At 40.5% G+C, this 122,339-nt stretch overlaps 2 protein-coding genes across 2 annotated transcripts; both read left to right on the plus strand.

The window, feature by feature from the left end:
- Nucleotides 1–10,122: 10,122 nt before the first annotated feature.
- ACVRL1 (activin A receptor like type 1) lies at nt 10,123–47,034 on the plus strand. Its single transcript, XM_081316455.1, has 8 exons — nt 10,123–10,325; nt 14,610–14,824; nt 17,253–17,352; nt 22,605–22,751; nt 23,018–23,293; nt 26,250–26,447; nt 37,239–37,369; nt 46,773–47,034. The coding sequence occupies exons 1-8, from the start codon at nt 10,199–10,201 to the stop codon at nt 46,911–46,913; spliced, it is 1,335 nt and encodes a 444-aa protein (XP_081172581.1). The 5' UTR covers nt 10,123–10,198; the 3' UTR covers nt 46,914–47,034.
- A 10,966-nt stretch (nt 47,035–58,000) lies between these two features.
- ACVR1B (activin A receptor type 1B) lies at nt 58,001–106,321 on the plus strand. Its single transcript, XM_081321974.1, has 9 exons — nt 58,001–58,232; nt 77,785–78,024; nt 80,844–81,092; nt 88,076–88,306; nt 96,318–96,485; nt 97,422–97,578; nt 98,562–98,686; nt 103,944–104,074; nt 105,060–106,321. Exons 1-9 carry the CDS (start codon nt 58,118–58,120, stop codon nt 105,183–105,185), a joined length of 1,542 nt encoding a protein of 513 aa, XP_081178100.1. The 5' UTR covers nt 58,001–58,117; the 3' UTR covers nt 105,186–106,321.
- The last annotated feature ends 16,018 nt before the right edge of the window (nt 106,322–122,339 follow it).

Consider the following 122,339-nt stretch of genomic DNA (forward strand, 5'->3'; position numbering starts at 1 on the left):
AGGGAAGTTCATCCAGGGAAAATTAATTCTGGAAGCTGCAATCATGTTGAGATTATAAAAATCTCATGAATCAATGGGCTCCAGATTCATTTGATCTTACAGTTTCAATGAAGTTCTAGAACCATTTCTCTGTGCTTATAAATTGTAGGACAATGTATTTTTTAAAAGATGTTTAGGTCAGACTTTGACTCAAAGTTAGAACGAGCTCCATAGTGCCGAGTTCCAAATATTATTTATCCCCAAGGGTTTTAGATTGTAAGTTTCAACCATAGCTTCCTTTGTTTTCACAGAAGATAAAATAGTATCCTCACCTCCATGTTTTTATGTTTTTCTTCTCTTTACTCTTGGCAAGAGGTAATTGCCCAGTTTTTGGAGCAGAATTATAAAAGGGTTTAATTGTATGATTCCCAAGTCTCCTCTTAAGAGAAGACACAGAAGATAGTTGACATGAGAAGGCGCCTCTTTGGCGTATCCTCTGGGGACACCAATGTAGACAATGTCTATGAGAATTAGAACTCAAGCCAGTTGTGAAAGGAAGAGGTCACTGAATTTTGCACTGAAGGCAGAGGAGTCTGGGAACAGCTGGAGGAAAAGTAGAACTCAAGTGATGAAGCTGATGAGCTAGCCAAGAAGAGGAAAGAGAGAACAGAGGGGGAGGAAATACAAAGGGTGTGGGGGGAAGAAACATGGGAACCAGACAGACATCTCCTGTCATCTAAAATATTGAATAAGTCCAGAGAGAGGGGGTGTTCCACAGTCTGAATATAATCACACACACACACACACACACACACACACACACACACACACACAAGTTCCCTTTGGAAAATGAGAACAGTCAAAGAAGACTTCTGACAAATTTCTTCCGCTTCAGAGCAATGATTGTCAAGATGCACTAAACTGCAATAAAGTTTGTTAGGCTATGGCTTAGCATGAGGTGTAAATTCATTCCTTGCAATTCATAAATGGTACAATAATTGAAAGTTTATTATTTGTTCAACATGCACAGGGTTCAAAATAAATAGTGGCTTAATATAATTATGGATCCATCAGATAAACCATGGCTTGCCTAAATGCAGACGTACTACTAAATACTTGTTAAGGTCTGCAAGGAAAATGAATTGGTGATGGAGAAGAGAAAGAAGCACCTGCATTGGATTTACTGGGACATTGTATGCAGGACTTTGATAGCGTTCTTTCCAGAGCTCAGTGTTTATAGGCCAATATTGTTTGAAAGTTGTGTCTGTATTTTTCTTTCATCGGCAGGAACAAAGCCAGCTATTTTTTGTGAAGTAGTTTGTTGCCCTGCTAGGCGGCCTCATGGCTGGAGCCACACTGGTTATGTCTTCCTCTGATAGATCTTTACAGGCTTATAGATTTCTCTGTATATGTCTCTGTTTCTCCCCCATCAACAGCAGAATCTAAACAATCTTGATTCCTGTCCAGCCTGCAACGCCCAGACTACAGGCTGGAATTTTTGAATGGCAGGAAACCGAGACATAGCTTATTTGTTGTGTTAGGAATCTGTGGGTGAAACAGAACAAAATGAATCCCGGACTTTCAGGACCCACATTTTTCTGCATTTACAAAGAGGAAGGTTGCCTGAGTTGGAAGCAGATTGGGCAGGGTCACGACTCTGCTAGATTTAGTTTGGCAGGAGTTTTTCTTTCACAAGGAAGTGAATAAATAAGCAATCCCCTGCCGTCAGAAGGAAAAAAGAAATCCATTTGGTTCCTATCTTCTCAGTGGAACAGCTGGAACATTTTTGGATTCTCGCAAAGAGTATTTTTATATCCTTGATGAGGTTGCTGCAAAACCCCCAAGTCTTTCTCAAATCAACAGTTGACCTCAGTTCAGGAAGATATAAGAGCAAAACTGGAAAAAAGCCAGAAATGAAGCAAAAAAATACTATCACAGTAGTACAGGGAAACCCAGGCCAGAGACTACCCCTAAATAGCTTTTTGTCTTCTGGATGGGCAGGAAAAGTAGAGAACAGAAATATAAAAACGTAAGGTTCACAAATGAACTGGATGTGCAGTGAGCCCCTGCACGTTACCTCTTTCATGTCAACCTGGTTTATTAAGATTATTGACAGCCTTCTAGTGCATGAATTTACAGACGACACTAAGCTGGCAGGAATAGCCAACACACCAGAAGTCAAGCTCAGAATCCAAAAAGATCTGGATAGACTTGAACAATGGCCCCTATCCAACAACATGAAATTTACACTTAGGCAGGAAAAACAAAAGGTACAAGTACAAATTATTTATTTATTTATTTTATTCGATTTATATACCACCCTTTTCCCAAAGGACTCAGGGCGGTTTACAGGGCAAATTAAAAAAAAAAACAATATACAGATTAAAATACAATTAAATTAATAGCCCCAACACTTTAAAATTGTATTTAAAACCTTAAAAACCCCTCAGTCCAGGCCGGCCAGCTCAAATAGCCAGGATTTTAGGTCCCGGCGAAACGAACGAAGGTCGGGGTCGATCCGGAGTTCCACCGGCAGCTGATTCCATAGGGCAGGCGCACCCACCGAGAATGCTGTCCCCCTGGGAATCACCCGCCGGCACTCCTTGACCGGCGGGACCCTGAGGAGGCCTTCCCTGTGGGAGCGCACAGGACGATGGGAAGTTGACGCTGGCAGCAGGTGCTCCCTAAGATAATCCAGACCCATGCTATTTAGGGCTTTATAGGTCATCACCAGCAAATTAGGCGAAACCTGGCTCAAAAACAGTGACTGTGAGAGGGACCTTGGAATCCTAGTGGACAATCACATAAATATGAACCAGCAGCGTACAGCAACAGCCAAAAAAGGAAGCCAATGCAACCCTTGGTTACATAAACAGAGGTACAGAATCAAATCATGTGAAGTATTAGTACCACTTTATAAAACCTTAGTAAGACCACACCTGGAATACTGCATCCAGTTTTGGTCACCACACTACAGAAAAGAAGTTGAGACTTTGGGAAAAGTGCAGAGAAGAACAACTAAGATGATTAAAGACCTGTAGACTAAAACATATGAAGAACGGTTGCAGGATCTGAGTTTGGCTAGTTAGAGGAAAGAAGGATTAGGGGTGACATGATAGCAATATTTGAGGGGCTGCCACAAAGAAGAAGGGGTCAACTTATTTTTCAAAGCACCAGAGGGCAGCACCAGAAACAATGAATGGAACTAATCAAGAGGAGAAGCAGTGTTAGGAGAAACTTCCCAACAGCGAGAACAATTAACCAGCGGGAGCAGCTTGCCTTCAGAAATTGGGCGCTTCATCACTGGAGGTTTTTAAGAAGAGATGTGCTTATGAACATCTCAGGAAATGAACTCAGGACCCCACTGAGTCAACAGTTTTGTTCTTATGATCATATTAGGTCTAAGCTTCCTTCTTCTTCTCTCCTGCAAATTTTCAGGCAAATGAGGAACTTCTGTTCAATGCTCAGAAAAGGTTGAGTGCAATTATGTTGCACAGTGTGAGACATCTGTGTGGTCATTGAAGGAGATGCTTGCTTTGCCCCACCTCTCACTTCCTCGTTTTCTTCCATGGTAGTCAGATAACAGGACTTGAAAAAGAGATCAGAATCATCAAGCCAGAAGGTATGCCTCTATAGCAAGTAGAAGAAATACCGGCACTTGAACTGGTCTGTTGATTATGACCAACAACTGATTGGCCAAGAGAATTCTCCGTTCATCTATTGACAAGGCAGGAACGTTCTCATTGGCTGTGGATTCCCTGCAGAGAACCACAGATTTGCAGAGGTTTAAACATGCCAGTCCTCTTATGGTTTTAGTAACTCACACAAGCTGCACTTCATTTCAGTTGTGAAATTAGGAGACTAGGGACTGGAAGCTGGAAGGTATTCCTATGAATATTGCTTAATAATGACTGAAATGGTATATCGTTTGAGGCCAAGTTGTTTGAGGGGAGCCTATCTCCCATGATTTCTATCTGGGTGGTAAGATTGTGCTCTGGTCCTTCTTCAGGAATTGTCACATTGATGCTATAGATGTGAGCAGAGATGCTATGGGTGTGGCATTAAGCTCTGAGCATTGGTGTGTTCTAGGTCTCTTCATCTGAGCAATGCCATTTGTCAGAAAGCATGCCTTCCCTGTAACAGCACCTGCCCTCTTGAATAAGATCCCTCCAGAGATCTGTATGGTTTCCATTCAGATGGTGTTTTGGGAGGCCATGGAAACCTGGCTGTTCTTCCAAACTTAGGGATCAAGTGAATAGATGAGTTACTCTGTATTGATTGGCCAGATGCTAAGTGGTTTGTTTAGAGTGCATTGTGATTTTTTAAAATCTTGTTACATATTGAATACTATGCAAATTGTCCAGAGTTATTTTTAAATTGAATGGCCTAAAAATAAATAAACAAAGCTTTCTACACAGACCAACTGGGTCCTTGAAAATCTAACACCAGGATATCTGACAGATTTCATATTCCAGTCATTCATTTGAGACCAACTTTTGAACTCCTAGTTCAAGTGCCTTTCTTTTCAGGGGTTAAATGTGGTCTAGTTATAGAACATAATTTCCCAGAAATATTTACTGTTGTGCCTACTCTTGCAATTTTTTAACAATATCTGATTAATGAAATTATGGTTCTTTGGCCTGATGCTGCAGCTACTTTATACCGATGAGCAGGAACCATTGTTCAATAGCACTGTATGTGTTTGACAAGAAAATCCCAGATTCAGTTTCTGGCATCTCCAGTTTTCAAAAATCAAGAAATAGATGAAAAATGACTCCCTTCTCTTCTGTCTTTGGAGAACAATGGTTCTAGCCTGAAATGGTACCTATACTAAACTAGATGGGAAAACAGCTCATTCTGGTTGAGAGCAATTCCCACCAGATGTTACGACCCATTTATATTTTTTTTTTGAAAGCCTATATAGGATCACCTGCTTAAGCAGGGGGTTGGACTAGAAGACCTCCAAGGCCCCTTCCAACTCTGTTACTGCCTTGAATGCAATTATAATGCAGAAGAGCCGTGATGGCACAATGGTTAGAATGCAGTATTGCAGGCTAATTCTGCCGACTTCCAGCATGTACAATTCTCACTGGCTCAAAGTTGACTCAGCCTCCCATCCTTCCAAGCTCGGTAAAATGAGTACCCAGATTGTTGGTGGCAATATGCTGACTCTACAAACCGCTTAGAGAGGGTTGTAAAGCACTATGAAGTGAGGGAATAGAAGGGGAACTCATCAGATTTGCAGATGTCACTAAGCTGGCAAGAATAGCCAACATCCCAGAAGACAAGCTCGGGATCCAAAAAAGATCTTGACAGACTTGAACAATGGGCCCTATCCAAAAATATAAAATTTAATGTGAAGAAAAGCAAGGTTTTACACCTAGACAGGGAAAACCAAAGGTACAAGTGCAGATTAGGTGAAACCTGGCTCAAAAACAGTAACTGTGAGATGGAACTTAGAGTCCTAATGGACGATCACTTAAACATGATCAGCAGTGTGCGGCAGCAGCCAAAAAAGCTAATACAATCCTTGGTTGTATAAACAGAGGCATTGAACCAAAATCACATGAAGTATTAGTACCGCTTTATAAAGCCTTAGTAATGCCACACCTGGAATACTGCATCCAGTTTTGGTCACCACACTACAAAAAAAGATGTTGAGACTTTGGAAAAAGTGCAAAGAGCAACTAAGATGATGAAGGGCCTGGAGACAAAAACATAGAATAATGGTTGCAGGAACTGGGTATGGCCAGTCTAGAGAAAAGGACTAGGGGTGACATGATAGCAGTATTCCAGTATTTGAGGGGCTGCCACAAAGAAGAGGGGGACAACTTATTTTCTAAAGTACCAGAAGGCAAGACAAGAAGCAATGCATGGAAACTGACTGTTGTGATTCAGGGTCAGCCTGTGGGTTCGGCAGTTGGGTCGGACGACTCAGAGGAGGAGGAGAGGGGTGTTGAAGAGCTTGCTGATGATGGCCTTGAGGCTCCGCAGAGCCCTCAGCCGGGCCCCTCCCACCTGGTCATGACGGAGACCCAGCAGTGTGAGCCTGACAGCGTGGATGAAGATGACCCACAGCTGGCCCTGTTCAAGGACGCCCGACGCAGGAGGCAGTCAATCAGGAGTAAACAGAGGAAGGCAATGGGGCACCTCGGAAGGAGGCAGAGAGAGGCCACGCCCTGAACTGTATTTAAGGGGAATGTGTGGGAGGGCTGGTTTGCTGAAGGCAACCGCTTGGATAGTTCCTGTTTCATAGCTCCTGTTTCATGGTTGGTGTCTTGTCTTGCTCTGTTTTATGTTAATAAATTTGGCAGGCTTTATTCCAGCCTCTTGCCGTTTGTAAAGGGGTTGTCCCTGCTTTTGCTGCAGGGCCGGTAGCAGGCTGGTACAGAACACTGACCAAAGAGAGAATCAACCTGGAACTAAGGAGAAACTTCCTAACAGTGAGGACAATTAACCAGTGGAACAGCTTGATGTCAGAAGTTGTGGGTGCTTCATCACTGGAAGTTTCTAAGAAAAGACTGGACAGCCACCTGTCTGAAATGGTACAGAGTCTCCTGCTTGAGCCGGAGGTTGGACTAGAAGACCTCCAAGGTCCCTTCCAGCTCTATTCTGATTCAATATAAGTCTAAATGCTGTTGCTATTGCTATTTACAAAGATAGAAGAGGGAGGGAAGGAGGGAGGGATAAAAATTCACTCTCAGCTTGACTAGCCCAGTGGTCAGGATAAGGATTGACCATGAACATTTCCATAGAGATAATTATCCTAAGATGATTTCAGCAACTGTGTCTTGCCCGGTTCATTTGTTTCCTTGGCAGAGTTCCCAGTTCTACAGTATCTTTTCCCCCTCTTATTTTATTTGATGTTTTTTCTTTCTTTCTCTCAGATGGATGACCATACTCTAAGTTTATCCTTTGTTTTAAAAAAGGGTACGTATGTAGAAATAGACACAAGACATATCTTTAATGTGACAAGCTTTATTACAGTGTGTGTTTGAAAAGTGCCTAGTAGTGTCCTTATTAGTACCGGTAACTCATTTTGGTTTTGGTGTTTTTTTTCGTTCTGCAGAGAAAATGCCTTCTCAAGAAGCTACGGCTGGCCTTTTTTCAATAATCCTGTGTCTTGCAGGAAACATTGCACTCACAGCTGGTAAGAAATATTTGAAGAATAGAGAGGCTTTTCTGGAATTGTGTTGTTTTGGTTTGTATTAACATCTATGAAGTTTAGAGGAAAATATTAATGTCCAGCTCCATTGTCATTCACAAATATTGTTCATTTTATATGGTAACTCTTCGTTTGCTTCAGCACATTTTATTGAATCAGCTTCAGTTGGCTAGCTTTATTCATTGTATTAAGACTATGTTAAGTTAAATTAAGACTATGGCTTACAAACCACAATGGCTTGGTTCATACATCCTGTTAAGACAAAGCCAAGCAAACCACATTAAGGTTAGTGTCTTATGTGAATTCTTATTGTCTGAAGAGTAAATAGAAAATGGCCTTGAAGGACAGTGGGAAGATCTGTTACCAAGGCAACAGTCAGACAATCCTGTCTTGAGCCCATTCCAAGAAAAAAAGAAAAAAAGAAAATGCCACCAAAAAGCCCTTCCCTAATTCACATGAAGATAAAATGAGGGAAACACATTCATACTTACAAAATGTTGTTACTATGACTGTTCTAATTGAAATATGTATCAGAACATCACAAATATAAATGGCATTTGTTTCTTACTCTGGTCTACCTTATAGGGCTGACACCTATTCCTTCAAAAACTCCTACCCCTTCTTACTTTCTGCCCCATACGCTTGTAACGTATAGCTCCTTGCAAGAACAACTATCTCGGGTTTTATCAGATCTCTCAAAAATATCAACTTTTTCACCGAAATTGGTGGAATCTCTTCCCGTGACTTTAAAAGTAAAACAGTTGGTGACTTCCAATGAGCTATTTAGCCATATTCATATACTGTTATGAGCATTCCCAACCTTATAATCTTCATTTTCACCACTTCTGTGATTTTTTTCTTTCCACAAAAGAATCTCTCTCTGCAGTGTTTCCTTGTTTACTCTTTCCTTGGCATAGTGTCTCATTTCCTCTGCTGTTTTCCGCCGGGTTGAGGTTTAGAACATTCAGCCTTGTATTTTGTGAAATGCCATACACGTAGATGTGGCTAACTCTAGCATTATTAGAGAGCACCGATTAATTTGTGGATAATTATACCCAGTTTCAGGAGAAGATTAAAAAGGGGAGCGGGCAGTAAAATCAAAGAGGGAAAGAATGCCACTTACAATATCACACTCTCCTAGCATACAGCTGAGAAAGCTGGAGGATCATTATAAAAACCTTAAACATTGACACCCAGAAGCTATATGTGGCTCTTTTTTAATGAGATGCCTTATGTGCTTTAAGGGAAATAACTTTCAGAACAGTCTTTGAAGAGACCAATGTTAAAATGTATTTTGTGTCTGAAGAAATGGGGGGGGGAAATGGACACAGAGCTTACCGTTTCATCAACTGGGCCAAGCTAGCATCGACCAGAATGAGAGACAACGGCCTGTTGTTTTATTCTCCCAGTACTGAATATGCACCTTTCAATACTAGTGGTTGGAAGTATTTCCCAGATTTATCCACACAACATTGTGCAAAATAACAATAACATGGGCCAGCTTTTCAGTACTTCAGCAATAGTTGGGTGATCATAGGAACAGGCAAGAAGTCACTTTTTTGGAAGTGACCTGTGACTGATTTTTTATACTTTTAATGGTTACCCTGGAGTACTTCATCAGATGCCAGTAGAATGCTTACAAAAAATAATGGGCAGGGCAGACAGATTTGGTTAGATTAAACCATCACTGTTTTCTCTTCTTTCGTATCAACCGTTTGGTGGGAAAGTAGCAAAGCATGTCAGCTGGGAACAATTCCCCGGCAGCTTCTTTCTGATACTGGTACGAAGATAATAATTTGAGCAACAAACACCAAGCAGGGTACCTGGGCACAGACTGAGAGAGAGTTTGAAATGTTACTCTGCTTCCTGTTCACTTCTGCAATTTGGATCCAGGCAAGTTAGGTGTAATTGGTCAAGAAAAAACATGTTTTTTTTCCCAGTACTGAATCTCAAATTGCCAGGATGTGAAAGGCCTTTCCAAACCAAGTGCAGGGACTGATTCTTTGCACCAGACTTCATTAGGGATGGAGACCAGGTGGGGATTCCAGTGACAAGTTCTGCAGAACATCTTGAAGTATTGATTCAAGTGATGGATATACCCAATTGGCTTTTGCCTCCATTCTTGTATTGTGCCTTACCTTTTTTCTGGGATGCTCAAGGTAATATTATCAGGTACCCAGAGAGCTTCCATCCATGGATTATTGATCCAACTAAAACTTGCTTCTTGTCTCCTCTATCATTACTGCTTCTGAAAGCATTTAACCCTAAATATTCGTTGAATATAGGCAACCTTTCAGGCACCCCAGATGTCAAAGCAGAACTCCAGGGGACATTCAGTGTATTTACATGTGTGTGCATGTGCATACAGACACACATCCTCCCAGATACATTTCTGTGCACAGATGTATATTGAGTCTATATTTTTCACTAATCATTGACTCTCTCCCATTTTTTTTATTTTTAATTTTATCAAAACTGCAACGCCTATTTCATTGTTCCAAAGTCTGCTATATCTATGTCCATATCTTGGCCAGATCATGATGGGAAGCTTATATTTCCAGTGTTTATCCTACCTACTATAGCAATAGGTTTATTTAGTAACTGAGGAGAAAGAATTAACATGTAAGTAGTTTACACATTTCTTTTTTTTTTCAGCAGAGTTTGGGTAGTGCATGAGCTACGTGGAAGGCTTGTATATGAACATAGCCAAATTGAAATTTGAAAGGCACAGTGTCATCCTGTGTTGTCACTTTAGATATTATCCCACCATTCACTGTCACTATACTTTTAACTATCACTATATCTTTTAAACATTCCACCCGTTCTTAAAGATGGTCAGAGAAAAGGTAGAATTCGGGCTACCCTCTAAATAAAGATTGTGTCAATTGCAGTCTCTATAAAATGTGCATCATTTAAATTCACATATCTGTGAATTATATTTTCTTTTGTGTTACAGGTCAGCCGAACTGTATCTGTATGCAATCAGTATGTTCAGAAAATTTCACATGCTCGGGAGATTGGTGTTTTGTAAGCAAACACTTGGAGAATGGAAAAATGGTCAATAAGAAAGGCTGTCTGAAGGAAGCGAATGAGTTTTGCTGGGGCTCTATCACAAAAACCTACGGCATAAAATGCTGCCAGGGCAACATGTGTAATTTGAATCTTTCCATCCGGCTAATAGGTATTTTTTTAAATTTGTTTATATGAAGAGTATTTTCCCCTAAACAGGAACAAGATTGTGTGCCTTTTGACTTTCCGCCTACAATAATATACACAATATGTTGTAGTACTGTATTATACACACACGCACACAGATGTACAGCAAGCAGTTGTAATCTTTCCATTCTTGGACAAAATGAGATGGCACACATTTTGTGAATGGATTAGCTAATCAACCCTATTTAATGTTGTAATTCTGCATGCTTTTTGAACTGTATTGTTACTCACCATAGTTATCTCACTTGTGCAAAAAGATAGAAATAAATCAGATTAATTAAAAAAAAGGACAAGACCAGGACAAGATGGATTACACCCCAAGGTTCTGAAGGAACTAGCAGATGTGAACTCAGAGCCACTGAACTATATCTTTCAAAGACCCTGGAGCACTGGGGAACTACCAGAGGACTGGAAAGCAGCTGATGTACTTCCTATCTCCAAAAATGTGAAAAATAGATCCAGGAAACTACAGACCTACTGTATCAGCCTGACCTCAATACCTGGGAAGATTCTGGAAAAGATAATCAAGCAACAAATCAGTGAACATTAGAGGCAAGCAAAGTCATAACCAAGAATCAACATTGATTTGTCAAAAACAGATCAGGCCAGACAAATCTTATTGCATTCTTTGACCAGGTGACAAAATTAGTGGACCAGAGGAATGCTGTGCATATCATTTACTTGGACTTCACTATGGCATTTGATAAAGTAGACCACAACCTACTACTTGATAAGATAAAAAAATGTGGATTAGACAGCATCACCAACAGATGGATTCGTAGCTGGTTGACTGGCCGTACTCAGCATGCGGTCCTCAATGGAACTGCATCTTCATAGAGGGAAGTATGCAGTGGGGTACCCCAAGGCTCTGTTTTAGGCCCAGTACTTTTCAACATCTTCATCAATGATTTGGATGAGAGGATAGATGGGGAACTCATCAAATTTGCAGATGAGACCAAGCGGGCAGGAATAGCCAACACTCCAGAAGATAGTCTTATGAGACAGAAGGATCTTGACAGACTTGAACATTGGGCGCTAATAAAATGAAATTCAATGGTGAAAAATTAAGGTTCTACATTTAGGCAAGAAAACCCAAATGCACAGGCACAGTATAGCTGGTACCTTGCTCAGTAGTAGTAACTGTGAGAGGGATCTTGGAGTCCTAGTGGACAGTCACTTAGATATGAGCCAGCAGTGTGTTGCAGCTGCCAAAAAAGCCAACACAGTTCTATCTAGGGATAGAATCAAGACCACATAAAGTGTCAATGCCTTGGTAAGGCCACACTTGGAATACTGCATCCAGTTTTGGTCACCACAATGTAAAAAAGATGTTGAGACTCTAGAAATAGTACAGAGAAGAGCAACGAAGATGATCAGGGGACTGGAAGCTAAAAGATATAAGGAATGGTTGCTGGAATTGGGTATGCGTAGTTTAATGAAAAGAAGGACTAGGGGTGACATGATAGCACTGTTCCAATATCTCAGGGGTTGCTACAAAAAAGAGGGAATTCTCCAAAGCACTTGAGGGGAGGACAAGAAGCAATGGATGGAAACTAATCAAGGAGAGAAGCAACCTAGAACTAAGAAGAAATTTCCTGACAGTTAGAGCAATTAATCAGTGGAACAACCTGCCTGCAGAAGTTGTGAATGCTCCAACACTGGAAGTTTTTAAGAAGAGATTGGACAGCCATTTAATCTGAAATGGTATAGGATTTCCTGCCTAAGCATGGGGTTGGATTAGAAGACCTCCAAGGTCCCTTCCAACGCTGTTATTCTATTCTATTCTATTCTATTCTATTCTATTCTATTCTATTCTATTCTATTCTATTCTATTCTATTCTATTCTATTCTATTCTATTCTATTCTATTCTATTCTATTCTATTCTATTCTATTCATTTTACCAAGTAAAGAAATGATCTTCATTAGGGCAAGTGGAAGTTGACCCCTATCTCTATTTTTAGGATCACTGAGTTATTTAGCGAATTATTTACTTAAATAAAAATGCTATCAAGGATCGGGTTTGAAATAAACTGAATAGAAAAGAATATGCTGACCCTGTAACAAAATCTTTCAATGTGCTGTACATCTCATAGCAGAAAGACAGAAGCTTAGTCATGTTCTCAGAGAAACATCCCCAAACCCTATTAACACGGACCAAGGGAATATGTTGTAATAAAAACAGATGAAGTGTATGTTTAGTGGCCATATGTATCCATTTTTTAAAATGGGGGCTAACATGTTCTTAAGACTCCCTCCCCTTGTAAATGCTTCTGTTCAGTATCAACACAGAGCAGGAACCTTGAATCTGGATCCTACCAAGCTTTCAGGAAGTGCGAGTTACCTGTCTGTTTTTCTTAAAGCCACTTGACAGTTTTGGTTTTGTGCAGAAGATAGGTTTCCAATAAGATTAGGAGCCTGCTTCAGCCGCTAAGCTTTCCTGCTTTTTAGAATCATAGAACCAGAATGGACCTTGGAGGTCTTCTGGTCCCTGCCCAAGGCAGGACACTTTACACCAGGGGTAGGCAACCTCGGCTCTTTTATGACTCATGGACTTCAACTCCCAGATTTCCTGAGTCAGCATAGCTGACTCAGGAATTCTGGGAGTTGAAGTCCATGAGTCATAAAAGAGCCGAGGTTGCCTACCCCTGCTTTACACCATCCCAGACAAACGGTTGTCCAATCTTTTCTTGAAAACCTCCAGTTTCTGGAAAAACTTCCAGGAAACAAACTCTCCCTTTGATCAATTGTTCTCACTGTCAAGAAATTTATCTTTAGTTCTAGGCTGGATCTCTCTTTAACCAGCTTCCACCCATTGTTTCTTGTCCTACCCTCAGCTGCTTTGGAGAATCAGTTGACCCATCCTCCTCTCTCTGGCAGCCCCTCAAGTACTGGAAGACAGCTAACATGTCGCCCCTAGCCTTTCTCTTTGTTAGGCTAGACATCCCTAAAGGTAAAGGTAAAGGTTCCCCCTCACATGCGTGCTAGTCGTTTCCAACTCTCCGTTTCAAAGCCGAAGAGCCAGCGCTTGTCCGATGACGTCTCCGTGGTCATGTGGCCGGCATGACTAGACGCCAAAGGCGCACGGAACGCTGTTAACTTCCCACCGTAGTGGTCCCTATTTTTCTACTTGCATTTTTATGTGCTTTCAAACTGCTAGGTTGGCAGAGGCTGGGACGAGTAACAGGCGCTCACTCTGCTACACGGCACTCGGGATTCGACCCGCCAAACTGCTGACCTTCTGATCGACAAGCTCAGCGTCCTAACCCACTGAGCCACCGCGTCCCTTGGACATCCCTAGTTCCCTTAATTGTGCATCATTTTCATCACCTCTGGACGCCACATTAATCCTATTTCTTGTTAATCATATCGTCAGAGGAAATGAAAATCCAAAGACTCTATGACTTCCTGTGTTATGGAGTAAAGAAATTCTGATGCCTACTTCCGGGGGGATATTTCCATTTGTTTAGAATAACTGAGAAGTTATACATGGTTAATCTATAGGACCCGTTGCCACTAGAAAAGCACTAGTAACCAACTTTAATCCTGGGATTTGATCATTGGACTTGTTTATGAATATAGAAATACCACCTGTTATGGTTGATTCTAACACAAAGGGACACTGTATTTTATGTTTGCATCTGCACCAAAAAAGTCAGGAATTACAGTTTTTTACAGTTTTTTTCCTTCTTGTCTGCATTTTCCCAATTTTGCTTTTTCCTTTCCTTCTTTTCTCTCTAATTTCTTTTTTTTTAATTTTTTGTACAGATAGTCCTCAATTTACAACAGTTCATTTAGTGACCATTCAAAGTTACAACAGCACTGGAAAAAGTGGCTTATGACCATTTTTCATATGACCATTGCAGCATCCCCAGGGTCATGTGATCAAAATTCGGCTGCTTGGCAACTGGTTCATATTCATGACGGTCTCAGTGTCCTGGGGTCATGTGATCACCTCTTGCAACCTTCTGACGAGCAAAGTCAAGGGGGAAAGCCAGATTCACTTAAGAACCAAGCTAATAACTTGTCAACTGCAATGATTCACTTAACAACTGTGGCAAGAAAGGTCGTAAAATGGGGCAAAACTCACTGAACAAATGTCTCATTTAGCGACGTAAATTTTGGGTTCAATTGTGGTCATAAGTCGAGGACTACCTGTATTTTGTATATATATTTTTTTTTAAATTTAATAAAGTTTTATAAAAAGAAAAGAAAAGCAGTAATAACTAAATGCATTCTTCTTCCAATCAGATGAAGACCTGCCTGAAGAGGGCCCATCTTTGAAGAATCTTCTCCTGATGGTCCTGGTTCCATTGTTTGCTATTTTGATTCTCATGATATTAGTTGGTCTTTTTGTCTGGAAGTGGGCCCAAAGCCGGCGGAGACACATGCCATTTGGCTCTAATGAACTGGGCGATGTGGATTTTATGCTGAAGAACTCTCTGGCTGGGGACAGCACCTTAGAAGTAAGTATGCATTAGGAATGGCATTTCAATGCCCCTGGGGTTAGTTGTTCACCTTATTCTAAGCCAGAATTGTTTTAATGGTGATAGGGTAGGTTCAAATATCATGACCTGCACTTGTACTGGTTGCCCTTGGCTTGTTTTTACCTTACTGCTGTTGAATATTTTCCACTCTAAATTGTTCAGCCTTGTTTTCTTTGTTGATTGCCCCACCACTGGGATGAATACGTTTGGCTGTAATTTATGTTTCCTGCTATTGTTAGCACATTTGCCTTCTCCCATTGGAAGAATCCTAGAGACCCACTAAAGCAGGGGTCCTCAACCCCCGGTCCACGGACCCGTACTGGGCTGCGGCATGCCAGCAACCGGTCCGCACAAACAAGCAAAGCCCTATCTGTGGGATGCAGGCAGCACACAAAACCACACCCTCTCCGGTCCATGGAAAAACCTCTCTCCACATAACCGGTCCCTGGTGCCCAAAAGGTTGGGCACCTCTGCACTCCTTAAGCAACACCAGCTGCCTGCAATTAGTGCAGGTTCGAGTCCCACCAGGCTCAAGGTTGACTCAGCCTTCCATCCTTCCGAGGTAGGTAAAATGAGGACCCAGATTGTTGGGGGCAATTAAGCTGACTTTGTAATAATGCCGCTTGGGGCCCCCCGAAAGCCCTAATAAGCAGGCATATACATAGAACGAAGGCTACTGCTAAGCTTGTAAGCCGCCCTGAGTCTTCGGAGAAGGGCGGGATATAAATGGAATTTAAAAAAAATAAATAAAAATAAATAAAGTTTCTTTCAAAGTAACTTTAGTATGAACTGTAGAGGAGACGTTTTCTGAGATGGGAAGCCAGATAAGCAAAATCAAGATAAACCGAAAAGACGAAAAGTGCCTTAGAGTAATTTCTGGCTGGTTTTAATTTTTATTTTATTTTTTAATTTTATTAGATTGATATACCGCCCTTTCCCGAAGGACTCAGGGCAGTTTACAGGGCATTTTAAAATCACACCAATACAAAATACAAAAGTTAAAAAACAATTTAAAAGATTAAATTATCCCTGAAAATAAAAACCCCAGTTAAAAATTCTCAGCCTGGGCCGGAGAGCTCAAAGAGTCTTCAGATCTTGACTTGTTATTCATTCCAACCCAAGTGAATATTGGAAAGAAATTACAGGTAGTCCTCGATTTACAAGAGTTTGTTTAGTAAACAAAATTCACTTAACAAACATCTCACGTAACAACTGAAATGTTGGGCTCAATTGTGGTCGTAAGTCGAGGACTACCTGTACACAAAGTAGATCAAGTCCGTCTTTCCTTCAGCGGCATACTACTTTGAAAAATGTACAGATTAGAAATTAATTTGGAATGGCAGGAAAAACTGGCAAAAGAAATGCTGGATTTGAAAATGGGGGTGATCCAAGTGGGCGCTGCAGAGGGGAAAAAATCCAGAAACACCCTCTGTACAACACACACACACACACACACACACAGAGAGAGAGAGAGAGAGAGAGAGTATCTCTGTAGGAGAAGCCCTTGAGCAGCTGCTTGGAATATTCCTGATTACTCCATTCTAAGCCTCCCTCCCTCCCTCCTGATTATGTGGCCCCCAGCAGAGCACATGCACCCTGCCCTGTACTTCCCATGCACACGTACAGGTAATCCTTGACTTACAACAGTTCGTTTAGTTACTTTTCAAAGTTACAAGGGCACTGAAAAATGGGATTTATGACTGATTTACAGGGTTACGACCTTTGCAGTAGCCCCATGATCATGTGATGAAAACTCAGGTGCTTGATAACTGGTTTATATTTACGACGGTGGCAGGGTCCCCGGGGTCACGTGATCACCTTTTGCAACCTTCCGACAAGCAAAATCAATGGGGGAAGCCAGATTCACTTAACAACCGGGTTACTAACTTAACAACTGCAGTGATTCACTTAACCACCTGAGGCAAGAAAGGTCGTAAAACGGAGCAAAACTCACTTAGCAAATGTCTCACTTAGCAACAGAAATTTTGGGCTCAGTTGTGCTCGTAAGTCGAGGACTACCTGTATACCAAAAAGGTATGCTGTGCAAAGAGAAAGCAGAAACTTCATCACACAGAAGAAAATACAGACACCTCCTGTGCAATTAACTGCAGTTGTCACTGAAGGTAAAAGGGTTAGAAAGAATTCCAGATATTTGGGGTGGGGGAGAAGCCAGATTTTGCCAGGGATTACAAGGGGGGGGGACCCTGAAAAAAGTTCCCAGTGCATTCCTGCAATGGAAGCAATTGCCACATAATGCTGCCAACCCCTCCTTCCTTCATGGTGCAGAGTGCAACTTACTAAGGAGTTGCAAATTCCAGAAGCAGGCTTGCCATGCTTATTACTCTCACCAAAATATACCTGATAATCTATTCCTCTAAGATTCTTCCCATGTTTGATTTGTATTCAGGTCCTGCTGAATGATGACTGCACTACTGGAAGTGGCTCTGGGCTGCCTTTTCTCGTCCAAAGAACTGTGGCTCGGCAGATCACCTTGGTTGAATGCGTTGGTAAGCCAAGGAGAGAAAGAAATGTTGGAATTGTCACCAGCAGAGAACTGCTGAACCTCTTGGAAAAAAAGAATATACATTCCAGTTCTCTGATAAAATATACAGATTTGAGCCATCTCTTTATTCATGAGGCCTATTTGTGTCTGGTTTGCACTTTCAGAACACTTCCACATAGCACTGTTTCTACTGCACAATCCTTGTAAAGTGTTTTGAGCCTTCAGACCGCAGGTTCTGAAGCAACTGAACTCAGAGACCCCACCCCCAATTTGCAAAAAATAAAAATTCAATATTGTTAGTACTCTCCCATCCACATTTTAGTGCATGTTGTATAATTCTGAATAATAGTAATAATAAATAACAACAACAACAATCTCCCAGTGAGGCACTACCTTGACGTGGTTGCGGGGCTTGTGTGCTATGAGGAAGATGAGAGCTATGCCAGAGGTTCAACCAGACTGGACAGGCCTCATCAGAGGAGTCAGACAAAGAGTGTCTCTCCCATAAAAAATATGGTGAGACATAAATTTCAGAAAGCCATACCAGCTCAGATGTTGCCCAGGTTAACAAGATCTGCAGTAGATGTTGGAGTTCCTGGATATCTGGTGAAAAATGGGCTACAGGACTCAGGACTGTTGGCTGAGCAACCAGGGCCAGCAGCTGCAGAACTACTGGAAGAAAAGGTGTTTACCCATCGCAAATACACAGTGATGGAAAACAAAGAAATAATGATCTGTTATTACAGATCAAGTCGAACAAGAAGAAAACATCTGAAGTGAATGCACCAGTTCTGGAAAGAACAACATCCAGAATCAGAAATAACAGAACAGAGACTAGCAAATCATTGTCAATTTATAATACAAAATAAAGTGTTCACAGAAACAGAACTGGACGAACTGCAAAGGTTTACCCAGGGCAAAGAAATCAAAGCCCTGCCAGAAGCAACTCAGAATGTAGAGGCAAACCAGGGGGAATTGGCAGTAGAGGAAGAACAAAGCGCTCTAACTAAAGAAATAAAAGCATTGAAACAAAGAATAACTGAGCATCTAGAAGAGCACAAAAACAACAGAATAAGGATGCCTGCATTGAAGCTTGTTCCAAAGAAACAGCTAGCACAAGCATTAAAAGATGCAAATACTGCAATATCAAGTATAAGCACCAACTCACTGCGAGAAACAAACTAACTAATGTACAGCACAGCTGCACTTATAACTGAATACCTGGGATGCAAAGTCAACAAAGAAAAAATAACCAAACAGTGCACCATAAAAATAGAAGGTTAGACTAGAAAATAAGATCAGCAAAATAAGATGCAAGCAAGCTAGAACAGATGAAAGAAAAGAACAAGAAGATCAAAGAATACCTAATCAACAAATGCCACTTAGAAACAAGGAAGATCAAGGAAGTACTGGAAATAATAAACCAGCAAATAACAGCTATAGCCAGGAAGATCAGCAGATATGAAGCTCAAATTGCAAATTATAGATAGAAGCTCCAATTTCAGTCCAATCAGAAACGTTTCTACCAATCCATTAATGGAGAAACTGCAATGAATCAGCCAGTACCTGACAAGGAAGAAACAGTGCAGTTCTGGACACAGATATGGGATAACCCAAAGAAATACAACAAGGACGCAGCTTGGTTAAAAGAGATGGATGCAAATAAAACAGAAGTTGAAATGAAAAAAACTAGTAATAACAGCAGAAATAGTAAAAAGAAGAGCAAGGAAGGTCAAGAATTGGTCAGCACCAGGTGAACATGAACTGCATGGTTTTAGCTGAAACGTCCAACTGTTCTATGCCCACTCATTGCTAAGCAGTTCAACAACATACTACAAGGAGGAGAAATTGAAAAGTGGCTAACAACTGGGAAACCTTATCTGATAACGAAAGATCCAGCAAAAGGGGCAGCACCAGGCAACTACAGGCCAATTACCAATAACTTTCAAATTCCTAACTGGTGTGGTAGCTGATGTAGTCCAACAGCATCTAGCTGAAAACAATCTCTTCCCACCTGAGCAGAAAGGGAATAGCAGAGGAACAAAAGATAAACTCCTAATAGACAAAATGATCTTGGAAAACTGCAAGAGAAGGGAGACCAACCTGAATGTGGCATGGATTGACTACAAAAAGGCATTTGACTCTCTGCCACATGACTGGATAATCATGTGCCTAGAAATAACAGGAGTCAGTAGAAATAGAGTTTGTGCAAAGATCGATGGCACAATGGAAGACACAGTTGCAGGTCAATGGTGAGAGACTGGAAAAGGTTAATATCAAGAGAGGAATATTTCAAAGAGATTCATTATCACCACTACTATTTTTATTGAACTGTTTCCTCTGTCAACAATACTGAATAACTCAGACCATGGCTGTCAAACATCAAAAACATCTGCTAGACTATCTCACCTCCTTTACGCGGATGATCTCCAGCTGTATGGAAAAACACTATCTGAAATAGAATCGCTGCTCAACACTGTCTATGTATATAGCCAAGATATTGTAATGGAGTTTGGATGGGCTAAATGTGCCACACTTACTATCAAACAAGGAAAAATAGTGAAAACTGAAGGAATCAAGATGCCCCATGAAAATAACATTAAGAGTCTGGATGAGGAAGATTACTACAAATACTTGGGTATCCTTCAAACTGACAACATCAAGCACATTGAAATCAAGAAAAAGATTAGAGGTGAATACATCAAGAGAGTGAAAAAGATCTTAAAGTCCAAACTCAATGGAGGAAATACCATGAAGGCAATCAACACCTGGACAAATCAAGTCATTAGATACACAGCTGGAATAGTGGACTGGACTCAAGCAGAACTAAAACCAATGGATAGGAAGACCAGAAAAATAATGACAATGAATCAAGCCCTTCATCCACAAAGTGACATTGACAGACTCTATCTACCAAGGCAAATAGGTGGGCATGGAATGTTGCAAGTACATCAGATGGTTGAAGAAGAAAAAATGGCTTTGGAAGAATATCTAAAGGACAATGATGAAGATGCACTGAAGGCTTACTGATTACTAGAGAGACCAAACTAGTCTACAAGGAAGACCAAATGAAGAACAGAACGGAGGCATGGGAAGAGAAAGCACTACATGGCCAGTACATAAAAAAATAGCTGGGAAAGCAGATAATAACAAGACCTGGAAATGGCTAAGAGCAGGAAAGTTGAAGAAAGAGACCGAGGGACTAATTCTAGCTGCACAAGACCAAGCCTTAAGGACAAATGCATACAAAGTCAAAATTGAGAAGACAGAAACAGACAATAAGTGCCACTTATGCAAAGAAGCTGAAGAAACAATGGAATACCTGGTAAGCTGTTGCAAGAAGATTGCATAGACTGACTACAAGTAGCGGCATGACAAAGTAGCAACAATGGTGTATTGGAAGATCTGCAAGAAATATTTGCCTGCAAGCAAGAACTGGTGGGACCATAAAATAGAAAAAGTGTTAGAAAATGAAAAAGTTAAATTGCTCTGGGACTTTAAAATTCTAATAGACAAGCACCTGCCACATAAAACCCTGGACTTAACAATTGTCGATAAGAAAGACAAAAAAGTCTGGATAGTGGACATCACAGCAGAATAGAAGAAAAGAACTGGAGAAGATAACAAAATACAAAGACCTACAAATAGAACTAGAACAACTTTGGCAAAGGCAAGCAAGGGTAGTACCAATAGTAATAGGCAATCCCAAAACAACTGGAGCACCACTTAAACACCACTGGCATTGACAAATTCGTCATCAGTCGATTGCAAAATGCATCTTTACTGGGAACAACTTCCATCCTCTGACGATAACTGTAACACCATCAAACATCCACATCTACCTATCCCAGGTCGTTGGTAAGGACTCGATAGGTAGACAAAAATGCCAAACCCAGTCTGAACATCTGGCTGACTGTGCGATGATCAAAAATAATACCACCATTGGCATTGACAAAATCACCTCCAGTCAATTGCAAAAGGCTGCTTTACCTGGAACAGTTTACATCATGCAACAATACCTTTAATATTATTAATAACATTTAATAATATTATTAATATTATTAAACAACAGCATCTGCCTATCCCAGGTCATTGGGAGAACTTCATAGGTAAATAAAAATGCCAAATCCAGTCTAAGCATCTGGCTAGCGGTGTAACCAGCCATAGTAATATATTTGTAATGGGGTGAATCTGCTTGACTACAAAGCATTATTCCTCCTCACAAATCTCACCTAGAACTGTGAAGGTGCTGTGACATTGCTATATTAATTTCATAACCAGATGCTTTTCCCAAAGCTTCTAATCTTGGTTGCAGGTTGCCCTGAGGGTTGTGGAATGAGGGGGAAGACAGACAGCCTTGAAGCAGTCCAGTTTCCCCTGTAAACAGAAATATCATTTTTCTTCCAGACAGGATTATCCCACTATAAAGCAGAAATTTATTAGCTCAGTTGCTGAATATAGAACACATCGTGAGAACACAGAGGTGCAAAGCGGATTCTGTAGAAGAGCAAAGAAATAGCCTGTCTTCTTTTATGTTCAAGGATAATTTGCGCATGGACAAATTCAAACACTGGATAGTCTTCCTACTGCCTGAAGTACTCTGGTCCATTAACAGATGCTCCACACAAACATGTTAATGTTATCACTCAGTTCTGAGCCATTTCATTAAACATGCTTGTTTCTGTTATCTGCAAGCCAACCTAAAATGGAGATCAAGTCTGCACTTGGGCTGATCTGCCTTAACTCTGAGGTACCGAGAAGAAAATTCTTAACTTAATGGATAAACACCAGGCAAGGAAAGAATGGTGTGTCATCTGTTTTTTGTTGTTGTTGTTTTTTATCTCTTATTCCCAGTTTGCCACTAGCAAAATGTTTTGGAAACTTATATTTGACAAAGAAACTTTGTGTTCTGCTAGTGATCATCCTCCGAATGTTTTGTTCTCAAGCGTTTAAAAGTAATTATATTTAGATTCTGAATGGGTTGCATATTTATCCATAGCAGTTTTGTAAAAAAAAAAAGACTAAGCGAGCCAACTATTCATCAATGACTATTTCTGATTAAATTGATCAAGGGATTTTTCACTGTTGTCAATTCGTGCAGTTGCTCTGGCAAAATAAATAAATAAATGAGTCAGGCATGTTAGACATTTAAATGCTAACATTTCATCTAATAGGAATATGAAATACCAATCAGCTCAGACAAGAAGTGAAGGCAAGTGAAAAGTTTGAAAATTATGTTCCTTTCCCTCACAATAGGCAAAGGACGCTATGGGGAAGTGTGGCGTGGTACTTGGCATGGGGAGAATGTGGCTGTCAAGATTTTCTCTTCCCGTGATGAGCAGTCTTGGTTTCGTGAGACTGAGATTTACAACACGGTGCTGCTAAGGCATGACAACATCTTAGGTGAGTGGAAAGAATGCAGAAATTCCACAACTCAGTCCCAAAAAGTCCTAGGCAAGCAAACGGAGGCAGTACATTTTAAGACCCATGTATTCTTTCTAAATTTGCACAAGGGACTGGAAGAGATGAAGAAGCTCAGAGAATTAAAAGTCTTTGTCTCATTTACACATACGCACAACACATAATTTATAGGTACTTTGTTAGCTTCTTTGGAAATGTTGGAACTTTGGCAATGTATGCTGAGTTTTACCCTCCTTCCCTGCCCGCAGGATTTATTGCATCAGACATGACATCACGGAATTCAAGTACTCAACTCTGGCTAATCACCCACTATCATGAGCATGGCTCCCTCTATGATTACTTGCAATGCACAGTGTTGGACGTGGAGACCTGCTTGCGTTTGGCCACCTCAGTCATCTGTGGGCTCGTTCATCTGCACGTGGAAATCTTTGGCACCCAGGGCAAGCCAGCCATTGCTCATCGGGATCTGAAAAGCCGAAATATCTTGGTCAAGAACAATAAGCAGTGCTGCATTGCTGATTTAGGTGAGTGGATTTTAGAGCAAATGTTTTTGGCAAAGCAGAGGTGCTGATGTGTAACTTTTTCTTAAGGGCAAAAAAGCTTTCTAGGGGAAGTAATCTGAGGAAAGTTCTTCTATTTGCCCTTACAACTTCTAAGCGTCCTGCAATCTGGTTGCCCTCCAGATGTGTGGGTTTCAATTCATAGAATTCCTACTGAGAATCCTGGAATTAAAATTTATATATCTGGAAGGCTGGGAGAGCCTGGCCTAACACTATACTTCCCACCCTGGGAGTATCTTAAATGACCCACCTCTGCTACAAATATAGGAACAAAATGTCACACAGGTAGGGATGGAAGGTACAGTCCTGATTAGGATCTTAGCAGAGGACTTAGAATTTAACTACTTCCTGTTTACTGCAATCCTTATCTGGATTAACTATATTGGTTGTGTGGTGTAAAGCAGGGCTTTTCAACCCGTGATACATGTACCACTGGTGTACTTCGGCACCTGGCAGGTGGTACGTGACCTAGACAAGTGTAGTGTGTGGGGGAATGAGCTAAAGCGGAGGCAGCACCTCAGAGGCCTAGAGGAGAGTCAGCTGGAACTGTGGTGTTGCTGGAGCTCTACTGAGGGTTCAGGATTGGTGCACGCAGCTCCAGCTGATCAGCATTTCCAGTAGCCTCTGCTATCACCGGGAGCAGCAGGCAGGCCTTGGGGTGAAAGAATCAGCTGGAGCTGCAGGGCTGCCTGGGCTCAGCAGAGGCCTCAGGATCAGAGGGCACAGCTCCAGCTGATCAATGCTGCATGCGATGGCCAGCCATGGAGTGGGTGACTACATGGGGGAATGAGACGGTTAGTGACCGACGCTGGAACTCTGACTTAATTTCATCAGTAAGCACTCTCTAGCCACGAGTGCAAAGATTAATGTCAGAGAAACAAGCACAAGTTTCCCATTAAAAGACGGGTAAGTGGGCATACTTTATCACTTTTTTCCCCTTTTTTTTCTTTTGTCATCAAGTTTTTGACACCTTGCTAAGCCACTGGTGGTAATCGAATATTATCATGTCCTAAAAGTGGTATAATCTGTGAAAAGGTTGAAAAGCCCTGGTGTAAAGAATTAGATGCTACATTGTTCTTATCTAAGATCTAAGATGGCGGCGCCTGGAATGGCTGCAGCTGCATTGGCTCTTGAAGGCAAATAGTTTTGGGAGGGATAGTAAGGGCTATAGGCCACATGATCAGGAAGATTTTAATGTGTTTGAGCAACATGGTGGAACTAAGGTAACATACGACATACGACCGACAATCTTTGCTGGCATGGCAAGTTTCTCGTTGTTTTGGAACTGTTGGTGAGACCGTTAAAAGTCGTTGGCACTGTTTGAATTTGTTCTACCAGCAGCAAGATCTGACTGCTGGCCCAGTGATGGATTGTATTGCAAATCAGGGCTGTTTCCAGAGGAGGCAGAGGAGGAGAGGACCTGGAGCTTATGGAGTGAAGGAACTGGATGAGGCTGTCGGCAGGCCCAGAGGAAGAGAGAGAGGCTTTTGGAGGAGTTGGTGGAGGCGGCAGTGTGCTCCAGGGGCGAAAAGAAGCAAGGCCTCTTTAAGGAAAAGGTGGAAGAGTCAGGATCAGAAAAAGGAAAGAAGGCGAGGTTGTCAGAATACAAGCGAATTTGAGGGCTAATCCACATGGAGCCCCATTTCCATCTGTCCTGTGTGCCATCGTTCACTCCCTAGAGACTAAAATGGACAATGTGAAATTTGAACGGGCCACGAACAAGAAGTATATATCGGAGGTGGTGACCCTTTGAGAGCTGTATGCAACGAAATTTCATTTTGATGTATGCCGATTGGTGTACATTCAAAGTGACAATAAAGTTATCATCATCATCATCATTACATCTTGTTCTACTCTTCTCTTTTCATGCATGTTTTTATTGTATTGTATTTTAGTCTTTTTATTTTTATATGTTTTGTGAGTCTGGGACCTGTTGGAATGGAATGGAATGGAATAATTTCTGAAATAACCACTCCTTTTCACAAGATCATATCAGACATCCACAGTTCTTTTAGAAAAAGGCACATAATTTCCTGATTGCATCAGTGGTGACTATTCTTTTATATGAGTAAACAAATAGATCTGTTCTCAGATCTGTTTACAGTGCAATAAATTCAGATACCTCATATAAACAAATCAAGTCATATGTTTTAGAGCAGGGGTGCTCTACGGGCCGGATGCGTCATGCGGAAGCCGCGTCCACCCCATTGCTGGCAATGGCAAAACCGTCCCAATACGTTGCGCAATGTCACGTGACATCGCGAGTTTGACATGTCTGTTTTAGAGGAAAGGACAAATAACTCGTGATCATCAGCCATTCCCACTAGAAAGAGCAAGTTTTCTGGCTTCAGATATTAGCTTTTACCAGATCCCACGGATGCAAGTTAAATTTTCTGTTCAGACCAGGGTTTCCCAAATTGTGCGGTGTTCCTCTGTCAGAGAAGGGCACATAGTCCAGGGAGAGGTGAAGAATCTTTTAGATCAAGGGTCCCCAACCCCCAGTCCATGGCCCGATGGCAACCAGGCCACACAAGTGGCGGACGAGCACAGGATGCTCCATTTGCACAAGAGATATGCATGCATGTGAAACCATCCCCAATGGCACTTCTCAGGCCAAAAATGAAGCAAGATTCTTACTTCATTAGAAAGCCAAGTACAAATAAAGGAAAAGAATAGGTGGAGTTGTGGTGCATGTGAAGTTGTATGCCATAGACAAAGGCACATATGTATACCTTCATCCTACTAAACTGAAGTGCATTCTCGTGCTCTCTCTGTAATGCTATACAAGCCACAAATGTTATGTTATTCTCCTAAGCTCAGGGTAATGCCTTTTTTTCCAGTCAAATCTAACCTTTTTGATGTTTAGCTTTCTGATGCAGGATTCCCTGTTTATAATGGTGGAATTGCTACTTTTTTTCAGGATTGGCAGTTATGCATTCTCAGAGCAGTGATTACTTGGATATTGGGAACAACCCACGAGTGGGCACCAAACGCTATATGGCACCTGAAGTTTTGGATGAACAGATTCGTATGGATTGTTTTGAATCCTTCAAGCGGACAGACATCTGGGCTTATGGTCTGGTCCTGTGGGAGATAGCCCGAAGAACCATTGTGAATGGTAAGGAAGGCCAAATGAAAATAAGTTAAGATGTGGTATTCTAGGGCCTTGCCTCATGGTTCAGGCAAAATGCAATCCATTTATTCTCGCCACAGGATGTTTATACCGTGGTAAGTTGCAAGTCGGATAAGATTCTAAGTTCAAAAGGAGAACTCTACAAAATGGATGGAAGCTTAGCAGAAATCAATCTTCTCTGATCCAGACACAATTGGATGTTTTTTCTATTAGTCACGGGACTATAGAAACTTCATCTGCAACATTTAATGGTTTCCGGCAGTGTGCCCACCTGCTCAGAAAAGGGTAAAATGGAAAGCAAACTGGGAGGTCAAAGAGAGCTCTCAGAGCAATTTCTCTTGCTTGCAGGGAGTGTTTTGTGACTGGCCATACCTACCAGGTCAGCCATTTTGTCAGGGAGCCATATGCTAGCTACCTTCTTGGATCAGGCCAAATGTCCATTGAGTCCAGCCATTTTAGCAGTCTGTAATGCAGACCCGGAGTCAGTAATGCTCTGGCATTGCTGCTCCTCATCAACTAGGATTCGAAGGTCTCTCGTGTTCAGAGGTCTATTTCCCTCTTAATATGAAGATTGTGTTTAACTATTTAGAATTTCAGTTATTCCTCTCCTTCATGCCAAACTGTTGCCATAAATGGAGGAAACTGTTTACTCGATTTTCTGTATCAGCAGGCCATCTGATCAGCAGTGGTTGAAATCTCACAAGATGGTCGTCTCTGTATGTTACTTCATGCCGGATTCAGCTTTCAACACAGTCTTGCAAACATTTGTAAAGTTGTCTTTGCAGTGTTGTGGCCAAAGCTAGAACCTGAACATATATGAGTGGAATAACAACCAGCTTTTCATAGCTCTCTACCAACTCTTACCTGCTCAGAGATCCTGTAAACAGATCCTAATTGTGTGGCCTAGAAACAGTTTTAAGACAGTTCATACATTGTGTTGAGCATAATTTGCTCAACTGTAATTTGCTGAACAGATTAAAACTGGCAGATTTCACAGAGGGCCATTGGTCCTTTCAAAATGGCAGTGGGCCATCTCTGTTCCTCCATCAGCCCCAGCCAACAGGGAGAGAGATTGCCTGGAACTAGAGTCTTAGGTTGCCCACCTCTTTAATTTGAAGGAAAAACCTCTAACTTCTGGCATTGCAGCTGAGTTCCTGCTTTATTGAGGATCTGGAATCTCAGCTGCTGTTAAAGAATGGAAGGAGCCGGCCCTGCCTGCCACTCTCCCCCTTGCATTTGGCTCCCTGTGTAGAAACAATCGCTAATCAGGCCTGTTAATGGGGATGTTTTTGACTGGCCTAGTTGGAAGTGTTTTCATTTTTCTTTTTCCACACGAATGATTAGCTGTAAATTATAAACACTGTAATCTAGTGTCAGCGCCCAGCTTGCAGATTAAAGGGACCATTAGACTCAATCAGCACTTTGTTTGTTCAACTCTGATTAGGAAACAAGCAGCATCACAGCTTAGTTTGGCAACTAGCCACCTTCAGGGAACTTCGGCTATCCTCTGACCAACGCTGCTGTGAAGCTGCCTTTGCTCTTACATTGGCAAAACATGCAGAGATTTCCCGTGACAGTTTCACGGTTGATTTCCCCCCCCCCCTTTGTGCTTTTAACATTCCATCAGGGAACAGGCTGGAAAAGGATCCCACCTCTGAAGCGTTCTTACCTGCAGACCAGGCTATACTGTACAAGCTTGCTGTGAGGATCGCTGAAAAGGTGTTTTATATGGTTGTGTTTGTTGTGTAGTGAGTACTTTGCGCAGGAAAAAAGACGAGGCGAGTGAGTTTAACAAAGCTCATGGTTTATTGCTTGCAGGATCTGAACTGAGAATTGGGCTGCAGCTTGCAGCAATTTATAGCCTGGCCCCTAGGCAGCAGCCAATAAGTTTAAAACAACCATTTGCCGCCTAGAGGCAGCCAATAGCAGCACTGGAGACCTGGAGTCTGGGTTGCTGGAGAGCCTTAGCTGCTCCAGCTTACCACTTGGTGTTACCATTGAGCCCAATACATAACAGTGTTAAAGATCAAAGTGACACAAAGCTAATATAAAGTTGAGAAAGAAAAGAAAAAAAGAACTTAAAGAAAAAGCTAGAAGAACAAGAGAAAAAAAAGAAAGAAAAATAGAAAAGAGCGAAAAAGGTACAAAGGAGTATCCTCCTGATCATCTTTACAGCAGTTATAAGAACAGCTAAAAATTTAACTCTTACTCTGTTACAACACATGATTCAAAATCATAAATCATAAATTCATTTTTTTTAGTTTTGTGCAAAAAATCCAAAAAGTGTTTCCAATCATCAGTAAACTTTTTTCCCCCCTGTGCTCAAAGAAGTCAATTTAGTCATCCCAGCAGAGTCTATCATCTTTACCTAGCATTCTTCTATCCTGGGTAGTGCCAAATCTTCCAATATTGTGCAAACAATAATCTCACTGCAGCAAGATCCAAAGTATTTTTGGATTTCCAGCTACTGGCCCCTGGCAATTAGCACTTAGCAGAAACTGCCCTAGAGTGAAAAAGTAAGACAGTGTTATCTATAAACCTGTACATTTTCCAAGGATAAAGAAATCATTTAGTTGATAGTCTTGGATCCATAGAATAGGGATTTGAAGAATTATGTTGCTCGATAGGAAAGCTTCTATGTTGTTGCAAAGGACCCTAGTTCAACCCTCTAAATGGGGGTCCCTTGCTGAAACTATGGGCAGGAATAAGCAATTCTGAGCTAAAAGCCTACCCTCTTGATTTGAAGAGCAGCTTAAGTATGGATATACGTGTGAATCAAGAGCCAGACCAGCACTGGGGTTAGAATGCTAGAGGTAGAATTAAGGAGAAACTTCCGCGAGCTACATTGGTTACCAGTTGTCTTCCGGGTGAGATTCAAGGTTCTGGTTATGATCTTCAAGTCCTTACATGGCATGGGTCCGGGGTACCTCGAGGACCACCTGCTGCCGGCGTCAACCTCCCTCCGCCCTGTGCGTTCCCACAGAGAGGGCCTCCTCAGGGTGCCTCCGGTCAGGGAATGTCGACTGGTGGCCCCCAGGGGGAGGGCCTTCTCTGTGGGCGCACCGGCTCTATGGAACCAACTGCCGGTTGAGCTCCGGATGGCATCGGACCTTCGCTCCTTCCGGCGCGGCCTGAAGACCCACTTGTTTGAACTAGCTGGTCTGGCCTGATGGGGGACGTAAGGGTTTTTTAATGGGTTTTTTATTGTTATTGTATTTTTAATTGGGCACTTGTTTAATTCCTTTTTAATTTTTGTACTTGCTATTTATATATGCCCTGTTCACCGCCCTGAGTCCTTCGGGAGAAGGGCGGTATACAAATTTAATAAAAGTAAAGTAAAGTAAAGTAAAGCTTTGCCTCCTGGAGTTGTCGGTGCTCTATCACTGGGGGTTTTTAAGAAGAGACTGGACAGTCACTTGTCAGAAAGAGTATATGATCTCCTTGATCAGAGGGTTAGACTAGAAGACATCCAAGGTCCCTTCCAGCTCAATTCTGATTGGTTGAAACTACAGGTAGTCCTTGCTTTAAAAACAGTTATTTAACAACTGTTCCAAATTGCAATGTCTCCAGAAGGGGCACTTGACCACTTGTAATAATATAAGAAAGCATGATGCCTTATAACATAAAAAAAAAACCTAGATTCATCTCAAGTTCACATACAAGCTCCCCATTCTTTCCTCGGTTCCCAAATGCATGTTGAAACAGCCATGCCTTTAAAGCCTACTAAATATTCCAGGGTGGGGGTGGGCGGGGGGGGAGGCAGTCCTCCTGTCGGGGAGGCAGAGGCTCTAACATGCCCTGTTTCCCTGAAAATAATCCCTAGCATGATTTTTCAAGATGCTCGTAATATAAGCCCTCCCCCCAAAATAACTCCCAGTTATGACTGTCAGCCAGATAGACTCATTTAGTCCCGTATGTCCCTGAAAATAAGACCTAGCCAGAAAATAAGACCCAATGAGTCTTTTGGAGCAAAAATTAATATAAGACCTGGTCTTATTTTGGGGCAAATATGGTAGCAAGGTACCTCCTACAAGGAATGCTCAGAAATTAGGAAAATGCTATGTACTGATACTGACTACTGGTTTGTGTTTGAGATTGGATTGATTTGATTGATTGATTGAATGAATGAATTTTATCCCACCTTTTATTATCTTTTATAAACAATTCCAAGGATGCAAACATACCTAATATTCCTTCCTCCTCCTATTTCCCCTACAAAACAACCTGTGAGATGAGTTGGGCTGAGAGAGAATGACTAGCCCAAAGTCACCCAGCCAGTTTTCATGCCTAAGCAGGGACTAGAGGTCACCACCTTCTGATTTTCAGCCTAGTGCTTTAAGCACCAGATCAAACCGTGCACTCATTTTCAGATCAAAGGCTAAAGTTCTTGACTGAAGGGAAGGGAGGATAAGGACCACGCTCCAAAAAGTAGACAGATTCAGAGAAAGATACAATGGATCCAAGAGCAAACGAAGGAAATCAAATCAAATTAAGATTCTATGAATAACATGGTATTTACTCACCATGTCTTGAGCAATATTTCTTTCCTCTCATATTAAAATTAGAGCTTTATCGCAACATACTTTATGAGCTTTGGAGGCTGCCACTAAGTTTTTCTGGTACCATATTTACTCCTAAGAAGTTTGCTTGGTGTTTGTTTTAATTTACAAATCACCCATCTCCCAGTGACTGGGCAGCTGACAACTAAAACTTGCACCCCCTCTGGTTTTTCCCACCCATGCTTGGTGATGCAGGAAACTGAGTGTGGGATTTTCTCTTTGCAAAAGAGGAAAGGGAGGGAGGGAGGGAGGGAGGGAGGAAGGAGAAAGAAAGAAAGAAAGAAAGAAAGAAAGAAAGAAAGAAAGAAAGAAAGAAAGAAAGAAAGAAAGAAAGAAAGAAAGATAATAATAATAATAATAATAATAATAATAATAATAATAATAATAATAATAATAATAATAATAATAATAATAATAATAATAATAAGAAGAAGAAGAAGAAGAAGAAGAAGAAGAAGAAGAAGAAGAAGAAGAAGAAGAAGAAGAAGAAGAAGAAGAAGTAGTAGTAGTAGTTGGAAGGGACCTTGGACGTCATCTAGTCCAACCCCCTGCTCAGGCAGGAAACCCTATACCATTTCAGACAAATGGCTGTCCAGTCTCTTCTTAAAAACTTCCAGTGTTGGAGCATTCACCACTTCTGGAGGCAAGTTGTTCCACTGGTTAGTTGTTCTAACTGTCAGGAAATTTCTCCTTAGTTCTAGGTTGCTTCTCTCCTTGACTAGTTTCCATCCGTTGCTTCTTGTCCTGCTTTCAGGTGCTTTGGAGAATAGCTTGGCTCCCTCTTCTTTGTGGCAGCCCCTGAGATATTGGAACACTGCTAGATAGATAGATAGATAGATTAGAGTTTGAAAGATAGATTAGAGTTTGGTAGGAGCCTTTCCAAGTTATTAAATGGCGCAGGTTTTCATGAGCTGCATTAGATGCATAGAGTGGGTCTCCTTTTCTGCAAAGGAGACGTCCCCTTCCTATTTTCAAGAGAGGCACTCTAAGGACTAAATAATTTTACTTACCCAAGGCAGAAGGAAAAAAAAGAGCAGATGTTTTAACAGAGAAATACCAATAGCCCACTTTGTCCAAGCTTATTGGAAGGTGCTCTGTAACTCTAGGTTACCACAGTACAAACCCTTGCTTCTGAATGGTCTCTTGCTGTTTGGCTTCTTTTTGGCTTAGCCTAGGACGCTCCCTAAACCCAGCCACTGTACTTTACGATTTATAGCTTAGTGTGAACCCAGAGCAATGATGTCTTATGCAGGAAGCTGATTAAACAAACAACGGCTCAGCTCAGTGCCTAAAGCTAGCCATGTTGATGCCTGCTCTGTTCCAATTTGGTATTCCCCCCCCACATAACCAGAGATTACACTATTGAAATTTGTGAGCTTGTTAATTTCTTTGTTCTAAATCTCACTACTTGTCTGATCCTTGACTACAGAAACAAGAGGCTTCGAAGAAAATAATGTCTGATCCTTGCTTATAGAACAAGAGGCTTCAAAGAAAATAGTGATTACATTAAAAACAGCCAAACTAAAACCCAATTGAGGCACGTATTAACTGTCTCCCTTTCAGCATAAACAGTACCAGTTAATAAGCCAATTACAGTCACAATAAAGAACCTTTAACTGGGTGCCTTTTACATGCCCCACTCTTTGTCTTTGGAAGATCCTGTGCCAGCTGCAAGTGAAAATGTGTTAGTATTGCTTGGCGCGGCTAGACCACCTTGAGGAAAAATGGTATCGTGTCTGTTTTCTAGCTAGAGCAAAGTACTGAGATGTTCTTTACTGGAAACCAGGACCCCGTCATTCAAAATCATGTTGTCAGATGGATTAGGGTCAAGTTACATCGAGCTGTTTAATATAGAAAGATTTAACAAAGCCATAGGTAACTGATGGAGGTCCTACCTAGGACCTAGAGTTCCTGGCCAGCAGGTGGCACCAAACGCATTCGTGCTGAGAACTGGTAGGAACCATTCTGAGCATTGTAAGGAAACAGTCCAGTGAACCTAGAACAGCTTCTCAAGTCATTTGGCCGGTAATGCTGAGTTCAGCAACCATTCCAGCTGTAACGCCAGACATTTAAAAGTCCATTGATACGAAAGTTCACATCCAACTTCAGCGCAATGTTTAATATTGTATTATGCCTCAAAAATCTATTAACAGCACAGTAAGTTAAATACTTGAATCCATCCACACCGTGTTTGCGTATGTTTTACAGTCTGCGTGTAGTACTTTTCACGATGTCAGCATGGACCTGGGGCTGGTTCATGGATCTTCGTGTTTCAGAGACAGTAGATTGTGTTTGGCCTTCCAAGGCTCGGGGCCTTTCTGAAGAACTGAAGAACATATCAATTGTAGAGAGAAATAATTCTTTCTGGTGCAGGCCTTGTTTCAGTTATCATCTAGGGGTTTTCTTCTACTGAACACCGTTTCACACCCTGATTGCAAAACTGCAGACTTGGGAGTCCCTGATGACTGCAACACTAATTAGGTTAGCCAGAGGAAACCCCTTAAAAGGTGCACCCACTTGCTGAGGTATGTCTCAGCACTTTGGACAGAGGGCCTTTTTATGTAACTTTCCCTCAAGATTCACACTTGGTCCCCACACCTTTTGTCTTGCAGGAAGCAGTCAAAAAAATCTCTTTTATAGGGAAATTCTTTTGAGTGTAGCTTTTTAAACCCACTTGTAGCTGTTTCAACCTTGGATTTATTTTTATGGTTATCTATTTACATCCTATGATTTGAAAGATATGCTAAAGAGGATAGTGAAGTTAACTGTTATAGTAATACCAGTATAGCAATAGCAAGGCAATTAGACTTACATACTGCTGCACAGTGCTTTAGAGAGCCCTCTCTAAGCGGTTTACAGAGTCAGCCTATGGCCCCTAACAATCTGGCTCCTCATTTTACTGACCTCGGAAGGATGGAAGGCTGAGTCAACCTTGAACCGGTTGGAACTGAACTCCTGGAGTGAGCAGTGAGTTAGCCTGCACTACTGCATTCTAACCACTGTGCCACCACATCTCTATGCAAAATAATAATAATAATAATAATAATAATAATAATAATAATAATAATAATAATAATAATAATAATAATAATAATAATTTGGAAGGGACCTTGGAGGTCATCTAGTCCAACCCCCTGCTCACACAGAAAACCCTATACCATTTCGGACAAATGGCTGTCCAGTCTCTTCTTAAAAACTTCCAGTGTTGGAGCATTCACAGCTTCTGGAGGCAGGTTGTTCCACTGGTTAATTGTTCTAACTGTCAGGAAGTTTCTCCTTAGTTCTAGGTTGCTTCTCTCCTTGATTAATTTCCATCCGTTGCTTCTTGTCTGGTCTTCGGGTGCTTTGGGAAGTTAACAAAAACTGATGATTTTTTTCCAGTTAATGCATTGGTAGTTCCTTCTAGCACTAAAGATGTCAGGATTTTTTTAACCATTGGTCTCTAATTTCTTTAAGGGGTTATACTATACTTTAGTTCCACAGATGCCCCATAATTATAAAGATATTCTTTCTGGATTCTTACTAAATCATTTGCTAAAATGTGTGCCAACAACAGAAACTATATAACTTTGATCCCAAGTCAAAAATCGAACTACCTTGGTTTAATATCATGAACACTTTCTTGCATGTTTTAAGTCATAATGAGTATGAGTATAAATGTAATTTAGAAATGAATACAATTGCAAATTGTCAGTGTGAGAGATTGCAGCACTACGTGTCTGTCTGTGTTTGTTTGCATAGAAACAAGAACAAGATACCTGAGTCATTAGTAACCACAATGTTTATGTGTACCAAATTTAAAGTAGCTTTCACAGTAAGAAATACTGATTCTAGCATGAGGTCTGTAAGACCCTTGACTGGCAAGTAGATCTCAAATTGTATACAGATAGTCCTTGACTCATAATAGTTCATTTTATAACTGTTCAAAGTTACAACAGCACTGAAAAAAGTGGTGGGATTCAGCCAGTTCGCACCACTTTGGCAGAACCGGTAACTAATTTTTTGTTGCCCAGGCCCAGAATGGACTTCCAGAAGCAACATCCACACAGAGAACTGGTTGTTCACATATTTGAATCCCACCACTGCTTATGACCATTTTTCACACTTGTGATTGTTCCCTCCCCATGATCACGTAATCAAAATTTGGACACTTTGCAACTGATTCATATTTATGACGGTTGCAGTGTCCTGGGCTCATGTGATCATATTTGCGACCTTCTGACAAGCAAAGTCAGTGGGAAAGCCAGAATCATTTAACAACCGTGTTACTGACTTAGCAACTACAGTGATTCACTTACCATTTGTGGCAAGAAAGATCATAAAAGGGGGCAAAATTCACTTAACAAATGTCTCACTTAGCAAAAGAAATTTTGGGCTCAGTTGTGGTCGTAAGTCAAGGACTACCTGTATGCTATGGGTAAGAAACAGGATTCACATGAAGAATTATTGTTTTTTTATCTTCCATTCTGAAAAGAGCCATACCATTACATACACTAATTCAGTTGCCAAATTTGAAAAACACTGATTTACACCAATTTAGCCTCATTTTGCCATCCTCCCTATAAGAAAACAACAGCCTCTGTCAAGCCTTCCTTCAACATTACCCCTTGCCATCCACCCCCATCTTCCTGCAATTTACCTATCTTGCTAAGCTAGTGGAAACTGCTTTATTGCCTTTAATGGGAGACGTGAGCATTTGCTCATGAGGCGTGCATGGGCATGTGCGTTGTCACTCACAAAGCAGTCTCACCACTTGCTATTTCTCAACTGGAGGCTGTTTAAAAGATTTCTACCTTGGTCTTTCCTGTATTTTTCCGCTCAGCTTTCTCAGAGCTCTTTTCTCGTGCTGTTTTTGTAATTTCGTACTACATTATGCCAGGAAAAAAAATATATGTCTGAAATGTAATAATTGATAATTTTGTACATTTCTTTGTCCTTTTGGAAGGGATGCTTAGTGACAATTTGCCAAATTCTGACAGCACTGAGATGATAGGAGACTGAGCTCACTGTGGCTTGGATTGTCCTATAACACAAACCATATTAATTGTAGGACTCTAAGGTATCCTTTGGATTCTTTGTTCTTTCTTAAACTTTACACATTTGATGATATCGTGCATCTGCTTCAAGTAGTAAGAGAAAATACTTTCTCTGAAGCATGTGCTCTACAATTTGCAAATGGATTTTGGAGGCAATTCCTGATTTGTACCTGCTTCCTACTCTCTCCTTTGCAAAGTCTACAAAACATTTCAATGCTCTCAGCTAAACTGCTAGTAAATCGGAACAGAAAATCTGACTACTGACTACAAATACTTACTACTGTACTTAATAAGAGTCAAACCAAATGTCTGTCTAATTCACATTCTATGAATTCTCACAGAATAAGGGGTACTGGAATAAACCATCTAGAGCAGCGGCCACCAATTTTTTCGGCACCAGGGACCGGTTCCGTGGAGATAGGCTTTTCTGCGGACTGGAGGGGCCATGGGTTTGCGTACTGCCTGCATCCCATAGATGCAGCTTCGCTTGTTTAAATGGCCCAGTTTCTAGTGCTGGTCCACAGACTGGGGGTTGGGGACCCCTGATCTAGAGCACTTTGCCCTGATATGTTATGTGTCCACTAAGGAGGGACACTTATGCCTGGGATTGTCCGGGTAGAATCTTTTCACTGAGATTTTCCAGAGGAAATGTTTTAAAGTCTTTTCTTGTAACAAACTCTTGGAATTGGTTGGATTGCCAAATGACAGAAATGCACATCAAGATGGGTCTTTTATACAACAACGTCCTCAAACTCAGTTCAGTTGTTTTTGATTTCAGGGGAAAATAAAAGCCATTAGTTTATATACCGTAGCTTTGGAGAACATGACTGCTGGCATAGGATCTAAACAAATTCCAATTACATGTTCCTGATGATTCCTCTTGTCTGGATAATGGACAGATTTAGCTTCTTTCCATATATATATATACCTGTATACTCATAGAATTGAAATAGAACCACTTGAAATTCATTTTTTTCTATTTGTATGAGCCCGATCTTTTATCAGCCCAGTCCTGAATCTGTGTAGCTTTTCTTTGGCCTTATTTGACTATGTTCGAACAGCAGGACCAGGGTTGGACATAACAGATGATACAAGAAGATGATGTTCACATTGAATAATTTCTGCATGCTTACAGTTTCAAGGCTTCTCCTTCCTGTTCCCTCCATCTTTTTCTCCTGCAGGGATTATTGAAGATTATAAACCTCCTTTCTTTGACTTGGTTCCAGTCGACCCCAGCTTTGAAGACATGAAAAAAGTGGTTTGCACTGACCAGCAGACACCCACCATTCCCAATCGGATGTTCTCTGATCCAGTGAGTGATGCAATCTGTTAGAAAGATAACTTTTAGCAGTTTGTGTTGTTAAGAGGAGGGGGTTCCTGTTGTTTTAAAAAGGACGCTTGTTGAGCTAGGACTGCTGTGTGGCCATCAACTTCCAGACTAGGGGCAGAAGGAAAGAAAGCATCTCGTAGCATGCCAGCATAGGAATCAGGCTTCCCAGCTAGATCTATTGAACAGTTTGGGGAGACGGAAGCTTCTTCCATGCAGGAGGGAAGCTGTGCCCTCTCCAAATGATGCCATGTATCTTCTAGCTGTCATCATCATCATCATCATCATAAGAAGAAGAAGAAGAAGAAGAAGAAGTTGGAAGGGACCTTGGAGGTCATCTAGTCCAACCCCCTGCTCAGGCAGGAAACCCTATACCATTTCAGGCAAATGGCTGTCCAGTCTCTTCTTAAAAACCTCCAGTGTTGGAACATTCACCACCTGCAGCACACTGCTGGCTCATATTGAAGTGATTGTCTACTAGGTCTTGGAAAGATGAGATGATTTACCCCGTTCATTCACTCCCCTTCTTCTCTGAGATAGCTGTTCTGATGGCCATTTTTAGCACTTCCTCCAAAGCAGTGCTCCTTAGCTTAAGCCACTTTAAAATGTGTAGACTTCAGCTCCCAGAATGCCTCAGCCAACATGCTGACTGGGGTATTCTGGGAGTTGGAAGTCCACACATTTTAAAACTGCAAGGTTGAGAAACTGCTCTACAGCTGCAGGGTAGGCATTTCCCTATAAGGATCCCCACTCTCGCTACACAAGGGTTGCTGTGCCTTGGTGTTTTATTCCCCTAGCCTAGGAGAAATCTGGGCTGCCCCACCACATTATGGCTCTGTTAACTATTTAATCTGTTAATGACATTTATGTGGCAACCCATTTCACCAAAAGTGACTTTGGACAGCGTACAACAATCAACAAAATAGAAAATAATTATAATCATTATAAAAATATCAAGTCATTATTAAAACCAAAACACCACTACAAACAATTAAATATACAAACCACACAGAGTGAGTAAAAAGATGAATCACGGTGGAGACGTCTAGGAATATCTCTAATTCCCCCGTATTTTACTTACCGTGGAGAGAAATGAGGATTGAGACTATTAGAGCATCAGTTGTTTCCCATTCTTCAAGCGACCTCGTGGTCTGCTTGAAGGATTGCTTTGTAAGCTTGTTGCAAAAATTACCAGGTGGATTTGAGAGGCACACTCTCCACAGGGTAACTTCTAAAAAAATAATATTTCTAACAGTTCAGATTGCCAGTCTTCCATTTGAAGATTTATCATATAGTTTATGTCTCTTCTAGTTTGCCAGAAGACACTGTGCCCATCTGTGTCTTGCCCTTTCCAGTTCTCTGTCCAACCTTTTTTCTACATTTTCTATCTTTCCCCCCAAAAAAAATTGTTACAAAAACCAGTATTCTACTATTGTAGAACATCTGCCAGAGATAGGGCTGAATGAATGAAGCAAAGGGATAGGGAAGAAAATCCATGACTTGCTCTCTGTTTTCTGACTTGATACCTGGCAAATTAGCTGCAGGACCTATTCTCGACTTTTATAGGTCAGAGAAGCGCAGATTGCGTTGTAAATTATGACTTCAGATCCCTGGGAGAGAATCTTGGCACTAGTTCAGGGAAAGAAAACGAAAAAAAAAGAATGCAAAGATAAGAGGAGCAGGAAGAAACGTGGGCAGCGGGTGCTGGAATCCCAGAAGCTAGAGGGGAGGAGGGTGACCAGGGCCTTGGGTGGTCAGGAGATAAAATGCCACCACAAAGCTATTCACCCTCCTTAGAATAAACCACACAGGCAAACAAGTGGATGATAAGGGGTTGTTTGTTGCATTACAGGCCACCAAACTGAGGTTTCCTTCATGTAAACAAGGGTGTGCCCCAATTAGCAATTGAATTTGAACAGGGTCACTATCTTAATTAAGCAAGGGAGACATGAAGAGCCAGCATCATTGAACTTGAGCACCATTTCATTCCTCGAAGAGCCCTGTCCACTATTTTAATGCATAAAGAAAGCTTTTGTTTCTCATCCTCATATTCCTAAGGTCTTTTTTTTCCTTCCAGAAACCACTAAATGGTAAATATCTCATTTTTGTCCTTAAACTGAATTAGGTGGTCAGATAGCAAATAGCTCAAGATCACCTGATGGAGCTCCTGACTGAGGTGGATTTCCTTGGGCCAAGCATCTCTGTGGCATAATACCATTGACTTGTAAGACACTAGGGCAGGGGTAGGCAACCTTGGCTCTTTTATGACTCGTGGACTTCAACTCCCAGAATTCCTGAGCCAGCTGCCGGCTCAGGAATTCTGGGAGTTGAAGTCCACGAGTCATAAAAGAGCCAAGGTTGCTTACCCCTGCACTAGGGGAAGTGGGGGTGTGGTTTTTTTCTATACAGGTAGTCCTCAGCTTAAAACTACAATTGGGTACAAAATTTCTATTGCTAAATGAGTCGGTTGTTAAGTGAATTTTGCCCCATTTTATGACCTTTTTTGCCACAGTTGTTAAGTAAATTGCTGCAGCAGTTAATTTAGTAATTTAGTAACACAGTTGCTAAATGAATCTGGCTTCCCCATTGACTTTGCTTGTCAGAAGGTCCCAAAAAGCTATCACATGACCCCGGGACCCTGCAACCGACACAAATATGAGTCAGTTGCCAGGCATCCAAATTTTGATCATGGAGATCCTACAAAGGTCGTAAGTGTGGAAAACGGTCATAAGTCACTTTTTCAATGTCATTGTAATGAACTGTTGTAAGTCGAGGACAATCTGTACTTTATCTGGAAAGGTGACGATGGAACACAAATTGGAGTGGAGTATTCCGTAATTAAGAAACTCTTCCCAGACTATCGTTGCCAGCTACCAGAAGCCTTGAAACACAAATAATATATCCTCAATACTAAGTCACATGTTAGCATATGTTAGCCAAAACTATGCCACGTCCTCCTGATTATGTAACTTTTTCCTATTACATGGGAAATTCTGTAATGTCATCACACAAGCGATATGCTGAGATGACACTTTTAGAGCTGACATTTGCGTGCCTAATGAAGCAATAGCGTAACTTCGCTGTACACCCAGGAAGAAAAACAAATGCAAATCGACCTAACCATTTTCACTGATGTTACTCTAAAGTTACAACAAATAGGGATGAAGTCACTCACGTTGTCCTTTGCCAAAGATTAAATATTTCTAGTGATAGAGTACCCATCACAAGATGCACCAATACGTTTATCTTGCCCAGATTATTGCAAGAGTGCTTTGCAAAGGCTGCCTTGGAAGACCATGCAGAAGCTTCATCTTATCCAAACTGTGACACTGCAAGCAGTTAAAGGCACACCATTGACTGCTAAACACAGGGAGTGCAGGCGGCTGCAGGTTCACTGTTGAAAAACCTGGATGCACTCATCTGCTAAGTTTTAGCCCTTTACTCCAGAAGATAGGCTTAAAATACAGGAGGATCTGGACAGACTCGAACACTGGGCGCTATCTAACAAAATGAAATTCAATGGTGAAAAAAGTAAGGTTCTACATTTAGGCAGGAAAAATCAAATGCACAAGTATAGTATAGGTGGTACCTTGCTTGTAACTGTGAGAGGGATCTCGGAGTCCTAGTAGACAATCACTTCAATATGAGCCAGCAGTGTGCTGCAGCTGCCAAAAAAGCCAACACAGTGCTAGGCTGCATTAACAGAGGGATAGAATCAAGATCAAGTGAAGTACTAATACCACTTTACAATGATTTGGTAAGGCCACACCTGGAATACTGCATCCAGTTTTGGTCACCACAATGTAAAAAAGATGTCGAGACTCTAGAAAGGGTGCAGAGAAGAGCAACAAAGATGATTGGGGGACTGGAGGCTAAAACATATAGGGAACGGTTGCTGGAATTGGGTATGTGTAGTTTAACGAAGAGAAGGGTGAGGGGTGACATGATAGCAGTGATCCAATATCTCAGGGGCTGCCACAAAGAAGAGGGAGCCAAGCTATTCTCCAAAGCACCTGAAAGCAGGACAAGAAGCAACGGATGGAAACTAGTCAACCTAGAACTAAGGAGAAACTTCCTGACAGTTAGAACAATTAACCAGTGGAACAACCTGCCTCCAGAGGTGGTGAATGCTCCGACACTGGAAGTTTTTAAGAAGAGACTGGACAGCCATTTGCCTGAAATGGTATAGGGTTTCCTGCCTGAGCAGGGGGTTGGACTAGATGACCTGCAAGGTCCCTTCCAACTTATTACTATTATTATTATTATTATTATTATTATTATTATTATTATTATTATTATTATTATTATTATTATTATTATTATTATTATTATTGTTTCTTTCCTTCCCTGTCCATCTGTCTCCTGTGCTTGTTCATCTCTCTGTTTTGTTCCTGCCTTCCTCTTTGTTTCTTTCCCAGCTCAGCTACCATTTTTCCTTGCCTCACCCCATTCTTTTTTTAAAAAAAAATGTGTGGGTTTTTTTTTGAAGAAAGGATGTGTCTGTGCACAAGCATATACAGTGACCATTTAATGACCATTCAAAGTTACAACAGCACTGAAAAAAGTGACTTATGACTGTTTTTCACACTTACGACCATTGCAGCACCTGATGGTCATGTGATCAAAATTCGGGCACTTGACAACTGGTTCATATTCATGATAGTTGCACAGTGTCCCGGGGGTCATGTGATCACCTTTTGCAACCTTCTGGCAAGCAAAGTCAATGAGGAAGTCAGATTCATTTAACAACGGCATTACTAACTTAACAGCTGCAGTGATTCCCTTAACAATTAAGGCAAGAAAAATCATAAAATGGGGCAAAACTCATTTAACAACTGTCTCACTTAGCAACAGAAATTTTGGGCTTAATTGTGGTTGTAAGTTGAGGACTACCTGTATATGTACTTATGTTTGTGTACATGAGGTTGATTTTGGTGTAATTGGCCATATGCAGATGGGCCTTAGGGACGCGGTGGCTCAGTGGATTAGGATGCTGAGCTTGTCGATCAGAAGGTCAGCAGTTTGGCAGGTTGAATCCCGAGTGCCGCGTAACAGAGTGAGCGCCTATTACTTGTCCCAGCTTGTGCCAACATAGCAGTTTGAAAGCATGTAAAAAATGCAAGTAGAAAAATAGGGACCACTACGGTGGGAAGATAACAGCGTTCCGTGCGCCTTTGGCGTCTAGTCATGCCGGCCACATGACCACGGAGACGTCCTCGGACAAGTGCTGGCTCTTCGGCTTTGAAACGGAGATGAGCACCGGCCCCTAGAGTTGGAAACGACTAGCACGCATGTGCGGGGGAACCTTTACCTTTACCTTGTTGTTGTTAGCTGTGAAGTCGTGTCCGACTCATCGCGACCCTATGGACAACGTTCCTCCAGGCCTTCCTGTCCTCTACCATCTTCTGGAGTCCATTTAAGCTCACGCCTACTGCTTCAGTGACTCCATCCAGCCACCTCATTCTCTGTCGTCCCCTTCTTCTATTGCCCTCAATCTTTCCCAGCATTAGGCTCTTCTCCAGTGAGTCCTTCCTTCTCATTAGGTGGCCAAAGTATTTGAGTTTTAGCTTCAGGATCTGGCCTTCTAAAGAGCAGTCAGGGTTGATCTCCTCTAGGACTGACCGGTTTGATCGCCTTGCAGTCCAAGGGACTCGCAGGAGTCTTCTCCAGCACCATAGTTCAAAGGCCTCAATTCTTTGGCGCTCAGCCTTTTTTATGGTCCAGCTTTCACTGCCATACATTGCAACTGGGAAGACCATAGCCTTGACTATACGCACTCATGGTTGTCAGGGTGATGTCTCTGCTTTTTAGTGTGCTGTCTAGATTTGCCATGGCTTTCCTCCCGAGGAGCAAGCATCTTTTAATTTCTTGGAGTGATCTTGGAGCCCAGGAAAATAAAATCTGTCACGACCTCCATTTCTTCCCCATCTATTTGCCAGGAATTGAGAGGGCCGGATGCCATGATCTTGGTTTTCTTAATGTTAAGTTTCAAACCTTTACCTTAGATGGGCCTTAATTTATTTTATAAATGGGGATCTTATTTTATAGGCATTTCATTCTAATTCATTCTATTTCTGTTATTTTTTTTTATCCCTGTCCTTCTTGGACAGAAGCATATCCCACCCACGTACTTATTTGAGAGGGTGGGCCTTGCAGAAGATTTTTTTTTTCTCTGTCTACTCTTTCAAAAGTAGTCATCTTAAAATTCAGAGTTGCCTTCTATTCTGTAAGCAAGATATTTCACTCTTGATGCCTTTCTGATGTCCTCAATGCCTCTCTCCTCAGGGGCCATAACTGTTGCTAGGACACCTCCCTCCCTCCCCTTCCCAGAACTGTATGATTGACACACAAGCCCTTCTTCCACTTTTCTGCAATCCTTGTCAGACTGTCTTGGTACCTGCATAATGAGGGACAAGAGATTGAATCTGTTACTGCCCCCCTGAGGTGATCTGCACTCAGAACACAATCTGCGAATGGCAGCTTATGGAGAGTCTGGAAAACACCAGGCCTAGTTGGTTCTATTTCCGACTTTCATTTCAAAGTGTGCAGAGCTTCCTGTTTCCAACAGACATCTCCAGAAATCCCTGTTCCATCAGATAACCGGAGACCTATCCCTACGTTCTGCCTCCTACAGTCTGGAGACATTAGCTTCTCAAACACAATCTAAATCCTCAGAAGGAAATGAACCTTTCGTTTCCTCAGCTTTTTTCCCCTCCTTTGGGGAGATTTGCTTGCTAGATGCAGATATGGCAGCTATATAGTCGAATGAAGCCAACTGGGTGACCTTGCACCAGTCATTCTGTCTCAGCTTTAGGCAGAAGGCGATGGCAAACCACTTTTGAAAAAACTTGCCAAGAATTAAAAAGGGACTTGTCCAATCAGTCACCAGAAGCCAACGTTGACTTGAAGGCACCCCTCCCCCCAAGCAAACATATTTAATAAACTCCTGCTTAGAAGCTCATGTAGTTATTTATATCCCACCTTTATTAACTTTATAAGGTGGCAAACATACATAATACTCCTACCACAGAAACCTGTGAGGTGGGGTCGGGCTGAGAGAGCGTGACCGGCCCAAGGTCACTCAGTCGACTTTCATGCCTAAGGAGGGACTAGAAATCCCAGGCTCCTGGTTTGTAGCTTGATATCTTAACCACTAGACCAGACATGTCAAACACAAGGCCCGGGGGCCAGATCCGGCCCGCGAAGTGGTTTTATGTGGCCCGCGAAGCCATCCTGGAGACAGTGAGGGAACGGCCCCCACTGCCTTGGCCCTGGCCCAGAGACCCTCCTCCTGCCAGAGACATCAGATCTGTCCCACTCCTGCCCAGGCCCCCATAGGCACCCTTGATGTGAACGATGTAGAGCTGGCCACGCCCACCCAGTAGGCCATACGCACTCTGGCCATGCCCACCCAGTAGGCCACGCCCACCCAGGCCATACTCACCCGGCCCCCTGAGGGCAACCGCAATGCTGATGCGGCCCTCAGTGAAATTGAGTTTGACACCCCTGCACTAGACCAAACTGACTCTCAAATAAGCTGCAAGCCATATTGAGGGGGGAAAATAAACAAAAGGAATTTTATAGCCCTAAGATCTTTTCTATATCATCGTGCGTCACAAATGGAAATTGACCAAGTTTGACCCTATCAGAGTAGCAGAGAGATTTTCATATTTGATTCTGTGTTGATGATGGCACATCAGTTGGCTCAATTGCTGCTTTGCTGCAGAGATAAACCATGTCAATAAAATCATTTATATTATACCTTACCAAACTTCAGTCTCTCCCCCCCTCCCCTCTAATTCTTTAACATGTGTCTATTCCATTCTTTGGCTGCTGCAGTTTATATGTACTGATCAGATAGGGCACCTAGGAATAATTTTGTGAACTCCAGTGCTAAAATTCTTCTACATTTCAACCAGAATACCATCAAAATCACTGGTGTAACAACAGACCTTCCAACTAAAACTGAGTAATTTTGGGGGGGGGGGCAGATCACCCTAGTAGGCCTGCCCTTATTGGACATGAGATGCAGATATAATGCAACTTTAATCAAACACTGAGCCACTTATGACAATCAAAAGATCTAAGGTACAGGTAATCCTCAACTTACAACCACAATGGAGCCCAAAATTTCTGTTGCTAAGGAAGACAGTTGTTAAGTGTATTTTGCCCCACTTTATAACCTTTCTTGCCATAGCTGTTAAGTGTATCACTGCAGTTCTTAAGTTCGTAACCCGGTTGTTAAGTGAATCTGGCTTCCCCACTGACTTTGCTTGTCAGAAGGTTGCAAAAGCTGATCACGTGACCCCAGGACACTGCCACCGTCATAAATATGAATCAGTTGCCTAGCATCTGAATTTTGATCACATGACCGTGGGGATGCTGCAATGATCATAAGTGTGAAAAATGGTCATAAGTTACTTTTTCCAGTGCCATTGTAAATTTGAACTCTTGTAAGTTGAGAACTACTTGTATTCCTACCAAACAAACTGTTGTGTAGTGGGTTCTGGAGAGCAGGAAGGACGCCGAGACAATGAGTACAGCATAGCAGCTCTTTATTAGGTGGAAGGGACTGTACTCAGGGAATAGGGGCTACCTGCGCTCTTTATATACCTGGCCAGCACCTGGCCAGGTACTCAACCAACCAATCGGTTTGAACCTCTGTTTCCCGCCAAAATGCTTCCCGCCAAAACAATTACAGTTCAACACCTCCTGGTGGTGACTCTTATACACAGCTTTAGGTGTTGCAATAAAGCTTAATACATAACACAAACATCTGCCTGATCTGAATAAGAATATAAACTAAGCATTTGATTTTTGTTGTGTGTTGACATTATAGCTGTCCTTGGTGCCATAGGCTTCTGAATTGCTCCAAAATTCAGACACTGAGAATATGACTATTCCGCCCCTAGATGTCATAAATCTAGAAAACCTCAGCATCAACTCCAAAGCTAGCTCTGACTGAAATTCTGTCAGGCAATAGGAAATGACCTGACAATGTTAATTCCTTAATTTATCCTTGATCCAGAGCTTCTATCCTATAGACCCTAACTCTGCTTGTGGCACCAAGTTCAACAAATACCATCCCTGACTTCCACCTCATATTAGCAAGCAGGCCTGATGTTTAAAAACAGACGGACCATCCTTTAAAACATGTACGAAAATCTCATAGTCCCACCCTTGTAAGACTATGATGTACAGTCCCAACATCGAGGACTTATTCAGTAAACCATAGTTAAAAACTGTGTCAAGCCTTTGCTCAGGATTGGAGTCCAGTGCATACACATGCAAGATTCTACTTGTATAGGATTTTGGAAAATGTGTTTAAGTCTAGATTTTAATTCTAACTATCCCTTCTCTTTCCATCACCCCCCCCCTCATCTTTCAGGCTTTATCTTCCCTAGCTAAGATCATGAAAGAATGCTGGTTCCAGAGTCCACCAGCAAGACTCACAGCTCTGAGGATTAAAAAGACACTGAAAAAACTCAGCAACTGCTTCCACAAAGCCAAATACTCTCCTAACTTCTAGGACCAGAGATTGGATTTCTAACTCCTTAGCTCAAAGGAAGTTCAAGGTCACCCGTTCAAAGTTTCCTGCTGGTCCTGGCCTCTGTCTGTGGCTTCAGTAAACCTCCTTTGAAACTTGACCAAGAGGATTTGGACTAGAGCTGTATGGTTCAAACTGACTCTCTGCAGGGAAGTTTCACAGAACAGATGACAGCTTCTGGAATCCTTAATTTGTTCCTCTAGCAACAAAAGGAGGGGGGGCATGCCCACTTTTTAGAGAATGTACATTAATATAAATACTCCCTGGATCTGTAACCTGACGCCAGCCCGTCTCGCCACCAAATCCTGAAAAATGGGAGGGATCCCACTTGCAAAGAACACAGCTGCTATGCCCAAAGGGGTGGCTGCCTTTGAAATGCCAGTTAAGGATCATTTGCAAGGTAGTGTTTAGATTGAACGTATAAAATCTCTTCGTGCCTCTAGCTGTGTGTGCATGCATGTGCATACATGTGTGCAGAGGAGCCATTTCAAAAATGCATGCAATGGTTTAAAGGGGCAGATACAACTATGCAAACGTTTGTGCCAGATGAATCTGAGACCGCTCTATCTGTCCATATGTGAACATGGTCAGCGTGATATTGCTTTGCTTGTATATGTAGTCATGATTTTTTATATATATAAGCCTTAATTTAATAGCACAAGGCTCCAAAATGGCTTTCCATTCTGTAATTGATTTTAGAACCAGCCCTGACTAGCCCTGTCATATAATCCCAGAACATGATCAGTAAAAACAGGGTGTAGCAACCATGCTGAACAGAGCTGGTTTTACTCTCTTTATGGATGGGAGACAACTAGTGAACCTTACGCACACGCACATAAATGCACATGCACACATATGATGCATTTTTTCGGCATTTGAATCCAGCAAGAGTTAAGCATCACCCACACTATAATGTTCAGCCACTGCAGCTTTTCTTAGGTGTCGTCATTTTTTAAAGGCAATTTTTAGCCAATGTCCAACAGCTGGATTTGCATATACGTACATCAACTTAATTTTGAGAAATTTAAGTATGCAGATGCAATGTAAGACAAAAGTCTAACCAAATAAAAACTTCACCCTTTTGATTTTAAAATGGGGGTGAGAGGAATGGGCCCTGTCTAAAATATAAGCTGGGTCAATCATTACTCTTTCCACTTGGTGTTACTATATTGCATGGATGAGTTGCAATAGCTGTAAGCTACACAAACCCTGTGCACAAACTGAGTCCAATAATTCCACTAAGACTGAGATGGGTAGATTCCTTCTTGACATGCCAGATATATCTATAAGTGAACAAATTGCAAAGGCTAAGGCCTGTCCTTGTAAAATTACTATTTTGAATAAAAGGGTGGAAGGTGGAAAACGTTGGCAACTTTTTAATCAGACCTAAGACTGAACATTTGAATAGCCTATTACAAAATAAGACAAAACATTAACAGGAAAGTGTAATGGGGAAGGCCTGTTCATTCAGGAGAATTGTGCTAACATCTCCAAGGAATTAGCTTTCTATGTCTTAGAAATGTATATCAGCACATAACATATCCAAGATCGCTGAGTAGAACTGAGTGAAAAACACATAATCTCATTTCATCAAAAGCCTCGAAATTGCTTTGAGATCATTACTAATTTGCACAGAAATTATTTTTGTATTTATTAAACATGCTTGGGGGGGGAGGTGGGAAATCAGCAGCTTTTTGTTATTTTTTGCAAAAATGTTCCAAAATAACTGGGTCCAGACAGAGATTCTATAATGGGAAATAAGGATGAGAAACACAAATTAACAAAGGAGGACAAAGAGTTTCAGGGGAGAAAACAACAGTTTTGTGTTTTTTTTTAAAGCTACAACTCCATTCAGAGACCACTTAAGTCCCATTAGGACTAACAGGAGTCAAGTGTTCTAAATGCACTCCCAGATGGCAAGTAATAATTAAACTATGCCTTTTCTTTCAGCTCATAAAAATGAGTGGTACATGCAAGCTTGCTGGATTACAGTAGTTTAAAACAGGAGAGAAAAAAACGTATTTGTTGAGGGACACATCCAAAGCTGAATTGGAATCTGAATCCAGGATTTCCTCTAGCAAACATCTGCTTGTCAAAGTCTTTTTTTGACATTTGCCATCAGATGCTTTAATAAGGCTGATTGAAAATATATCTATGATACTGGGAAGCTGGTCTCATTGATTTTCAGGAAATTACATGCTTAATGCTTTTTGGCTTTTAGACGCACATAGTATTTTATAAATAAAGCCTAAAAATGTCAGCAATAAATGTACAGTAATAAAAAAGGTTTTGCAGATATACCTATCATATACCATAATCCGAGGTAGGGTGAGCTTCAGGATGCTTGTCAAACATTCACAAATGCACAGTTTGTCTGGGTTCAATCCTGATCTTTTGGGATAAAGATAGAAAAGTTAACTCTCTGGAACACAGGAAAAGCCACTTTTAGTCAGTTTGTAGAATACTGAACTAGGCAGTTTCTTATGTTCCTAAGTGCTAAACAGCTGCATGATTTCATAGCCAATTGCTTGCTGATTGCTAACTGCTGTTTATCCAGGATAGATGAGTGTCCAAAATATTGCGGCTGGCTCCATGTTATTAGTCTAGGAAGTTTTGAATTCCATGTAGAACAGGCTGGAATTTTTATCAAGTTATTTCCCCATTAAGAACCCAATCAATTTTTCAGCTTTGATAATGGATTTTGCACAAAGCTGCAAAATAGCACATTGGTAAACCAAGACAATGCTATGTTAGATGCATCTGCTATTCCAAACCATCATCGCAGCTTATTTTCTAGCAAAAGGGTGCCCCTGCAGCCCTCCAATTGGCACAGAAGCTTAGCTGTATATTTATTTTAATCAGAAGCTTGCCCATGTGAACCAGTAACATATGTAGTAATAAGTCTACGTATCCAAACAGCTCTGATCAAAAGTAATTAAGCATAAATCATTCCATGTGCTGAAAGAAGCCCTCATGTGCAGACTCTAAACTTAGGGACAAATCTCAGTCTAAGCTAAATATGGATTTGATTAAAAAAGAAAGAAAAAAAACCTCTGGTCTCCATAGCCACTGACACTGATAGCAGAGATGTGCAAAGCTGCAGGAAGAGAAATTTAGCTTAACTACGCAGATAGGCCCAATTTCGTACACACATGTTTCTCTCATGCATATGGGATCATAATGAGGAACCATAATTTCTCCTTAGAGAATAGATGGCTTCCCCCCCCCCCCCAGCATGTGTTCAGAAATTCCTCTATTATTTTCTTTGCATGTCCATCCTGGTATCTGATTGTTGAAGGACCAATGGATACACACTGCCAAAGTGCTGCCAATATTGTTCATATAGCTTCTCACTGTTTAGTTTACATTCTTTTCTTCACCCTGTAAACATTAGGTAACACTGAAAATGATTAGGCATTCATAGTTAGATTTACAACTCAACTGTGAATGAGCCCTGTGCACAATTCTTATACAATGTCCGTAATTTTCCAGTGAATATGTGAAGTTTTGGTATTCATGTAATGTACGCACTCATGTCTCTGTTCAGACACCGATTCATTTTGATAAAGATAGATGGATCCTATAGCTGATAATACACCAACAGTTGTTTGAGTCTTGCGTAACTACATTAAGATATAACTTTAATTCAGGGTCAGACAAAGTGGTGCCCCCAAGCTCTCCGTCCCACCTGATTTTTATACTTTTTTAAAAAAAAAATTAAAAAATAGAGAATAGGAAACAGGCATGCTGCAATGCAAAGCAAAACGCTCTAGCACCATATTAATTTGGAGCAATGCCTTTGGGCCCCATAAAGGCCCACTGGGAGAGTAGAAAGTACACTGGGGGTGGGGAAGAGGGATTTTGTTCTCTGGCTAAATGGGCATTTGGGGACTACCCTTGCTCATTACAGCAGTCATGATCAAAACAGGCAAGTCCGTCTGGGGGCCCTTTGGGGAGTAAAGCTCATCATGTGCTCTCAACATTATGAATGCGCCCCTAGGCTGAGCCCACCACCTTACTTGGTTAAGGGAATCTCAGTCTGACTGAAGACCCTGAGCAGAGAAAGCCCATACACAGTGATTTCATTGTCTCTCTGCAGGAAACCCTGCCAGTCCCCTGTCATACTTGCATACATGCAAACTTTGATCTTCCAGCTTTTGTGTACCCTGAATGATTTCAGTGATAGCTGGCTGTTCTTTTATGGGCCTTTTCAGCCTTCTAGTAAGCTTTTGATTTTCCTTAATCCAGTAAAGCTGTAATTGCATTTGCTTGGGAATAAATCTTACTGAACTCTGCAACCCTAAAAACCCTGAGAAAGTGAACGGGCTGTAAACCTACTCCGAGATACAGTATGACTGTTTTGTTAAAAAATTCTTTTCTGTTCAGCTTCGAGTTTAAAGGGGCAAACAGACTTATCAAGAAGCAAATCCCCTCACTATATATGCGGTGCTTACATCTGAGCTGACAGGGATAAAACTGTCCTCTTATTTATGGATACTTTGTTGTTCCATACAAAAAGCTGCAGGGATTTATATCCCTTTTGCCCCCCCCCCCATTTTTTAAAAAACTATAGCGAAATCTAGAAGAAACAACTGTGAAATCCTTAGGATGAAAAATAAAGATGAGACACCAGGAAAAAAACCGTTACTGTGGTAATACTGAATACTTTTGTAATTAGCACCAGCAGAAAAACTGAAGAAGCAATATGGAGGCCTCAGTTCTAACTAGCTATGATGATGCTTGTTTTCTAAACTAGCTCCAGCTTTCCCTACCTTTACTTCTAGAACTAGAAACAGAATTTCAAAACTGAAGAAACTGCTTTTTTGCTCACGGGCTGTTCTCAATTTGCACAGAATGACATTGGCCTTCATGATACAGGCTATATATTGTTCTGTTCTAGATACAGGAAAGTAGTGGAACTCTAATTGTTGCAAACTATAAATCCTAGTGATTTCCATCCAACCAAATAATGGTGAGGATGCTGGCAGCTTCAACTCACCAACATCTGGATGGCCATAGCTTTGCTCTATTATTATTAATAGACATGGTTTCAATGTGCTATTTAATTTGCAAAATAAGCCTTTTCTGATGCAGCATGTGTATTTACAGATTTTACGGGAAGGGAATAAGATGCATTGCATGTATGTTTTCACTGAGGAAAAACCTTGGCTTTGAAGGCCATGTTCAGGAGCAAATTGCATTTTGATTAAGCAGATCAACTCTGCAGCCACTGGAAATCAATCTTTGTTTAAACAAGACTATACAGGTTCAAAATACCCTGAGTGACCCAAGCTTTTATCGGCAAAACTACTACAGCTAGAATTCCAGGAGTTTCCTGTTGATAGCAGCAACAAATTCAACCCCTCCATTTTTAAAAAAGAAATCAACTGAGACAGAGATGAAAGAAGCACATAGGCCAAAGATTTTGTTGAAATGACTCTGGTATAAATCTATGATAAAAATCTGAATGTGCAATTACATTTCCTGGAATATGTTATTTCCTCACTTCTTTGTCACTAATTCCAGTAATGTTGCAAAATGTTATAATGTACATGAACTGAAAGTGACCTATTAGATAATCATTAGACTTAAAAGCCCTTTACCAAGGAAACATGCTGCATGCCTTAGCTTGTTAACAAGGGGGGGGGGCAGTTTTAGGACCATCCCAGTGATAAAACCATCAAAATCCCTGTCTCACAACTCATTATCATTAGACAATTAAAAATGGGCTTGGGATTTCAATTCAACTGAGCAATAAAATACATAAATACACTGGTCTGAGAAGCTCCAAATTATTCCCAGACTAAATACATTTGCCAAGTTGCCTTCCAAGCCTGGGCAGCCTGCAACTCCCAGAATACCCAGGCAGCATGGCTAGTGTTAGAAATACTAAGAGGTGAAGACTACATACTGGTATCCAGAGTGGAAATTGACACCTCTCAGTTCTCAGAGTCACCTCACTGTATGCAAAACCACATGTATACTAGCAACAACTATCTTCTAAAAGTGTCATCCCCAAACTGGAGCAATCCAGAAACATTAGACTACGCCTGCACTTACAATTGGAAATTCTGCAGGTAATTGTTGGGAAAAGCTCCTCTACAATGTAAGTTAGAAATTTTCTCTATCAAGTTTCTCAAACAGAAACTGAGACGGAAGATGATTAAATCCGATCACTAAAGTAATATTACTGTTTGAGACAGTCCTTTACAGGTCTATTTACTACAGTCCCCATAAGCTAAGTAGAGACTTATGGATAAAAAGTGCAGTTGGAAAGTGTATTTGGGAGTTGTTCATGAGTATCTGTCTAGTAGCTTTTGATCTTGTGGAAGCTTGTTGCCACATTTAGAATTTTGAATATATGTCATTGGTCTATTTACAAAATGACTTTTTGTATGATGGTTGCTCCCAAAATTGTTACCTCGACTTATCTTTTGGCTGGCACTCAACATTTGTATTAAGAGTGCTAAAGTGGTGCCCACTTGAACTCCAGAGTCATCCTTGGCAATAATGATCCTGGAGACTGACTTACTATCCTACTAGATCATTCAGGGGGACCTGTAGACACATCAGTACTAGGCTCCATGTTCTGTTAAATGTTTTCCTAACTGAGGTCACTTTTTTTTCCAACACAGCAGAACAAGCAATATATACAATTAGATACGCTTAGGATTTGCAATGATGTCAAACTTCTCCAAATTCTACTGATCCAGAACCCAATTTGCAGTCCTCAATGGCTCTCATGTTCCTTCTTGCGTCGACTGAAGGAGCAATAGCTCCCAATTTTCCATCTTATTTCCCCCTCTGCACATGGATTAGAGAACAAACTAAAGTATATGATATTGTCAAGAGAGTAAAAGGAATTGCAGTGGAAATGGCCGGGTCACATACCCAGAAGAACAGAAGGCAGGTGGTCCAAGGCAGTCATAGAATGGATCCCACTTGATGAAAAGTGTCCACGAAAGAGACCTAAAACAAGATGAATGGACGACATCAGCAAGTATTGTGGGCCCAATTGGCAAAAGAAAGCTCAGGACTGTATTGGTTGGAAACACGCAGAAGAGGCCTTCAACCTGCAGTGGATAGACTAAAATGGCTAAAATGATGATAATGATGATGATTTCCCCCTCTGCTCCAGAATTATATCAAATACAAACCAGAGGTGAGAAATCACAACCAACAAGGCAGGATGTTGGATTCTTTCTCAACTTGCTTGCTCTTCTGAAGGAACTAGGTCTTAAACAGGGAAGTCTGGATTGAACAGGCAAAAAAAAGTAATTTCTCCACATATTAATTTGGAAATCTTAAACCAGGATAATTCTAAGATAATGGTCAATATGAAAAGTTTTTGGGGGAGGGGGATTTGGGATCCTCTGACATCAGCACATATTTGTTTGAAAGGCTAGCCTTGCGTAGTGCCTCTGCTTAAACTTCAAGCTAAGGCACACTGTGATTTGTTTTCTTTTGGATCCATGTGCTATATGAACCCATATGCAGTTTATATAATAAGCGAACACTGAAATGACAAAATATGTGAACAGTCTAACTTGACTCCTCACTATTTCAGAACTATGTGACTGCTTTTCTAAAAAAAAATTGGAGAGGAGAGTATGAGATACACGGTCGATGTGATTATTTGAAATATTTTCCCCAAATTCTCTGGTCTTTCTTCACATAGCATGCTTCTTTTTCAGACTTCCCAGGTCTGCAATCTCAGAATCTCTCCTGGCAGGAGTCTTACAGCTAGACAGGCTCTCTTGACTTAAGCTTTGGAGCTCTGGTGTAACTCTGTCCAAATGCACGCAGACTACAAATTCCACAAGTGAATCATGAGCTGAGCTTTCAGAAAGAATTTAAGATAGGGATTTTCTAGAAGGCAACTGCTCCAACAGCACATCTGCTTCCCAAGGGACCAGCAACAGCAGAATATACGGGGATAAAAGGCAACGTGGAACTCCACGTCTCAAACAGAGCAAATGTATTTTCAGCGTTAATCTGTATGGATATATGCGTTTTTTGGGGAGCCACCAATATGGCTTGAAAGGACTCAAAAACCAAAGAGCTCTCTGAATTTAGCACAACTCCCTGTTCAGTTCAAATGTTGAGTATCTGAAAATAGCTCTTCAGACTTAGGCATATCCAATGTCATTGTGTCTGCATTTTACACGCCATCAACTTGTTCATGAAGCACTAAACCACTGGCTTCTGAATCCCACTCAACACTGGCCATTCTAATTTTATTTGAAATGAAATCATTTTCAAGCCCATAATTTAATGGTAAGAAAACTTACACAGATAGTGTCTTTATCAATTAACATATCAGTTAACATAGAAACAACAATTACATTCTATCTTGGATACATTTAAACATATGATAAACTACCTATTTTTGTAAAAATTACACATATATTGTATTGTTTTTCCCCCCAATGTAACAACAGCCTGATATTTTACGGTGGGGTCTATATACCATGCTAAAACTGTGGTTTACTTTAACAATTGCTTAGTAAATAAACTACAGTGGCTGAATTCATTCATTAGACGTAACAAATAATTCCAACAGAAGAGAATATATGTAACTCAGGGTTGAACTGTGGAGTCCTTGGTGCTCTCAGAGCTTGGTTGTTTGCTTTCAGACATTGCATTAAACAAGGAACAAGCTCCACACTCACTAACACTGATGATATTATCTAGTCAGGTAATTAAACATTTGCAAGCACACAACCAAGCTCAAAGAAGCACTAAGGACTCCACAAAAACAAATGAACTTTATGGCTCAGTTTCATGTGTGATCCCAGCCTATTTCCATAAGCAAACACATTTTTTCTCTGTTGCTGAATTTAACATGTAACCATAAAGCAGAACCAAATCATCTAAAAAATATAATAATAAATACGTTCACTGGATGTTACAATATTTGGTTGACATTTTCCTATTCAAGATGTGCATTATTTCACTATTTCCTGATCCCTGTCTGGGGCGTGCAATATTTCACTATTTCAATATTTCCTGATCCAAAACACAAAGTTCTTCACACATGCCTCACCACATTTTTTAGTCATATGCCACATAGTAACAATTTGTACATGTGAATAAGCAAGGATGCATAATGGGAATGGTACTCAGTGGAGTTCCATAGTGCTCTAACCTGGGCTGTTTACAGTTTTATTAATGACTTGAATGAAAAAGTTGAGGGGACAATGATCAAATATGCAGATGACACAAAACTATGAGCAACAGCTAGAGAAACAGAAGACTCTAAAAGACAGGCTTTAACAGTAGGCCAAAATGAAGAGATGAAATCTTGCAAGGTAAAATATATATTTAAAAAATGAAAGGCACAAGAACAGGATAAGTAAACAATAATACATGTAAGAAAGATCTGGGTGTTTTAGTAAACCACAAGTTGAACAGGAGCCAGCCATGTAATGCAGCTGCTAAACATGCAAATGCTATATTGTGATGTATTAACAGAAACACATTAATTTTTCATTCATAAGTAATCACTGTCCTGCTCTACTCAGCATTGGTCAGGTTCCACATTGAATACTGTGTCCAGTTTTTGGCACCACATTGGGAAACTACCACGAGTTCAAAAAAGGGGCACCAAGATGGTGAGGTGGTTGGAAACCAAGTCCTATGAAGAATCATTAAGAAACCAGGTATGTCTGGAACAGAAATTGGGGGGGGGGGGGGACAGACAGACACTATCAGTCATCAGACAACTAAATGGTTGTCACAAGAAGAAAGAGAGCGACATTGTTCTTTTTTGCTCCAGAGGGCAGGATGGGAACCAGTGAGCTGAAATTATAGCTTAGGAATTTCCTAACAGTAAGCACTGCTGCCATTGGAGGTATCCAGACAGAAGTTGGGGAGCTATCTGTCTGAAATGCATTGGTGATTGGTCCTCGTGCACCAAGTAAGAGTTCAGAAGTATTTGCAATTGTAGTTGTACCTGCAATTATTTAATCAATGTTATGGCACAACTCTAGCAAAAAAAAAACACCAAACATATAATACTAGATAACTAAATAAGCCTACTTTTTTATCATCCCTCAATGATTTGATGAACTGGCTTTAGAAATTATTTCAAGTGAGAAAAGAATTTGAGATTTTCTTGGACTGCGGTGGTCTTACACTTAAGAGTTATGAAGTGGCTAAGTTGTGCATGAATATCTTTCTTTATGCAATCATGGGGGGGGGTTTACCACCTGACTTCCCATACTTTCATTATATCTCAAGAGTCAGGACATCATGAGGAAAATCCTTGGAGGAGGGGCATTTTTGATAGCAGTGCTTGGCCACTACAAAAGGACTGACTATTCAGCCTTTGAAAAAATATTAGAATTTATCTCTTTTTTCCCCCTAGAGAAATCCAAAGAAATCATCCATCCAACGTCTGCTTATATATTTGCTGGAGAAGTATGAAAGCTCAATCACACCCAACGTTACCGTGTATTTATCACAGCCATTAGAGCAACATGCTTTTTAAACTGAGCTGCCCCAATGCAGCTGTGTCTGTGGGCGTTTTATCATCGCCAACCAATCGTGCGAAATTTACTTCGTTAAAAAGTATCTGATGTGAGCCTAATGTATTGTTAATCATAAAATGTTCTCCGTCTTGTCCCTCGGGTGGCTTCAAATCTGTGCCCGAGACACCAGCTCTGACTTCATGTCTTCCAAGCCCTCCTTACACGAGGCGCTTCAGGGAGGTCACTTCCCTAGATTCCATCCCCCCCCCCCCGGTATACACACGCACACTTTCAACCCCCCGTGTCCTGAAAGGTAAAGCGATGATCTCCGGGCTCGCACCCAAAAACCCTGTACCCGCCTTCCTCCTGCCCTGGGCACGCCTCCCTCTCTTCTTTGTATACCGCCACGGATTTACTGTCGGAGGATTAATTTACCATTGCGCTTCGCTTCCCTCCCTCCTCTCCTTTAAAAGCCCCAGTGCCACATCCCCTTTAAAAAACCGGCTGACTTGTCCTCTGTTAGAGCTCGCTCGCTGGCGCGCGCGCTCTCGCTCTCTCCTGATGTCTAATTCGTCTCGCGCTGCCGCCTTTGCCGCCGCCGTTGTTATTCGCGTCTCCTCGGAGCCCGCGTGAGGCAGGGCGACTGCGGAGCTCTCTCTCTCTCTCTCTCTCTCTCTTTGCCTCCGGCGCTGCCGTCGCCGCGAAGCCGTTGCCATGGCGGGGGGGCTGGCTCGTGCTGCTGCTGCTGCTGCTGCTCTCCGCGCCCTCCCCCCGCCCGTTGGGCTGGCGCTGCTGGCGCTGGTGCTCGGGGGCCAACGGGGGGCCCAAGGTGAGCGTGGGTGAGGAGGAAACGGAGCCCGAGCCAACATGGCGGCGGGCGCTTCGGCGCCGGGCTGGGCGTGGGAGGGCGGGGAGCCCCCTCCGAGCGGGAACCTTGGGGCACCTTCCTCCAGGTGTGGCGGTCTGCGGGAGGGTGAAGGTGCCGCCATAGCCTCCTGGGCCTGGGGGCGGGCGAGGGGGAGCCCGAGTCAACCGAGAGTCGGAGGGGGATGAGGAAGTCATCTCTCTCTCTTCCCCCTTCCACCGCTTTCCTGAAGCCTTTCCCCACAGGGTCGCTTGGGGTGCAGTTGCAGGGGGCTTGGGGCTGAGGTACAGGGCCCACGCGGGCTTGAGGTAGCGAGGTGCATGTAGGGAATGGGGAAGGTATGGCGGATAAGATGATGGAGGTGTGGGGGAGGAGAGGCTGGAGTAAGGGAGTATTCCGGTAATTATGGGTGGCATTCAATCTGATTTGGCAGGACACCCATCAGAATGTGTGGTTGTTTTGTGTTTGGTTTTTTTTGCTTTTGTTTTATTTTGAAGCTGAGACGGGTTTTGCTTTGATCTTTTCGTGGTCTTGAATTCTGTGTCTGTGATGCTTTCGATGGGGTGGATGGAGGTCACATGGCTGCAAAGCCAATGAGACTCATTGTTTTCAGGAACTGTTGCGGATCGCATTTTGTGATTAGCAGTTAAAAACACACACCCTTCAATGGGTACCATAGCATTGAATTAAAAAAAAAACCAACCACCCCCCCCAAACTCTCAGTAAATGGCAACACGGTACTAGAAAGATGGTATTAGATTTGAATTCTAAACCTTTTTAAATTGGCTATAAGCCAGCGGAGCTTGTGTTCCCCCAAAAGCCTGTCAAGCTTAATGACTGAAGATTCCTCTTTGCTGGCTCAAAAAAAAAGCATCCTCAAATTAGCAACCAATCAAAACTTAATTTTGTGTTTGCAGACTTCTTTATTAATATATTTCAAAAGAAAAGTATAGGATGTTGCCTTAGAGGACATACTATATACTAGAGCTTTTGATGAGAGATCTTGTTATCTATAGATACTTCTTTTAGACAACTGGCAAGCAGAATTAAGAAAAGTGAATGGCTAGAATCCATTATAAAAAGGCAGTCCTGTTTCTGATATGTTAAAAACCTGTGTTAAACTTGGTGAGTTTTGCCATATGGTAACCTGATTGACTGCTTCAATACGTTCAAATTACTTGGTCAATTTGTAATGAGTTAGTCTATATTAATCTTCAATTTTTTTCTCCCTGGTAGCATGGATGACCAAAATTATGATCTGAGTGCACATATAGTCATTTAAAATAATTTAAGTTTAGGTACAGTTAATCTTTGCATGGAAGATAATCTGAAGTCTAATGTACGCTGCAATGATTTTATTTTGGGGAAAGCGTATAATGAATCAAAGCCTTTAACCAATTTTCCAGTAACAAAAGTAAACTTGATTTATATGTGGAGTATAAAAAAATGAATGAGGAGAAAATACACTCGTGGACAATGGACATGCTGGGATTATCAAGGAAGCTGAGGATGGAAGTTTCAGTCCAGGCCAAAAAAAAAATGCTACCCCACACTGCAAAATGAGAACCAGCAATTTGGATAGGTTTATTCATTGGTGGGGGGGGAGGAATAAGAAATTTCTGTTAGTCATTGTGGCTATAAATTTAAAGGTATAAAACTGATACGTTCTTTACCATGTACTGAGACTATATGGGAAGTATTGCATTTATATTTTCTATGGGCATCTGACTGGGTGTTGTAGAAATATACTTTTAAGCTGAACCGCTTTTGCATGCTTTTGCATCTTTGTGCAGACCGGTTTCTGGCATGCCATGGCCTGGTGCCGGTCCACGGACAGGGGGTTGAGGACCTCTGGTATAACAGATACAAATTCAATTAGCAATAGAATGTTTAGGATTTCATCCTGAAATATTTAATATGGGTGGCAGTCCTTGTGAGCTTTGTAAACAAATTAGTATTATGCTACCTTGTCTCTTAAAGATGAATTACCAGTAAATATTTTTTTGAAATAGGTTAAAAGTTATAAGAATATATGATGTAATAAATTTAGACTATAGGATAGTCGTAATCAGACAACAGGAGTCATAGCTATCTAGCATGGAAGATACTTTTTTTTCCTTTTTTTAATTTATAGTACTTAATTCCTTCAGTAGTTGCCTGCAAGAATGGCCAGAGATGGTAGTGAATGTTCTTTCTAAGAAGAAGTAAGCTAAGATACTCAATTGTTTTAGATAGGATATCAAATAATTTTTAATGTTTAACCTTAATTACAGACTTACGTGGCCAACCTCAGGTGAAAGTGAATTTTAGAAAATTGTGGGTGTATTTATAGTTAAATAAGGGACACGGTGGCTCAGTGGGTTAGGACGCTGAGCTTGTCGATCAGAAGGTCGGCAGTTTGGTGGGTTGAATCCCGAGTGCCGCGTAACAGAGTGAGCGCCTGTTACTCGTCCCAGCTTCTGCCAACCTAGCAGTTCGAAAGCACGTAAAAATGCCAGTAGAAAAATAGGGACCACTACGGTGGGAAGGTAACAGCATTCCGTGCGCCTTTGGCGTCTAGTCATGCCGGCCACATGACCACGGAGACGTCCTCGGACAAGTGCTGGCTCTTCGGCTTTGAAACGGAGATGAGCACCGACCCCTAGAGTTGGAAACGACTAGCACGCATGTGCGGGGGAACCTTTACCTTTACTTTTTTTATAGTTAAATAACTGACTATGAAAATCCTCATGCAGATGAAGAAGCTTTGTCTTTGATATTTCAGTCTCTGAAAAGCTTATATTGATTTCCTTGTAATTTATGCTTGTTCAGAAAAATAAACAGGAATGGGGAAATTGACTTGATTATTTTTTGATGGCTTTGTTTGGGTAGATGATTACTATTTCCAGGAAATGCTGCTGCTTATTTTTATAATGTTTCTTGATAAAGTGTGCATGTGTTTCTATAATGACTATGCAGGCATGTAAAACTGTGCAAAAAGATGTATTTATCAGTGAATGAGATCAAGGAAGGAACTAATTCTGCCCAGTTACAGGTGAAGGGTATCAGTAAGTGAAAGTTAGATACAGGCTGTATTGCAAACAGCAAGAACTGTGAAAGCTTATTTTTCCAGTTGCCTGTTTACAGGCACAATGTGCTTTTTGTTCCTTGCAGAGAAGGGCAGTTTTTAAGCTCGTTCTAATTGCAATGGATATGTAAGGGTTTTTAAAAATATAAATTTGAACTATCTTTAATTATGTACAAAATATAGTTCACATTGATGTTTCCTCAGTTTGATTTCACGTGATGTTTCCTCATCATATGATTGAGGAAGCTTTATGATGAAAAATCTACTCATTTCTTAAAACATTAAAATGTTTTATATTATATTTGAAATCTTAGTAATTCTTAGAACATGGATGTATATAGCTCAGATTGTTTTGAATACAAAATAATTTATGCTTTATTACTTTCCAAGAAAGATGCTATTTAAATAGAGGCTAAGTGCACTGTCCCAAAAGGCAATTTTGATACTTTAACAACAACAGTAATTCAGCGTGACAGATACAATTCTATTTCCCTGTTCTGGCAACTGGGCAGTCTGTCCTATTGTGAATGAAGGCTTTGGTAGGAAACTGCTTTTGCAAGTGACCTCAATTAAAACATCATACAATATTCAGGGACTGTCAGTGCGGAATTTGATTACCTATGCACAAATCAAGTGGGTTTATTATCAAAGTTGGTTCTCAACTCTTACATTTCAAGAAGGCAGATAATAAAGGGATACCTTCTATGAGGCTCGTTAAAAGAAGCCTATTGGAAGGCAATGAAAACTGAGTTGGCAGCCCTATAGTCATAACTGCTGGGATTAAGAAGCAATAAAATTGGAATATATTCCTGAGAATCAAGAACTGATTGCAATACCTGTTGTTAAGCTTAAAATACTTGGTAAAATTTATTTTAAAGAAAATGATTTAATCATCCAAAAGATTATTTATGTATGTAATTGTGAATAAGACCATCTACAGATAAGCCAATCCCCAGAATTTCAACTGAAATACCATGAAGTAGGTTTCACTCATATAAGCTGAGTCTTGATTTTTTAACCACAATGATAGGCAGGAAACTACAAACTTGCATCATCATTTACAAAATTACATTATTTTAAGGCTGTGATGGGCTTTAAAAATCTGAGCTATGGTCCACAGATAAGACACCCCTGAGATTTGCTTTGCATTTTGGAACCTAAAATTTTTACTTATCCACAAATATGTAATCAAAGTATTTTTGATATGAAGCGTAGAATCTGCGAAACAAGAAATGTTATAGAGTTGTAGATAAGAAAAAACATGCCAGGGAAATGTGCATGCACATTGGTATAACATTTTGCTATTTATAACAAAATAAATTATTGGGGTGTTACTGTAGACAGAATATGTATAGAAAAGGAATCCCAAAGTTGTTTTTTTCAAGAGGCAACTGTTTTTCTTTGAAGACGTTTTGCTTCTCATCCAAGAAGTTCCTTCAGCTTTTGGATGAGAAACGAATATCTTCAAAGAAAAAAAAGGAAGTCCAGTTGCCTCTTGAAAAAGCACCTTTGGAACAACTATGACCTGGATGACTGAGAATCTCCATAGATATATATAAAAGGAAATAATATTTTAACAATGTTCTGTATTATACTTTCTTCTGACTGTGTGTGTGTGCACGCGTGCGTGCAGGCGCACGTGTGTAGGAGTCCTATTTCTACTTATTTTAGATTCCAATAGATGCTTTTCATTGTAAAAAATACGATTAGGAATATTGTATGGAACTTTGCACAATATAAACCTGCCCTTAATCTGTTTGTACATTGGCTTTAAATTTCAAAAGGAGAAATCTAAAAATTATTTCAAGATAATAATTCACAGTGTTAGCTCTGAAATTTAACAGGTGCATATAACTCTACGATTCAGAAGTATTCAGAACATAGATTGAAAGGGTATGATTTTGCTTTAAGTGTCCCACTATTCTCAGTTCTGGCTTTATGGAAATTGGGTAGTGCTAAGTTAATTTCATCCTTCATATTTATAAGCTTTAATCACAGAATGTTTTAACTCTGTAATATAAATGTTGAGTGGGCTGCATTTAACTTGATTTCCTCTCATGAGCTTTTATTGGAGATTTGCTGCCAGATGCAGTTAATAGCTTAGAATGTTGCTTAAATATTAACAGGCAAATACTTAAAGAACAGCCAAAATACAAAAGTAATATTTCAGTAGACAAATTATATAGACTTAAAATGAAGATGCCTGGAGTTACTCAAATGGATAGATACATTATAGCAAGCTGTGGTTCACTTGTTTCATACAGCTGGACAAGTCTAATTAGGAGGAGATGTGACAGTGGAGGTCTGTGGAGAGGAGCTGAATAGATGTACCTGCTCTTAAATGAAACCTATTTCTGTTTATTTGAACCTTCAGGAGTCATTTTAAAGACCCCTAAAGCTGCACCCTTATACCAATTAATTGTGGGTAAGCCTTTTTAAACATAGTGGTACTTTATTCTCAGTTGTATTTGTGTTTATCAAGAATTAGAAAGCAGAAGATATGTATTCTGATTGACACCAACTTATATTATTTATTTAAATTTGTTATAGCTCCCAGTCATAGTAGCATTACTAAATCTTGGACCTGGAAGAATATGAAAGTTTTTAAGGTCCTCTTGCTATCTGAAGCTTAATACTTGGCAACCAGAAAAAGTGTATTCTGTGATAACTGAAATTCCACTCCTGAAAAAGGCTTATTAGGCAGAAATATGGATGTATGTTTGGTATTTTTAAGGCTATCTTATCCAGGTATTCCACAATGCTTTGTAGCTGATTTTAGGCATTCAAGGTGTTAGTTATGACGTACAAAGCCCTTCATGGCATGGGTCCGGATTACCTACGGCAACACCTGCGACCGGCGTCAACGTCCCTCCGTCCAGTGCGCTCCCACAGAGAGGGCCTCCTCAGGGTGCCGCCGATCAAAGAATGCCGATTGGTGACCCCCAGGGGGAGGGCGTTCTCTGTGGGCGCGCCAGACCTTTGGAACAGCTTACCGGTTGAGCTCCGGACGGCCCCCGACCTTCGCTCCTTCCGGCGCGATCTCAAAACATTCTTTTTTGAACAAGCTGGCCTGGTCTGACGGGATGGGGTTGGGTTTTTAAAATTAGTTCTTAACTCAATATGTATTGATTTTATGGGCATGATGTTTAATTGGTTTTTAATGGTTTTTTAATTTTTGTATCTGATTTTTATTGTGTATTGCCCTGTTCACCGCCCTGAGTCCTTCGGGAGAAGGGCGGTATAGAAATCAAATTATTAAATTAAATTATTAAATTAAATTTGATGCTTTAATTTTAAACTATTGATTTCTTTTGCATACTCTTGCTGAATATTTTTATTGATTTTTACCATATTTCTATGGTATTTTAAAATTAATGTAACTCAGACACTGTTTTTTTACTGGACATGGTTATGGTTTTAAATGTATCGATAAAAAGCACTTGTTTATTGAAAAAATAGAGAAAAACAAAGGTGAGTATGGCCTTTATTTCCCCACCCAAATTTGTGTCATAACAAGTTGGCGTTCTGTCTGTGATTAAAGTACAGTGTCAGTTCATTTCAGCAAAAATGCATACCTTGTAGATCTCTTGTACAAGAACAAAGCTTTCATTCTGAGTCTCTGAAGCTTAATATTAAGCTTGTTTAAACAGCTTCTTCAGGGGTTGGGTCTGACTTGCAGCAGAATGTCAGACATAAGCATGCCAAACAGATATAAATACAATTCACAACAAGCTTGTCTTGCACCTTTTTTCCAGTGCATCTTATCAGAGGTGTAGATAAAGATCTTAATCAGTGAGCTCTTATGGTGTCCAACCAGAAATTTTCTTTTATTTAATTATATTAGATTATATACTGAGGACATCTACCTCCACCCTCTATTTAACTGCTAGAAAAAGGTATTTTTTGAATTTTGCATTTGTGTAGGGTTTTTTTTTTTAATGTTGGACTTGCTCAGACAACCTCAGCTGCAGTCTGAATCATTTTGTTAAAAAAATATATACTTGCCTCATACATGCCTGTTGATTTATGAACGTTCTCCAAGCTGAAATAATAGGGAGTCTGCTAGTTTGGTTTTTAATGAGGCAAAAAGATTCATTCTCAGTTGCTACCTAGAACTGAAATGCCAGAATTGTCCCAACGCTTTTTTAACTGGTTTTTGCTGGTCATCACTTCTTCCCAGAAGGGTTGAAACCGATTTAGCTGATTGCTTCTTTAGATTGCCAGTACAATATGTTGTAGACAAAGGAAGGAATCTTGTTACATTGCCAGTTTGGAATATATATTAGTTAGCATTTGTTAAATGCCTAAGATAGTTGTATAGAAATTAGAAGATAAGATGGTATCTGTCCACAACTTCAGATTCTTTTTTTTTATTGAAAAGTTTTACAGTACATTTTTTAAAAGACAAAACCCCTCCCAACCCCCTCCCCTCTCCCCAAGCCTCCCCGACTCCTCCCTCCCCCTCCCCCCTCCCCGACTTCCCAGAGCTAAATACAGGGTATAAAAATACAAACAATCATAATCTACCATATGCAAACAACAATAAAATATTAAATTCTATCGCACTTTAACTTATTGAAATAACTACAAGTAATTTATATATCACATAAATCCAATACTTATTCAAATGCTAGGTGAAACTTTTTAGTCCCATATTTATTCTGAATGTAATCGATCCATCTTCTCCACTCCACAATATATCTCTGTTGCGACTGGTCTTTCAAATACGCTGAGATCTTTGCCATTTCCGCCAAATTGGAAACTTTTAAAGTCCATTCTTCTATAGTCGGCAGTTCTTCCTTCTTCCAATATTGCGCTACTAAAAGTCTCGCTGCCGTAATTAAATTCAACATCAACTTAGTGTCTACAACAGCAGTATCTGTAATAATGCCCAGTAAAAACACTTGCGGACAAAACTTTATCCTTTTCTTGAATATGTTTTGCATATTCCACCAAATTTTAATCCAAAAAGCTTTAACCTTTTTACAAGTCCACCATATATGAAAATACGTTGCATCTTCACAACCACACCTCCAACATTTGGGCTGACAGTTCGGATACATACTTGCACAAGTTCAGATTCTAATAGACACAGTGCAGGAGGAAGGAAATGGGAAAACGTTTTGGAGCAACCACACCTTCATTGATCCTTCTTCCTGAGTGACAGATGGTGCTTTCATTATCCTTATGAGTACTTCTTACAGCAGAGAAGCTCAATTCATGCACTTATCTTCTGTGGAGGCTTTACATCTTGCTTTCTTTTAAAGATCCAGATATATTGTGGTAGGCAAATATACTTCAGAAATGGTTTTGGAATACAGAGCAAACTTTCTATTCTGTGGTACGTTCTATGCATGTTAACTGTTGGAGGTGGAGTTCATGGTGGTTGGGGATCATCAGGTTATGGGAAGACTGCTCTAGAAAGTTTACAGGTAGTCGAATTACGACCACAATTGAGCTCAATATTTCTATTGCTAAGTGAATCATTTGTTAAGTAAACTTTGCCCCATTTTACAATCTTTCTTGCCACAGTTGTTAAGTGAACCACTGCAGTTATTAAGTTAGTATCATGATTGTTAAGTGAATCTGTCTTCCCCATTGACTTTGCTTAACAGAAGGTCAGATGTCCCTGGGACACTGCAACTGTTGTAAGTATGAATCAGTTGCCAAGCGTTTGAATTTTGACCGTGGAGATGCTGCAACTGTTGTGTGAAAAACAGAAGTCACTTTTTCAGTGCTGTTGTAACTTTGGTTACTAAATGAACTATTTTAAGTTGAGGACTACCTGTATAAAAAAATTAAAAAATAAATTAGGGGGAAAAGAAGGAAAGGACAGAGAAAAAGCAAAATTGGGGAACGCAGACAAGAATTGTATTGTTTTAATTTGGCATCCGGATAACATAATTTTTATTCTGAAGAAAAGTAAGATGAAAATAATAGGAAAAGGCTACTATTTTTTATCAATCCTACCTATAGAATTATAATAGGAAGGTTATCCATATTTCTAGTATAAATATCTTGTCATTCATTTTATTACTAAGAGGCTGGGTTTTTTTTCCACTTCTTGTGGATGCAGTGGTTAATTATAAATGACCTACCCCTAATATGTGGACTATGATGATGTTTTTTTCCTCCAAATTGTACACTAAATTTTTCAGAACTGATAAATGTATACTGTTTCCTAGTCATTGGCTACTGGACAAAGCTCTAGCTAATTATTAGCGGTACTTCGAGTTGCATTGGTGCCTCACCATATTTACAGAATTAAATCTAGATTAGGATAGTTTTCTTGGTCACTAACGATAAAGCCATCAGGAAATAATTAAGGTTGTACTATTTCTAGTTAAAAGGAACAGCTTAGGTTTTATTCCTCTTCCTTGGAAGAAACACTTCTGTCGTCTGAATCTGCAGTACTGTTAAAATCAGTAGTTTCTATGGCTTTTGATTCTTAAGTATATTCATGGACATCCAGAAACCAGGTTTTTGCATCTCTTAGCCTTTCTATTGTTTCATGTTAGTCTACCCTTTTTCTTGATTTATTTCCAAATGTGAATTTTTTTCACACATTCACATTTTATATATAATTTAAAACAAAATATTAGGAAATACTTAATCTCTTTTCTAAAATATTTCTAAACTTTGCTAAGCGGTATTTAAGCTGATAATTTTTTTGTAATGAAATTTGCAGAATTAACCATAATCTGAAAGATACTTTCAAGTCTAATTTGACTCTTAATTATTGTGTCCATGCAGCTTTTGGAAGATGTTTTGTAAGTGGTTTGCCATTACTTTCCTCCAGTCAATATGTTTTTCAAATTCCCAAACAACTTTAGAAGAAGTCTGATCCAAGTATGGCCAGCATTGTTTGGCTTCTGAGATTTACTACAGTTAGTTAGACAGCGTCATTTGCCGATAGCAAAATATGTTAATTTGGAATAGTGATTAAGGCATCAGGTTAGAAACCAGGAGACCATAAGTTAGGCACAAATCCAACTGGGTGACCTTGGCCAATCACTTTCTCTCAGCCTAGGAAGGAGGCAGTGGCAAATCACTTCCGAAAAAACTTGGCAAGAAACCTCAGGGATTGCCCAGGCAGTCTCAAGGATTGGACACAATTAAATAACATTTTTATTATATAAATGGTTTGATAGGGAAAATATAAAGAATTCAATGTTTTTGAATTAGAAAGCTTACATAGTCCATTCATACAAAAATGAACTATGAACTGTCATCCATATGATTTAATAATGTAGTAGGCACCATTTCCATTACCTTAACATTTGGTAGTAAAAGATCATGAATTCAAAATGCTGGGGACAGGAATTCTTCATAGCTGTGCTTTGCATTCTTGAATTAGCTTTCTGTATATTTAACCTATGTCTCACACCTTAAAAATTGTTCCAATGCAAAAACAATGTGAATTTAAAGTTGTTACATCTCACTTTTACAATGCAAGTTACTTCTAAACCTTCTTGCAATAAATACTATATTACTGTTCATTTATTTACCAAATATTGTATGCCACAATAATCAGAGATTCTTAGCAGCTCACTAATACAGTTTCTAAAATTCAAGGTAATAATAAAAGGAATACAGCATAACTAATAAAAGCTCACTTAAACCCAAACAACAAAGCACTCAGTTCCAACATATCACCTTTTATGTACCAAAGATGCAACAAAGTTGCACTGTCTTAATTGCTTCCCGAAAGATGAAAATAGAGGGGCCAGTTGTGGGGCTTATTTCTGAACCTAACTCTTCAACTTCATACGAGGAGGGAATCCTCAACAAATCTTTGTGGCATACAGTACACAAAGAGGATTACATGCGTTGCAAAAGGAAGGAAGGACAGACTGAAAGCCTAATAGAGCATATAGGTCATGATAGCTGATGCTTACCATCTGGTGCCTCTTGTATAGGTGTCACCCAGATTAAGTCATCTGCTGCTGCCTTCTGTGCTAACTAAAGTTTCCAAGCAGTTTTAAAGACAGTCCCTAGAGAGTGCATTATAGCCATCTATGCACAAGCTAAGAAGGACATGAGTGACAGCTGCTAAGGCGTCCTATTCCAAGAAAGGTTGTGCTGCTGGTATACCAGATAAAGTGAGGCAACAGTTCTGGCCATAGCTCCCACTTGGTATTCATACTGAAGCTGTGAGTCCAGAAGAGTTGCATCTCCTCTTTGGAGATATTTACAGAATATCATCAGCATATTGATAATGCATTACTCCAAATTAACAGATGATAATTCCCAAAACTTTCTTACAGATGTCCAATAGGATAATTTAATTTAATTTAATTTATTATCATTTCTATACCGCCCTTCTCCCGAAGGACTCAGGGCGGTGTACAGGGCAAGAATAAAACACAGAAATTTACAAAAATTAAAAGATAATTAAATGCATGCCCGATTAAAATACAATTGATACATAGTAAAAACCCCAATAAGAATGATAAAAAACCCCACCAATCCCCCCTCAGGCCAGGCCGGCTTGCTCGAACAAGTATGTTTTCAGATCGCGGCGAAAGGAGCGCAGATCGGGCGCCGTCCGGAGCTCAACCGGTAACTGGTTCCATAGCTCCGGGGCGCCCACAGAGAAGGATCTCCCCCTGGGGGCCACCAGACGGCATTCTCTGACCGGTGGCACCCTGAGGAGGCCCTCTCTGTGGGAACGCACAGGGCGCAGGGAGCTTGATGCCGGCAGCAGATGTTCCCTGAGGTACTCCGGCCCCATGCCATGGAGGGCTTTGAACACCATTACTAGCACCTTGAATCTCACCCGGAAGACAACTGGCAACCAATGCAGCTCACGGAGCAGAGGTGTCACGTGGGAGTATCGGGAAACTCCCAACACAACTCTCGCGGCTGCATTCTGTACCAGTTGGAGCCTCCGGGTGGTCCTCAAGGGAAGCCCCATGTAGAGGGCGTTGCAGTAGTCTAGACGAGAGGTCACGAGCGCGTGAGTGACCGTGCATAAATCATCCCGGCTTAGATAGGGCCGCAACTGGCGCACCAGGCGAACCTGGGCGAAAGCCCCCCTAGTCACGGCCACCATGTGATCTTCCAAGGTAAGCCGCGAATCTAGGAGGACTCCCAAGTTGCGAGCCCTATCTACGGGGGGTAATAATTCACCCCCCATAGAAAGAGATGGAATATCCGAATAGACCCGGGATGAAGGTATGCAAAGCCACTCGGTCTTGTCGGGGTTGAGTTGAAGTCTGTTCCTCCCCATCCAGACCCGAACCGCCTCCAGGCAACGGGACATCACGTTGAGGGCATCACTGGGGTGGTTTGGGGTAGAAAGAAAAAGCTGGGTATCATCAGCGTACTGATGATACCCAACTCCAAAGCCACGAATGATCTCACCCAGCGGTTTCATATAGATGTTGAACAGGAGAGGCGAGAGGACCGACCCCTGAGGAACTCCACAAACGAGAGACCTCGCGGTCGACCTCTGCCCTCCTGTCAACACCGACTGCGAGCGTCCCTGGAGATAGGAGGAGAACCACTGTAAAACCGTGCCTCCCACTCCCAATCCCCTGAGACGCCGCAGCAGGATACCATGGTCGATGGTATCGAAAGCCGCTGAGAGGTCCAATAGGACTAGAACAGAGGAATGACCCCTGTCCCGAGCCCTCCAGAGATCATTCACCAGCGCGACCAATGCCGTCTCCGTGCTTTGCCCGGGCCTGAAACCCGATTGGTACGGGTCTAGATAATCCGCTTCATCCAGGACCAAAGGGAGCTGATGCGCCACCACACTCTCAACAACCTTCGCAAGAAAGCGAAGGTTGGAGACCGGACGAAAGTTGTTCAATACAGCTGGGTCCAAGGCAGGCTTCTTGAGGAGGGGCCTCACCACCGCCTCTTTCAAGACGGCAGGGAAGCTACCCTCACTCAAAGAAGCTGATATAACTGCCTGGAACCAGCTGCGTGTCCTCTCCCGGGCTGCATAAATCAGCCAGGAAGGGCACAGGTCCAATAAACATGTGGTGGAGCTCAGTCTCCCCATAATCCTGTCCACTTCCTCCGGAGTCACAGAATCAAACTCCTCCCAAGTGATATCGACAAGACCACCCGCGTCCTGATCGCCAGACTCTGCCCAGTCGGAGTCCAGACCGGTCCGAATCCGAGTGATTTTGTCCGACAGATAATTGTTAAACTCCTCGGCATGACCCTGCAAGGGTTCCTCCCTCACCTCCTGATTAAGGAGGGAGCGAGTCACCCTAAACAGAGCGGCCGGGCGATTATCTGCGGACGCGATAAGGGTAGCGAAGTGATTAGACCTCACCACCCTTATCGCAGTGAGATAAGACCTAATATGGGTTCTTAGTCGCAATCGGTCGGATTCGGATCGGCTGGACCTCCAACCGCTCTCTAGGCCCCGTCTCCGGCGCTTCATCTCCCGGAGCTCCGCGGAGAACCATGGAGCTCGACGGGATCTGCATCGGGTCAGGGGCCGCAAGGGTACAACTCGGTCAAGAGCCTCAGTGGCTGCCCTTTCCCAAGCTTCCACTAAGGCATCTGCCGAGCTGTGAGTGGGGGAGGCAGGTGGGGACCCCAGCGCTGCCTGGAATCTCGCGGAATCCATTAAGCGTCTGGGGCGGTACCATCTAACTGGTTCCACACACCCACGGCGGGGGGTGGCAAAACGGAAGACCAGCCGCAGGAGATGATGATCGGTCCATGACAGGGGCATAATAAGAAGGAGGACCAACCTTTTTCGTGCACTCAGGAATGGCCCGTAACTTGAACTCTCATCCAATCCCCTTCCCCCCCTCCCCATTACTTATAACAACCTCTTGCTTAGGAAAGAACAAAACAGTGCCTCCAACACCCAATCCTCAGTATATTGGAATAAGCACTCCACAATAGCATAATTAGTGGCATATAAATGCCACAGACAGCATGGTAGGACCAGAGGGCCACATTCGCCCCAATTAGATTCTGCTCCGGATCTAGATCTCCCTTGCCTAGATCCACAACCAGACAGGAAGGTATCTAAATAATCTGATTCACTCGGGATCCTCTGAATCTGACGCTCTACCATCTTCTTCATAACATTCCTCCCCAAAAGAGGAGACTGGGACCAGCTAGAAATAGTCCAATACAGCTGAACCATCAGAATATTACTATGGGAAGGCAACTGGCTTTGATATGTAGGCAGTTGTCAACTTACTATTAGTTGGAACTGGCATCTTGCTGATTGCGCAAAGCAGTCATTCAGTAACATGCCCATGTGACCGTTTCACTCAGTAACCGCAACCCTGGCTCTCCCTGTTGCAGTCATTAAGTGGATGGAGCAAAAGAGCTGTCAAACAAAGGCAGACAGTTCCCTTCTATGCATGGAAGAGAACTTCAGCAGGGTGCAGGGACAGAAGGGAGAGGAACTCCTGGGCTGGGCTGGAGAAAGGAAGCTCGGGTTTTTGTGATCTTTGCAGGGATTGTAGAGATTTGAGGAGTTTTCTTCCCTCCCTGTGCAGAAGAGGACACTTGTGGAGTGCAGGAGCAGAACCTGGGTCTTTGGGATTCCCCACTTTGTTTCTCCAGCCCAGTGTAGGTTAGTCCCTTTCCTCTCCATGCGCACACGGGAATTCCTGCACTGGGCTGGATAAGTAAAGCTTGGATCTTCACGGTCCACTTAAAGTTACTTTAAGATTAATTTCTTAGTTAATATAGAGTCAGCATAACCTTATGGCCAAACAACAGAGGAAAACTGCTCAAAAACATATCCCTTATCTTAACAAAAAATTGAGGGAAATGCCTGTTGTGTTTTTATCTAGTTTCTTCGTATTTTCGATAAACTTTTGACAGACTTATTGTGAGAAATGAATTAGCTTAGTAACCTATTACTGCCCAAACTTTAAATGGACTGTCTGATTCTTTTTCACAATAAAATAACATTTCTCTTTTATTGTGGTTGGAATGCATAGCATCTCTCTCCATCTTGGAACACTAAATTCTGTTTCTTCAGGTCCTTTTTCCCCCCAGTCCCCAAATAGAAAAGAGATCTGCCTGTAGCAGACAGCAGGGTTGCAGCATTAACCTGTGTTTATTTTTTGTATGCTATTTCAGATAGGAAAACATTTTTTAGCTTTTTCCTTTAATTTGTAGATTGTCTTACATAGACAAAAATCCACGTTTAATGAATGATATATTTGCTATCTGATAATGCAGTTACTTTCCTGCAGCACACTAAAGCTGTATGAGGGGGAAACAAAGTTTGAGTGTAAAGATGGGATTATCCTAATTGTAGCCAATGATTACTTATATTTTAGGCTAATTTCCTGCAAAGATCCAGCAGTTTTTCAAGGCTCTATGGTGCTACGCTAAAGCTTTTCCTATAGTGGTAATATTGGGAAGTATGTTTCTCCATGTCACTATTTCTTGTAGTATCTGGAATATTTCCTTTCAATTGTCATTCCAAAAAACACTTAACTTAGCCAACATGTTTATTGCTTCAGATCATGTGATGAGTTTCTTTTATTACTGTTTTGATGCTGTAAGAATGTATCTGTTTCAGTATATATAAAGGCAAATTGTAAAATGCACACCAGTGTCTGTAAAGAAGCAATGAACTAGTACTTCGTAGCTGCAGATGTTCACAGAGTATGTTTACAGTTCATGAAAGTATATAGAAGACCATAATAAATTCTGTTGAGGATGAGGATGAGTCGTGAAGAAATATGATGTAATCCTGTGATCTTGATTTATAGCACTTTCTTGTTAGAAATGGGAAACCATTTTTTTCCTTTGTCTAGATAAATCTAACTTTTTGCATTAAGCTGTCCAACATGTATGTACATGCTCTTTATTCCTTCTGGGAAACAGAATCTGCTGAGTATTGCAGAAAGTATGTTATGTTTCTTAGGTTCACACACCTTTTCTCTTGACATTACTAAACGTATCCTCGCTGCTTAGATTTATCTTGTTTGTTTTTTCCATGTACCTTGACAGAGGAATGATTTTTGCTCAAAACCTGAAAAGATGAAATTTGACAGCTGCTTTGTGTTTATTAAAAAGCAGAATGTAGTTGTTTTCCAGTGACATAGCAAGTGGCTGTTGAGTTGTAGAAGGCAAATGACATTTTTCACAACATTTGAACTGAAATTATGTGTGCAGTATTGGCAAATATTTGTTCCCAATCCTGATTTTTCTGGCATCGAAGCATTGGCAGAGGGGGGATTAATTATTGCTGTGCATATTATTTTTTGTCTTCTGCCATTAAGTAGTGTTATACCAGTCAGATTCCATTTTCTGTTTTTGAGGAAATCTGGAAGTTATCATGATAGCCAGTAGCAATGTTGTTTAGGTGGGAGAACTGGATATAGAAAGGTCAAGCAGCCCTCTTTTACAATTCTCCTGTAAAATTCCTCCTCTTCTCCATAACTTATTAGCAATTCTTCCTCCCTCATACATAAGTTTACATTATGAGGGAGAGATAATGTTACCAATCTTTGCAACATAGTTCTCCATTTACATGAGGTTTTGTAACAAATAGCATAGTTTAAATTATAATTGCTGGTTGTTTGCTTGTAGAGTTTTGTTTGGTTTTTTGTGCCCTCCAGTTATTGTTGACTCCTAGACAAATACCTGCAGTTTTCTTGGCGAGGTTTTTCAGGAAATGGTTTGCCATTGCCCTTTTTCCAGGATTGGGAGAAAGTCACTGACTGAAGGTCACCCAGCTAAGGCAGGACTAGAGCTCATGGTCTCCTGGTTTCTAGCTTGGTACTGTAGCCACTTTCCCAAACTGGGTCTCTGTAATAGCTGTTATGACTCACTAATGTATGCTGAAGTTAAATTGAAGTACAGATATAAATAATAAAAATGACCTTGAATCAAGCTTGACTCCTAATCCTTTCAGATATGTTCATGTAATTTTCTAAGTAACAGTCTGGAAATGGTTTGTCAATGCCGTCTGCTGAATTTTTCTTCTAAAGACTTTCCATTTTAGCTTACAACCTTGGTATTTCCTGATAGTTTCCTATCCAAGTATTAATCAAGCCTGACCTTACTTAAGTACCAAACCCAGAAAAAGTCAACCAAGTGGTACCATTTGCTGAGACATGTAAATAGTAATTCCCATACATAAATGTATTGAGCTATATTTACATGCATATTTATCTAGAAAACAGTAATTATACTAAACATAATGGGGCTTACAAATAACTTTAAAGATTGTATTTTAATATTTGAGGATTTTTACATACAGTTCAGATATCACATTCCACTTCTCTAAACCACATACTATAGGATAAATTTTGTTTCCTGTTTAGCACATCAATTTCATAACCTGTTTTTATTTAACCACCATTGGCTATGGCATTGAATCAGGCAAATTATGATTGTTGTTAACCTTAAACTGTGGATTAGAGTGGTTTTGTGGTCTACTATTTGAAATTGTTACTACCGTAAGTGTAATTTGGTCAGTTAAGATATAAGTATAGTTGGAAGAAACTAAAATACAAGAGAGTACCGGTGTTTGAGAAGAGAGAGGAAAGTGAGAATTTTCAAGTACTTGAAATACTACTTTAGTAAACCTTTCAGAGCTGGCTCCAACCAAATAAATCTTTAGTCATGCTCTGCAAGATAAGCTAACATCAATATCAGTACATTCAAAGAATATGGTTTATTCTAGATTCCTAGTATTCATGACAGGCTAAATTTTCAGTTGTAATGACCATTCTTTCTCCCATAAAGGATTGTTAATCTATAATAAATGAAATCAGATCTGTCTTGAGCTGGTCTTGACTGCTGGTGATTTCATGTACATACAGTATGTATGTAGTTTTTTTCCCCCCCAATAGTATGGAAATGTCTTGCCATTGCCTTCTCCCAGGATTTTTTTTTCAGGATAGCCTACAACACTAAGATTTCCTTCACCCAAGTACCAAATAGACCCGACACTGTTTACCTTCCTAAGTGCAGCCTTTGTAATATAAGTAAAGTCACATGAAAAATAATATAAGTTACAGATAGTGGCGACAAAGCTAGAAGCTAACTTCTAGAGCCTTGGTGGAGCAGTGGGCTAATGCCTCCTTATGTAACACCAGCTGCCTGCAATTAGTGCAGGTTCGCATCCCACCAGGCTCATGGTTGACTCAGCCTTCCATCCTTCCGAGGTAGGTAAAATGAGGACCCAGATTGTTGGGGGCAATAAGCTGACTTTGCCGCTTGGGGGGGGGCGACAGCCCTAATAAGCAGGCATATACATAGAATGAAGGCTATTGCTAAGCACATTGATTTGTGCTTTAGATTGTAAGCCGCCCTGAGTCTTCGGAGAAGGGCGGGATATAAATGGAATTAAAATAAAAAAATAAATAAAAATAACTGGCTGGAATTTGCACTACTTCAGGATTAGGATAGCTCTGTTTCTCTCTGCTTGAATCTACAGCATTCATAATGATCAATGATACTCAGGACAATGTGAAACTACCCCAAAGGATACATGGATATAAATTACCTATCTTAATTTTATGTCATCTTATTTTGAGTATCAGCAAATATCTTTTTCCCAGGTTGTGGTATGTATTATGGTTTGCCATCGGTGTTTTCTTTGTTCGTTGGCCCCAATAAAATTGGGAGAGAGAAGAAAATACTACTTTTTGTTTATTTTATTTAAATATTTCATGTATTTGCAAATTAATTATTAAAATATATTAATTTGTCTACATATAGACTTCAAAATAAGGAAACTTATTTTTGTTCTAGAGAATTGATGGTTGCCTTGGATAACTTTGTTTTTCTAGTAGGGTGAGAGATTAGTTGCTGAATCTTTCATTTCAGATATTCAGTTTGAATCCTGATTGGTCGTTGATATTCATGCCAATGTTTGAACCTTTTCTTTTTGGGACAAGTTCAGTGAGAGTTATTTTGCATGTTCATTACAATAGATTTTCATTATTCCTACTAAAATTCAGCTCACTTGCCACAAACACAACTGCATCTATAGACTTGATGCTTTCAGACTTTAAGAAATCACATGGAGCAAAAACAGTGCTAAAACAAATGTATTACTGGCCTTTGTGGAGTTGGTCCTTCATTGCAATAGATGGAATATCTGAGTTATTGAAAAATATTTTGTTGTATAGCCGAAGTGTAAGGAAATTAAGTACCTACTTCTAAGAGACAGAATTCCTTCAAAACTGAATTGACAGAATAACCTTGAGATACGAATCTGCATTCTGTAGAAAGCAACTGTGCATAAGAGAAATATCTTATTCCATGGGGGCATTTAAACATCAGAATTATAGCAAATAGACATTAATTATTTTCTTCTATAGACTTCCCACCGAGAGGAAGCCTATGGAATAAAAACATTGTTCATATAAAGTAATATTTCTATTACTTTAAACTGTTAATGGTTCAATTAAACCTTGCAATTAATAGAATTCCAGTTAATCCTTGTAAGTAGTTTGTCACACAGAATTATTTTTCTTGTTACTTCAGCTTTACTGTGTTTGTGCTCTGACTGCAATCAAGCCAATGCCACATGCGAAACAGATGGCGCCTGTATGGTCTCAATAACAAATGTGAATGGAATGAAGCATCACACCCGGACATGTATTCCTGAAGTAAAGTTGATTCCTGCTGGAAAACCATTTTTCTGCCTTAGTTCAGAAGCTGTACGCAACACACATTGTTGCTACTTTGACTACTGTAACAAAATTGATCTTATGGTACCCAGTGGTAAGTACAATAGATTGAATATGAGAATGCTTTGTGAATATGAGAATTGCCTTTGTATAGGCAATTAAAGCAAGCCTGATTATGCTGTAGTTATATCAGCCTTAATATATCCTGGTAATTATTTAATTGTTATTTATTTTTTTCAATTTAAGTAGCTTCCCATCTTAAATTCATGACTCTGGACTACTAACAGTGTTAAAAGAATGCATATAAATTTAATTAATTAAGAAGAAAAAATAAAAATAGAAACCATTGTAAAAACAAACCCCATCAATCACAATTCAACATAAGAACTGTATTGGGATTCAGCCCCAATTTCTAACCCCTAGCCTCGGTCACTAAACTAAGTCTTCAAGGGCTTACAAAATAGCTGATAGGGTCCTGAGTCAATTTCATCACTACAGAAATTATATTCCAACAGTAGGTAAATAAAAAGAAAAAGCTCCCTTCCTGGATATTCCCAAATGGCATTCATTATTTTATGTACTTATTTATTAAATTTCTACATCACTCTTCTAAGTGACTTGGGTGGTTTGTAGCATCTTAGATAAAAAGCATAGGAAAGCAGCTGAGTTTTTTTTAAAAAAAAAATCAACAACATAAACTAATTTTAATTTTTTTCCCCATGAGAGTTCATGTGTAATATTCAGAAAAATATTTTAATACTTGAATTCTGTAGAAATTCTGTGGAAATATCTAATATATTCTAATATTAGAATTGGATTTCTGTCAACAAAGATTGAATTTTAAAAAGCTGGAATTGTATTAAATATTTAAGAGATTGTTTTGGAAAGTATATTATTGCATCTGTTTATGGTATCAATTTTGTACCAAATATAATAAAAAATGGTGAAAAACTTAAAAAGTACAGCCATATAAAATAATCAGTTGAACTTCTAATTGTCACTTTCCATCATATTATACAATCTCAGTCAAACAGGTTTTTAAAAGCCCTATTCATTAGCTAGGTTGCAATATTAAATTCTATGAATTAAATTTTGTGGTAATACTATACACTCTGCGTGTAAAAAGTAAGAAATATTGTTGGGGAAGGGTTTGCCTCCCCCTTGTGGCAGTATATTTCATTGCAGCATGCACAAGTGATTTCAGAAAAATAATCTGCATTTAGAATATATGGAAATCTTAACAAAAATTACTGATATACTCTATGCTGAATAAAACATTTGGCATAAGATTATTCCTTAACCAATTAGGGAAGATAAAATAGAAAATTGAAAGCAATGCTTAATACTATTTAAATAATCTTTGGAAGTATAATGAAGTCTTTTGTCTTCCATATTGTACACTTAAGCTGATGTAAGCTTAAGTCTGTTTCCATAAGCTATGTTATCAAAAAGTCTCCACTGACAAATAAGTTCCTGCTAGAGGTACTCAATCTTGGGGAGGTATTGCTTTTATTATATGTGGGTATATCTTCATATATATTAAATAAAAGAAAGCATTTCAGTGATGAAATAATAGGAATAATAGGAACATAGGACTATGAAAGAAGAAAGGTCTATTTTCTTATTTTGTCTAAAATCATTGGCCACACTACCACCCGCCACATTTGTGAGTTCATTGAAGCCTGGCACTCCACAAACAATTCCATCAACAGACACATTGACCTACAACCAGCTTACAAACCATTCAGAGTCCAAATCAACCACACAGCCAACCAGAGACGGCACCGATCCTCAACCAACCCACGCAAGCTCCCTCCCCACCCCACCAGCAGTTCACTTTCCAATGACCCTGACCTGAAGTAATCTCCCCATCACAAGATCCATCACAAGCCTCTCACTGATGACTTACACCTGACCCATCACACGACCCTTATTTGACACACCCACACCTGAAACCCTTATAAACAGAAGAGCACTGACATGGTAATTACTAGCCTGGTAATGCAACATTTGGAAACCAACCCACAAGGTCAGAGAATGAACATTCACCCTCATCCTATACCCGAGCTACAGATATTTGCCACTATTGCAAAACAATGTTCTGTTTATTGGCAATGTGAGGAAAAGATAGGGAGAAACCTTTAAACTACTAAAAACATTACTTCAGCTTATTTGGTCTTTGCTATTTGCAGTTACTTATTTATATGTAATGCTAAACAGAAATTTAATGTCACGAACATGAATCCTGATTTCCTGTTTTTGGTGCAGCAACAATGGGGAATAACAGAAATATCTACTTCCACTTTTTTATGGTTTTGGTATAATTACAAGCTTCCATTTTTAATCAGTAAAAATAAATGTTTCTGATTTCATTGTAGCTGAAGTACGTGCATCCCTGAGACTCCAAGCCAGGGGTGTCAAACTCAATTTCATTGAGGGCCGCATCAGCATTGCAGTTGCCCTCAGGGGGCCGGGTGGGTATGGCCAGGGTGGGCGTGGCCAACTGGGTGAGCGTGGCTAGTGTGTGTATGGCCTACTGGGTGGGCGTGGCCAGCTTTACATCGTTCGCATCAAGGGTGCCTATGGGGGCCTGGGCAGGAGTGGGACAGATCTGAGGGTCTCTGGCAGAAGGAGGGTCTCTGGGCCAGGGCCAAGGCAGTGGGGGCCGTTCCCTCACTGTTTCCAGGATGGCTTCGCGGGCCACATGAAACCACTTCGCGGGCCAAATCCGGCCCCCGGGCCTTGTGTTTGACATGTCTGCTCCAAGCCATATCAATTCCTTTAAATGTTTATCCTTACTTTTCAATTGTATGCCTTCAAATCTATTGATTGTAGTCTCTTATTATTTTTTTTAAAAATCCTTAGATTTATACTAGGCTTGAATTTGAAGCTTTTCTTGTCTTCCCTCTCCAGGACATTGGAAGGATAATGAAACTTCTTCAATCTGGGGACCTGTGGAGCTGGTGGCTGTCATTGCAGGGCCAGTCTTTCTTGTGTTCATCATTATGATTATACTAGTTTTTGTCTTCCATCACCATCCACGTGTGTACCACAATCGTCAGCGGCTGGACATGGAGGATCCATCTTGTGAGATGTGTCTATCCAAGGACAAGACTCTGCAAGATCTAGTCTATGATTTGTCTACTTCTGGCTCTGGTTCAGGTATAGTGTGTCTTTTATGTAAAGATTTTTAGTTTTATTATAAACTTCAATATGTAAATGTACTCTGTACTGTTAACCTAAGAATACCCATGCCTCCTAGAGTTTTTTGCACAACTTCCACCTAAATGGCTACCCAGTTTGTTTGTTTGTTTGTTTGTTTGTTTGTTTGTTTATTTATTTATTTATTTATTTATTTATACTGGAGGTTGCTTCAGAGTGTTTGCCACAAACTGTAGCTGCAAAGTATTAAAAGCTAAAATTATACACTTCAAAATAAATTAACTCATTGTCGCCAAAACATGCAGTTAATACTTCCTTTAAATAAGTCATACAGAGCTATAGGTAACTGTATTTGAAATCAAGGAGATACAGTGTTTTATTAGTACTGATTCTACTAAAGTTAGTAATAAAATGCTAACAAACAAAGTGAAATATTAATAATAACTTACTTTTTTTACAAAATTTAAGTTTCAATGAATGAAAATACAAAAGAAAGAGTTAAGGAAAACAATACAATGGTAAAAATATAAAAAACAGAACAGAATAGCTTCTGGCTTTCTTTGATATAGCTACAAATATAAAGTAGGGTAACCTTTAAACCATAATACACAGTATTTCCATAATTATAAATGGTTACAATCATCAAATCCCAAAATTAAAATTTTGTTTCAGTTTCAAGCAAAAAAGTCCTAAAGTGGTTTCCACAGAGAAACAAAGCTAGGTAAACAACTCTCTTTGATCAAAGCAGTCAATTTCACCATTTCCTTCAATTCCATTAACTTCACTGTCTATTCTGTTTTAAGAATTTGTAAACCCTTCCACTTCTGAGCATGCATCATTCTCGCGGTTATCTTCTATTAAAAAAAAGTTTTGTTTTCCTTCAGTTTGTCCATCAAACCTAAAAAGAAAATTTCTTAGTTGTACATTTATTTTAAGAATTCTTTGAATTAAAGTACATATCTGATCTCTTAGCTTCCTAATAAGTCTATCAAAAATGATAAAAAGTACCTTCACACTGGTTGCATTTCCAAAATATATTTACATACCTTTGACAATTTATCTAGTATTAAATATCAACAATACATTATCTTGTAGAAATTCTTTTTCAGATTATAATTCAATGTAATTTCTTTCCACCCACCCACCCACACACACACACACACACACACACACACACACAATGTTTTATCAATGGGAATAAAATACAAAACAGAAAAAACAACTATCCAAAAGTAACAACAATAACAAAAACAAAATGTGTACAAAAAAAGGGGGAAAAAGACCCAAACATCCAACATTAAGCATAAAAAAAATCCGCCCTGGCTGGATTTTATTTTTCTTTTTAGCATCCAATTCAATGTAATTTCAATCCTTGACTCAACATATTTTCCCACTGATCAAACATTATATTGTTTCCAAACTTTTATTAGGTTTATACATCTTAGCAATAGCACATTCATCATTAATACATAAATTAGTTCAAAGTCAGTTTCCTCATTTGCAAAATCATAATTCTTATCCAGTTTAAACTTTTCTATCAACTGAGCATAAGCACTGACAGGTATGACCTTTCTTTATGAATTCTACTTTTGAATTTAATTTAGATTGTCCAAAAAAAGTCAGTAAATGGGTATAAATCAACCAGTTTCGTGTAACTGTTATTTCTGTTTTGAAAAAAGCTTTTTGAGAAACAACAATAGAGGAATTTTAGAGGAGTCATTCTTGGTTTATACCTATTCCAAACCCTCAATTTTGCATGCCTGATAAAGTGATGGGAGGTGCAGTGGCCAAGCCTGAGACCTAAGTACGTGTGATGGAATTATTTGCCCCAGCTCCTGCCCACCTAGCCGTTCAAAAGCATATAGACACAAGTAGATAAATAGGTACCAACTTGGTGGGAAGGTAACCGTGTTCTGTGTGCCTCGGCCTATAATCATGGCAGCCCCATGACACAGAAGCGTCTTCAGATAATGCTGGCTCTTCAGCTGTGATTTGGAGATGAACACCACCGCCTAGAATCAGGCAGCGGAAATCTTTTACCATTTTAATAAAGTGATTATTAAAATATATGTTAGCCCCAAGTTCATGATACCATAAAAAGCTGTTCCACCTAAATCTCAAATCAAGTATTCCTGTTCCAATAACCTGTTTCGTAAAGTCACCCAATCATTCATGCATACCAACGGTAAGCAGAGAAATGCAGTTTTAGGTCAGGTAATCCTAACCCACCTCTTTAGCATCTTGCAACAGTTTATATTCTTGGCTTTTTGGAAATATAGTTTTGCTGCAGTATAAATAGTACAGTTTATGACAACACTGATATGTTAATATGTTAATATCAGTATTGTCTGAAACAAATAACATCCTGGGTAAAAAATCCATCTTAATTACAGAAATTATACCCAACAAGAACAGCTGTATTTGTCCCACCTCATTTTTAATGTCATTCCACACTTTCGTGTAGTTATTCTGAAACAGCATGCAATTCATATTAATCAATGTAATCCCTAAATTTGTAAAATTTGTCTTAATTTTAGAACCAGTCTTTTTATCTTGATCTTGTACACTCATATTTTTAACCAACATCTTAGTTTTTTGTTTATTTACTACTGCCTTTCTTATACTCTTACCATTGTTTTCTGGAATAGATCTAAGTCTTAAAAAACATTTTCTCTACATTCCAGTAATGCAATGTTATCCAGTCTTCTATCCAGCTAAGCATCTCTAGATCCCATTCTATTTTCCAGAAAGTCCATTTTGTCATTCACTTGTTTAACTTCACTGGTAATCTTAATCAACTTATTTGTCCAGTTGTTTTTCCAGCATGTCAAATGTAGCTCCTATAGATTGTGTCACTTTTATTGTAAATTCTTCAAAAATAGTCCTAAAGAATACCACCTTTTCAGATCCAAATGCTGTGATTTTTTGAGTCAGTCAATGATAAACCGATTACCTAAGCCATGGTGGCGCAGGGAGTGGAATGGAATGGAATGGAATGGAATGGAATGTGCAGCCATGCTGGTTTCTTTTGAGAGCTGTTATTTTTCTTCTTCATTGGTATTGTGCTAGACTGGGCTTTTATAATCTCACTTTTCAAAATTTTCCAAGCTTCTTGAGTTATTTTCCCCTTGAGGATTCTCATCCATGGAATCCTTCCTGAGAGATGAAATTAGCTCTCTTAAAGTCCAAGACTCTAGTTTGACTGTGTTCTATTGCTTGTGCTTGCATAATGTTGAATTCCAATATTGCATGGTCACTCTCCCCCACCCCCCAGGTTCCTATTAGTTCAACACCTTATTTCATCTCTGTTAGTGAGAATTAAGTCCAATGTGGCTGATTCCCCAGTTTCCTTCTCTACTTTTTGGGAGACAAAGTTGTCTGCTAGGTTTGTCAGGAACTAGTTTTATTTTCCACTTGGTGCAGAGTTTGTCTCCCAATTGATGTCAGGGTAATTAAAGTCCCCCATTACTATTGTTATGTGCTTCCTACATACCTTAGTTAACTGACTAGCAAAAACTTCATCTATTTCCTCTGTTTGGTTGGGTGGCCTATACCATGTTTCGCTGAAAATAAGACCTGGTCTTATAATTTTTTTGCCTCCAAAAGAGGCACCACATCTTATTTTCGGGGTATGCCTTAAGACCGCCACAGCCAGGCCTCCCATGCCCCAACACCTGTTGTGCCACTGCCCGAGTTCTTCTGTGGCCACTTGCTGCTGCATGCCATGTGGTGCATTGTGTCACTGTCGCCGTGAGCAGCAGGAGACCATGTGGATCGTTGCGCCAATCATGCCAGTCCGCCACAAGTAGCAGGAGGCCCCAATGACTTGTCATGCCCACTGCGCCGCTACTGCCACTCATGGCCTGCCACGAGCTATGGCATCAGCGTGCTGAGGCACGTGGCTCCTGCGAGCGGTGGAATGGTGCAATCAGCACAAAAGCCATATGGCCTCTTGCGAGCGGTGGCAGCGGATGCACCACATGATGTGCAGCCACAGAAGAACTCAGGCAGCAGCACAACAGAGGTCAGGGTGTGGGTGGCCTGACTGCAGCTGTCCTAAGGTAAGCGGGTGCAGGGCGCGTGGGGCAGCTCCATCCCCCCCACCTAGATTGATCTTACGCGTGCACCTTGTCCCAAAACTAGGACTTATTTTGAGGATAGGGCTTATATTAGGCGCATGCGTAAATTTCAAGCTAGGGCTTATTTTCGGGACAGGGCTTATTTTGGGGAAAACACAATAGTATGCACCTATGGCGATGTTATTTTTCCCCCTTTTATATTGACCCAAATGCATTCAAGACATCTTTCATCATTTCTGTAGAGATGTAATTATTTCATATATATAGTGCAACTCCACTTCCTCTTATTTGGTCTGTTTCTTTTAAATAATTTAAATCCATCTAGCTGCATGTTCCATTTGTGGGTTTCATCCCACCAAGTTACCATAATGGCAACAATATCACATCTGCCTTCATTTACTTGAATTTCTAATTCACCCTGTTTATTGTTCATACTCTGTGTGTTGGTGTATAGGCATTTGAGTCCTCTTTGACTGACCCTGTGTTTACTTTCTACATAACCTATCTGGTGCCTGAGTTCCCCTACTTCCTTACCACCTGTTTGATTAGTCTTGGTATGGCACTCACTATTATAAGCTTGATTTTACTTGACAGCAAGATTGATATTCTTACCCGCACAAACATCTATGTTACATGCACTTATAACCCTATTAGTTTTAGATTGCTGGCGACAGTAATGTTCTATATGTCCCCATTGTTTAGTTTAAATGTTTCTCCAGAAAGTCTGTGAATTTAATGCCAAGTAGTCCCTTTCTTTGACGGATGCAGACCTTCTCTTTTGTACAGTTTTTCATTGGACCAGCTGCAGACATCATGACTAATATAATCAAAGCCTTCTCCTTTACATCACTCATTTAGCCACACATTGAACTCCGCTATATGCTGGCATTTTCCTTTTTGTTCCTTATATACTGATAAAATCTTTGAAAAAGCAAGCCTACAGCCTATCCTACCAAGTTCCTGCCCCAAGCTCTGAAAATCATTCTGCACAGAGAGTACATCTTTTTGGAACAGATCATTCATGCCAAGATGTACAATAGCATCAATATCACAGTCTTTATTGGCATTCTTGAATACCTTAAAAATATGCCTCTACTGGCAGTAGCACCTGGCAGATGCCTGACCTCTTTCAAAACCTCCATATCATTTCCTAAATTTATATCCCTTATAATTGAATCACCAACCAGAAGGTGGCTTCTCTGCTTGGATGCCTTGCTCTTCTTGCATGACTGGTGTGTAATATCTGATTCACTCTTTCCCCTATCCAAAACAAGTTCTTCATCTTGGACCATGATCCCCTGCTTATTTGAATTGTCATCATCACTTGCCTCCTTAGTGTGTCCCTATTAAGGTCAGCAAGGGCACTATTTGTTATGCAGGTTCACAACAAAAGCTTTGTGTTTATGGTTCACAACTTTCACCCTGCCAGATCCCACAGTTGTCCATACTGCCCTTCTCTTGCAGGATCATTGTGGTAGAGGGGGCTGATAGCATGGCAGCTCAATAGAGCAGAATGGCTGAGTTGGACACCTAATTTCTGCTTGAAGAGCACAGACTAGAGACTCCAGACTCCAGTGGTTAGAATGCACTATTGCAGGCTAATTCTGTTCAATTTTCACCGACTCAGGGTTGACTCAGCCTTCCATCCTTCCAAGGTCGATAAAATGAGGACCCAGATTGTTGGGGGCAATATGCTGACTCTGTAAATCTCTTAGAGAGGGGTGTAAAGCACTGTGAAGCGGTATGTAAGTCTTATAAATCCACTTGCAATCTAGTTAATACCCCCATCTAGTTAATACCACCATCTAGTGTGTGTGAAAAATAAATTGCAGCTGGGAACACTACCAGAAATATAAAGGAAAAGATAATAGCGTCTCAGATTGTTTATAAGTCCACTCCAATCAGCACAAGATTAAATAGAAAAATGAAGTATTCTCATGAGAGCTCACCACAAATTGTCCAAGTTCCAATTTCACAGGAATAGATTCACCAAAAAGGTAATTTTTAATCAATTTTTTAAAATTCCCATGTTTCTTTAAAAGAAAGGCAACCAGTAGTACAAATGTTCAGAGTCCAGTATCCTGGTCCAGTTTTTAAATTATAGTCAGAGAAAAACTGAGAAGCTTCGAAACAAAATACTTTTGCAATTAGATGGTGAGTTGAGTAAAGAAATAAGGTTTACTTCAAGTTTGATAACAAGATCTCAATGAATCTGTTCCATAAAAGAGCTGCAGAAATTAGAAACTTATCAATCCGACTGCAACTAAATGAAAGAGAAATGATTCGTGGATTCCGTGAATACATTCTCGAAAAGACACATCCAGAAAAACTGTTGCATTTGATACGGACTCTGAATACCATTCCTATTTCTTCAAGTGAATGTGAACGTGGGTTTTCACAGATGAATCTAATTGCCACCCCAACAAGAGCTTCGTTAAAGACTAAGACAATTTCAGCACTTTTGTTCATCAAACTTGTTGGACCACCTCTGAAACTTTTCGATCCTTCAAAGTACGTTGATCTGTGGTTACTCAGAGGACGACATTCGGCCATAGATACTAAGAGCAAGGAAAGGAGTCAAGAAGATTTGCCAGATGAGAATTGGACAAAAGTTTGGAATTTTCTATGAACATTTGCCTTAAATACAATAAATGTATGTTAAGGATTGAATATATAATTGTTTAATTATATAAATATATAAATAAAATTATATAAATAAAAGATTAACAAGATGAGAGTTCCGGCACTTTTTTTTTTTTTTTTTTAGAAAAAAAGCCCTGATATCTGGTATAATTATATCAGATGTGTGTGTACTTGAAGGGGGATAAAATCAGGGTGAGCTTACTGTTCTTGTCATTGACTTCTGCTTTGTCTCTGTTTTCATCCTTCATTCTCTGCTTTCAGGCTTGCCGCTGTTTGTCCAGCGTACTGTGGCTCGAACAATTGTCCTCCAGGAAATCATTGGCAAAGGTCGCTTTGGGGAAGTGTGGCGTGGCCGATGGCGTGGTGGTGATGTAGCTGTGAAAATTTTCTCATCACGGGAAGAGCGATCGTGGTTTAGAGAAGCTGAAATCTATCAAACAGTCATGTTGCGCCATGAGAACATTCTAGGATTTATTGCTGCAGACAACAAAGGTATTTTGTTGCTTTGATGTTCCGGTAAACAAATGCTTCATTTGCTTTTGAAGCCTAATAATGATGTATGATAGGTTCATACTTTCCGCTAAAATCTAATTTTCCTTTTTTTAATGTGTGATTTAGCATGTACTACAAAAGAGGTCACCTTGAAATTAAGACATCCCCTTAGCATGATCTGTGAATATGCTCTGAGGTCTGTGGGCTTCTTTGCTTATTCCAGGTTTGCCTTACCTTACCAATCTGCAGAGTATGTCAAAACAGCTTTAAAAAGTGGGGGGGGGGAGGCAGTGGTTATCTTTGCTTGTTCATAGGCTTAACTCTGAACTGTTTACAGCAGTGTTTGAAACCACAACTACATGTGATTTTGAATTCAGTTATTGTGTATTAGTAATATAGCAATAGCTATTATATGTTGATTTGAATTAAAGCCCAATTTATTAGCTGCACGATAATTTAGCAATAGTGATAATATGTATGTATGTGTTAGCTGTACTGATATAATATCCTAAAATGTTACAGAACATTTTATATGCTAGGAAGCTAGAAATAGTAGCATAGATTTTTGGCAGTGAATTTGGGGGAGAGGAGCTTAGATAGAAATTTTAAAAAATACTTTTACTTAAGAGCTGGGGTTGTAAACATTGCAGAAAAAAGGAACAATGTCAGTTCGGCTTTGAGAGCAAGATGGAATACATATTGAAAAGAGGAAGAGGTGGCTGAGAGAACTTGAAACACTGGATTTTTTTGTCAAAAATCCAAGGTGGTAATGAATTGGGAGTTCTACCTTATGTTAAGGTTTGCATAGAGTTAGGGTTAGGTGACCATGAACTCAGAGATGAAAACGGACATCACCAACAAATTCAGAGTGCTTGGGTATGGTTAGGAGGGCACTGACTTTTCTAGGCTGCCCTATATATGTTTCCTAGTAAAATACATGGGAAAATCCTATTGGAGGAAAATTCCACTTAGGGTTAGGGTTAGGTGACCATGAACTCAGAGAGCAAAATGGATATTGCCAAGAAATTCGGAGTGCTTGGGTATGGTTAGGAGGGCACTGACTTTTCTAGGCTGCCCTATCTGTTTCCTGGTAAAATACATGGGAAAATCCTATTGGAGGAAAATTCCACTTAGGGTTAGGATTAGGTGACCATGAAGTCAGAGAGCAAAATGGACATTGCCAAGAAATTCAGAGTGCTTGGGTATGGTTAGGAAGACACTTTTCTAGCCTGCCCTACCTATGTTTCCTAGTAAAATACATGGGAAAATCCCATGGGAGGAAAATTTCACTTTTTTTTATAATCCCATTTATATCCCGCCCTTCTCCGAAGACTCAGGGCGGCTTACAATCTAAAGCACAAATCAATGTGCTTAGCAATATTCCACTTAGGGTTAGGTAACCATGAACTCATACAGGAGAACAGCCAGGACATTTTTTGTCATTACAATAGACTGAGACAATATTGTATAATTAAAAAGTTATCTCTTGTGAATTTCATTAAAAGTGTAGGGATTACTTTTATTATCCTAACCTAAAATATTCTAGAATGTTAGCCCTTAGGTATTTAAACATTGGTTTGAGCTAAACATCTATCACACAGGAGGAAAGATATCAATTTGCACCTACATCCCTCTTACATAGAGACTTGGTTGTTGTTGTTAGTTGCGAAGTTGTGTCCAACCCATCACGACCCCATGGACAACATTCCTCCAGGCCTTCCTGTCCTCTACCATCTTCTGGAGTCCATTTAGGCTGACGCCTACTGCTTCAGTGACTCCATCCAGCCACCTCATTCTCTGTCGTCCCCTTCTTCTCTTGCCCTCAACATTTCCCAGCATTAGGCTCTTCTCCAGTGAGTCCTTCCTTCTCATTAGGTGGCCAAAGTATTTGAGTTTCAACTTCAGGATCTGACCTTCTAAAGGGCAGTCAGGGTTGATCTCCTCTAGGACTGACCTGTTTGATCGCCTTGCAGTCCAAGGGACTCGCAGGAGTCTTCTCCAGCACCATAGTTCAAAGGCCTCAATTCTTTGGCGCTCAGCCTTTTTTATGGTCCAACTTTCACAGCCATACATTGCAACTGGGAAGACCATAGCCTTGACTACTGTATACGCACTTTTGTTGGCAGGGTGGTGTTTCTGCTTTTTAGTGTGCTGTCTAGATTTGCCATGGCTTTTCTCCCCAGGAGCAAGCATCTTTTAATTTCTTGGCTGCAGTCCCTGTCTGCGGTGATCTTGGAGCCCAGGAAAATAAAATCTGTCACTACCTCCATTTCTTCCCCATCTATTTGCCAAGAATTGAGAGGCCCTGATGCCATGAACTTGGTTTTCTTAATGTTTAGTTTCAACCCAACTTTTGCACTCTCCTTCTTCACCCGCAACAAGAGGCTCTTTAGTTCCTCTTCACTTTCTGCCATTAGAGTGGTATCATCTGCATATCTTAGGTTGTTGATATTTCTCCCGGAAATCTTAATTCCAACTTTTGATTCATCTAGCCCTGCCTTCCTCATGATGTGCTCTGCATATAAGTTAAACAGGCAGGGTGACAATATACAGCCTTGCCGGACTCCTTTCCCAATTTTGATCCAATCAGTGGTTCTATGTCCAGTTCTCACTGTTGCTTCTTGACCCACATATAGGTTTCTCAAGAGACAAATAAGATGGTCTGGTATTCCCATTTAAGAACTTGCCACAGTTTGTTGTGATCCACACAATCAAAGGCTTTAGCATAGTCAATGAAGCAGAAGTAGATGTTTTTCTGGAACTCCCTAGCTTTCTCCATGATCCAGCGTATGTTGGCAATTTGATCTCTAGTTCCTCTGCCTCCTCAAAATCCTGCCTGTACTTCTGGTAGTTCTCGATCCACATACTGCTGGAGTCTAGCTTGTAGGATTTTAAGCATAACTTTACTAGCATATGAAATGAGTGCAATGAATGGTGTGATCGTTTGAACATTCTTTGGCACTGCCTTTCTTTGGAATTGGAATGTAAACTGATCTTTTCCAATCCTGTGGCCACTGTTGGGTTTTCCAAATTTGCTGGCAAATTGAGTGTAGCACTTTTACTTCATCGTCTTTTAAGATTTTGAATAGCTCAGCCGGAATACTGTCACCTCCACTAGCTTTGTTGTTGTTCAGCTTTTCTAAGGCCCACTTCACTTCACATTCTAGGATGTCTGGCTCGAGGTCAGTGACCACCTCATCGTAGTTATCAGGGGCGTTAAGCTCGTTCTTGTATAGTTCTTCTGTGTAATTTTGCCACCTCTCCTTAATCTCTTCTGCCTCTGTTATGTCCCTGCCATTTTGGTCCTTTATCATGCCCATTTTTGCATGAAATGTTCCGTTCATCTCTCCAATTTTCTTGAAGAGATCTCTAGTCCTCCCTATTTTATTGGTTTCTTTTATTTCTTTGCACTGTTCATTTAAGAAGGCATTTTTATCTCTTCTAGCTATTCTCTGGAATTCTGTATTCAGTTGGGTGTATCTTTCTTTTTCTCCGTTGCCTTTCGCTTCCCTCCTATCCTCAGCTATTTGCAAAGCTTCCTCAGACAGCCATTTTGCTTTCTTGCATTTCTTTTTCTTTGGAATGGTTTTAGTTGCTACTTCTTGTACAATGTTGCGAACCTCTGGCCATAGTTCTTCAGGCACTCTGTCTATCAGATCTAATTCCTTAAATCTATTTGTCACCTCTACTGAATATTCGTCAGGGATATGATTTAGTTCATACCTCAGTGGCCTAGTGCTTTTCCCTACTTTCTTCAGCTTAAGCCTAAACTTTGCAATGAGAAGCTCATGGTCTGAGCCACAGTCAGCTCCTGGTCTTGTTTTTACTGACTGTATAGAGCTTCTCCATCTTTGGCTGCAGAGCACATAGTCAATCTGATTTCTTTGTTGACCGTCTGGTGATGTTCATGTGTAGAGCCGTCTCTTGGGTTGTTGGAAAAGAGTGTTTGCTATGACCATCGTATTCTCTTGACAAAATTCTATCAGCCTGTGCCCGGCTTCATTTTGTACTCCAAGGCCAAACTTGCCTGTTATTCCGGTTATCTTTTGGCTTCCTACTTTAGCATTCCAATCCCCCATGATGATAAGGACATCATTTTTTGGTGTTAGCTCTATAAGGTGCTGTAGGGCTTCATAGAACCGGTCAATTTCATCCTCTTCAGCACCGGTGGTTGGGGCATAGACCTGGACTACTGTGATACTGAATGGTTTGCCTTGGATTCGAACTGAGATCATTCTGTCATTTTGGGGATTGTATCCCAGTATTGCTTTTCCTACTCTTTTATTGACTATGAAGGCTACTCCATTTCTTCTGAGGGATTCTTGCCCGCAGTAGTATACCTGATGGTCATCTGAATTAAATTCACCCATTCCTGTCCATTTTAGTTCACTGATTCTTAAAATGTCGATGTTCAGTCTTGTCATCTCTTGTTTGACCACGACCAGCTTTCCTTGATTCATGGATCTTACATTCCAGGTTCCTATGGAGAAAAAATCTTTACAGCATCAGACTTTCCTTTCACCACCAGACACATCCACAGCTGAGCGTCCTTTCGGCTTTGGCCCAGTCGCTTCATTCTTTCTGGCGCTACTAGTACTAGCCCTCTGCTCTTCCCCAGTAGCATATTGGACGCCTTCTGACCTGAGGGGCTCATCTTCCAGCGTCATATCTTTTTTCCTTTTGTTACTGTCCATGGGGTTTTCATGGCAAAGATACTGGAGTGGGTTGCCATTTCCTTCTCCAGTGGATCACGTTTTGTCAGAACTCTCTGCTATGACCTTTCCGTCTTGAGTGGCCCTGCACGGCATAGCTCATAGCTTCATTGAATTACGCAAGCCCCTTCGCCAGGACAAGGCAGTAATCCATGAAGGGGACTTGGTTATTAGCGTGTAAGAAATTGGAATGATGAATTGTTAATCTCTCAGTCTACTTTCACCATCACAGAGACGACTTTATCCAGGAAAGATACAACTGCTATAATGGCTTAGACTGCAGGATGCAGTGATAAGCAACTGGCACTTTGTTTCACTTCCTTCTTTCATATAAACTGCACAAACAGTTTTTAGCTTCTAGTAAGCAACTATTATAAGAAAAGGAAACTGGTCATGTTAACATAATTGCACTGTGTAATTCACGCTACGATTGACAATTTCCTGTTTAGAACATTACATTCTTCCTTGGGATGGGAACCAGTTCTTAAAGTTTAATTGATTACTTTATTTTATTTTTTATTTTAATTCCATTTATATCCCGCCCTTCTCCGAAGACTCAGGGCGGCTTACAAGCTTAGCAGTAGCCTTCATTCTATGTATATGCCTGCTTGTTAGGGCTTTCACACACACCCCAAGCGGCATTATTACAAAGTCAGCTTAATTGCCCCCAACAATCTGGGTCCTCATTTCATAAAAGTAATTTTTATCAGATCTACATTTGAAACCGTGGAAAGGAATAATCTCACAAAAGCTTTTAAAACTCTTAGTTTCTGAACTTTACCACCTTTGGGATTGTCTCTTATTGTTTCTTTTATTCCTTTGCCTTGAATGTGAATGCGAAACGTTCCAACAAAATATGTTTGATGATGGCTTGGTGCTAGATTAGCTCTTAAGATGTGCTTCCTTCATTCTGCTCATTACATTTTCATATCTGGAAACATACCCAGTCAAAAAACAGAAACCAACATTGAGTAAAGGATCTGACCTTGTAGAGTTCATACAAATTTGTTAAGTTTATCAGGAAACACTATGAATGTCAGCTTTGGTTATCATTATTTACAATGTTCACTATGTTATGAATTCAAGACTAAACAATATTAAAATAACTTGGCAGTCTAATTACATTCAAGTGTATGCTCTGAGGCACAGTTAACATCTATAAAAGTATCCGGAAAAGCACATTATTTTGAAGTTCTTCAAGCTTCAATAATCTAATGCTGTATGAAATGACAACATTCCTGCACATTAATTCTTAACTGCCTTCTAATGGAGCAAAGACTGACAAACCCAGGAATCAGTTTTTATATTTCCATCGCCTAAGCATTATTATCCTCTGCTTTTATGATAAAACAAGCTATCTTTCTGCCTTTTATAGACTGAAAAGCAGTCTGCAATCACTATTCTGTGGAGAGAAGTATATAGGCCTGGATTAGTTAGCTGCATTGTACAGTGGCAAATCTGAAAAGAAAAACTGGGTACAGACCATCTGAGATATTTTTTATAATGTTTATTAAAATTTACATAAACATACACAAAATATATACAAACTAAGGAAAAATGGAAAAAGTGCAAGGAAAGGGGTGGTGGGAAATAAAGTGATATGCAAAGATTTCACCAAGACAAGTATAATTTCAGTAACTTAACAACTTTTCCATATAACAACAAAAATTGTTCCGTATCTTGTTGTTGTTAGTTGTGAAGTCGTGTCCGACCCATAGCGACCCCATGGACAATGTTCCTCCAGGCCTTCCTATCCTCTACCATCTTCTGGAGTCCATTTAAGCTCACGCCTACTGCTTCAGTGACTCCATCCAGCCACCTCATTCTCTGTCGTCCCCTTCTTCTATTGCCCTCAATCTTTCCCAGCATTAGGCTCTTCTCCAGTGAGTCCTTCCTTCTCATTAGGTGGCCAAAGTATTTGAGTTTTAGCTTCAGGATCTGGCCTTCTAAAGAGCAGTCAGGGTTGATCTCCTCTAGGACTGACCGGTTTGATTGCCTTGCAGTCCAAGGGACTCGCAGGAGTCTTCTCCAGCACCATAGTTCAAAGGCCTCAATTCTTTGGCGCTCAGCTTTTCTTATGGTCCAACTTTCACAGCCATACATTGCAACTGGGAAGACCATAGCCTTGACTATACGCACTTTTGTTGGCAGAGTGATGTCTCTGCTTTTTAGTGTGCTGTCTAGATTTGCCATAGGTTTCCTCTCCAGGAGCGTCTTTTAATTTCTTGGCTGCAGTCCCCATCTGCAGTGATCTTGGAGCCCAGGAAAATAAAATCTGTCACTACCTCCATTTCTTCCCCATCTATTTGCCAGGAATTGAGAGGGCCGGATGCCATGATCTTGGTTTTCTTAATGTTTAGTTTCAACCCAACTTTTGCACTCTCCTTCTTCACTCGCAACAAGAGACTCTTCAGTTCCTCTTCACTTTCTGCCATTAGAGTGGTATCATCTGCATATCTTAGGTTGTTGATATTTCTTCCAGCAATCTTAATTCCAACTTTTGATTCATCTAGCCCTGCCTTTCTCATGATGTGCTCTGCATATAAGTTAAATAGGCAAGGCGACAGTATACAGCCTTGCCAGACTCCTTTCCCAATTTTGAACCAATCAGTGGTTCCGTGTCCAGTTCTCACTGTTGCTTCTTGGCCCGCATATAGGTTTCTCAAGAGACAAATAAGATGGTCTGGTACACCCATCTCTTTAAGGACTTGCCACAGTTTGTTATGATCCACACAATCAAAGGCTTTAGCATAGTCAATGAAGCAGAAGTAGATGTTTTTCTGGTACTACTTCTCAATAACCTATTCACATATTCTGCTGAACAATAGATTGTGAAACAAGAAGACTAGTAATTCTGGTTAAATATTGCAGCAGGAAGCAGCACTGAGAATTAATGGGCCATCCAGCTCCTCATTCTACTGTGATGGTCAGCTCTGCTCTCCACGGAGTGCCATTGCTTTGCCAGATGTTCCCGTTTCTCTTCTCCCTTCTCTCTTCTTATTTCCCATCAGTCTCGTCATATCAAAGGGCATGTTAGTGACATTTTCTGGGGCAAGGATGAGAAAGAGGAAATCATTGCCAAGTCCAATCTCTACCATAATATTTTGATTATTGTGAGGACTAAACTATAAATCCCACAAAAAATAGCTGCACAGATGGAGTTAAAATATAACTTATTTCTGAACTATGCTAAGTAGCAGCAAGCAATAATGAATCTGCTACTCTTCAATGACATCTAAAAAAGACAATTGTTATTTTCTTGTTTCAATACATTTTCCTTTTTTTTGTATTGCCAACAGATAATGGCACTTGGACACAATTATGGTTGGTCTCTGATTACCATGAGCATGGCTCTCTGTTTGATTACCTCAACCGATATACTGTAACTATTGAAGGGATGATTAAATTGGCTCTTTCTGCTGCCAGTGGCTTGGCACATCTGCACATGGAAATTGTGGGGACTCAAGGTAAGAGATGCAGATGTACATTTGATAACGAACAGTTGGAAAATTAGAAAAACAAGCTTCTGTTATTGATAGACATGAGCTGAAAAAGAATAAATTCTTTTGATATAAAGAGATTCATTGACTCTAAGAACAGCAACAGTGATAATTTTTAAACTTGTGTGCTGCCCAATTCTCAGTGATTCTCGGTCATCCAAAATAAACAATAACTAATTACGATAAAATCAATAAAAGATGCCGAGCAAGCACAACAGACTAGGAAGAATGTGGCAAGGGATCTCATTCTTATTTGCTAAAAGTCTGGGTGAAGAGCCAGGCGTTCATGGCTCCTCAAAACAACAGAGTGGAGGCCAGCTGGATTTCAGGGGAAAGCATTCCAGAGAGTTTGCTCTAAAGAAGATGCACTTCTGGGGTCCCAGTTGATGATATTGTTTAATCAAAGGAACCTGGATTATGCCAACCTTGCTGGATTGAATTAGCCTGTAGATTAACATTGAGAAGATTTAGAAATCTGATATTGTTTATTTAAGAGGAAGAGATCTTTGGAATAGGTGGAGCTAAAGTTTCCTTTTAACAAACTGAGGTTAAGCATAGTTTCTTTTATTTGAAGTAATGAGGAATTGTACTTCAAAGTAATAGGACTGATGTGCTAAGGAAGGATGTAAATGAGAATAGATAATTCCAGTTCTTCATCCTGCATTTTAAATGGTGATTTAACAAGATAGAAAATGCATATATTGTCCTACTGTCTTAATCTAGGAAGAATTGGCAGTAGAAGACCTATTCAATTTACACTGTTGAAGTTTTCCTTCAGGATAAATTACAATTTTTAGATCTCATGAATATTGCCACAACTTAACCAAGGTTTTTATATTGCACTCTTTTTTGTTTTTTCTTGACCAAAGAGTATAAACAGAATTCACTCTCATACTTTGTTAGGAAAACCTGGGATTGCACATCGTGACTTGAAATCCAAAAATATATTGGTGAAGAAGAATGGCACTTGTGCCATTGCAGACCTTGGTCTAGCTGTCCGCCATGATTCTGTAACTGATACAATTGATATTGCCCCTAATCAGAGAGTTGGAACAAAACGGTGAGTATATATATATATATATATATGAGCTGACTGGGTTGAGTAGATAAAGATACATTTGGTAATTTTGAATGTTTCCTTTCTCTGTAGTCTTTTGGCTGCATCATCATTAGAATTGTATTTTCTTAGCCATTAGCTGTTCAACGTGCATCATTAGGATTGGATATTTGTGAACCAATTACAGCATTAAATTACTTCTGAAATTTAAAGAGTTCCCCAATAAGGTACTTTACAGCATAAAATATTTTAACAAAATCATGTGCATTAGAAATGTAATTAACATTTCTATAAACCTGAGCAGTTCATTAAATGGTGAATTGTTGAAGGAGAATAATCTATCTTTAATGATAGCTGAACACATATTAATTAGGCAACTGCCTTTTATCTATATGAACTATATACTTAAAATTTGCATTGTGTTTTAATATATTCTTCTTTCAAAATGATTTCCAATAAATTATTTAGGATAATCCTTAATATCCTTAGTGTAAAATATTGTGCACTGTGTATTTCAACAAGTTTTTCTGGCAACCATATTTCTTGTAGATCTAAATCTAATCACTCACGACAGTACAGTATTACAGAGCAGACAACTAAATCACCTGACAAACGAGAGAAAGTTTTGTAGAATGATTGCTTGTGTTCCTAGTCTTGCTTCACCTTTCCTGCCAATAAAACCTTACAGTGCTGCTAACTAGCAAGACAATATTTTCTTTCTTTTTAGCTTGATTTTGTTGGTAAGCATTTTAAAAATGCTGTTAACAGAAAGTCAAATAATATTTAAAAGATCCTTAAATATTATAGGCTTTCCTCAAAAGTTGTTGAATGAATTTTTGTTCCTATTCATAATAGACAATAGATGCATATTTTCTGTATATGTGAAGCATATAATAATAATAAACCTTTATTGTCAAAGTACAACGTGTACATTGAGATTAGTGTCTCAAATAGATGCCCTTAATCTGATTGTTCTTTTGCTACAGTTACATGGCCCCTGAGGTTCTTGATGAAACAATAAACATGAAGCATTTTGATTCATTTAAGTGTGCGGATATCTATGCCCTCGGCCTGGTTTACTGGGAAATTGCTCGCAGGTGCAACTCAGGAGGTAATAGATTCTCTCCCTCCTTCCCTCCTTCCCTCCCTCCCTCTCATAAAAGTTAAGAGTTTCCTATTGGCTTCAGATCTTACAATTCTGTACATTTTGATGCAAAGGAAGTAAAGTTGCTGATTCAGAATCTGTTTCCCCCACACACACACGCACACACACTGATTTAGCATTATAGTCAGACTTTCCTTTAATAGGTTTGAATGATAGTCATTGGTTCAAACCACAAAGCTATAGTTCAGGATTAACATTATTTTTTTCCTGTTCTCTTTGATATACTAAATAACAAAGGTAGTAAGTCATGAAGTATTAATAAAAAATCCCTCCTTAATCTGCATGACTGCAGAATGTATTCCGAACTAAGATAATTTTTTTATTACATTTTTATTGATCAGTTGTGGGGATTATTTAATTCATTTTTGTCATCAACTGAAAAACTATCATATTTTAGATGGAAATAAGCAAGGAGCAGAAAATAGAATATGGGCCATAGCTGCTTCTGTATATGCTTAGTAAAAGTATTATTTAAGCTTACTCACATAAATGGAAAAGAGGAAGGACAAGAAATACAAATTTTCCAGTCTCAAAATTTTCCACTTCTGGAAAGTGCTAAAAGTACATTGTATCTGCATATTACTGTTTCAATATCTCAATAAATCTACATACGGCAAAGTTTTTTTAGTGTCTATGCATGTTCGGACCTCATTAGAATAAGGTTAAATTTAAATTTATCACATCAAATAGTATAATTGAAATGCTTACACACTGTAGATCAGCGTTTCCCAACCTTAGGAACTTGAAGATGCGTGGACTTCAACTCCCAGAATTCCCTAGCCAGCTATGCTGGCTGGGGAATTCTGGGAGTTGAAGTCCACGCATCTTCAAGTTCCTAAGGTTGGGAAACGCTGCTGTAGATATTAAGATGAATATGCTAATTGGAATGATACTCATTTGTATAAGAAAAATTCACATTTAATGGTATATAGCAAAAAAAAGCACACTAAAAAGTTAGACAAAAAGATCCATGATAAAGAAGAAGACATGCCTTATGAAGAAATGAAGAAAGATTTTGCAGTCAAACAGCTTAATCAAATAAATTAAACTGAATTAGACAACAAAGGATAACAAATATAATGAATCAAAAAGTGATCATTTCCATAGATCATTTTTTAAATTGCCACACTTTAGAATAAGATAAAATAATTATTCTGCCATGGACTAATAACAAAACTCTTTAATCTCAGGGATAATACTAATAACTTTGATTAAAAAGAAAGGATTCAAATATAATTGAAATGTTAAAAAGCTAGTACTCTGTAAGAAAGTATTGAAATCAGAATTTTGTTATAACAAAGAAACTGCAGAAGTAGTTGTAAGATTAATTTTGCTAGAGCAAGTTCCTGTTTTTAAAAACTTTTTTATATTATACAAATTGGATACTTTTAACAAATATCAGTAGATAAGAAATATTAAGTTCAAGAGCGTTTTTTAAAAGCTTATATTTGTTTGCTTATTTTTATGCCATCCCAATCACCAAAGTAATTCTAAGTGGTGTATATAATAAGATAGGCCAATGATGGCAAATCTTTTAGAGACTGAGTGCCCAAACTGCAATCTAAAACCCACTTATGTGTCATTGGGTGCCAGGTGGGCATGGTCCATTGGGTGGGCATGGCCCATTGGGGGGGGCATGGCTGTGGTGGTAATGGCAGACTGGGTGGGACTAAAAAGTTCAATCAATCAATTCCAACTTTGCGAGATCTTTTTTTTTCCCCGCAAGAAGTTGAAATTGATTAAACTTTTTTTTTTTTTGCACACAGCAGACGCCTAAAGCGAAAAATTTTTATAAAACCCAGCTGAAGGCCTAGGACTGGGGCGACGGCACGCGTGCCCACAGAGAGGGCTCTGCGTGCCACCTGTGGCACCTGTGCCATAGGTTCGCCACCACAGAGATAGGCAATTAATCTGTCATTGAAGATTTTTGTGCAAGATACAAACTGTGTAGTAACTGTTAAGTATATGTCTTCTTTATTCAGAAAAATCACTGGATCCCAAATACAGAAGGTGAAATGAATATAAAAATATTTTGAATTTGTGTTTAAAAGAAGGGAAAGAGATTTTGTTCACTGTTACGATATGTAATATTGAAAAATATTTTGGAAAGCTATTATAGTGATATTTATTAGGAAAGCAGTACTGAAATCTAAGATGATCTTAATAATTTTATTATGAGAAATCTAAAGAAAAATAGTTTCATATACCGTATATACTTGAGTATAAGCCGACTCGAGTATAAGCCGAGACCCCCAATTTCACCCCCAAAAACTGGAAAAAGTTGGTGACTTGAGTATAAGCCGATCCGCCGTTCTGCAAGCCTCCGCCGCCGGCTGCTTCGTTCCGCAGCGGAAAGAAGCAGGCAGGCTGCTTCGTTCCGCAGTGGAAAGAAGCAGCCTGCTTCGTTCAGGCTGCTTCGTTCCACAGCGGAAAGAAGCAGGCAGGCAGGGGGCGGAGGAACGGAGACCCGGCGACGTTTGGGGAGGTTTGGGCGCCTCTCCAAATATCCCCAAACGTCGCCGGGTCTCCGTTCCTCTGTGCCCTGCCTGCCTGCTTCTTTCCACAGCGGAAAGAAGCAGGCAGGCAGGGGGCGGAGGAACGGAGACCCGGCGACGTTTGGGGAGGTTTGGGCGCCTCTCCAAATATCCCCAAACGTCGCCGGGTCTCCGTTCCTCTGTGCCCTGCCTGCCTGCTTCTTTCCACAGCAGAAAGAAGCAGGGAGGCAGGGGGCGGAGGAACGGAGACCCGGCGACGTTTGGGGAGGTTTGGGCGCCTCTCCAAATATCCCCAAACGTCGCCGGGTCTCCGTTCCTCTGTGCCCTGCCTGCCTGCTTCTTTCCACAGCAGAAAGAAGCAGGGAGGCAGGGGGCGGAGGAACGGAGACCCGGCGACGTTTGGGGAGGTTTGGGCGCCTCTCCAAATATCCCCAAACGTCGCCGGGTCTCCGTTCCTCTGTGCCCTGCCTGCCTGCTTCTTTCCACAGCAGAAAGAAGCAGGGAGGCAGGGGGCGGAGGAACGGAGACCCGGCGACGTTTGGGGAGGTTTGGGCGCCTCTCCAAATATCCCCAAACGTCGCCGGGTCTCCGTTCCTCTGTGCCCTGCCTGCCTGCTTCTTTCCACAGCAGAAAGAAGCAGGGAGGCAGGGGGCGGAGGAACGGAGACCCGGCGACGTTTGGGGAGGTTTGGGCGCCTCTCCAAATATCCCCAAACGTCGCCGGGTCTCCGTTCCTCTGTGCCCTGCCTGCCTGCTTCTTTCCACAGCAGAAAGAAGCAGGGAGGCAGGGGGCGGAGGAACGGAGACCCGGCGACGTTTGGGGAGGTTTGGGCGCCTCTCCAAATATCCCCAAACGTCGCCGGGTCTCCGTTCCTCTGTGCCCTGCCTGCCTGCTTCTTTCCACAGCAGAAAGAAGCAGGGAGGCAGGGGGCGGAGGAACGGAGACCCGGCGACGTTTGGGGAGGTTTGGGCGCCTCTCCAAATATCCCCAAACGTCGCCGGGTCTCCGTTCCTCTGTGCCCTGCCTGCCTGCTTCTTTCCACAGCAGAAAGAAGCAGGGAGGCAGGGGGCGGAGGAACGGAGACCCGGCGACGTTTGGGGAGGTTTGGGCGCCTCTCCAAATATCCCCAAACGTCGCCGGGTCTCCGTTCCTCTGTGCCCTGCCTGCCTGCTTCTTTCCACAGCGGAAAGAAGCAGGGAGGCAGGGGGCGGAGGAACGGAGACCCGGCGACGTTTGGGGAGGTTTGGGCGCCTCTCCAAATATCCCCAAACGTCGCCGGGTCTCCGTTCCTCTGTGCCCTGCCTGCCTGCTTCTTTCCACAGCAGAAAGAAGCAGGGAGGCAGGGGGCGGAGGAACGGAGACCCGGCGACGTTTGGGGAGGTTTGGGCGCCTCTCCAAATATCCCCAAACGTCGCCGGGTCTCCGTTCCTCTGTGCCCTGCCTGCCTGCTTCTTTCCACAGCAGAAAGAAGCAGGGAGGCAGGGGGCGGAGGAACGGAGACCCGGCGACGTTTGGGGAGGTTTGGGCGCCTCTCCAAATATCCCCAAACGTCGCCGGGTCTCCGTTCCTCCGCCCCCTGCCTCCCTGCTTCTTTCTGCTGTGGAAAGAAGCAGGCAGGCAGGGCACAGAGGAACGGAGACCCGGCGACGTTTGGGGATATTTGGAGAGGCGCCCAAACCTCCCCAAACGTCGCCGGGTCTCCGTTCCTCCGCCCCCTGCCTGCCTGCTTCTTTCCGCTGTGGAAAGAAGCAGGCAGGCAGGGCACAGAGGAACGGAGACCCGGCGACGTTTGGGGATATTTGGAGAGGCGCCCAAACCTCCCCAAACGTCGCCGGGTCTCCGTTCCTCCGCCCCCTGCCTGCCTGCTTCTTTCCGCTGTGGAAAGAAGCAGGCAGGCAGGGCACAGAGGAACGGAGACCCGGCTTCGTTTGGGGACTTTTGGGGAGGTGCGCGCGCACCTCCCCAAACTTCGGCAGGTCTCCGGACGGCGGTGGCTTGGGAGAGGTGAGCGCGATCCCGGAAGCTCCAAAGCCTCGGCCGCGCACAAGTCCTCAGTAAGTTTTTTTGTTGACTGGAGTATAAGCCGAAGTGGAATTTTTCAGCCCAAAAAGTGGGCTGAAAAATTCGGCTTATACTCAAGTATATACGGTACTTATGGTGGATTAGATAGTATATTCTGTACATTGGAAAACCCTCAACTACCAAAACAGAAAGACTAATATATATATTACTTCTAGGTTTAATTTAGCCATTATTTATAATCTCCTTAGAAGAAAAATATTTTTAATACACTGTTAACGTTAAGAATATAATAGTGGATAATAATTTTCTTGTTTTTTCTAGGATTATCATGGGTATTTTTCATTTAATAATTGCCGGATATATATATATATAACTCCTTTTTTCTTATTTTCTATATTGCTTCCTATGTTGGTAATCATAAATATTGAAAGTTAAAAGAAGCAGGCCACAGACTCTCAGGTGCTTTTCCTGTGCACATATTATTGTTACTATATAATGTTCATATTTTATTACTGAAAACCAATATGCACACATCATCAGATATCAGGTTCACTGCTAAGTTCCATGTTGTATCATACTTCCTGCTCCTTTTGCAGGCTGTTCATCCTATATCATTAATGCTACTATGCCTATGTAAAAGATATTTTCATAAGAAATAATAGCTTGTTTCTCTTTTTTCCTTTTAGGTATTCATGAAGAATATCAGCTCCCATACTATGACCTTGTGCCCTCTGACCCGTCCATTGAAGAAATGCGAAAAGTTGTATGTGAACAGAAACTACGACCTAACATTCCCAACTGGTGGCAGAGTTATGAGGTACACTTGATCATGAAAACTAAAAAGCATGCCATAAAGCATCATTCTTAATATAGTATTTGTCATATTAGCTAGAGGGGAACGGAAAGCTTCAGCAAATTGTTGGCACGAAATCTTGGTAGCAGTTGGATAAAGAACTCGAGATATCAACTCATTCTCTTTACTGTATTTACAGTACCTCAGTACTGTATGTACTGAAGTATTTTATTCTGGCTTTTTGAATAAGGTCTGTGCGATCTATAGGTTAATCCATACATACAAAAAGTATTTTCTGCTAAATATATTAAAATTCTGGCTTTGATTATAGTTCTAGCCAGCCTGTTAAAAATGGACTTAAGTTATACATTGCACTAAGCTAAGGTTTGCATAATTGTGGCATTTTGAATAACACACATTGGATTCACACATCACACATTTCAAGCCAAACCAAGCAGCCCACATTATAGCCAGACATGGTATTTAAACACAACCATTTTTTCAAATTTTCTTTATTTGTTTGTAGAAAGATATAAATAAATCGTCTACATGCAGAAGACAAAACTCAAGTGCAGATTTCAAATTTAAAGTGTTAAAAAGAAGTTGGATTGGTTGGCTCTGGGTTGGTTTTCATGTAATACAAAAGAAACCCACCCCCACCCCCCCACAATTATAGCATATTTAACAAACCAGTTTTTAAAAACAGCTTTGAGTTCTGTGGAAATGCAGTTAGTGACAAAAATTGTCTTTTTCATGATTGTGGAAGACAAATCTTTGCTTCTTTTAAGAGGCAATTGGCAAACACTGAATTTTATTTTGACCAGATTTTTAAGAAAAATCCTATTAAAAAACTTAAGTTGCCACTGCAGTTTTAAATGCATACTAGCAAAAAAAAAATAAGCACAAAGTAGCATCATAAGCAACCCATTCTTCATAGATTTGTTTTAAAAAATGGATTTGATCTACTGAAAAGAGATTTCTCCTGATGTCATTCTTCCCATGTTCCCAGGCTTTGCGAATTATGGGGAAAATGATGCGAGAGTGCTGGTATGCCAATGGAGCAGCACGGCTAACAGCCTTACGCATCAAGAAAACTCTCTCTCAACTCAGTATCCAGGAAGATGTGAAAATTTAGACTCCAAGCCCCATCTTGAGGAAAGTGCACAAAAAGCTGCCATACAAGAATTGATGTGGTCAAGAAGGCCTACCTCGTCTTTGTATTCAGCCTGCTGCTATCAACTGGACAGCTTGGCCTGCAGGTGGCCAGGTGAGGAGGATCAACATTAGAGACTTCACTCATTTCCTCATTTAAGAGTGGAACGCATCTTTTTTGAATTCCCTTTTGAGAAGCATTCTGAGGGGCTTGTATAGGAGAACGTCAGTCACAATATAACATTGTTTCTCTTATGGAAATCCCTGTAAATTTGAGTTATGTGCTGATTAAGGAAAGCCTTATGGCTTGGGAGAAGAAGATATTTTCTTGTGGATTAAAAAGTGTGGCAAGGGGAAGGTTCCGAGGACTGACACGTACACACAGGCACCTTATGTGCACTTTGTCTGGCCATATAGTGGCCCTTTTCTAGCTCAACAGATCCTAAGCCAGAACTACAGAGCGTGCATGTGCAAAGGTATGTGTCCCTTTGCCCTGTAGATGTGTATTGTGTCTCCTTGTGCTCCTGTGCATGTTGAAAATGTAGTGTGTCCTTTTGTGAAGTGCAGGTGCTAATTCCCTATTTCTCACTAGCTGATAATTAGCTGTCTTCTTACAGAGTAGGGTTCTGCCCTGCTAAATAGTAGACTTTGGGGGGGCACTGTACAAGTGGTTCCACTGCCATTCTTACCCTCTTTTTTTTTAAAGCAGGGAAAATACTTTTGATTGTGCGCGTTTGTTTTTTAGTTTAAAATTCTCCCATAATGGGTAGCAATGATTAGCAAGCAGAAAGAATTGTGGAAGAATTAGGTATCTGCTGAAATTGGTGCTTTCCTAGTTAAAGAAAGGCAAACAAAATTGAACATGTAGGATCATTGCCCTTCCATTTCTCAAGGTGCCTTTGGCAGAACAACTCCGGTGTTTTACATTTCTCTACCGAATGAAATGGCTATGGAGAAATATGCACTCAAGAGACTTCCTGGCAACATTTGTCCTTTCAAGGAACAATGACTGCAAAATAAAGCTGATGTGTGTGTGCGTGTGTGTGTACGTGCGTTTATGTGTAGATAGATAGATAGATAAATATAATATGATCTCCCTTATTCTGGAAGCTACTTTGTGTCACTTGGGCATGGGGTGGGGTGGGGTGGGGTAGGGTAGGGTAGGGAAGGATTGGGAATGGATTAACTGCATGCATTTTGTTTGAATTAAATGATCAGGGCATCGTAGGACTGATTAGGCTGTCACATCATTTTGTGGGGGGAACAGCCTGAGATTGTATTGTGATGCAAATAATGCATTAGAAACTCCATTATGTGTAGGTTGGGTGTTTGATAGATAACTCCTGAAGCCATAACTTTTAACTGGAGTGGTTTGATTAATTTTTTTAATTCTTATTTTAATTGAGGGGCTGGATTTTAACTTTTTTTACTATTGTTTATAAAATAGATAATTACCTCTCATTTGTTTATAAAGAAATCACTGCAAAAAAAAAGAAAAAAACTGAGAAATGCACACAGCTCAATTTTACACTGGAAATGTTTCTATACAAACCACGAGCCCTTGACTACTAAGAGGAGGAGTTATCCCTTCTTGGACGGGGGATTTTATAAGAATATAAAATATTCTGTATTTGTTGTTTGTCAAAATAGGCATGTGTCTTTCCTTCCCTCTCCCTTAACCTTTCTTGTGTCTTTGATTGTATTATATACATTGCAGAGTTGCATTGTGTATTGGAGTCAATTTGACATGTTCCTTTAGGTCTGTAACAAGTTGTAGCTTCCTTTAATGCTGTATTTTGAAAATCTCAGGCGCTTTTGTTTGTAGGCATATGTGGGATTTGTGCTTCTGATTGTAAAACTTGCCTTTTTCTGTTATTTTGGTCTGATCATTTCTGAGCCAGAGACCACCACAAAACTCTAGCAAAGGGACACCATTTACTAAAAATCTTCCTTGCATTTCTGATCTAAAGTAAAATGCACCTTGAAATTTATGTTAATCATATATTTTCATAAATAAATGGCATCTATGATTGCTGGAATTGGACTTGAGAACAACGTATCACGAAGATTTACACTTGGAGCTCAGGTAATGGAAATGTTCATGTATATAATTTCACTGTCAAATCCACCTGCAATTAAAAAGAGCCATTTGTTTTTCATAGATAAGTTGAAGATTTTAAGTGATAGACATGAAATTAATGAGGCTAAAAAGTGTGTACTTCCCTTAAACATATTTGTTTCCCAAGTGGTAAATAATTTTGCCAAAGCGTGTGTCCTATTTGTACTGTATACTTCTTATTCCTAGATCTACGTCTTAGAGGAAGAGAAACCTGTTTCACATAAAGTCAATTTAAATTGGAGTAGAATTCCCCCAATTATGCCTTATGGTAATTTGCTACAAATATTACATCAGTTGCTTCCTTCTCAGAATAAATCAGTTCTAGTTCTGCATGAAAGGCTATTTATTTAATAGTGCTTGTAATCTGCTCGAATCCCATAAGGAACTGGGTTATGTACAATATCGAAACAAAAAAAAACCCCAACCTATAACAATAGCTAAATTCAAATACTTATCAATAACAAAAAATAACTACAGAGAACAGAAATAAAAAGATAAGACGGTCATCCAGATCAAAAGTGCACTGAAATAAAATAGCTTTAACCTGTTTACAGAATTGCACTAGGTGGGGATTGCATGTACTTTTGCGGAGAGAAAATACCCTGAGTTGGAGTATATTGTAAACCTCACAAAGGAACTGAATTTTCACAGACCCTTTCTTGATGACTAAACCAGTGAGCAGATTCACTGGTACAATATTGCTTGTATGTGTCCCACCATGTGCCATTTAGGGCTCCACGGCCAGCAGTTTGAATTGGGCCCAGAAGCTTACCATCTACCTATGCAGGATCTTTAATATAGGTGTTATTCTGGCTAGATGGGGCTATCTTGCCAATAATCTTATTGCCACATTTTGTATCAGGTGCAGCTTCCAGATTGTCTTCAAAGGCAGCTCATAATACACATTGCAGTAGTCAAGTAGTAATAAAAATATGAGTTATTGAAGACAGGGCATCCTGTTCCATATAGGATTGTAAATAGTGCAAAGCCACCTGACCACAGTTTCCACCAGCCATTTAAGAAGGAATTGTGAATCCGCATGGACCACAAATTGACAACCACATCCTTCTGGGGGAGATAATCCAGTCCAGAGTGGTCTGCTGACCATTATCAACTCTTTCTTACAGAATTTGATGTGAGCTTACTCCATCCAAACCTCATAGATGCTGATTCAAAACTTCTATAGGCTCGTGAAGTATAATTGAACATTGGTGTCCTTAGGGTTCAAAGAAGACATTATGTTTTATAGTTCATCTGTGGACAGAGATGGTTCTGCAGTCCAGTCTAGCAAGTGTGGGTGTTATTCTCTGATGCTGTCCACAGTTTTTATCAGTTTTCAATGGCACCTTATCTTCAAAGCTGGTGAAGACTCTACAGGGCTTGCCAGCATGTTCTGTCATTAGTTGTGGCTTCTAGTTCCCATGGTTAGCTGTCACCCTGGCCTGGGGTTTCTTTCACAGTGTCTTTGTAGAGCTTGCATGGTTGACATTGAGGTCTGTTCCCAGACTCCAGTAGAGCAATTGGCAAGGCATACAGCTGTTGTCCATGCTGAGGACATATTCCCCATCTCCTCTGATAATCAGGCACTCAGTGCTGGTGGACTCCGTGTAATCCAAAACCTCCAGATTGGAGACTGTCTTGCCAATGAATGCCAAGGACTGATTGGAGAACTCACATGTGAAATTTCTCCAGTTTGATGTATCTTCGATACAGAGTCCAGGACTCACATTTATATAAGGGGGATGGGCTAACCACGGCTCTGTAGACTTCTTGCTTCATGGAGATATGGATGCTATATTGATTGAGCATTCTAGCACACAGCCTCCCCAGTGCTTCACTATCCATGCTGATCCTAGAGTCAATTTCTTTCTCCAAAGAACCATCACTCAAGATGACACTTCCAAAGTATTTGAAGCTGCTTACATTTGTCAGCTTAGCTTGAGCCAGCAAATTGCCTGTTCCACCAGTTTCCTATAGATTTTAAACAACATGTAGCCCTGAGGGATACCACACTGAAGCTTCATGGATTCAGGTGCATTTCCCCCAAATCGTTGACAGACCACACTCTCAGGTAGGAGCAGAACTACTGTAAAATGGTGCCTCAAACTCTGTAAGGATGACACCATGGTATTCTTGGTGGCAACGTACATTGCTTAGTTCTGATAAAACCAAGAGGAGCATCTCCCATCTGCATCTGAAAGAAGATTATCTATTGGGAAAACCAGTGCCATTTCTGTCCCATAACAAGGTGTGGATCCTGATGAAAAGAGTCCAGATAATTTGCTTCCTCTAGGATCTTCTCTAGCTAATTATTCACTACTCAACACCCTTTCCTAAGAAGGGTAGATTACGTATAGGGCAAACTTTATCAAGCACAGCTGAATCCAGGTTTTTCTTCTTCAGTTACCCGCTTCAAAGCAGGCAGCATGAGCTGCTCTCTCAAGCATAAATAACCTCTCGGTTCCAGCTGATCGCACCCTATTTAGCCACCCAAAGGAGTCAGTACAGACATGAATCCAACATAATGGTGGGTGATCAGACTACAGAGGATTTTATCTGCTTCCTTGGATTCCACAAACTCAAAATAACCCTGATCATATCTCGTGGCACCCCTGGCTGCAAAACAGGCTGTGCCCTCCTAGCATCCATCCAGAGAGGACAGGAGCCATTTTATTTATAAAGAAACCCTCAATCTAGCAGAACTGGACTCTTGAGCATTTATTTATTATTTTTGCATTATCATGACAAACTAAAAATGACCAAAGAGTTGTTTTTAAATGGAAAACAGGAAAATTTGCCTGATTTCAGACTATAGGCATATTCAAAAAAGGGCCTTCAAATTGCATCGTTTTAATAAAAGTGGAGTTGGATACTTATTTAAGACATTTTTTGATGTGCCTATATCACACCAATGATGTGATAGTTAATTACTGCAGTTGGAATTTTTGACTAAGAGGAGAAAATATCCTGTTTACTGTGATAACAATAGTGTTAATGTTTCTAACCATTCCTTCATAGTTACTTAAAAAATAACTAGTAGCAGGTTCCATTGCTAATCCTAACCAGTAACTGTCATGGTACATTGAGCTTTTTTTCATGAAATTTTAGTCCACTGGCCATATAACCCAGCCATGGGGTTACAAATAGCAGGATAGAATTCCAATGTTGAATTTCATTTGGGGAACATCAGCCAGCTTTATCAGAACAGACATCAAAGAGTCTTGATATGAAATTTCCCAGTAGAAAATTGCACTTGCAATGCCCTTAAATCTTTTCCAAAATTTAATGGTATGACACAGTTGGGGGTTGCGCCGGCTTCAGAATAGATCATTCTTGGTACTATTGTCTCTTCTGCCTTTCTTGTCCCAAAAGTTGATTCCTTCTTGACCTTTATATTTGTTTCAGGTTTTATATGTTTTATTAGAGGAAGACTGTAAAATAGCCACTTAGACACTTTATCTCCTCAGTATGCAAATGTAAATAGATGTAATATAGGAAAGAGATCTTTTGTTTTAATATAAGAATGAGGCTGTCAAATTTTTGGTTGTACATTATTAAAAGTTTGTTTTTATTCACATAAACTCTTATGACTTTTTATGTTTCAGTTTGTTCTGACTTATCTATACTGTACTTTATATACTTGAAATTTAATATTAGCTAAGAGAATGAAAAGATATATACATAACAATAAGTCAAAGATAATTGAGCTACATGAAGCTATGTTTCTAATAATTGTATAAAAGATTACTATAGGAAAAAATTACATTGTCGACATTGGAACTGTCCTATGGGAATAAAGCAAATGTTAGTGCTTGAATTGGATCAATTTCACAATACTGGTAATAGCAATAGCACTTAGACATATACCGCTTCACAGTGCTTTACATCCTTCTCTAAGTAGTTTACAGAGTCAACATATTACACCCAATAATCTGGGTCCTCATTTTACCAACCTCGGAAGAATGGAAGGCTGAGTCAAACTTGAGCCAGTGAGACTCGAATTGCTGAACTGCTGGCAGTCGGCAGTCAGCAGAAGTAGTCTGCAGTACTGCATTCTAACCACTGCGCCACCTTGGTAATCCTCAATGTATGACCACAACTGGGATTAAAATTTCCATTGCTAAGCAAGGTGGTTGTAAGTGAGTCAGGTCAGATTTTGCAACATTTTTGCCACAATTGTTAAACGGATCAGTGCAGTTGTTAAGTGAATTGTGATCATTAAACAAATTGGCTTCCACTATTGACTTTGCATGTTGGAAGGTGGCTGGGAAGGTTGCAAATGGTGATGCCATGATCGTGGGATGCAGGAATTGTGATAAGTACATGCTGGTTGCCAAGCACCCAAATTTTAATCATGTGACTATGGGGATGTTATGATGATTTTAAGTATGACGCCTGATTGTAAGTCACTTTTTTCACTGCCGTTGTAACTTCGAACAGTCACTAGATGAATAGTTGTAAGTTCAGGGCTACCTATATACTATAATGGAGTTCTTGCGCTTCAGGATTATTAAATATGTGAAAGAACTTCTAGAGAAGTTCTGACATTGCCCAGTGTACCAGAAATGTGAGAGAGTGAAAAGTTCAAGGTACCTGGCCTTCCTGTTCTTTTTGTTTTGGTGCAACACATTCATTCTGTATAAATGCTTGGTAACAAGGGCCACTGATCTCAGTAGAATTTTCTTACATGTAAGCATGAATAGAATTCCAGTGTTAATGAAGTTCTGCTTAATGGATATCTCACAAGTTTGGGAATTTGTTTTCTGAGTGATACTTTAATCTTGCCCTAAAAAAACATCTTCCCAGAACATGATGGTTGTGCCCTATATAGTTATGGGATTGGCCAACTAATAATGCCCTCTGGTTTTCCCTGGAGAGCTAGAAAGATGCTGAACATTTGTCATTGGTTAATATAATATGCATTATTTTTCAAAATATTCTTTTGAGAATTTTTGATTTACTCTTTGTCCATTTAAGAGACAAAAAAATGGAGAAAGATTGTTAGATATTGATCTACTGACCTGAAGAAGCTTCTTGGATGAGAAGCAAAATGTCTTCAAAGAAAAACAAGAAAGTCCAGTTTCCTCTTGAAAAGCACCTTTGGGACAACCATGACCTGGATGACTGAGAATTTCCATAGACATATTGATCTACAGATTATGAATCTATGTCAGGTCCAACAATCTAGAAAAGAATTCCCAGCAAGAACATCCTAGAATGTATTTAAAACAGCTCATAAAGGGAATAATAGAATGAGAAAATTATCACAGCTGGGACTTCCGGTTTGCACCATGGCGATGCAGCCAAAGAAAAGCGGGGCTCCGCTTCCCATGGCTGATTTTGCCCTGTCAGGGGGCCCTAAATGAGCCTAAAGTCGCCCCAGGGAGGCAATGAAGAAGGAGGGGACTCTTGTAGATCACAGAAAGACGGCAATCGATCCATTTGATCTGAGGAAAGCCTTCCAAACCAGCAGGGGAAAGGCTAGCTGCATTTCTGTGGCTAGCCCAAGCCACCAACAATCGAACAAAGAAAAGCACCTACCATCATTCTAAACAACGTGCATGGAACTGGGTGATAATATTAAGCTTTTCTTTACTATTTTGATATCTGACTCCCTGGATAAGACAAACTCCCATAAAGCAAGAAATCCCTAAGTATAAGAAGGAAGGGGATTTTTGCCCACCCTTCCAGAGAAACAAAAGCGGTGGGTCAATCTTTTGGGGGGGGGACAAAAACAAAGAAGAATATAATACCAAAGTGGAAGTATTATAAAGACAGAGCATTGATAAACTGCAGAATTGAGAAAATTGTTAAGGGTGTTCTCTCTGGAAAGAATATTGGGGTGAAATTCAAGAAACTTTAAAGTGGAAATAATTGTTTGCTTTAAGTGTTGGAAAATGGACATCTGAGGACATCTAGTGATGGCATAGAGGTAGAGCACTAAGCTTGTTATGGCTAGAGTGGACTTGGCACAATGCCCAGACACAGATAAACACCTAGCTTCTTTGATCTTCAGACAAGTTTTTAGTTCAACAGAGAACAGCTGGCAATGGAGTAAAATATTTTGGGCTATTCTCAGCTTGGTGGAAGTTATAACTGTTTTGAAATTTGCTGACTCTTGGATTACAAACATCGACTGAACTTTAACTTAACTTTCTGCCTCTTGGTTATTTTTTACTGGGGGGAGACCAAGGGATTGATTGTAAGGTGGTTGGACATTGTGGATTTCAGGCATTGGTTGACTGATCATTTTTGGATTCCTCAAAAGAAGAGTTGTGACAAAATACCCTTTTTTGGCGGTGGACCTATATTTTGGAACTTACTGGATCACAAAGGCTACAAAGACTATAAGAATTACTGTGTTTCCCTGAAAGTAAGACACTGTCTTACCTTTTGGGGGGCTCTGAAGTAAGCACAGTGTTTTACTTTCAGGGAGGGCTTACTTTTTGCTGGTACTGGCACCAGTAGGCCGCGAGCGCGTGGGGGTGGGGCAGGGCCTGTGCATGGAGTGAAGAAGCAACGTGGTGGCGCTAGCATGGGAGTGGACCAGTTGCTTCCCTCCCCCTGCCAGACACCTGCCGAAGCCACGCAGGGTAAGGTTGCTGCGCCTGCCCCCACCCAGATGCCCTCGCCTCCCCCGAGTGTTTTTTTTACTAACTTGCCTTTCAGCTGCATTCCGTTTCTCCGTTTGCTTCTCAGCCTTTGCCGCGTGTTTGTGGGACTATTGGTAAAAAAAAAAAAGGTCCATCAGACTTTCTAACTTCTCACGAGATCTCAAGACGCTCAATTGTGAAGTTGGAATTGACCGATTGACCTTTTTTTCCCAAACCCCCCCCCCCTTTGTTTCCTTGCACGCGGCAGTAGTGGATCATGAAGAAGAAACGGCACGGGGTTCGGAGTCAAGTAAGGAAAGAAAGGCAATTTCTGGGGGGAGTGAGGATTTTTTTTCCTTACCTGCCCCACTTGTTCTGAGGTCGCTTTCCACTCAGCCGCATTGCTCTTGCCAATGGCCCGACCGCCCACTTCAGCACTCTCCCTCCTCGAGCCTCCGGTGCTCCACCTCCTGCTTTGGTGGCTCTGTAGGCAGAGCTGCGAAGTTGTCTTTGTCAGAGAACTTCACAGCTCTGCCTACAGAGCCACCAAAGCTGTAACTGAATGGGCAGGTGAGGGAGGAACCTGCCCCACTTGTTCCACAGTCGTTTTCAGCCGAGCCACATTGCAGCAGCATTGGGCGCAATACACGAGGTGGCATACAGCCATTTGCCACCTCGTGTGTTGCGTCCAATGCCGCTGCCATGAGGCCATGGAACAAGCCGGCCGGAGGTAAGGAACCAGTATACCAGATTCCCCCCTCCCCCATCGGCTTCACCTCATCACAGAGGCCGTCCGTGAAGGCCCTTAAGTAGGACTTACTTTTGGGGGGAGGGCTTATATTAGGCCCGCCCCCAGAAAATCAGCTGGGGCCTACTTTCGGGGGTGGGTTTACTTTCAGGGAAACACGGTATATGAGACGATTTTAAACCTAAATCTAAATTAAATTTGTATATTATTGTATTGGTTGTGTTAGATAAGACTAGCACTTGGGAAATACAAGTAGAGGGAGGGAACAAAAATGAGTGCTCCACACTTAGCTAAAAGTGGTAAAAACCATCCCAAACATCTGCCTCTGAAGCCCCCAATCTGGTACACCAGAGACAAAGAACTAATAACTTCCAGAAGGAAATGCAATTTATATTGCAATCAATTCAAGAGGCAACTGAATCACATAAAGAAAACTCAAGAAGAAACTACGATGAGACTAAAGAGAATCTGAATAAGATAAATGAGCAAGTTTTTAACTTAAAATGAAAAGTAGGGAATCCCCAGAAAATGACTATAAAGAATGAACAAGGAACTCAGAAAATAAAAGATAGACTAGAAGAAACTGGTCCAAAGATAGAGGATATAAAGGAAAGAAACTACAGACTGGCACAGACAAAGAAAAAACACTGAAGACTTAGAGATAATACTGGAAATGGAAAAGGCACACTATCCCTCAAGATTGCAGAATATACTTGGAAGATCAGGAAGAAGACCATATAGAACAGATTATAGAGTCTCCAGAAGTGTTAAAAACTGAGAAACAAGAAAAGAAAAGAGAAGCTGAGGGAGGAGAAAAGTTGGAGCTTTTCAACAAATATGGATGGATTGAACTCCCCTTGAGAAATATCCTCCTTAAATGGCATTCCCCACTACAAAGAGCACCCATAGAAACAGAGGAAAAATTCTTTGATGATTTAAATACACGGATCAACCTATCTGGCAAAGGAAGAAAGCTAAAGTTCGGATAAAGAAAATAGAGGGCTTGGTCTATTGGATGGGGCCCTATATTATTAAACAGGTATTTGAATATGGCTAGAAACAAATAACCTTTAGATACTAAAAGAGTATCGTACTCAGAAACATACGATTTATACTTAGGAATGGTATACTTTTCTATGAGATGGGAAACATGAAAATAACAGGATGGCTCTTAATAAGGGAAGCTTTTACTCACCTTAATGTAATCACTGTTGAGAAAACCGTAACTTATAAAGATATTTTAAATACAGAAGGGAAAAGAGAATTGAAATAAGAGTTGGGAAAACGGTACTGGCTTAATAAGGGGACTAACTGCAAATAAAATTTAGATATGAGCTGGATAGAAAAGATGTTATAATCTAGAACTATTGGTAGTAGATATAATATTAAAAAATATGATAAAGCATGTACTTAATGTTGTATGTATGTTGTATTAATAGTAGCAAGAATTGCATTTGTTTAGTGTTTGAAAAGTGAAGAAACATTACTCGAAGGAGAGGGGATTAAGAAAATACCAGAATGTGTAGAAACAGACAAAGCGATATTGAAGAACAAAGAAAAACAAGAAACAGAATAATTTTAATATGTATTAAGTAAAAATGAATCCAGACAGCACACTGTTTACTAAGCACTTATGATTTGTAAAAATAAAAAATCAATAAATTATATATACATAGCAGGACTGAACAGTTTTATGTTCTCAAAAATATTCTGCACCCCAAATATTCTGCAGCATACAAAAAACTCATGACTGATATCTTTTGCCAGTGTTGTAATACTGTCACCTTAATAAGTGGTGCAACAATTACATGTAGGTTAGGGAATATTTGTGAATTGGTTTTTATTGTTGCTTGTACTCTTCTGCTATGTTTCTATCAACTCCTCTTCAATAAATCCTTGAACTTTTAAATGGTATAAATGTGGGATTGGGTCAATTGGTCAGCTTCAAGGTTAATTCCCTGCAATTACACTTTGACTCAAGCAGACTAGTAGGGATATGGCAGTGTTTCTCAACCATGGAAACTGGAAGATGTGTAGCTGAGGGATTCTGAGAGTTGAAGTCTACACATCTTCCAGTTGCCACAGTTGAGAAACACCGTTGTAGGGAGATGGGTGTATTGGGCATCTGATTTTGTACCATGTGACTGAGCTTTGTGCCTTTTTACTCTGTTCATAAATGTATGAAAAGAAAGATGGAATAATCAAGTCTGCTACAGTCCCTTACATTTTTCACAAGCTTTCTCTATAAACAGGTCTATGCTTTCACTACTGAGACCTTCAGACAGAGACTCAGAATTGGCAATCACAAGATATTGAAGTATGGAATTTCCCCTTTCTGGTAAGTTTTTTTCCCCTCTGGCAAGAACAACAAGAAGAAAGCACATAATGATTTATTTTTATTTTATTAAATTTATATACCGCCCTTTCCCGAAGGACTCAGGGCGGTTTACAGGGCATTTAAAACAACCAATACAAAAGTTAAAAACAAATTTAAAAAGATTAAATCATCCCTAGAATTAAAAACCCCAGTTAAAAATTCTCAGCCTGGGCCGGAGAGCTCAAAGAGCCAGGTTTTCAGGTCCCAGCGAAATGTGTGGAGGTCGGGGGCAGTCCTAAGCTCCACGGGCAGCTGGTTCCAGAGGCCAGGCGCACCCACAGAGAAGGCCCTTCCCCTGGGTGTTATCCGCCGACAATCTTTTATCAGCAGCACCCTGAGAAGACCCTCCCTGTGGGAGCGCACTGGACGAAGGGAGCTTGATGCCGGCAGCAGGTGTTCCCTCAGATATCCTGGATCCAAGCCATTCAGGGCTTTATAGGTCATCACCAGCACCTTGAATCTCACCCGGAGGGCAACCAGAAGCCAATGCAGCTCGCAGAGTAGAGGTGTTAAATGGGAGTATCGGGAAACCCCCATCACAACTCGCGCGGCCGCATTCTGCATCAGCTGAAGCCTCTGAGTGGTCCTCAAGGGCAGCCCCATGAAGAGAGCGTTGCAGTAGTCTAGACGGGAGGTCACGAGTGCATGAGTGACTGTGCGTAGGGCATCTCGGTCCAGATAGGGTCACAACTGGCGCACCAGGTGAACCTGGGCAAAAGCCCCCCTGGCCACGGCTCCTATATGATCTTCAAAATTGAGCCGTGAATCCAGGAGGACGCCCAGGTTGCGAGCCCTATCAATGGGGGGTAACACCTCACCCCCCATCGTTAAAGGTGGAATAATCTGGTTAGCCCAAGATGCCGATACGCACAGCCACTCAGTCTTGGCGGGATTGAGACGAAGCCTGTTTCTCCCCATCCAGACCTGAACCGCCTTCAGGCAACGGGACATCATGGCGAGGGCATCGCTGGGTTGGTTCGGGGTGGAGAAAAACAGTTGGGTATCATCAGCGTACTGATGATACCCCACCCCGAAACCACGAATGACCTCACCCAGCGGCTTCATGTAGATGTTGAACAGAAGGGGAGAGAGAACCGACCCCTGAGGAACTCCACAAGCGAGAGGCCTCGGGGTGGATCTCTGCCCTCCAGTCAACACCGATTGCGAGCGGCCCAGGAGATAGGAGGAGAACCACCGTAAAACGGTGCCTCCCACTCCCAACCCCTTGAGACGCCGCAGAAGGATACCATGGTCGATGGTATCGAAAGCCGCTGAGAGATCTAATAGGACTAGGACAGAGGAGCAACCCCTGTCCCGAGCCCGCCAGAGATCATTCACCAGCGCGACCAATGCCATCTCCGTGCTGTACCCGGGCCTGAAACCCGATTGGTACGGGTCGAGATAATCAGTTTCCTCCAGGAAACAGGAAACTGCATGATAAAACCCTCATCAGAAGCCACACAACATGCAGAGAGCAGCAATTACAGTTGCACACTTTGTTGATATTTTAACAAATATATTGAAGTGTGACCAGTTGACCACAATTTTTGTAGAACCTCATATAACACAAGAATGCTCCTGAGTTATGAATGTGTTAACGTATTACTCTGAGGCCAGAATAAATTAGGAGTAAATCAGAGTTGGTCTGGCAGATGAACATATAAACAAGGTGTGTTTCCCAATTTTTGGCTTAATGTCTATGGAGATTCTCAATCATCCAGGTCATAGTTGTTCCAATGATGCTTTTTCACGAGGCTAATGGACAAGAAAGTCCAGTTGCCTTGTGAAAAGGCATCTTTGGGACAATTTTTGGCTTGTTTTCCTCAATTATCTGTTGATGTCAGAAACAAAAGTTGAAGCTCTGGACTCAAAACAAGATTATGATAAGACAGGAATTCTAATCATGTTCTAATTCCCAGATACGACTTGCTGCAAAAGCTATTCATGGTATATTTCTTAAACTGATTTCAGACATCGTATTATGCCAAAAATAAACCATGTTATTTCTTTAGAGTTATGTGTGAATTAATCTGGTATGGGTGTTAACAAAGGGTTATAAAGGGTTACAATAGAGATCATGTGGAAATCAGTCTCTTGATTTCCATGTGATGTATTTTGTGACCTTTATAGCCCTTTGAGTATAATTTGGACATAGGGATTAAGCCCATGTAAAATATGGAATAAGGTAAAGCTGCAGGATTAGGCTTATAGTCTCAGAGAAATTAGCAGGATTTAAAACTCAAGTAAATTTAAATTACTTTGAGAAGACATTTCTGAACATAAATGTAATTCTGAAGAACTATTTTATTATAGCTGTGCACAATCCAGATGAAGGTATTTACAAGAGCACTTTGCCCTTTATTTCTCTTCCATGAACAATATTTATAAAACAACCATCAGTAGTAAACGGAAGTGGAACATAAGGTGAATAGATGCCATAGACTTTCTCACCCATCAATCACCATTTTTACTCCATTTTAGTTTCATTACAGAAACATTCCGGCACAGTATCGGAAGCCAAATGTCTGAATCTGAATCATGTTTCTGAAGACTTTTTGCAAATGGATTTTGAGATTGCCAGTCACCCGCACACCCTCAGCCTCCCAGCAGCAGCCATCTAACTACCTGTCTGCCAGTCTACTTCTGAGCCACCTGGCTCTTACAAATTCTTGCTGGCTTCCCTGTTGACTTTGCTGATTGGAAACCGACAGGAAGTTACAAGGTGGTCCTCACTTAATGATCTTTAGTCCTTGTTCCACATCAACAATGAAAAGTGCCAGAATTACTGTTGCTAAGTGATGCAGTGATGTGATATCCCACTTTACCAGTGCATCGCTAAACAATGGAAATTCTTGTTCCAATTTCCATTGTTAAGCAAGGACTACTGGTAGATGTATAACCAACAAACAATGTGGCTTTTCTTTTTCAGTTAGTTTTTCTGAGAATGGATGTTTTCCTATTGTGCTGATCAGTTCCTCCAGCTACTGTAAATCTTGGCACAGATAATGATTTGGATTCCTTGTACTCAAACGATGTACAATGTTTGGATTATTGGAGTGATAACTGTGATTCAAAAAAGCTTTTGAATTAAATTAATTAATTTTAAGTCCATCTTGGACTCACCTAAAAGGTTTTCTAGCCATCAAGCTTTTGTATCGTATTAACATACATGACCTTGCACTAGGACTCTATTGCCTCACTTCTGCGTAGGAGGACAAGCAAGGAGATCCCTCTGACTATTCGTGAAAGGACAGATGTTCCAAGCAACAATCCCATGTGAGAAATCCATGCATTGTGCACGTCAGTCCTAAGGAGAGTTCCAAAATACAAATTATTAGTCTCCTGAGTGATCTTTCTACAGCTGCTACACTCTTGTGTTTGTCTTACTTCCCCATTTGGTTGTTGTTGACTTCTTCACTCCTTTCTGACAATTAAGATCAACTGTGGAGACCTAGCCCAGAACTTGTTCCATCTAAAGAATTGTTGGCCCTGCCTCATAATACAACAAAGCCCCAGCTATCCATATTGTAATAATAGGTTAGAAAATACTTGCTTATAATTTAAATCTTTCTGCTGTGCATGTGTAAAATTGAAGACAGTATGATACTTTGATATTTTTATTATTTTAGCATTTTCTTTGTTGGTAAACTATGAAAACAACTAATCCTGTTATGTTAATACAGTGATTTTTTTCTCCCTTCCTAGTATTTTCTCACAAATGCAGGATGTCATAGGCCAAAATTCAGATTCAGTTTCTGACTCAAATTCTGACAATGTTCCAGTCAAGTCTTGTGTATTGTTTAGCCTCAGGCTAACAATGATTGTGATTCACCTGAGGAGGCTGATCAGTCACAGGTATCTGATCAGCTGGAGCAGTCAGATGTGATCAGACATGAACCTCAAGGTCTTGATGCATTCAATGGCAAGCACAGCAGCACCATTCACTGAGTTTCCTCACTAGGAAAAGGGCGAGTCCTGAATAATTGCAGAATAATGATTTTGATTATTAAAATTAAATGTGCAGGTTTCATTGGGTTAAAAAAAATAGAAACTATATTGCCAAGCTCTATGAAGTATATTCATTAGCAATAAGATAAGTTACCAATTTTTAAAAAAGATACAGATCTCATCTGCCCTACTACAATACTGAGAGAAGATTGTACATGCTTTAAGACATTTGTCTATGTTTAAATGTTTGGGATGCGGTGGCTCAGTGGGTTAGGATGCTGAGCTTGTCGATCAGAAGATCGCCAGTTTGGCGGGTCGAATCCTGAATGCCGCGTAACAGAGTGAGCACCTGTTACTCGTCCCAGCTTCTGCCAACCTAGCAGTTCGAAAGCACGTAAAAATGCAAGTAGAAAAATAGGGACCACTATGGTGGGAAGGTAACAGCGTTCCATGCGCCTTTGGCGTCTAGTCATGCCGCCACATGACCACGGAGACGTCCTCGGACAAGCGCTGGCTCTTCGGCTTTGAAACGGAGATGACTAGCACGCATGTGTGGGGGAACCTTTACCTTTACCTAAATGTTTGGAACAAGCGACTGAATCGGCAGGACAAATCAGAAGAAAGGGAGTCAGAAATCTCAGGGAAACAGCAACGGATCAGCTGCTTGGGGGTTGGATTTAACCAGAATTCCAGTGTTATCAGCCTCGGGGCCAATGAGGAAGCCTTGGGTATGGGAAAGAAATCACAGGAAAGAAAGTTGTTTCTGCTTTAGATTCATTAAGGCTAGATCACACCTATATTTTCTCAGAGCAAGCTGTAAATAACTTGATGAGCTTAACAAGATACTTTGAAACAAACTGTCATAAGTCAAAACAGCTCCAAAGTGATTCAGTTTTATGAGGGGGAGGGAAAGCTGGTTTGTGACAATCTTGCCTGTTTTAGCCCTGTAGGCGTCAATTTTTTATTTTAATACCAAACTTCTCAATCATTATTTCTATCTCAACTTTTAAATGCTTTGTTTCACACACTGGTATGATATCTTGTAGCAGAAAGCAATCAGGAAGACAACAACGGAAGACTTGAAAGATGTGTGAACTCACTAGAAATGGAAATCCAAAAACATCTGTAGACTAGAAACTCAGATACATTTGCCATTTCAACATTTCCAACTTCTTTGGGAGATTACAGAGATGATAGATAGATAGATAGATAGATAGATAGATAGATAGATAGATAGATAGATAGATAGATAGATAGATAGATAGATAGATAGATAGATAGATAGATAGATAGATAAAGAGAAAGAAAGAAAAAGAAAAAACATAAATAGATGTCTGAAGATTGATTTAGGG

This window comes from Vipera berus (genome assembly GCF_964194415.1).
Source record: "Vipera berus genome assembly, chromosome: 2".
Lineage (NCBI taxonomy): Eukaryota > Metazoa > Chordata > Lepidosauria > Squamata > Viperidae > Vipera > Vipera berus.

What these genes read in the sequence shown, in the direction of transcription:
- ACVRL1 (XM_081316455.1), top strand. Translation starts at nt 10,199, where the DNA reads ATGGTCAATAAGAAAGGCTGTCTGAAGGAAGCGAATGAGTTTTGCTGG. An exon ending in AAGGCATGACAACATCTTAG is followed by an intron (nt 22,752 to 23,017) that starts GTGAGTGGAAAG and finishes CCCTGCCCGCAG; the next exon opens with GATTTATTGCATCAGACATG. An exon ending in CCGAAGAACCATTGTGAATG is followed by an intron (nt 26,448 to 37,238) that starts GTAAGGAAGGCC and finishes TTTCTCCTGCAG; the next exon opens with GGATTATTGAAGATTATAAA.
- ACVR1B (XM_081321974.1), top strand. Translation starts at nt 58,118, where the DNA reads ATGGCGGGGGGGCTGGCTCGTGCTGCTGCTGCTGCTGCTGCTCTCCGC. An exon ending in TATTGCTGCAGACAACAAAG is followed by an intron (nt 88,307 to 96,317) that starts GTATTTTGTTGC and finishes TATTGCCAACAG; the next exon opens with ATAATGGCACTTGGACACAA. An exon ending in GGAAATTGTGGGGACTCAAG is followed by an intron (nt 96,486 to 97,421) that starts GTAAGAGATGCA and finishes ATACTTTGTTAG; the next exon opens with GAAAACCTGGGATTGCACAT.